The following is a 113,042-nucleotide window of genomic DNA, read 5'->3' as shown; positions in this document are numbered from 1 at the left end:
TAAAAGGTTTTATGCTTGTTTTTTTAAAAAAATATGCGGCATAGGGGGTTTGATAAATTAGTTTTAGAAGTTTGCCTTTTTTTTATTTTTTATTTTTGATATGATATATTTATATTTGAGTTAGGTCCGGTGTGTTTATATTATTTGGACATTTGGTATTTTTATCCAATTGATATCGCAATTGTTGAATTTGCATTTTTTTTATGACACGTAAATTTTGAATTATAGATTTTGCTATGTGAAATTTAAAATACACATCAATTTTTATTGGAAGAAAGTGAGTATATCTTGCGTTTCATATCCATCGACATTTCCGTGAAGGGAGAAACAAATATTTATTTTCTTTCTCAAAAAAAGTCTTTAATTTTCTGAGATAACATATATTTATTTATTTTTCCTCAAAAAAAGTCTTTAATTTTCCGAGATAAGAAAAATTATTTTGCAAGAAATGCATATTTGAGCTGTATTTGATATTCATCTAAGAAATTATACAATAACCAAAATAGAAAAAATGAAAATCAGTCATGATCCAGTCTGCAAGTAAAAACTTCAAATTTTTAATCTATTTTCCAGTTTTTTTCTTGTAAGTTTCGAGCATAATACTGCCAATATATTTGATTTAATTTTAACAAATTTGTAGACGTCCCAGTTGGGAAGTTTGTGACAAAATATTGCTCCACTAGTTTCTATTTAGGATGTAAACAAATCAAATGAGTTTGTTGTGTAAACAAATCGAATCACTTCGCAAGTTTTTGTAGTCGGATTGTTCTCTCAGTAAACTAATCAAATCAATTTGCAATTTTTTTCAACCGATTCAAAAAAAAAATTTATTCTTATTTGAACTTATTGAACTCGAACATATACGAATTTTTTTCGAATCAAACTCGAACCCAAATTATTTTATTCAATAATTCACGAGTCAATAACGAGTTTTAATATTTTGTTGTTAATTAGACCAAACTCGAGCATCTTGATAATATATTAGCATATTTCAAATCGAATTGAATCAAACCGAATTCAAAGTTGCAAATTTCGACCAAACTTGAGCTTGGAAATACATAATTCGAACTTTAAAATTTTCTTCACATCCTAATAAATTACGCCCTTCGTTTCTACTGAGCATATCCTTCTAAAAAAATTCTAAAGTTTGCAAATGCAAATATATTAATTACCAAGATATTTTGTTGTTACCTAGTGACTGAATGCTTGAAGGAAAATATCTCCAGAAGACTCCCAACATCCAGCACATCCCATTTGGTTATGTCGACTTCAATTCTACGCAATCCGCAGTTGCTTTGAGATTTTCTTAGTATTACTTCCACCTTAAAGTCCAATATCCTACACGGCTACACCTAACTAAATACAATACTGTTTTCCCACTGATAAAATAACATTTAGGTGCCCACAAAATTATAAATTGATATTGTCAAAAAAATTATATATTTATAAGCTTTTATTGTCTAAAGTGGGAACAAGATTTCCTCCCTCTCAATGTATAAACCAAAGCTCAACTACTCTTCTTTTCCGTAAAAGATATCCAAGAACTCTCTGCTCTTGTTTTCTTGAAATCTGATAAAAAAAACTTAACAAATCTACAGAAATGAAAAGCCATGTCTCCCCATTCCCCCTTATTTCCTCTTCTTCATTCATTTGCACCCAATTTCCGGCCAGTCACCAGCAGCCGCTCCAGCACCACCAGGACAAGAGAACCTCACTTCCATACTTGAAAAGGCCAGTCAATTCACCACATTCATCCGTCTCTTACAGAGCACCAAAGTAGGAGACCACCAGATATTTACACAGCTTGACAATTCAAACCAAGGCCTCGCCATTTTCGCCCCAACCACAACTCCTTCTCCAACCTCAATCCAGACACAATCAACTCCTTCACAGATCAACAGAAAGTTGAGTTGATTCAATTTCACGTCATACCTGTACTTTTATTGCCATCACAGTTCCAAACTGCGAGCAATCCCCTGCACACCCAAGCTGGTGGGAGAGAAGGCCAGTTCACATCAAATGTAACTGCAACAGGAAATCAGGTGAACATTACAACTGGAATGACTAATGCAACAATAGGCAACACAGTATACAGTGATAACCAGTTAGCAGTGTACCAAGTGGATCAAGTGCTGCTTCCACTGAGTTTTTTCATGCCTCCACCAGTTTCTGCACCATCAAAGCCCAAGGAAGGTGCTGCATCGCCAGATGCTTCATCGGGTTCTCATGGAGGCAAGCCACCAGATTCAGATTCTTCTGGGGCAATTTACCTGTCAGGATACCCGTTTCTTACAATCTTCAGTATGATGCGAGTTTTGGCAGCATTTTCTTGATGGGAATTAGCGTTTTTGGCGGCTGATTGTGATCCATTATTCAGATAATTCTTTCCTATATTATTATAAGAGAAACATTACTACTAATAATTCCTGAAGTACTTAGTTAGAAAAGCACATGCCTGCAGAATTAACAACTATAGCAGAACTTGTTGAATTTGCGTAGAGCAACTATAATTATCTAATTTATCAAGATCAAAGCCAGCCAATACAAAGGCTAGCCCACCAACAGGAAAAAAAGTAGACAAAAAATGCCAAAGAGAAAAGAATCTAAAAGCCCGGAAATCATTACAACACCAACATACACATTCCAGAATATAGAATAATATGTGAGAGAAATAAGAGCAATTGACAGACTTAGATGCAGCCAAAGGGCAGAGCATTCAGATTCAAAGCAGATTTACCATATGAAAGCTAATAAAATGATTACATTTCCACTAGGTAAAACACTTCGGTGGTTAGACAGATTTATTGAAATGAAACTTTAAAGCAATGCATCTGTTATCCATTATCAGCTGTTAACTGCAAGTTGCAGGAGCCAAAAAAAATCTCCATAAAAATTAATATGCACCAAGTAATTGCCATATTCCTTCGATCACCTGTTACAATAACAAATTTTACTTTGGTTTTCCATACAGAGACTTTGTAAGAGGACCACTTTTTGAAACTCGAACATTTGAAAAACTACCTAAGAAACTTTTAAAGAATTAAAGTTATCAACTGTTGGTCAAAATTGCTATGCTTAACAGAATCAATGCTCTGTGCATCATTCTCGGTAAAATCACAGAAGAAATATGCTTCTATACTACGTAGAGTTTAGAAATGAAAGCCTCCAAATCCACCGGGAAAGCCCCCTTCCCCTCCAGGAAACCCTCCTTCAAAATGGAATGTGAATTGCTGGCCTCCTCCGAAAGGGTTAAATCCTCCTCCACCCATGCCTCCCATCTCCTCAATATCTTCACCTCTGTCATATTTTGTGCGTTTATCTTCATCACCAAGAATCTACACGCAAATACATGATGTTTTTGAAAGAATTACATAATACAAGAAAAAGTACAACTTCAAAATCCTAACAAAGATCCAAAAGGAAAGAGTGCAACATGGAAGGATTCCATGATTGTAGTGAAACTAATAACTACATAACTTTAAAACACACTTCTAGATCAACACGAGCAATTCAGAATATTGATGAACAAGGTTAATGAATGTACCTCGTAGGCAGCAGCTATTTCTCGAAACTTGGCTTCTGCTTCTTCTCTATTGTCAACATTCTTATCTGGATGCCACTGCAAGGCAAGCTTCTTGTAAGCTTTCTTGATCTCTGACATGGATGCGGTTTTCGAAATTCCCAAGATTTTGTACCAATCCTTCCGTTGACTCAATTTCAATGATTTTTCAGCTCTCATTAAAGCTTCACGAATATTCATATCCTGTAAAGGTTACAAATTGAGTCACCACATCCAAAACTGTCATGTAACAGTCAAGAAAGCTTTTTTGCTGAATCCAAGCATAGCAAGACAATATCATCAAGGCAACTGATATGCATATTATGGACAAATCAATGTCCAGAAATATTGTAGGCTCTGAATTAATACAGTTATCAAGAGAAAAAAAATCTAACAACAAGATACAGCGTTAGGCTTTAAGAATCCAACGGTAAACTCCATGCAGGTTCTAAATTATTGCAAAGATTGATATCAAACAAGGTAAGAAGATCACAAGAAAAATATATCCTAGATTGCAGCAAATTTGTCTCGACACTAGTGATGATCTTCCAGAAATTATTAGAGTAGAAGAAAAAGGAAATACTCCAATTAGATATTATTCAATAGTTAGAGGGAATCGTGAAATTAAACCAGAATACTCCCACGATAGAACAGGTATGCACACAACACTGCTCATTCACAATGAGAAAAAGGTTGAGCTAACAGAAAGGCAGAGAAAACCAGAATAAGACAATGATATGAAAAGGATAAAACCTTTTGAATTTAATGATATATTTGCCTTTATATAAAAAATATTTGTTCACAGTAAAAGGATCGATGATTATCGACGTTCTAGACGTTAATTCCAACAAAAATGAAGGACATCTTGTCATAAGTCAGAAAATATGGAAATATAGTATTATATATTCGAGACAAAAATGACTAACCTGGGGTGACTTTTCATAAGCTGATTTTAGATCAGCCACAGCTCCCTCCCAATCTTCAATCAAAAGCTTAGCTTCACCCCTCTGGAAGATTTGGTTGAAAATTTAAACAATGAACTTAAAAGATATGGTTTAATTCAGGAGACAGAACAGGTCAGAAAATATATAGTTTAATTCAGGCAACAGAACAAGTCAAAACATAGCAGAGGACACATACCTGTCTTAGAGCTTCAACCGAGTCTCCGTCAATTTCAAGTACTTCTGTGCAACTTGTCACAGCATCGTTCCCCCTACCAAGCTTCACCAAGACTTTACACAAACCAAGATGAAGGTTCACATTATGTGCAGTGTGGTTTGGATCTAAGGCGATAGCAGCTTTATATTCCTCCACCGCCAGGCGAAGCTTACCCTTGCTTGCATGATCATCTGCCTGTGATGCATAAAGCCATACAAAGATTATATCGAATAAATGTCACATCATCTTAACATGGAATAAATCACTCACACTTTTAGTCTTTTTAAGAAGGTTTTTCAATCCAAAATACGCTTTCTTCAATTCACCATGCTCGGGGTCGAGACGAAGACCCTTCTGGTAATGCCTAATGAGAGAAAAAGTGAGTCAAAAGGTTTAGATAAAATTTCCAAGTTCTAATATAATTACAGCAGCATATGATAACCGCTTCTACCGATCCTAATCCTATTCCACTGCCTCACAACTCCTGGATGGAATTGTGGGGAAAATCATTTACATGATCATTCATAACACACCTAGTCGCAACATCATGATCAGCTAAATAATAGTACGCACGTCCACGTAAGAGTAAGGCTTCTAAATTATCCTCCTTCTCTTTAAGAATGTATCCTGTCTCAGATATGGCACTTGAATAATCTTTGGATGCTATTAATGATCTAGCTTTAAGGAGTTTGGCCTGCAAGACAGCATCAGGTATGACACTAACATCAAGGAGTGGTTGAGAACATTATGATAATCCAGAGAAAGAAAGGCCGCCTACACAAAATAAAAATTGGTAATCAGTTACTGAAAAGATTAAGAAGATACCTTGGTGCATGCTGGAGAGAATATGAGTACAACTTTATCGATATATTCCAGCGCTTTAGAAAATTCACCCGTCTCAAACAGACTGTTAGATGAATCAAAGGCATTCTGAGCTTGATATAACTGAGAAAGCTCCTTTTCAACTGCTGAATTCCCAGGTTTCATCTCCAGAAACTTTTTGTAGCTTTTCTCTGATTCTTCATACCTGCATTAGCCAAGTAATATTCAGAATCATGTGGAATTTTAACCAGGAATATGGGAACGAAGAATAAGATACATCAAAAACTTATCTACCAGACAATAGGCCACCAAATGTTTACTCAGAATTCGTTTTTTCATATCTGAAAGAAGCTCAATGGTGCACTCTTTTGAAGTGAAAAGTGGTCAACAATAGGTTCATTCAATATACCATTATATGTAAGAAATTTATAATTTAACGGATTTTATAAAGACGAGAAAAGAACATAAAGAATTCTGAAGAAGAAAATTTAGTGTTTGGTCTCAGGGAATCCCCATCTTTCACCCTTAAAAGTCTTTCCACGCTGAAAACAATTACAGCATTTAATTTCATTTCACACACAACAAAATCAGAGTGCAACTAAAGCAAAACTGGAAACCATAAACAGAACCTGCACAACTGACGAAGAACATATGCTCGACGCCAATATGCTTCTGAAAGTGCAGGATCTGCTCCTATAGCAGCATTAAGATCAGCAAGAGCTTCACTATATTTCTTCACTTTTATACTCTCTGAAACTCTCTCAAACAGAGCAGCAGAATCACCAGGTTTGCCATCTGCACATCAAATATACCGCTAAAACTCTAGCACGAAATGACTCACAAGGCTTCCCTTGAATAGGATTTGAAAAATATGCAACAATGAGAGACCAGTGAAATCAATATATACTCATTACGCATATTTCCGTATTCATCAGCCAATGCACATCATCCAACAGGTACTCTCAGTTGATGAGACTCAGATTATAAATATGATCAACGTGAGGTAGAAATGATAGCGCACAAGCAGATATGAACACACAACTTCCGGAAGCATGACAATGTATAAAACAAATTAAGAATGAAAATACTGGGGCAGCTAATCCAGCTATCGATCAATGTATAAAAGGATAAGAAAAGATTAGTTTAAGTACACATAATCAAAATGGATTGTTAAAAACGTAACAAAAATGGATCTTATAGTAAAGAACTTCCTTGGCTAGACGGCACTCGTTTTCATAGGTCATGCGATAAATAAATACACGACTTGGTATGGCAACATGAACCACAATAAAAATTAAACAATCTCCTCAAACTAAAATGCACATTAAGCTCTAATTAATTTCAGGATGAACTACCAAAATATTTAATCCCACGATCACTTTCACTCCAACAAGAAATATGCCAAAGAAAAGCCATCGCTTTCCCCACGTTTACCATTGTTTCTCGTCCCGAAATTTCTCAATTCCTAAACCAGACTGAAATAAAAAAATCCAACCGATTCCCGAAAACAGAAATTGAAGCGTAAGGATTACCTATAGCAGCAACAAGCGGTTGCAGCAGTATCAGCTGGCAACAGAACACGAAATTCAGAATAAATAGCGAGAACATAAACCCTCTCCATGCCACCAAATCAAAACCGCAAAACTTCATCCCAATCACCATTTCACCGCTCCAAAATGCTCTACTCTAAATTAGATAAATCAGAACTATACATACAGATATCGATACTGAAGCGTAGTCTGTAGTGCGCGTGTACTGCGTGTAAACCAATTTTTACAGAGGCCAAGTTTGGGAAATCTTACACCATGCTAAGCTTCGAAGACAGCATCGCGTGTCATTCCACGTCATTTCATCCAATAGAATCTTTCCACGTTTGAACCCTTTAGCTACATCATGTTCGTGGCTTAAACCAATTGAAAAAAGCCAAGTGTAAATTATTATAATAATGGTTTATTCTGGCCCATTTTCGTTGGGTTTGTTTGTAATATGGTAACGGCCCAATAATCCAATGTTATCCTGTAGACCAAAACAATATCTGTGCTTTTCGATCTTAGCTTGAAATATTATAAAGCCCAACTCATAAGTTTGGAATCTTTTAGGGTTCATCAACCATTGGAACTCTACATTGGTATTAATTTTTATTTATTTATTGAGTACTAATATTGGAACTCACTTAAATATACGGAAAGTAATTTCTCTTGGCTGCCTTTCGAAGTATATATAATAATTTATAATATATTAAAGATAACAAGATAATCTAACATGTGAATTAAAATTCATATTTATATTTATATTTATATTTATATATATATATAGACACGTATATACTATATTATTAAGTGTGAGACCATTAGAGTAACTAACTTATAGGACACCAAAATATTTAATTCCGTAATTACTCTTCTCACCTTACTCAAAAACCACCTCAAATCACTCCGTATTTTACATAAACAAATCTAAACAAAATTTTCCTTTTAAATTGAACAACTTTTCTAAATTGAAAATAATTTCGTATTAATTGTTTAATATTATTTGCTCAAATTTAAAATAATAATAACAAGACGTGCAACGCTTGTGCATCTTTTACTAGTATATATATAAGTGTGGCACAGTAGAAAAGTAACAAATCTTTATAAAGATTGAAATGGTCTCACTTTTTGTGCATTTTCGTGTGCTATCTCTTCTAGTGAATTTCAATGGACACGCGTGACCTTTCTGCAGAAAAGGGTCCCCATTCCTCCACCCCACACGCACACTAAAGTTTTTTAAACCATACAAACTAAGGTCTTGGCTGTGTAAATTCAGTTTGGTTCCAAACAAAAAAATAAGACAAATATTTTGGTCCCAGAGAATCTTTTATTGCATTACCTAACATTCTGCCCTAATTCCAAGGTTTATGAAAAATTACGTGAAAAGTTAGAGAAATATTAAAATTTGGAATTCAAGATATCCATGACTTTGTAATAATTCTCGTTACCGATGATGACGTTGGCTCTCTAGTGGGCCATTCTATGGTTGCTTACATCAAAGCTCATTATAATGTATTATCAGTATTTAACCCGTGCGCTGCACGGGATGATATTATTAAAAATTAGTGAAAAATAAATAGATATTTAAATTGAAAAAATAATATAATTATAAAAAATAAAAAACTATTTTTTCGCTAATTTTAAAAAAATTATTAAATACAACGCATGTTGATTATTTTTTTTGGCTAATAATCACTATCATATATCAAAATTTTAGATTGTATTTCTTTTTTAGTAACTAACTTGGACAGAAAATTACTTAAAATAGCAAAATGTATATTTGAATTATTTACCTCATGAGTGATACTGAATATTGCTATCATTTGTATTTTAAATTTATTTATACAGTTTTAATTGAATTGATTGATATAATCAATGCTAAATATTTATTATAGTTTACGTTCTCAATAGAGTATATATATGAGTTTATATGAGTGATGCTATACATTGCAATCATTTGTATTTAAAATTTATTTATAGAGTTTGTAATAAAAATTAAATATATCATAGTAACACAATAGTTATGTAAGTTAGATTGTTTCCATTTTAACCTTGTAATTAGTCAAATTTTGATTTTATTCTAACTAATAAGCATCTTTTTTATATATATATATTTTTCCGCCTGAGTGAAATGTGGCAACAAACACATCTCAACAATATATATACATAACTAATTTGATCGTTGGCAAAAACTTGTGTCAGACGGTCTCACGGGTCGTATTTTGTGAGACGAATATTTTATTTGAGTCATTCATGAAAAAATATTACTTTTTATGCTAAGAGTATTAATTTATATTGTGAATATTGGTAGGGTTGACCCGTCTCACAGATAAAAATTCGTGAGACCGTCTCACAAGAGACCTACTCATAATCGTTTTATATAAACGATCTTGAATTATATAAACTACGTGTGACATGCATATATGTATCTATATGCTTTGAGCCTTAATCAATGAAACATTTACTCAAGACATCGCCTGACTTGTAGGATGGATAATAAAATTATTTATAATTTTTGATATAATAAATAGAAAGATATTGACAACATAACTTATTTATAAATTCAATTATTGTACAAGGATATAAAACATTACCCTTTGCAATAAACGACATCTGATTGTATATATACACACAACTAGATATGAGTACGAACAATCGCAAAAACTTTATGTTTTTTGCCTCTGGAAAACGAATTTTTGCATTTATACTAATATACTATAGCTAATTTCCAAAATCAATAACAGAAAATCATTTTTTTAAAAAAAACATTTTTTTCCTCTTGCGCTCTAATTGTGAATGGATGTGTCAAGCTAGCCAAATATTTAATGTTTTATTTTGAGAGTGGTGTACATATAACAAAAGCACATGATTTTATATGTTGAAAGAATATTTATATGAATGTAATTACTAGAAGAAGTGGGTTTATATGTTTCTTTTTTTTATTTTCAATTATATATATAAATAGAGAATAGTAATTAGAAATATAGAAACCCTTCACGTATAAAAGATAGAAAATTATTGGCTGGAGACATGCATTTCATAATACGTACGTAATTGTTACAAAATTATTTTATAGTACAAACGAACTGTAAGAAAATAAAATTACCAATTCTAATTAAGAGAGCTGATGATTGCTACTGAAGTGGCTCAGCACCATGGCCGAACTCATAGAAGCCAAATTTGCCAGCTCCTGCGGGAAAAACATAGGGCCACCTCCGCCTCCGCCGCTGTCATCTCCGCCGCCCATTCCAAGAAAATCCCTTGTTAAACTATTCTGATCCACTCCACGCAACCCGGAATCAAAATTCATCAATGCACTCGTGGAAGAGTTGAAATTCATTATCTTGTTCGCTGAAGCTTCTTTCATGGTGGGATTGATGTTAATCTGGTTCGAGTTCTTTCCGAAAACCTGGTGTAATTCGCTTCTGTTGTGTGTAAAAGGATTGTTGAAAGATAGAGGATTTGCAGAGGGAGAAGCAGAAGATGATGAAGAAGAATTCATCAAACCAACTGTAGTACTGATGCCGAAGAGAGCTGGATTGCTTTTAGTTGAACCCATTTGAGCTGCTTTTTGTAGCAGTGCAGTCGCGGACATGGGAATTGAATTTGAAGATTTTGATGAATTGAGGGTTTGATTTTGTTCAGAGTTGTGAAGGGATGCCAAAGAATCTGCCATTAATGTATTTGCGCAACTCCCTTTGTTCATAATTGTCTCCTCTTTTAACTGGTTTTGTGGCGGCGGCAATGGAGATAAGGAGAGATTCGCGTAATTTGAACCGAAAACGGATGCCATTTGCATCATTTGATCAGGAAATGAAGTTGGATTACTTGAAGGAATGTAAATATTTGAATTCTGATCGATGGGATTGTTGATCAGTTGAGAATTTGTTTGAAGATCCAACCACAACCTTGGCTTCTGTTGATGATGATCCAGAAGGGAGTTTCCCGCTGAAATATTGCCCACGAAACTTGGACTAAAATGAGGAGTTCCTCCAGAATTAGAAAATCTTTGAGCCAAATTGTTGGGCTGTGAATTCATCAGATTTGAATTCGAATTCGAATTCGAATTGTTACTGAAGTTCAGATTTGGTGCAGATGTTGTAATTCTTGAACTCTCCTCAGCTAAAGCATCACAGAAAGCTCTGTGTGTGATGAAGCTGTCTCTCCTGTAATATATTTTTTTTTCAACAGAAACAAATTAAAACATATAACACCACACTGCAAACCTTCACCCAAAATTGGATGTTCAACTGGTGTGATATAATACGAAACCATTTCTGGTTCTTTTGCAAAATTCTCGAATAGCATGATAGAGTGATTATCGATGAAAAGTTATAAATAGAAAAACAATACAACTTAAATCTTTTAAATCTTATAGGACTATATAGAACAACGTGCCAACTAATGTTTTCCCATAGATGAGGAGTACCAACCAGAGATTATAGTTTTATATTTTGTCTGATAAATAAGTTACATCTATGGTTGGTTGTATTTAAGAATGTAAAAATGGGAGCAGATAATTGCAGACTTGCAGTGCAATAAATTGAAAGAAAACCAAGGAGGAACATTAATTAATCAGACCTTTGCAGAAACATTAAATTCTCCCAATCTGGAGTTCAAGTAAATACCTGGAAAACAGTGTGCCACAGTCACACTTGTACTCTCTAGTCCCACAGGTTTTCGAGTGAGCTTTCCAATCAGATTGGACTGCATATTTCTTCGAACATTTCTCGCACTTCCACTTCTTCTCACCATGTTTTCTGCTAAAATGTTTCTTGACCCCAGTCAAATCTCCGAGGGCCCGAGCCGGGTCGTGGTGCACGCAGGTTTTTTCTGGGCAAATGTACACTTTCTTCTTGATTTGATCTTTATTTGCTCTTTGTTTCAACTTCCATGGAAGATTGTGTCCTCTTCTGTGAAGCTGAAGGTTTTGGTCTCTCTGAAAGCCTTTGTTGCAGATTTCGCAGACGAATCTGTTCTTCGCCAATGAGTGTGTTGGGTGAGAGAGCGATAACTTCTGCATCTGGATCTGTTGATTAATCAAAACCAGAAACTTTAGAAACAACGAAAACAATCCCATCGTAGAGTTCGTAACAGGGGATTGAATTATACTGAAACAAATATATATATATAGACACACACGAGCTCACCAGGTGTTCCTGGTAAGTTCCTTTTCTTCTTGTTTGAGCTGGGTTTAGGGTTAGGGTTTTGTTCTAATTCTTGAGGGAAGATTTTGGTTGAAGAAATGGGAACAGAAAACACATCACCGGACATCATTTTGGGAAGATTATGAGGAGTTTTTGGCTTCTCTGTACCAAGAAAATTCGCAAAAGAAAACCACAGAACTTTTGGGAAGAACTATAAAACAAAAGAAACAAAGGGTTTCCCAAATACAAACAGATAAATCTTGTTGTTTATATATATTTATGTGCGCATATATGTATTATTTATTATTCCAATCTCGGGCTATCATATTGTTTCCAAAAGAACAAGAAACAAAGAACCCGAAAATTAACACAAGACTTTGGATCCTTACGAGGAACAAAAATTCAAGACAATAACCTTAATTAAAAGGTGGGATTCTCTGTTACATAGATATAGTGAAGGGGTTTGTTTGAATTCAAGAAACAAAAAATAATTTTTTATTTTTATTTTTTAAAAAAAGAAGTACTGTATTTCTTCTTTCTTTCACCTTCGACGAAATATTTTATCCTTTTATAATCTCTAATCTTTTTCAAAGTCAGTCAGCCATTGATTTAGCTTGCATGGGGCCACTCCCCATCCCTCTCTCTCACACACATTTATTTGTACGTATGCATTGGCTGTATGCTGCTTGTTACTAGTTGCCAAAAGGCTAAAGGGTCCCCCTCTAGTATTATATTATCAATATTGTTTAATTTTTAAAATATTTCAATAACATATTTTACGAAATAAGAAATATATATTCTATTGGTCCCGGACCCTTGTCATTATACAAACATATAATTCTGAGATATAAATTAAAGGGCAATAATTTCAAAGAAATGAAGATTCAGTGAACTCGGATGATCGATTTAATTTTTCGATAAATTCTAATGTTGAATGGTTCAATATTATCATGCACTACGCGTTATTAAACAAAATTTCATGCTGTATTTTCTTATTTGTTCATTTCCTTAATTCCAATTTAATATTTTGAATAAATTGTAATTTAACATAGCATAACATTTACCTGCTGACTATTTTGCTTCAACAGATTATGATCTCTAAGGTCAAATAACATGCATTTTAATTAATATTTGCCACTCAACTTAACCCATTACCCAACTTACGTGCATGATGCATGTGTGTATTGTATTGTTTGGTATTATTCTATAACCAAGAAAAATATTGTGAGGAATTTAAATATAGCATAAAGAATTCACTTAAAATTCCCAACAAATTCAATGGAATTTCAATAATTAAGTCTTCCCATCATCCAATATTTTATGATTATTTGGTTTTTATATTCAATATTTTGAATATTATCAAATTTAACCACCCCAAGTGACTATATATATGTATCATTTGATAAAATATATCCAAGGGTTTTTTTTTAACTGTTAGTGATTATTATTTTATTTATCGTAAACGACTAAAAATAGATTGGAATACCAAGAATATGAAAATATGTGATCAAAGGTCAAATAGTTTCTAGTTCAACATTTTCACTTTTGACATGCGTGGGGCTGTGCGTGTTCCTGGTTTAATATTAATACTTTTAACATTTTCCAACCTTTTCTGGTTGTTTCGAATATATATATATATATATATATCTATCTATACGTGTGTGTGTGTGAGTAAAAAGTGAAATGACATTTACTGATGGTAACCAGCAGAAATCAAATGATCACAACATAATTAGACCTTTTCAGTAAAGTAGTTGCCTTTTTTATTGAGTTTGAGTCTAAGGTCTACAAAAATAATTTAATGGGAAACATATCATTCATTAATTAATTATCAGAAATTAATTAATTATATATATACATATATAGTTTAAATTCAAAATTAATTTTACATATCCATAATTCTGTACTAATATCTATATTTTCCATGCTACGTCGCCAATTTATGTTAACTGAATATCGGTGCATATAATATTTGATGTGTGTAAAAATGATAATTAATTGTATCAACGCGTATGTTTGAAAAATACCTGAAGAGTTTTCAAAAAGAAGTGGAATTAATTAAAATTTTTATTCTTACAATTATAGTATTACATGTAATTCCTTCTATAAATATATAGTTTCACAAACCGACAAACTCAAAATTATTATTTTTTGTGTGTCTGTATATTTTGGGAAAATTAATGTTTTAAAAAATAAATAAAATACATCTTTTTTTTCTTTTACACGAATACATGCTTGAATTTATTCAAATTAAATGGGAAAAAAAATCTAGATTTTAGCAGAGAGTTGTCAGTTTTCCATTCCCGATGAATGTTTCATGAGCCACCCGTGACACAAACCCCACCCCTCCTGTGTGCAGCATTGCGTTTGGCCGAATATAGGAGGCTATGGAATATGTAAATAAAATTTAGTTTTTTTTATATAAAAAAATCGATAATTATACAAAATTTATAATAACCATTTGATTTTTAATATTAAATTATTGACACAGCAACGTGACTATGCCTATATTATTTCTTTTATTTTATCCTACTCATTTAATATATATAACTTATTAATAAATATATATATATATATGGAGCACATATATTATATACATACATATGTATATATATGTGTGTGTATTGATTATAATAAAGTATGTATCCAAATAATTGTGCAGTATGTTTTCATTTCCGGTGGAATTAAATAGTATTCGATTTTAACTGCTTTTGGCATTATGCAGTTGGATGTTTCTACGAAACGAATTATTCTTTCTTGCTCCTCTATCACGTATATATTATTATTATGCCCCACCAATTGCCGATCTCCATCTCCCTCAAATAAATAATTTTACTAATAAATAAATAATATTTGAAAGAGTAGCGTCACATAAAAGTAGCAAATACACGAAGATCGTGTGAATCAGATGTAATTGTTGTGTGCAGTATTGTAATATCTTAACATAATATGCAGTGGAATAATATAATTTATCAGACAATTAAAGTTTGATGAATAAAATAAGACATATTTGAGAATGCACAAGTGTACACACTTGTGTATTGCATCAGGGCAAAAGGTTTACTAGAAAAACGTATCAGTTTACAAAATCAACACTATTGAATAAAGAAAAACTAACTCCCTTAACGAAATGAGAGATCACGGTGCATCCAAAACACATTTCAAACTAAATAACCAAAAATACGGATGTAGCGTTTATGAAGCCGAAATTCAATTTGATGAACAATACACTAATCATCATTGTGTTTAGGTGTTGTGTCTGCGTCTCTTCAACATTCCACGACAACACAGCAGTACCCCTTAGCTTCAGCACTTGATCTCTTCGTAGTAAATCGCCAACTGTTTGCTGCCTACGATATATATCTTCCTCCTCACTTTTTATCTCAGCATTTATCTTCGATTATTTACAAGATTTCTTTGTCCTATAGCTTATTCCTTGAATAGAATCCTATAAGATATAAAAACAAGAGTTTCATTAAGAAACAAACTATTTTAAATAAATATATCATATCTATATCTTATCAAATATCTCAATAGTCTAAAAAATCTAGGAAAATCACAAGTAAATGTTTTGAGTAAAAAGATATTTTTATACAAAGAACAAAATTATTGATAACTATATACTCGAACTTTAGAAAAATATAAAATTATTTGATTTTCCAAAGGCATTTTTTTCAATGAATCCAAATAATTACACATTCATTCAATAAGACTGATTTTCTTTTTTCAAAAGCTAAACTTGTATTATAAAACCATATACTTAGAACTGAACTTATCTTAATCACAAATAAAGAAATGCACAATTTTTTTTCCCTTTTTGTTGTGTGATTATAACCATCTCAATCGCTAGATTATTGCACCATTTAAGAATTTTTTTTTATGGGAGCCAACAAGTACTCAAACTTAGTTTTTTTAAAATTAAATTTCTAATTTAAAATATAGAAACTTTTTCTAGCTTAACATAGCTAGGCACATTCCATAGTATATAATTATATTAGGAGTTGAATATGAAAAGTTATTTTACTTTTCAAAGAACGCATGCACATGCACACGTAGGGACACATGATGGAGACCTAAAATTTTGTCCAAACACATACGACACCGCTTCCATCCATCCCTTGCATAGATTCCTCCACGCGTTTCCCGATGCGATTATACGACTTAATATTTTTTTTTCTTACAACCTTTTTATTGATCTCGAGAATCGTTAGTTGAAAATCGTAATTCAATAAAAAAGCGTTTTTAGGGTTTTACTTTTCAATGTCCCTAGACCATATGTAGAATTTTTTGTAGAACCCCTAAAACAAGAAAAAGAAATTGGGTGTCGTTCTTTAGATTATATATCGTATTAATTAATTTTGTAAATCTCCTAATTATATTTATTAATTTGATATTTGTATCATCAAAAAATAATCACTCTATTATTGGGAAGTATACCGACGATTTGGCTACTCATTGATCTTGTTGTGTTATTTATCAAGTAATATATAGAAATGGCAATAATTGAGGCTTAATTAATATGCTTTAAAAGGATGTCCAATGAAATTAGAAAGATTAATCATTTTTTTTTAAAAAAAAAAACTTAGGTTTTATCGGTTCAATTATTCGATGAGATATCACACTCAATATTAGAAATTTCAAAGAGTCTATTCGAAGGAGAAAATTCAAATTTAAATCATGAGTAGGTATCTTGTGAGACGGTCTCACGAATATTTATATGTGAGACGAGTCAACCCTACCGATATTCACAATAAAAAATAATACTCTTAGCATAAAAAGTAATGATTTTCATGGATAACCCAAATAAAATATCCGTCTCACAAAATACGACTCATGAGACCGTCTCACATAAGTTTTAACCTTAAATCATTCAAAGGGAAAATTGCAATTTTGATTCGATATGTTTTCCTCTTTGTGATTTTTATATTTTATATTATCAAATTTTAATTATAGCATTGTATCCTTTAATTTTTGGCAGTTTTACGCCTTTTCTGCTGGTCTGTTGCGCAATGTCATGTCGGGTCTGGAAAAAAATTAAAATTGAAATTTAAAACAAAAAAAACTAACAAAAAGAGAATAATAGAATTGAAATTTGACGAATAGAATACCGAATTTTGCAACAACAAAAAAAACAAACAAACAAATATACAATATCAAATTTTCAAATTTTCATATTCCAAATTTATTTTAATTCATGATATTTATTAAGATAACCAAAACTAACATTCCTTGTCGTAAGTCAACATATATCAAATATGCGGTTAATGAGATTTTACCTATGTGGGCATTATCTTCACTTCATTTCAACAGGTAAGATCTTGGCACACATACAATTTCAAAAAAAAAAAGTGGTTTCTACATATGCATGGGTAAATCTTGATCATTCATCCTATCATGGGGACAATGTCCACATGGATAGGATGAAATAAACCTAAATATGTGAGTGCAAGTCGACTTAAATCGTTTGTATTTACACATTATCAAGTCAATTGATTGCCTCATTTCGAATTAACTTTTAAATTAATTAGAAGATTTCTCCAAGTTGCAGCACAAGTGGACTTTGGAAACGCCGAATTAGATGGAGACGTTTTAATTAAATTATAAATATAATTTTTTGTGGAATATATCTTATGTTTATATCCATTAAACAGGTCGACCCGATCCATACTTGAAGTGAAAAATCATGTTTTTGATATAAAAATAATATTTTTTCATGGATCGATCAAGTCAAAGATCTATTTAACAAAATTGACTCGTAAGATGGTATCGTATGTTTTTTTTTCTTTTATAAATAAACCAATAAAAAAATCCTAAAAACACAACTTACACGTTTTCATGTACAAAACAATTCCCTTCTTATTGGGACTAGCCACACATGCCGCTGTCTATTTATAGGAAAATTTAAAATAAATCAACAAAAGGAGTATCCAATGCTAAATGTTCGACCCCAATTCATGTATGCCCATCTCTATATTTTTTAATACCTATACAAATCCATTAAATTTCTTCGGCATATTTAATTTGGCCGTATGTATATAAATTTTGCTCTCAATTAACAGATATATCTTTCGTTTGCTTAAAAAATGAATTTCAAATGACATTTAGAGAATTTAGATATGAATCGAGTTTTTTCCCAAGAAAATACGAATTATTTTTAAACATGAAACTCTGAGGTTGTGTTTGACTCGATTGATCAAAATTTGAGGAAATTATTTCAATTATGGGAAAATGTCAAATCCATCACAAAGGCGATAAAATAAAAGTTTGAAGATTGTGAGGCCCGGGGTCGAAGAGGGCGGGGGTTGATCTCCGGTGCCATGAGGTTGCACGGACAATGAGCGGCTTCCTAGCAGACTTCTAGGCGGAGGGAACATAGATGAACCAATCTTACACTGGAAGGAGAGAGATTCTGAAACTGTTCAGGTATGAGACTGTGCAGTTAAAGAGGGTTTAAAGATTTGATATGTACTACTCATATTAAGAAGGTGCATCTTCTTTTCGGTAACTCATCACATAAGAACTCCAAAGTTGAGCGTGCTTGACTTGGGGCAATTCTAGGATGGGTGACTGATAAGGTCAAATCTTGAAAAGATTTTAGGGATTTGATTTAATAATATTTGCCATTATCTAATATTTTTATCCCTAATTATGTGCTTAATTGAATAATAATTGTAAATTTGAATAAAATGTGAAAAGTGTTTAAATTGAGAGATAATATAAATTTACTAGATTTCAAAGGGAACAAAATATCAGAAGAAAGGAAATTAAATACTCTTATATTCTATTCCTTGATGATATTGAAATCTTGGAAAAATCTATGTAAATCTGTATAAATATCTTATCTACACTTTCTTTTACAGAGATGAGCTTAAAAAGGAAAGGAAGGAGGAGGCCCATTAAGAAGAATAAAAGGGCAGAAGCGTACAGAAGAAAGAAGGAGAGCAGAAGCACTGAAGACGGAAGGAAGGAGAGGAAGATCAGAACAAAAAGCTACTGTGAAGTAGCACTAGCGCGGAAGAAGAGCAGAAGCAGGAGGAATTCCTCACACATGCTACAAATTACAGAGAATCTCTTTCATTCCTTCTTAACTATGTTTTCTCCATTGACTTTAAAACTGCTTTTGAATTTTATTTTAAGTTTATGGAGTAGATTTTTATAGACTAAGGCCATGATAGGGCCGAGACATATTATTTTTGATGTTTTGAGTTTAATTCAATTAGATTATTTATTTTATTCATTGATTGATGTCGTTTATCACGTGTTCTTTTAATCTGGCCAATTAAATTGAATATTTGTTGGTTAATCTAAAACCGGAAGACGATAGATTAATATTTGCTTCACACATCAATCAACACATGGTTAAATTGACTAGAAATAGTACTCAATTTCAGTGTGTGACTTTAGGTTGAAAAACTGGAATTTCACAGCGATATAATGCGGTTGAATCTAATTAAATTCAGTTAGGAATAATTGGACTGTTAGATTTAATTAGGTTTATTAATTCGAGAAATCGTTTAATAAATAATTTTGGGAATTCCGTCGTGAATTGAATAATTAATTTATTGAATATGAATTTGACACGTAGATTATAAATTGTCTTGGTATCGTTGTGCGCCTTAGTCGTTTTTAAATAATTTGAATTTTCGTCTAGTTTAATAATTTGGATTTTTTTTGCTTTAGTTAATTTATTTAAATTGTTTAATTTAGTTTTGATTAATCTATCTTTCCCATCATTTGAACTTTATTTAGCCTAAATTAGGAAAAATAATTCATATTCTAGTAATTAAACATCGATCTCTGTGGGTACGATACTTGGACTCATCTCCAAATACTATTACTTGACCTACTCCGCTTGCTAGATTTATTCCCAACCGAAATCGTCGGTCAAGTTTTTGGCGCCGTTGCCGGGGATTGAATTGTTTAATATTAGGATTTATTATTTTCTTGAGATTAGGTTTTTATTTAATTTTTTTTTATTCTACACATATTCGTACGTTTGAAGTTTGCTTCTTATCTTCAGGATTTATCTAGCTGTGCATGAGCCGTGCTAGAGGAGACACAGAATTAGAGCCATTTGATCCAGAGATTGAGAATACTTTTCGACGGAGACGTAGAGCACAAAGGGAAAAATCCTCAGACTTTGACGTGGAAGAACAATTAAAACAAGAGGAGAAAGTTGAAACAACAGGGATGGAAGTAATGGACAACGAGGAAGATGATCGCACTGTCTATGATCTTACTAGACAAACTACTGGAGGTTATGGTTCTAGCATCACTCGCCCTACTGTGGAAGCAAATAATTTTGAGTTGAAGCCATCCATCATTAAAATGATACAATATCAAGTAAGATTTGGAGGATCGCAGACCGAGGATCCTAATGCACATCTGGAGGGATTTCTATCTATCTGTGACACAATCAAGTTCAATGGAGTGAGCACGGATGCCATAAGATTGAGTCTATTCCCTTTCTCTTTGCATGGTGAAGCAGCAGAATGGCTTAGAGATCTACCAGCTGGCTCTATTACTACATGGAATGGTTTGGTGGAAATGTACATGAATCAATATTTTTCACCCACTAAGCTAGCACAACTGCGTATGGATATTTCATCTTTTCGCCAGAAGGATGGGGAGACATTACATACAGCTTGGGGAAGATTTAGAAAGATGTTGAGGAGGTGTCCTCAACATGGTTTCTCTTCATCTGAACAAGTTCAGATTTTCTATAACGGAGTAGATCCTTCTGTGCGTTCCATGCTAGATGCGGCAGCCAATGGTAGCTTATACAGGAAGACTCCACGAGTTGCACTTGAAATAATTTCAAATATGGCTGAAAATAGTGCGGGTTGGACATATATTAAACGAGAAAAGAAGGCTAGAGTTCTTGAAATGGATGTGTTGAATGCACTTACTGCTAAGATTGATGGGTTGGCCCATCAATTCTCCCAGCTGAAATCAAATCAAGCAAATCAGGTCCAATGAATAGTCATCGAGGAACAACCCATTTTTGATGAAGAAGCAGTGAATTTTGTGGGGAATCAATGGAGACAACAATCAAATCCATACAGTTCCACATACAATCCAGGATGGAAGCATCACCCTAATTTCTCTTGGAAGAATACGGAGAATTCCCTTAATCCAACACATATTCCTCCACTGCCCATTCCTCAACAAGTGAGACAACAAGGATTATTGGTACCTGCAGCACCTCCAGGATTCAAACAAGAAGATCAACGACCAATTTATGAGGATTTTATGATGAAACATATTGTGGGAATGGAGACGAGACTGTAGAATCATGATGCTATCTTACGAAGGTTGGATGCTCAAATGGGTCAAATAGCCAATCAATTAGCAAATCGACCCCTTGGAACACTACCAAGTGATACTAAGAAAAATCCGAAAGGAGTGAATGCAGTGAGTACAGTGATCAAGGCCGAGGAAGAGGAACCAAAGAGGCAGAATTCTACAGATATGGAGGCAAAGAATGATGGAGGAATGAAACCAAAAATGGAAGATGCTAAGGAACAGAACACTCAGACTACACGGAAGACAGGTAAGAAAGGTAAGAAATTTGATTCTAATGATAATATTGATATTAATACACTTCTTTTTCCTCAAAGAGCAAGGCAACTACAATTGGATCAACAATTTTCAAAATTTCTTGAAGTTTTTAAGAAATTGCACATAAATATTCCTTTTGTAGAGGCTTTGGCTCAAATGCCTTCTTATGCTAAATTCTTGAAAGATATTTTGACTAAAAAGAGGAAACTTGTTGATTTTGAAACTGTTAAGCTTTCTGAGGAATGTTCAGCTATTTTGCAAAATAAATTACCTCCAAAGCTTAAGGATCCAGGTAGTTTCTCCATTCCTTGCAATATAGGAAATTCTAATTTTAACAAGGCATTGTGTGATCTTGGTGCTAGCATAAATCTTATGCCTTATTCTTGTTTTGAAAAATTGGGGATTGGAGAAGTTAAACCAACCACTATTTCCCTTCAACTTGCTGGTAGATCTATTAAATATCCTAGAGGGGTAATAGAGGATGTTTTGGTTAAGGTTGATAAATTTATATTTCCAGTTGACTTTGTTGTGCTAGACATGGAGGAGGATCGTGAGATCCCCCTAATTTTAGGTCGTCTTTTCTTAGCTACTGGAAGAGCTCTCATAGATGTGCAAAAAGGTGAGTTAGTTTTGAGGTTGAATGATGAGAAGGTAACTTTTAATGTTTTTCATAGTATGAAATATCCTGGATCTTCTGATTGTTATAGAATAGATGCTATTGATGATATTGTTGAGTGTAGTGTGCAAGATACTTTTATTGAAGACCCACTGAAAAAGCTTTTGGTTAGCCCAAAGTCCACGGAATCCAGCAGAGAAGAAGTGGAGGAATGTATGAACTACTTGGAGGGATCAAAGCCTTTGCCAAGATCGGTGAATTCGAAGATTGGGGAGCTTGGACATATTCCAAAATCACTTAAACCTTCCATAGAAGAACCCCCATTCCTCGAACTCAAACCACTTCCTCCTCATTTAAAATATTTATTTTTGAAGGAAGAACAAAAACTGCAAATAATTGTTTCTTCTTCTTTGACAGGTGATGAGGAAGATAAGCTCTTGAGAGTGCTGAAGGATCACATATATGCCATTGGATGGAGCATAGCTGACATCAAGGGAATAAATCCATCCATGTGCATGCACAAAATTTTAATGGAGAAGGAGCACTCTCCCACCACTCAACCTCAAAGGAGATTGAATCCAGCTATGCAAGAGGTCGTCAAAAAGGAGGTAATCAAACTCCTTGATGCAGGTATGATCTTTCCTATATCCGATAGCAAGTGGGTAAGTCCTGTGCATGTTGTTCCTAAGAAAGGGGGAATCACTGTTGTTGAAAATGAAAATAACGAATTAATCCCCACTAGAACTGTGACTAGGTGGCGTGTTTGTATTGATTATCGCAAATTGAATGATGCCACAAGAAAAGATCACTTCCCCTTACCTTTTGTTGATCAAATGTTAGAGCGTTTGGCAGGTCATGCTTTCTATTGTTTTTTAGATGGTTATTCTAGATATATGCAAATCCCAATAGACCCCGAAGATCAACATAAGACAACTTTTACTTGTCCATACGGTACATTTGCTTATGAAAGAATGTCATTTGGTTTGTGTAATGCTCCTGATACTTTTCAACGTTGTATGATGTCAATTTTTCATGATATGGTTGAAAAGTATATTGAGGTCTTCATGGATGACTTTTCTGTTTTTGGTTCTTCTTTCGACTCTTGTTTGGTTAATTTGTCAAAAGTGCTAAAGAGATGTGAAGAAATAAATCTTGTACTTAACTGAGAGAAATGTCACTTCATGGTAAGGGAAGGAATTGTCCTTGGTCACAAAATTTCTGAAAAAGGTATTGAAGTGGATAGAGCTAAGGTAGAGATAATAGAAAAGCTTCCTCCTTCCTACTAATGTCAAAGGAATTCGTAGCTTTATTGGGCATGCAGGTTTTTATAGGCGATTTATCAAGGATTTCTCGAGTATTACTAAGCCTTTAACTAATTTGCTAATGAAAGATGTTCCTTTTGTTTTTTCTGAGGATTTTTTACAAGCTTTTCAGGTATTAAAGCAAAAGTTGACCACCACGCTGATCATTGTCGCACCAGATTGGAATCTACCTTTCGAACTCATGTGTGACGCAAGTGATATTGCTTTAGGGGCTGTTTTGGGGCAAAAGAGAGACAAATGCTTGCATGTAATCTACTATGCAAGCATGACACTTTCAGGAGCTCAATTGAACTACTCCACCACAGAAAAGGAGTTGCTGGCTGTTGTTTTTTCTTTGGACAAGTTTCGGCCATACCTAGGGAGTAAAGTGATAGTCCACACGGATCATTCAGCTTTGAAGTATCTCTTAAACAAGAAGGATGCCAAGCCAAGATTGATAAGATGGATCCTTCTACTGCAAGAATTTGACATAGAGATCGTGGATCGCAAGGGGACTGAAAACCAAGTTGCTGATCATCTATCGAGATTGGAGAAGCCCGAGGAAGGTAAGTATGTAATTAGAGATGAATTTCCTGACGAGAAACTTTATGTCATCTCTAATTTACCATGGTATGCTGATTTTGTCAACTATTTATCATGCAAATTTATTCCTTCTCATCTTACATATCAGCAGAAAAAGAAGTTCTTTTCCGATTTAAAATATTATCTTTGGGAAGATCCTCTTTTGTTTAGAATTTGTGCAGATGGCATTATTCGTAGGTGTATTCCAACGGAAGAGATAAGTTCTATACTTGCTCATTGTCATAGTGGTCCAACTGGAGGACATTTTGGGGCAAGTAAAACGGCCACAAAAATCCTTCAAGCTGGATTCTATTGGCCTACACTGTTCAAGGATGCACACACTTATGTTTTGAATTGCAATGAATGCCAACGTGTTGGTAATATTTCAAGGAGACACGAAATGCCATTGAATAATATTTTAGTCTGTGAATTGTTTGATGTGTGGGGAATTGATTTCATGGGGCCATTTCCAGATTCCTTAGGAAATAAATATATTTTGGTGGCTATGGATTACGTATCCAAGTGGGTGGAAGCAAGTGCTTGTAGAACCAATGACTCTAAGGTTGTGATCCAATTTTTTAAAGAAAAATATTTTTGCAAGATTTGGCACACCTAGAGCCATTATTAGCGATGGGGGAAAACACTTTTGTAATCGTTATTTTGAATCTCTGTTAACTAAGTATGGGGTCACGCACAAGGTGGCAACACCTTATCATCCTCAAACTAGTGGTCATGTAGAAGCGTCAAATAGGGAGATTAAGAAAATTCTTGAGAAGACCGTTGGATCTTCGAGGAAAGAATGGGCTAGTAAATTGGATGATGCATTATGGGCATATAGAACAGCATTTATAACCCATATAGGAACTTTCCCTTTTTGTTTGGTCTATGGAAAAGCTTGTCACCTTCCTGTTGAACTAGAGCATAGGGCATTATGGGCTACAAAATTTTTGAACTTTGATGTGCAAGCTACAGGTTATCAGCGTCTTCTACAACTCAATGAGCTGAAGGAATTTCGTCTTGATGCATATGAGAATGCAAAAATCTACAAGGAAAAGACAAAGAAGTGGCATGATGCAGGGATTGTGCAAAGGGAATTTGAGTCTGGACAAAAAGTTCTTCTTTATAACTCTCGTTTGAAACTCATGCCAGGTAAACTTCGTTCCAAATGGTCCGGGCCTTTTACTGTTACTTAAGTTTTTCCCTTTGGTGTTGTAGAAATCCGTGGGGAATCTGGAAATCCCTTTAAGGTGAATGGACATCGACTGAAAATTTTTAATGAAGGAATTGTGGAGCAAGAGGAGCCGAGTACTCCTTTGCACGATCCAACATAATCTATAAAGGGAGTTGTCTAGCTATAGACAAGAAATTTAGCGCTTGCTGGGAGGCAACCCAGTGATTTATTTCGTTTCATTTTATTTCATTTTTTTACTTTTTCATTCTATTAGGTTAATTCTCTGTGATTTTGGTGTGTGTAGGGAATAGTGGAATAAAGGAATATGATTTAGATTCTGAAAAAGCTAAACTGTTGAAATAAAATATTTTCAGCACTGAGGAATTCTACCATCCCCATGTAACAGTCCATGGAATTTAAAGCAACACTGTCAAGGAAGTGTTCTCTTGCTATTCTGCATCCAACTTTTATATTCTTTTTGAATGGCATGACACTGAGGGCAGTGTAAATCTAAAGTGTGGGGGGAGATTTGATTTGTGTTTGTTTCACGTCACCACACTTAGCATGTGCTTCAATGTTTAATCCTCGAGCATGAAATTTTTTCTGGTTATTCTTTGAGAAACTGCACTTGTGATTACATGACACACTAATTGACTTTCTAGATTTTTGATCACTCGAGAGATTGAATCACACCTAGAATTGATTGAGATGAGCTGTAATTGTAGCCGAAGGATTTGAGCACAAACTAGTTTTGTATCATGTTTTGAGACATCATCTATGCACTTTAGGTCATATTTATATGAATTAATCGTGAATTGGTAAAAGGCGAGCTCATGAAAAAAAAAAGAGAAAGAAAAGAAAAATCTAGAACTTGTCTGATTATCTTTCGAGACGAAAATACGGAGGAGAATGACTTAGAGATGATTTAGGCGATCTTTGGACCGTTTGAGCCTTTCGAGCATACCCAATCCATCATTCAAATCCCTAGTATTCCCTTTTGAGCCTAATAAATCGAATGGAGTGTGTCAAAGACATACAATTAGCCACCATTCGTATTCCTTCAAAATCGCACATCAACTACCCAATTTTAGCTCATACACTATTCCTCTACCTTAATTTTGAGAGAAATAAACTCTTTAGCGCTTTAAAATTTTCAATAACTCTCGTGTGCTGATTGATAAGAAAAATTGAAGGAGTTTGAAAAAAAAATCATGAAGAATGAGAAAGGAGTTGATGAAAAGATATATATAATTATAAAAAAAAAAAAGAGGATTGAATGTTGTATGATGTGGTGATTGAAAAAACATAAAAGGGAATGTTGTTGAAGATCGAAAAAAATATGGGGGAATATGAATGAAAGTACAAGGAAGATGAAAAATTTAGGTGGATGAATGATGAAATTCCATAAGGGAAGGAAGATAAGAGATGAAGGAGTGCGCTGTATGATTAAATTGTTTATTTTCTCTCATTTTGAATCTCCCTACCTTTATTGTAGCCGTGAGCCGTGACCTAACGTTATAAGCTTAAAAAGACCTATTGACCGGGTCATATTCTTCCAACATTTAGTGGAGGAAGATATGAAAGATAAGCTTATGGAGAGTTTCTTTATATGAAAAAAAATCAGAAAATATGATCACTCTTTGAACTAAAACACCTTTGAGAAATATGAGTTTTGACTTCCACACTACACACGTCTCATTATCTTGATCTTTTCTAGTGAATGCTTGAGTTTTAAAGTTGCAATGAAAGTGAATTTTATGATTTTTGACGTGTGATCTTTTGATTGAGTATGACGGAATTTAGTAGGTTGAAAAGTGTTGATTGTGTCAATTTTGTGGTGAATCATTGAATATTCCTCGATTATATTTTTATTCTCTGATTTGCTCGAGGAAGAACAAAGGCTAAGTGTGAGGGGATTAATAAGGCCAAATCTTGAAAAGATTTTAGGGATTTGATTTAATAATATTTGCCATTATCTAATATTTTTATCCCTAATTATGTGCTTAATTGAATAATAATTGTAGATTTGAATAAAATGTGAAAAGTGTTTAAATTGAGAGATTATATAAATTTACTAGATTTCAAAGGGAACAAAATATCAGAAGAAAGGAAATTAAATACTCTTATATTCTAGTTCCTTGATGATATTGAAATCTTGGAAAAATCTATGTAAATCTGTATAAATATCTTATCTACACTTTCTTTTACAGAGATAGGCTTAAAAAGGAAAGGAAGGAGGAGGCCCATTAAGAAGAATAAAAGGGCAGAAGCGTACAGAAGAAAGAAGGAGAGCAGAAGCACTGAAGATGGAAGGAAGGAGAGGAAGATCAGAACAAAAAGCTACTGTGAAGTAGCACCAGCGCGGAAGAAGAGCAGAAGCAGGTGGAATTCCTCACACATGCTACAAATTACAGAGAATCTCTTTCATTCCTTCTTAACTATGTTTTCTCCATTGACTTTAAAACTGCTTTTGAATTTTATTTTAAGTTTATGGAGTAGATTTTTATAGACTAAGGTCATGATAGGGCCGAGACATATTATTTTTGATGTTTTGAGTTTAATTCAATTAGATTATTTATTTTATTCATTGATTGATGTCGTTTATCACGTGTTCTTTTAATCTGGCCAATTAAATTGAATATTTGTTGGTTAATCTAAAACCGGAAGGCGATAGATTAATATTTGCTTCACACATTAATCAACACATGGTTAAATTGACTAGAAATAGTATTCGATTTCAGTGTGCGACTTTAGGTTGAAAAACTGAATTTCACAGCGATATAATGCGGTTGAATCTAATTAAATTCAATTAGGAATAATTGGACTGGTAGATTTAATTAGGTTTATTAATTCGAGGAATCATTTAATAAATAATTTTGGGAATTCCGTCGTGAATTAAATAATTAATTTATTGAATATGAATTTGACACGTAGATTATAAATTGTTTCGGTACCGTTGTGCGCCTTAGTCGTTTTTAAATAATTTGAATTTTCGTCTAGTTTAATAATTTGGATTTTTTTTGCTTTAGTTAATTTATTTAAATTGTTTAATTTAGTTTTGATTAATCTATCTTTCCCATGATTTGAACTTTATTTAGCCTAAATTAGGAAAAATAATACATATTCTAGTAATTAAACATCGATCTCTGTGGGTACGATACCTGGACTCATCTCCAAATACTATTACTTGACCTAGTCCGCTTGCTAGATTTATTCCCAACCGAAATCGTCGGTCAGTGACCCATGGGAAGTTTCCTATGGTGTGTTTGAATGATGACATAAGCACGCTGGAAAGACCCGTCTTGGTACAATGAGGACAATCGTCAAATATGGGGCGTTACATGGTGGTCAAGGAATTTGAAATCCAAAAATATATAGTTATCCAAATAAATGCAAGTAATGTAAACGGTGAATTTGAAATATCTTCATTTTAAATACATCAATTCTAACACAATTTTTTTCTTCTGTTTGAACATTCTTATGCATCATAGCTATAATGACAAACGATTTTTTATACCCAAAAAAAATTTATTGATATTATAGAGAATTTTAATTTATGCATAAAAAAATTGCAAGGTCGCCAGTTTACACATAAAATTTAATTAAATTTCCCTGTCCTTGTTACGTGGTCTGTGATTAAATTTAGACAAGGAGAGTACATGAGTGATCATCGCCCAATAATGGCAAAATTTTATGCAGTGCCCAAGTTGAAAAGGGGTCTGAAAAGTAGATTATACAAGTCAAGGGACAAGATATCCATCCAGTCATCGTATGGGGAGCCGGACCGGACCCTTTATTTTATATTAGGCAATTAAAATTTAGGAAAATAATATTAGACCATCCCCACAAATTCACACTATTTTTGTGCGATTGATCTATTTTTATATAATGTGATGAATGTCGAAGTACATTTCCAACACAAAATTTTGCACCCAAAAAAAATATTCTTTATTATGTAATAAATCTTAATATTAAAAAAAACAAAGAAAAAAAACAAAATTAATAATATAAAAATAAAAAAGGGGCAATAAAATGCCTTTGTGAACAGTGCAATAACAAAAGTGTGTCGTTGCACTATTCATTTCACACAAAATTCATTTTGCAAAAAATATATACATTAATTCTTCTATAGTATCTCTCTTGCCTGCCCATGGATTCAGCAGCAGTTCGAAAGGGTGCCCTATTCGGGAATCTCCAGATCTATGATTATTTTCAACTTCCCCGAAGCATTTCGTCGATTACTACGTCCTTCCTCGTCTCTGGGTGCCTATGGTATCCACCGTAAGCCTTTCGTCGTTTGAACCTCGCCTTTATAAGGCTATGTCATATGCCCTTTTTCAACACATTTCTTCAATTGTGCCCATATTTACGATAATAAGTAATATTTCTTTCATAAAAAATACATTTGTTTTTATATATGATCCAAATACGATATCTACATCAGAAATCGTTTCACAAAATCACATGCCACATTTTAAATCCTGAATAATCTCTAGAAATGCAAAATCATCATCATCATGAAATTAGCAAAAATAATATACTTTATGAAGTAACATGGTCATGACTTGGCCTGGAGCTGTCGGTATTACATACGAGAGAGCATTAAAGTTAGGTAAACAATACCATTCCTGCTAGGTGTGCATAAATCTAGTGAGACATTATAAATTCCTCCGCAAACATCTCTGACCTAAAAATGGTTTAATAATTATTTGATTTGACATTCGATTAAATAATTAAAATTAATGGTCTAATTTCAGTTTTTTTTCCCATTTGAGTACCCTGCAAGTCTTTGGTTGCATTTCTTTTCCAAACCTAACATAATAGACGATGCAGCTCAACTCAACCGACAGCTTTTGTTAAAATGGATTGATATTATAAATAATTAAAAAAATGTTTATAAAATATATTAAAATTGAAATTTTATAGGAGACTATTTTATCAAAAAAAAACGAAAAAGACATGGAAATCCCATTAAGAGCAAGCTGTTTTGTTAATTCGCGACAACTCGGTGGATTTAGTGTGTGCTGTTTAAGAGGACCTTACCATCAAATGGAAAATGACCCAAAAACTAAATTACCCAGAAAGGAAGACAATTGGAAATTACTGTCGATTTGATTAATTAGTTTAGTTGCACGAGATCGAGACAGGGTGGACTTCTGGTTGCATCGTTGGATCATGTCTTGATTATCGGGTATGTTTTATCCAAAAGAATAATGAAGTGTAATTTCTCGAATTTCGAGGTGACTCGAAACTGTTAACCCATTTTGATCCCGGACCAATGCTCCGATGTAATCTACTGCGAGGTCGTAATTTGTGGTATCATACAGTTCGTTCTCGTGATCATTCCGCTCCTTTTTTCCTTCGTCCATGATCATCCCATTACGCTAGAGTACTTAATACCATGGGAGAACCAGGAGCTGATTTAGTGGGACAATCACATACAAATAAATTAAAAACCTGCAGATATTCTTCTTAAAAACCCAAGATTTGCCACCTCACAAACTACATTGAGTCATCCAAGGACAGCACCACAGATCATCAAGTTGTGCTGAAACCTTATCAGGATGGCAAATGAAACAAGTGTCTTAGGAAAATAACTTGACCCGATTTGAAGGAGAAAGGAAACAAGAGCAATGCCAAGAAATCCTTTCGAGTATTTGTGTATTCCCTAAACATAATTTCAATATATTAGTTGAAACGATTACAAGGGAGACATATTACAGAAACAAAATAATAATATGCACTGGAAATACCAAAACATTATACTTGAACATACATGCATTAGAAATACCAAAACTTAATACTTGAGTATTGACATTGCTTATCTAACATGAAAAAAAAAATCATAAATATTGTAGCAGCAAATTTAAGGCTCGAAGCCATGTTTTAACTTTTTTGCAAATTGATGTTTCAATCTCTATGTTTCCGAATGATTATTGTCTTTGAATCAAACTTGTTTTAATCCCATTTAATTTATCTATAAACATCAAACAAGAGATGAAACACGAGCTAAATAAAATTAAAGGGAATTTAGAAGCAAAAACTGCCTAAAAACCTCAAAAATGAAGGTTCTTTTTCAGGATTAATGAGCTGCTGCTGCATTTTCTCGTTCTAGATGCTCACTAGCTTCCTTTAAGGACAACAGCTCTTGCAATAATGTTGCCAGTTTAGCCTCATTGTTCAGACGAATATTGGCTGGGACCTTTTCTTGGTATCCAGGAGCACTTGTTTTCTTCTTCAAGCCATCACATTGGCTGCAAAAGAAATTCACGATCAACAAGGAAGAGAGATGAAAACTTTAATCCCTCGTCCTAAACATGGCTCAAGAAACATAGGAATAACTGGGACTAAAAATTCTAACACAGCACAACAGAAACAATAAATTTCATAGTCAATCTAAATTAGTTTTAAACTCAATTTGGGTACAATACAGATCAGAAGTTCATGCAATCATCTGTGCTTAGGCTTGAGAACAAAAGATATGCGACATCATGTAACCGAATCAAACAGATTTGGGATCAGTTTCTGCACAAACTGATATTAGACATCACTGAACCCAACTTGATTGGAATAGGACCTGAGAATAACGAAGATGTGAGGTTTCAGTTAACCCACTCCAACTGGTTATGACTGGATTTGACTTTTGAACATAATAAAGATATTCATCCTATTATGCATTCACAGTACACAAAAATAATAGTAAGAAGATGAGTTTGAGATATCTTTTACGTTTGTATATCCTCCATCTTCTTCTTGATCTTGTCGCGTTCAGCCTCCACATTAATGCTCCCTCGCAACTTGAGGTGAACTGAAAAATTTTCATTGACCACTTCGAGTATACAACCCACTGGAGCAGCATCACTCTCACTTATAACCTAAGAATGATTTTAAAATTCAGAGATAACTGTTAGGACGGGTAGAAGAGGAAATAATTTGAACGTGCATAGTGGAAAAATCAAATGAAGTAGACATAAAATAACCATGTAACATACATCCAGAGACGATAATGTGGCAAGAGTTGCAATCACCAGTTCATGGTTCTTGATGGTTTCACATGCATCGTTTGTTCGACAACGAATAAAAGCTGCTCGTCCTGGTAAATAGTGGCATTTTTCATAATTGTCACAGAAGGAAATAATCCATCTTATTCATAATTCTACCAGTAAACTGGCCCAAAAACAAACATAACCCACCGAAAAGTGAAAATACAAAATATGACCATGTTTCATTTCTGTCATCTTATCCTTAAGACCAATAAGCATTAAATAGTAATAGTCTGTTCTCTTCACGAGATGGCGGCAAATAATTTTTTCTTTACCTTTCATGCCTCTCATTAGGTGGCAGCTGTGACCGAAGGGCCCTAAGTGATTTCACTAGAGATTCGACTACATCCATCTCCAACTCCACATCTTCATTGGTCCAACACTACAGACAGAAAAATTGGAATTGATGAAGACTGATTATGAGCAACGAAACAATCATCTCGCCTTAGAACCATAAATCATTTCCACATGCAAAAAAAAAAAACATCCAGCATGAAGACCACAAAACATTAGTATTATTACAATGTATAAAACAGGAATAACAGCAGAGTACAAACACTAAATCAACAGCAGCAGATTATGGAAGCTCCATAGAACTGCCATCAAAGTTCTTGCAACAAATAAGTAGATATAGCTACTGTAAATACACAATGCCTTTAGGTTGAAATATAAATGAAGGCTACTCACAGTTTCTAGCTATACACTATAAAATTTGTATAGATTTACCTCCACAAGTGATGGATATTCACATATCATAATTGATTCTTTCCTTGTAAAATCTTTCTTAGAAGGAAGGCGCTGCCACAATTCTTCAGTGATGAAGGGCATGAAAGGATGAAGTAACCGTAAACCATTATCCAAACACAACCACAAGGTATCCTGAGCAAATCTTCTTGCAGACGCATATGCCGGATCATTATCAGTAAAATATGGCTTAATTACTTCAATAAAAACATCGCACAATTGAGATAGCCACCATGAATATACAGCTGTTGCGGCATCAGAAAATTCATAGGAATCTAGAGAGACAACAGTTTTTGATATGGCTTTGTTAAGCACAGATAGTATCCACTTGCAGCTGAAAGGCATGGCAGCAGGAACAATCTTGGCTGTAGGAATGTAATCATCTCCAAGTTTACTCATGGCAAACCTTATAGCATTCCAGAGCTTGTTACACCATTGTCGGTATCCAACCACCCTTTGAATGTCCAGATTTATTTTGTCCGACTGAGAAAAATACAAAATTAACCTCTGAAGCGAAAAAGAAACTTGCTGAAATTTCTGGAAATAAAACAGAAAATAAATATTGACCTGAGCTGTATATGACACAAGGGCAAATCGCAGAGCATCTGTACCACATTCAGGAATTCCATTAGGGAAGTCCTTAGCTTGCCCTTCTTTAGCAGTTTTCAATTCATTAGGATCCAAATTACCCTCCTCCAGTCTTTTGTGAAGATCTTTCAGGGCTACCCCATTAATCACTTCTAGAGGATCAATGACATTTCCTAACGACTTTGACATTTTGCGTCCATGTGCATCCCTGATCATAGGATGCAAGTAAACCTGCCCATAGTTAAGAATGAATCTTCATTTGCAAATTCCATTACTAAAGTAAAGAACTATAAGTAGCTGTCGATCCTAATTGCTTGCATGCAAATCTCTATTAGCTGCATTAGGTCAAAAGGAGGCCGGTAAAATGAAGCCAGTTTCAGGAGGAACATTCCGTAACTCATAAAAACTTTCTTTAACAGCCTTTTAAAACACAAGCACGGCTTGTGAAATAAAAATTCCAAAAACAAGCATCATCTAGAGTATAGAGACGAGTTAAAGAAAAAAAGACTTCAAGTCTAAGTTGACATCAACAAACAAAAAGGAGGCAAACAGAGAATCAGCAAGTAACAAAATTTTAAACTTGAATGCCTTGTGCATTTTGCAGAAAATGTACTAGAATGCTTGGTCACCTTTCCAAAGGGCACATCACCTCCAAGCTTCATTCCCAACATCACCATACGAGCAACCCAGAAAAAGAGGATGTCATGACCGGTTTCCAGGACAGATGTTGGATAGAATGCTTTTAGATCATCAGTATCATCTGGCCAACCCAACACAGATAACGGAAAAAGACCAGAAGAAAACCAAGTATCTAAAACATCTGGATCATGGAACAGCTGGAATTGCTTTCCAGTATATATTTTGCTAGCCTCCTCATAAGCCTCTTCCTCATTCCTAGCAACCACCCAATGGTCATTGTATGCACCAAGTTCCTTCAATTCGTCATCATCCAACATTGCATACCATGCCGGAACACGATGACCCCACCACAGTTGCCTTGAAATGCACCAATCACGAATATTTTCAAGCCATCTGCAATGTCCAGAACCCATTAGTTGATAACGAATTCACAAAATGACATTTGACCCGATGACATCATATTATCAACAAACTCTCACCAGAATCAGATCAATTTAAGTGGAACCCCCATTCGGGTCAACCAACAAAAGAAAAACAACAAATAAAAATATATCTCATTTTTCTTCCAAACCATATCACGTAAAAACCTGGATAAATCTTATTTTTCTTCCAAATCATATCCTGTAAAATCCTAAAACAAAATTATCAGTGTTCTAAATGGCGGTCGAGGATGCAGGCGGTAGGCGGGCCCTCGACCGCACCGCCTACGCATGAGGCAGGTGTTTTAGGCGGCCCAAGCTATACGGCGTTGGGGAGGCGGGTCAAGGCAGTGAGCAGGCGGGCAATCAAGATTTTTAAATTGTAGTCAACAAATTTTAAAAATCTAGTCAAAATCAACTAATTTTAAATCTCAAAACCCTAGCACACCCCAATTTCTTTTTTAACTTTTGGTTTTCACTCTCAACTCTCAAGTCTCAACCACTAAACCCACCATGTACTGGGTGCATATGTAGATGATTTGGAAGATTAGTTATATTTAATCTAGTACTTGTTCTAATGATGGATAATGGATTGAAACTTTGAAATTTAAACTTATTTTTTGGTAAAACTAATCATATTACTTTGTTAGCATTAATATAATGATGAATCTTTATTATTATCTTGTTAGTTTGAATTTATATATTTATTTGAACATTATCTAGATGATATTATATTGTATGAAACTTCTTTGAGCTTAAACATTATTTAATTACACATCTTACATAAAAAATATAACAATTTATGATTATATTGCCTGATTGTATATGATTATCTATAAAAAAAATCAACCGCCTGGGCGGCCGAGGCGGTAGGCAGTCACCGACAATCCTGCCACCGCCTCACGCCATTTACATCCTTGAAAATTATCAATTTACATCACACCTTTTCCATTCAGCCACATATTGTTTTGGGATGATCTCCATTTTTGGATCCGTTCCATCCATGACAGCATTAAGACCTTGTTGCGCCATGCCTTTTGCAGTTGACATACCACTGGGGCTTTATGAGCGGCTCCACCACATCATTGCTTCTCGAACAAACTCCAAGGCGCATCTCATTATTTTTATCACCTCTATATAGTCCCTAAAAATGAAGGAAAAAACTATGATTTGATGGAATTTAATATCATAAAGTTTCTTGGATCCTTAAACAAGAAAACAGCACCAATTTCCTGGTACAAGATTTTAACAGAACCCTGTCTCTAAAAGTTGTATGATAAATTAAATGGAATATATTAGATGGTTTCTGACGGACAAGTTGAAATCCATATGTATGTATGTATGTATGTATGTGTTTTAATGCGAAACAAAAGCATACAGAGATCCATTTGAAAATAGATTCTGCCACATTATTCAGGCTAACTACATTAAACGGTCTACTTTAACCATTTCACCGCAAATAAACCATCAAGTATCTTTTCTAAAAAAAACCATAAAGTACCTTTTCCTTCAATGCTTCTATCAGAGCCACACGAGCTTCAAATCGTGGCATCCCAACAAAGTCTTGGCCACCATTGCTATTTATCTTTCCATCATCAGTAAAAATGTTGACAAACTCAAGATTATGACGCTTTCCAACCTCAAAATCGTTAGGATCATGGGCCGGTGTTATCTGCAAAATAAATCATGCCTTATTATAGCCATTGCTTCTTTTGGAAGAGTTGGAAATATCAATTACACTCATTCAAAAAACAATACTCACCTTAACAGCTCCAGTACCAAAATTCATATCTACAAGTAGTGCATCACAAACTATGGGAAGTTTCCTCCCATTGAATGGATGGACAACAAATTTCCCATGTACATGGCTATATCTTATGTCATTTGGATGTATCGCAATTGCAGTATCACCCAACATTGTTTCCACCCTTGTAGTTGCCACGACAATCTCGCCTAAGCCTCCTTCCAAAGGATAAGCAAATGAAGTCAGCACTCCAAACTCCACCGGTTTTTGGTATCCAGGAACACGTAATGGCATTCTCTCTTTGATTTCTATATATTCTACCTAATAATGTCAAGGAACTTCAGAAATTTTAGAATTCACTCGTTCTTATTCATAAGAAATAACGGTAAGAACTGTGGTATCTTACCTCAATATCAGATATTGCCGTCCTCAAGACGCAATCCCAGTTCACTAGTCGCAGATCTCTGAAATTAAAATGAGAACAGATCTTAGAAACTGTACACCCTATTTCCAGTAAACCAGCAAATAAATTTGAGGTTCATTCAAAACATTGAAAAGTAGAAATGAATTTAATAAGTGGGGGGTGCACATACCAAAGAAGAGATTATTCTGCCGAGAGGAATCATAAAAGATTAAAAACTATGAGAATACTAACATGATAGCATGATTTTGTGCTTATAACAAGTCGTTTAAACCTCACTGACTCATATCTTTAGGCATCAGGACAGTTACTTCATTTATAAGTGTAAAGTTAGGCCCTACAGATCACTTCAATTGCAAGTGTAAAATTAGACCAAGTATGTGATGTTCAGAATGACATACTGAAACAAATACTCAAACAGGAAGCAAGGCTACCAAGAGCAAAACCGAAACAAATAGTTCCAATACATAAAAAATGTTATAACAACTGCTTGGCATCACTATACCTATATATAAGGCCTTCCTTGTAAAGTCTTACAAAAGCCTCAGTCACAGCCATTGATCTCTTCTCATCCATGGTAAAACACTATTATGGTTTCATGGCCAAATGACAAAAAAATAAGATAATATAAAAAAAACTTCATGAATTATTCACACAAAACTTGAAATATTTGATCAAAGAAAACATGTGAGATAGCAATAACAAAAATTATCACCTCACGAGACCAATCTAAAGATGCACCCAAACGTCGAAGTTGTTTGAGTATGGTGCCCCCATACTCATTCTTCCATTTCCAAACCTACTAGCAAGTGCTCTAAATCAGATCAATTGTATCTTCAATATTGTTCAGAAGTCATGGCAAGAGAACTAATTTATACCACACATTAATAGCTCTATGTGTTTTCACGAGTTCCAAGCATCGATAAAGGGATATTATAGCCCAAGAGGGAAATGACCATAACACAAGAACAGGATATAAATGGTCAAACTCACTTCATTAACAAATGCTTCCCGGCCAACATCATGCCTAGTCATTTTCATTTCCCTCATAATTTTCTTCTCCACGACCACCTGAAAAAATTGCAATTTGTTTGGCAGTCAACAAGTCTAACAATGTAGCAATGGACATCACATGGACCATCGTAGAACTCCAAATCTTTCAAAAACAATTCAATTAATTCTAGCACTTTGACTAGAAAGAATTACAATTATATAATTCCACATAATGCATAATCGAAAAGGCCAGTTATATCAAAAATCCTCCAGAGTTTTACCAAATTTGATTTCTTAAGATAAAGACCTTGTGCATCATCTCAGAACATCAAACAACACATGGTGATTATGAGCATTATTCAGAGTCCATCCTTGCATAAAGGAGAAACATCAACCCCTCCCAGAGAAATCACCTCCCACCCGAAATCGCATAAATGAAGCCACGCAGATACCCACGAGAAAATTTCAAAAGAAAGCCAATCACTCAACCTGCGTGGCAATTCCAGCATGGTCCATACCAGGTACCCACAATGTATTATATCCAGACATCCGTCTCCAGCGAATAATTGTATCCTGGAGACAATGTATTTGTCAAAAAATAAAGGATAAAAGTATAGTTCAGTATAAACTCTAGCTTAGAGAAAAACACATCCTGCTAGAAGACCTGGATTGCTGCAGTAAGAGCATGACCAATATGTAGGGCCCCAGTAACATTAGGCGGAGGCAGAACCTGTGCACTCAGAAGGTGAAAGGAATATTAACAAATGTTTAGATACCTGTCGCAATTTGGATTTTCTAACATCTCTCCTATGATAATTGTAAGAAACATATTTCACTGTATATCAGCACGTGGAGACAGTAGACATCAGCAATTTCAAGAACTCACTAGATTTCGTTGTATTGAAAAACTCTTAGAATGATGTCAATAAAAAAGGTTGTAAAAAACATACGTGATTTATTATGAAATTGGTCGTTGGTAATTCTATATCACGCAGAAGTTTGTATGGTCCATATGCAATTATTACCTAACTTTCAGAATTCTTAATTTAAGTGGTACATGAATGTGTTCAGTTAGAAGAATCCACGTATGTGTTACCTACATTGAACATAAACAAGGTACAAGCAGTTTACATTTTATTGTCTTCCAGGTGTTACCTAACAACAAACATTATGCACAACCCAAGAAACTCACAATGACAAAAGGCTTTTTGGAGCTCTTCGCATCTGCCTCAAAAAATTTAGACTTCTCCCACCATTCATACCACCTAGATTAGACCCGTAATGCAGAAGGGTTAGAAAGAGAAAACATATAGAGCATTATCATTTGTAAAAGAAAATTTTCAATTCTGACATACGTGCTCTCCACCACATTGGGATTGTAAGTTTTTGCCATTTGACGAGATAATTTTTTCTTCTCACCCAAAGCTGTTTCTGGGTCCTTGTACTCCTCGGGGTTTTCCTCCTCCACTTCCCTTCTCGAAATTTTTTTCTTCCCGGGCTTAGGATCATTAGCTGCTTGTTGTGCCTTGATTTTCAGATAAACGGGATGAGGATAGCATCATTTTTTAACTTGGCATCATCCCTAATCTCAAGGGTGGAATCATTCTCAAGCTCAAGGATAACCACAAATACAGGAAAATGTGTTGTAGTATACCTGAAGTTTGGCTGCCTCTGCTTTTTGTGCTGCCTTGAGTTTTTTCGAATCCTTCTCTCTAGCCTAAATAGAGAACCCATCAAAGATGTGAACCCAATAAGTAAATACAAGGAGACGCAAGTTCTAGAATTCGAGAAAAATCAAGCAGGGATAGTGGATACACACGCCATCTATGACTGAAATGGCCTCCAGTCACGTGATCACATCAAAACAGAACATGCAATGCCTCATCTAATCAAAAGTTTGCAACTTTAATGCAGATATACGTATCAGAAGTATGTGAGAATTTTTTTAGGTCAGCATGTGTGGGTGGGTGGGTGTGTCCATAAATGAGTGTGCAAACAAACTATGCCAATTAAAACCAGTTTCATATGAGGAAAAACTCGAGTCAAATAGGTGGCAATGCAGAAAATCGTAGTTACCAGACAAAAGCAGACTCAAGATCAAACACAAAGTTTACACCTTTGATCTCTGCCACCCTGATGAAAAATACTGAAATCCATATACAAATTTTACATCTTCAATTTCAGCAACCCAAGTGAGTGATACTCGATTACGCCAACTAGAATCCCCATAATTCACTAGCAAAAGAAGACAGAAACTATTGACTAAATTAAGAAGATTGCTGCCCGCACCTTTTCTTCTTTCTTCTTTTTATTGTCAAGCTCTTTCTGCGTCAACTCCTTCGACTCCATTGCTCCCCCTCCCTGTCAGGAGAATATGATATTACCTCACAATCGCTCTTTCATCTCCACCAATTATCTTAAACACCACCATCAATGGCGTCAATGATAAATCCACACAAAAATGGAAACTTATAAAAAGGTTGCGACAGAATCAGAGCACATGCAGCAGCTAAGAAGCTTAACAAATTAAAGAAAATTACAAAATGAAGTGGCGGAGCGCAGGGGAGAATAAAACCTGATAGGAGAGAAACCTGATTCCGATGAGACGGGGGTGCGCGGCGGCCGGGGCTAAGAGATGTAGGGTTTTGGCAACGGCTTCACGTCTTTTTAACGTATATTTACTTATAGCTCGCATTTGGTATTTTTTTTACGTTCGACTATTTATTTTTATTATTACCTAGTTTTAAAAATTATTTTTACTTATTTATTAAATTTAAAAAAAACTTCTGTTTTAAAAAGAATTGAGTATTTTCTCTGTGATTACTGGTTTACTAAGTATTAAGTAATAATAAACTAAGTAGTTGATTTCTTCTGTTTTTTTATTAAGATAAAATTCATATTATAGAAAAATTATTAAAATAAGACGTATAATGTATTTGTAATCTCTTTTACGGTTTACGTTGTTTGTTTGATCTTTCGGAGTTTTTGTTTTCACCAAACCTTCATAGTTGCTTTGATATGATACAAATTATAGGTCTTTAGTGAAATGGTTAATCCGAACCATATTTGGATTATAAAATAATATTTTTTAAGACGATGAGTAATAACTTTTTAACGAATTAAGTCAAATAAAATATTTATCTCATAAAATTGATACGTGAAACGATCTCGTATGAGTTTTTATATATATTTGAATATCATAGGATCCATGGTAACCAATATATATGTTACAAATATCTAGTACTTGTGTATGAGATTGGTAAAGACATGGACGCTTCGAAAACAAATTTTCACACCTCAAATTGTGAAAGCCTTTTGACTGACTTAGGGCACAACTAATCTTATCAAGGAATTTTTTTACTTAAGTCATAACATTTGATTGTACATCTTCTCCACCGTGATTTTTTCCTAACTTAGACCGACAATATTTCTAAGTTCAAAACATAAATTAATTTCAAATAAATAAATAAATATATAGAGCTAAAAAATTCATAATTTTACGAACATGTTCATTAAATTTAACTCGAAGTAGTTCTTCTCGATTTTTTTACAAAAAAAATAACTATTTCATATTTTAAATCAATAATTTAACAAAATCATAAAGCAATTAAATAATAATAATCTCTATTCAGATATATTAAATCAACTTTCAATAGCTAATATTATTTTGAGGATCAGTGTTAAAGTTAATGGGAAAAAGTGCATGGAGTGGAAAGCGAAACCGTCGTTCGATATTTATATGCAAGTCTTTTTACTTGTGAGTGTTGCTGCCCAAATTACACTATCTCCCGATCTACCATCAACTTTCCTCTCTTCGACGCTCCCGACTCCGTGTTGGATTTGCCAACTGTATGTATCCATACCTCGGCGACGCGTTGATCATTCATCCGAATTGTCCGATCATCGATTGACGAAAGTTTCGTGTTTCCGAATGTTTCTTGTTTGCTAAAAGCTGAATTTACCATGTGATTATATCACATCGGTTTATCTTTTTTTTTTTGGCCGAAGTTTCTACGTTTTTATCTGTAACCGTTGCTTAATTATTGGTCCTGATTTCTGTGGGAAAAAAAACCCGATTAACTAGTTTTTTTTCTCTCTGTAATTTTTTGATCATTGATGCTTTTTTTAATACGATCCTGGTATACAAATTAAAGTCGTTCGCTTTTGTTGTGAATACATGCAGCCTTGTTTTTCGGAGTTTTGTTGTGTCCTGTTTAATTGTTGGTTCCTGTTTTTTCACATGAAATTTGTGTGAGTATGGTGGCGATGATTTAGTTAATACAGGTAATTTCTGGCATTATTCGTTAGAATCTAATATTGGTCTACCTGTAGCCGGATACTGTTCTTTTTTTAAAACAAAAGCTATTTTTTCTCTTTAAAATTTGTTGAAAAATAATTTATGTTTACTGAAAGCGGTAATATTTGGCGATTTGAGCTGTTTTGTATCTGATTCCTTGATTTCTTTGTCAGATATTTCCGGTAAATTGCGGGACCGTGCAAGTAGCGGGACATGAGGTTTGCAGTAGGTAAGAACAGAAAAGCTTCACACATCTTGTTTTCAAATAATAAAAGTGCATTTCTCACTTCAATTAAAATTCTATCTCCATGAACAATAAAATATTAATATTAGTTGTGCAGTTTTTGTTTTTTTATCAATGTAGTTTACCTCAGGGTTCAAAATTATTCCTGCCTTCCATATTTATTCACAAATATAATACAAATAAAAAAATAGAGCATAAATATCGACTTTGTATCAATAAATATAGTAAAAAAATATTAATAGATTTTGATGAAGCCCATTATTAGGCCCATTATGTATGCCATTCTTTCCTGATGAAGTCAAAGTTGGGCTCAGCTAATTGAAGTCCAAACAGAAAAGAAGCAAAAGTAAAAAGAAAGGGGCATTCCGAGAATTGAACTCGGGACCTCTCGCACCCTAAGCGAGAATCATACCACTAGACCAAATGCCCTTTGTTAGAAATCTTTAAATTGGTTACTATATATTTATATACATCTGTGATGTTGCTTGAATTGGATTCAATAAACTTTTTATTATCTATCTGAACTATTTATTAAATAATAAACTAACAAAATTGACACTTCTAAATAAGTGACCGACGATATTCTTTCGATTAGTTTGAAAAAGAGGTTTTTTTTTAACCTTTGTTATTTATTTTTTTAAGAAAATAATAAATGTTATTTTACAAATTTCTCATGAAAAATTATGACAAAAAATATATATTAATAATTTTATTTTATTTATTTACGTATATCACTAATCCCACATCATCCAATTCTAAACCACCTTTTGTCTCAATTCATTATTACCACATACATTTACTTAGCCAATAGAAAGAAAAAATAACAACCAACGGAATATTTATACGAAAAAATTAATATTCGGATTTATTTTGGAATATATTTGCGGAAATGTATCCAAATTATATATAATTGTAATTTAATTTCTAAAAAGAAAAGAAATAGCAAAAATATATATATCAATATGAGTATTTTGATCATTTTTTAGAAGAAGAAAAATTAATAAATCATTTTAAAATCATAATATCGTCCATCTATAATATTTATCTTTATAACTTAATTTGTTATCACATTATTTATTTATCATCCCCGTCTTTGCAAAAGCAATTACTCTACCATATCTTAACGATTTTTTTCAAAGAAAATATCAAAATATACATAACGTTTATCAATACAATTTCAAAATAAGCATTTGAAGAAAACACACGTCCATAAATGATTAAAATGAAACCCAAACAATACCCAAATATTTGAAGTTTTAATTTAATAGATACCAAATATAACCACAATGTTACAAACTTATTGGACAAACTAACAAGAACACAGGACACATGATGCAATCCAACAGAAGGATACAAAGTATCACAGTGTTTTCTATATTCGATTCGTATAAGATGCTCAAAACAAATTTAGCCCAAACGCCCCATGGTCTGGCCACCCGGCGGAATCATGGCCAAGACCGGTCGAGTGTTGAATCCAGGATGATGAAGCCTACGACGTACCTCACGACCTTCTTGACAAAGGGCGCATGGATGGCAAAAGACGTGAGTAGCAAAATCGCAGGCCGTTTCGCATTGCTCCCGATGAACCTCATCTTCCACAAAGCTTCCACAGCACCCACATGATCTGCTAAATGCCTCGCAGCTTCCCTGTTGTTGTGCAATGTGTTTAGGGTAAGATAGAAATCTACCATAGACCAGACAATCAATTCAAGGCGAGGTCATTAATTTGATAGGACAGGAAATCTAGCGTTGAACAAAAGGCATAGCAAATGATAATACTACAATTCAAGTATTTACAAAAGTTTAGGGCCGCGTTACTATTTCAATGTCATATATGCAACTCTAGATCACAATGAGGGAAAGTGCTGCGAACTTGTGTTGCCCATGGAATTCTGGAAGTCTTTGCTTGGCTCGTGATCGTGACACAACAATGGTAAAGTGAAGATGTAGCGCCCTAGAAATTATGACTAGAACTCGAGAGAGAGTAGCTGAAGGAAAGTGGTTTAGGAAAGCTTCCATTTATAGGCTGCATCCGTACTAGTTTAGAAGATTTGAAATCAATCTTATTTGTCACGTGCTATAATCTCATTCGTCTAGTTGGATTTCTCGGGATAATGAAATTTGAAGTAGGTTGGGTGGTCCATTTTAATTTCGTTATTCTGAATTATCAATTCTTTAGTAATACTTAATTAACAACTATTTAATCATATCTTAATTAGTACTTCATTCAAAATAAGGATTTGGGTCATTAAAGAAGACTGCAGATGATAGGTTTATAAACTAATAAAGCTCGCCTTGCACACGTAAACCAGAAAATGCAAGACATATTTCTTCCATTTGCAGTGAAAGTTTATGAGGCATGAATCATAAATTTTCTACATGCTTATCATAGACTGGGGGTGACTATCAAGTTTGGATCAGTATTAAAGAGTAAGGACATTAAAATGGATGACAGTGATACAGTTATCTGCTGTGAAACATGAATATAGAAAGGAGTGTATACATATTTTTTTACTGTAAATCGTAATGCAAAGTAGAAACAATCGCGTTCAATGGTAATTTCATTTGTTGCTCTAAAAACATGACAGCACTAAGGGATCAAAACAAGCTGTTCACGCGGAATGATGACTGAAAAGTATTAGACAAATTTTACAGAAAAATAGCATGTCCGGATTCATGCCACCCTCAGCTAAACAAAATTAAAATTTTAATCACAATTCTCTAAAAATTTAAACCCCAAAATGCCTAAGATGGCCTGCATTCTTCCTCGCCCAACACAAAGTACTTTTCCACCAACGGTCACAACGGGAAAATAGCATATTGGAAGTTGCAACCATAGTAAATTTGGTAAAAAATAGATACGGAAAATAGCATTTGTAAAAATGCGTCTTTGATCGTTTAAAAGTTAAAGGCAAACAGCACAAGGGGAATAGCAATTTATATACATCTTCGGTCAAATTATGGCATGAAAATTTAAAAACAAAACCAACCTCTAGGTTAAACTTCCGTCGCATGGCAGTACGGGTGGGATAAGAGAACCAGGGTGCAAGGCAGTTCCCACCGAAAAATGAATTCCCAATTAAGTACAAAGCAGTGTATGGCAAGCAATGATTTGCAAAAGTACCGGGAGTGGATCCGAGTCTCTCAACATTGCTTCCATAGAGCAAGCAAGGGGCGATACTACCCAGCAAACCTACTCGATGCAGAATAATCAAACACTCATGAAGAATAGAAAAAAAAATTGGGAAAGTTACATTTTCCAGATGTAATGTCTAAACAACGCAATATGCTTTTGAAATCTTAATGAAACTCACTGGAAGCAATGAAGCAGTTGGACAAAACAAAGAGGAAGCAGCGAAATATGACCACAAACATGAATAATTTCAAGAAACATTATGTTGCAGAAAGAACATGATCAAGAAAAGACACCAGATATTTGAATAGTTTGAAAGGACTAAATCTACATAAAAATACAATTTCTTCACCATCAAAACAGTAAGCAAGAACATATGAAGAAAACAGATAAAAAAAAATAAAAACAAGAAACTTCACAACTTTTTCAGAAGAAACAACGACCGCTGTGCTGAGTAGCCTTGGTATTCCAATTTACTTTAATTAGCAACTAAAGTTCAAAGGAGCATGAAGCATTTAGAGGGCACAGAGGCATTAGCTTTATGATCCTAAAGCATAGGTGGCTAGGTGCACCCTATGGGCGGACTTTTAAAGACCACAGAAACTCATTTAATACAACTAGGTTCAAGCATGATCAAACAAATCATGTTAGTTTTTCAGATATCCCCCTTTTCTATCCTTTGATGATACGCTTTCTTGATCATATTTTTCATTTTATTTACTATGTCACACATTTAAGAAACAAATTTTTTTCTGCCCAATCAACACAAGCAATTCGATTCCATTTAAGCCAATTTTGTTTTGACTTTTTGCCTTAGGTCAATCATCACCAATCAGGGAACGATCTGCAAACACGTGATTCAACAAGCCAAATATATATATATATAATATATATATAAATCTTGATTTGTGCAGGACAATTATCAGGAAAGAATGACTCACAAACTTCAAGATCACTGCTACAAAACTGATCGGTTCTCCCAAGACAAGCGAAGATGCCGGAATCCCATTGGGACCTCTGCATATGGACCTCACCAACCGGAAGCCCATCGGCAGTCCAGCCAATCGACACCGCTGCGGGAGGATGAGCTGCACCGTTCTTGGCGGTGGGATTCTTTTCATCCTTTGTAGCCTCAAATTCTTGGGGTTGCTTTGGAAGCAAAGGGTTTGATTCCTCGAAATTCGCCATTCGAATAACAAAATAACGCAGACAAAATGTCGAAATCTGAGTTGTGCGTCGTGGTAAATTAAGCGGTGAGATCAAGAAATGGTCTTTCTCGAATTGCTTATCTCGCCACGCGGTTGCTGCCTGGTGGCATTGTGGCAATTATTAATTTATTTTTTATTGATATATATTTTTTAAATAATTAATTAATAGTTTTCATTGGGTAAAGTGGGAAACAATAAAAAAATATCTATGGGATGTATTTTTGGGACATAAGTTTATTAAAATTACTCGATGATAATTCGAGACATTTTTTATTAAAATTAATTATTTCATTTTAAAACAATTATTTTAATTAAATTAACTCATAAATTATATTGTGAGAAGTGAAAATTTAAGTTATGTAAATTCCCAAAATTTGATTGATTCTATGATGCATAACAACTCGATTATAGATTGAAAATTAATAAATATAATGACTTAGATGTAAATAATTTAAAATATGTTCAAATAAATAATATCAAGTTGAGATAATTAAAGAAAAAGACACCTAAATAAATTAAAGAGAATTTGACCGCGTGAAGCTCTTGAGCTTGTCTTTTTCTCCTTTTCTTTTTAACATAAGCATTGAAACGGTCAATCTCTTCCTATGATAAAATAATTAAAAGGTTTATATATATATATATATATATATATATAACAAAAACAGATCTAATCTATATAGTAAACAAAAAATAATAATTTTGACACAAACAACATAGTAGATATATGTTAAGTCGAAGATTTGTCACATAAAATTTAATATGTGAAACCGTCTCATAATATTTTTGTGTAAAAAATAATACTTGGCGGTGGATAAGATCAAACTATACTTTCATATCATAAAATTGATATGTATGAGTTTTTTTATTATAAAATAATTGTGATTTAGAATTGTTTTTATTAATGACTTCATTATTAATATGTATGACAACAACCATACATATTACATTGTTTATTATGAAATATAAAAACCAAAATGCTAGCTGATTACATCAAACTGTAGTCATAATTCTATCTAGAAGTTACCTATTTAACTAAAAAAACTCATGGCAATCTAAATATTTTAAAAATCTCTAAATCTAGGGCAAAATACATATTAGTAGTTATAAACTCAAATAGTAGTAATTTGAAATAGAAAACTTTAATGAATCACACAATTCTCCCTTTAGAAACAGTGATTTACAGTTCATCGATCCCGATCAGCCTCGAAAATTCTTCTCCTGAAAACAAGGTTTCACGAAGAGAAGATTTATTATAACAATCAAATAATGCATATAAAGAATAAGTAAGGGTGATTTTCATCTTTCTTGCAATGTTTTCTTTTATATGTTGACTAATAAGCTTATAGTCCATATGAGACTAATATTCAACGGATGTGACGGTCTCATAAGTGTAAAACTCAATTATAACATACACCTTTCAATTACAAAACATATATTTCATATTTATCGCAACTCCATAAAACAACTCTATTATTTTTTATATATTATTAATGCAACAAATCATTTTACAATCTTCAAATTAATCACACGATGTTAAAAAATCAAAGAGTAGGTCTTTTGTGAGACGGTTTCACGAATCTTTATATGTGAGATGGGTCAACACCTACCGATATTCAAAATAAAAAATAATACTATTAGCATAAAAAATAATATTTTTTCATTGATGACCCAAATAAGAGACTCATCTCACAAAATACGACTAATAAGATCGTCAAACACAAGTTTTTGCCAAAATCAAATATCCCAACATTTTCTCGTGACAAAATATTTATTTTCGGAGGAGAGATTTTACATGTTTTTGGACCTCTCGAACTCTAGATCCATGATGGGCCAAGCCTGCTATTGTGTCGACATTGGGCTGATCCGCAGCCAGATTTGGTGGCGGGAGATACGTGTGAGTCTCTGGGCCTCGATAATCAATATCATAAACGTCAGATTCCATACTTTTCACTTGCAATTTCCCTGAGAAAAACACGCACAACTCGCATTCATTTCCTAACAAATCCGAGTAACCCAATCAAGATTATGATTTCAAACTACCCATAAATTCATATCACGAAAAATTTTACACTCTAACCACATAAAAACTATCATTATTTCGTTGGCTTATCACATCCAGATTCAGTCTACCACAAATTTCGACCCTATCGAGCACAACTAGTACATGCATTCATACGCACAGGACAACAAACTTATGGAGACATCATAGTAAAAAGAATATGGAATGGGAGAAAACCTGCGGAGAAACTCGGTGCCACGACGATGATAAAGAGAAGCAATGTTCCGATGAGTCTAGCCTTAAACTCCATGTCCCAAGATATCGATGTAATGGATTAACTCCCCTTTCTTTTCTTTTTGTTTGTTTTGGGCGATTTTTCGTAAAAGAAAGCGCAAGTTTATGTATGGAGAAATATGAATGATATTCGAGAGAATTCAGAAAGTGAGAGCATCACCATCTGCACAGCAATATATTGCAAGGACCTGATTGGGATGTGTCGGTTGGTGACATTTATACAGCGTGAGATCTCCACTTTCATCATTCAGTGTTTAGGTGTGGAGAAAGAATGGGAAGATAATCGATATATTATATATTTGGTCAAATATTTTTTAAGAAAAAATTTATTATAAGATTCGTATTTATATTTACTGAGACTGTGATTATTTATTAATGTATAACAATTTAGCACGAAATATGAGATTCAATATCCTTGTATCATCCCGATGATTGATTCATTAATGATCATCACAATACTCCACGAGCAAGCAGTGCCTTATAAATGCATGCATGTTTTCCTGTGATCAATAATATATTATTTTCAAACAAACCATATATATTTAATACATACGACGAAGGTCTGATCAAATTTAAACCTCGTTTTCAAAATTATATATATATATATATAATATTCTGTATATATTCGCAAGAATATTGTGAATGGGATGAGTGTACCCATTGTCGTTATGGGCAAACTGTGGACATTCCCATGTGTGTATTATTGAAAATATCTTAGATATGTTTTGGCTGGAGTTCACTACACAATAATCTAACATTTTATGCATGTCCTTATTATATATAATATAATAATATAAATATCTTGAATTCCCCAACTTTTTCTGCATAATCATCATTTCGTCACGTTATATATGTTCCCATATTTCTTCATCATTTCAATGTAATCTACAAGGAGCATATATCTACATGTTCGGACATTACAATGTCTTCTACCAATAAAACATGATACTCACATCACAGATACTAGTCTCAACCTCGAGCGGTTTTTATCCTTCTTAACGGCGGCTGAATCGACCAAAAACTATTTAGAATATACAGTATTTTAAATATGAGTTTAATGATACTCATCATATATGAGCATCTCATATTCTTTTACTATTTGTATATTCGTGATTTGTATCGATTTTTTGTTTGTAATAATGCATTGTAATTTCTTGGGTTGCTTTCTTTCTTTCTTTTTTTTGGAATGTGGGCATTTTTCTTTAATTGCACTTCAGTGATGATCAAGTATGGCGTCATCATTCATTAATCTTTGTGACCATTTGTAGTTGGGAAATTTAATGCAATGCTGGGAGAGGACTAAGGATTTATTGGGGATGAGACGTTGTTTTCCCATAGGCTTGGGATGGCATAAAAAGCCGGTGAATAAGGTCGACGCGTGAATTTATTAACATATATGTCAATTTACTTTGGAGTACAATGCTGAATTTTTCAAAAAATTCTATCTTAAATTTGAATTTGTTATGGTTCAATGTCTACAAGTGCTGCTAGTTGCAACTAGTCAATGGGGAAAATTTAAATTTTACCCCAACTTTATATATACTGAAACTAATATTTCATGTTTGATTCTCGTGATAAAATGATCCGTAATTGGATCTTATATAATAAAACTCGAAAGTGGCAAGCGTAGACACAATACTTTAAAAAAAAGAGTTAAAATTTATATCATTCCGATCACCGTGCTGTATCTCTCAATCTATCAATTCTTACTATGCAATATATAACAAAATGTGTAGCTCCGTGGTTGATACGTCACGCGTTTCATCTTGGACCATAGGTTACATGTTACGACATTTATGAAACACACGAAACATCGAGACAGAATTTGTGTAATAGGATTCTCCCATATTTCCCCGCAAAAGTATCAAGAATAAGTCGTCGAATGACTGTAGTCTTTTCGTCACAATTACTAAGGTGCCCAATTTGTAAAGGCATTGATTGGGTGGATGTGTCAGCGTTAAATGATGGGCCTCCATTTTTTTAAGAATTATCGAATATCAGGTTTTTAAATTTCAGCAGGAATAAATGGTCCACTTTTTAGTTGTTATATTTTAAATTGTGGTTCTCAATATTCATTCTTAGAGACGATCATTTTCATAACCGCTTCATTTCGTAAATCTTGACTTCGTATTGAGTTAGTGGAATCTACACGCATTCATTCGGGTCTAAGTTGGCGAGTTAATCAATCAAGGTTCAAGCTCGAATTTAGTCCGACTCGAATAAATTGAGCTTTGGGAAGGGAAAAAAATGTCTAGTTTTTAGCACGATTTCCCTCGTGTAAAACCGGTTTGGATTGGAACACTGCCGGGTTTAACAAACTTAACCGGTTTGGGTTTCATTGAACCGGGTTTTATAGTTTCGTTAATTTGCTTTGCACCTCGAGTTTACGAATGTGTCACCGTGTCGGTTAGATTTAGGGCTCCGATGGTTCGTAAAGTCGACGTGTTTTAGTGGGCCTTTGTTGGGCTTGAATTGAAAATTATATCCACCGAAGCCCAGTCAAGCACACGAAAGCCCAACAGAGAATCGGTGCTGAGTCGAGCTTTGCGTTCCAAACGAATAAAAAAATTGGACACTATTTATATTCAGGCGTTTGAATTTAAGTTAGAATTTTATTAAGGAGGTTTTTTACAATCAGGGAGTTTAATTGAAAAAATAAAAATAAAAAATTCTTAAGTCGTAGAATAGCTCGATTGTGAATGATTTTGGCTCGAATTCGATTCAAATTAAAATACGGAAGGCTTATGCCACTAGGTTAACAAAGCCTGTGCAATTCAAACCTGATTTATTTGGTTTAAATGCTAAAATGTCATCTATCTGTCTATCTTCAATATTGAATTTAACATATGAAATTTTCGAAGAAATTAACGCTCCACGTCTTGATTGATTCGTAGTCGTGATTCTACGCTCACTCTTCTATTGAAAGGAACTTGTTTATTCCAAATTTATCATGTTGTGTATTAAATTATGATTTTGTTTACGACAATTACATAAATTATATTTTTAAATTATTATATTATACCATAAAAATTGATGCAACTAACATCAAATTTCACAGCACATCGTTTATAAGAAAATCAGATTTTGTTTTAAAAAATTATTCCCTTTAATTACATAATTTTTACTAGAAATAGTAGAGCCGTTGTGGGGACCCGAACCTAATTCGTCTTCTTAATCATTATTATTATGATCAAATGTAATAATTAAGTAATTTGGGTCATAAATTTTTTTTTAAAAAAAATACATAAGTGCACAACAAATTAAATAAATCTTATTTCATTTACAAGATCAACATTTAGATCACAAGTACAAGTCTTGTACAAAATTAATTCATAACAAACTACTGTTCAACAACTACATCAACCGTTGAAATCAAATCTACTCCTAAGTTCGGATCTCCACACTAATCCTGAATCTCTTATTCTCTTTGTGACCTTGATCTTGTCCCACATGTTGTCATGCACACATACAAACACAACAACAACCGGATAACTCCGATGAAAATATAATCTCAGTATAAACAATGTATACATGCATTTAGATCCCCGGTTGTTTTCTTTATTCATTTTATTATTATTATAACAGTTATCCACTACACCCAATTATGCTTTTGCCCAGTGTACCGCCAAAGAGTATTAAATAACGAACAGTCCACAGGCCACATATAGAGTCACGACTACTCCGAACCATTTCAGTGACACACATCTTTCAGTGAACGAAACACTGATTTAATAATATGATACATCCACTGTCATCGTAGCATATTATACAAAAATAAAATACACCCAGTGTTCATATTTAAATTCAAAATATTTCCATTTTCAATTATCTTTTGCTTAATACAATTACCTTGAAATGCATAGTAAAAAAAACCACAATTAGTATATTAATTACTCTGAATTATGCCCCTAATTTTCTCTGCCTCCACAGAGTTGCTTCTGGATCAAGCCTTGTCCCTGTTATTGCAGGTTCCGATTTACACCTTGTGAGAAGTAATGGGTGCAGTGAGTTTCCTGCAATTTCCTCCGAGTCATGCTCAATACTCGCCGAGTTTTCCGATTCCTTTACGCTTTCTGGACTATTTTCGTATCTGGGCTCCTTCGGTTCCTCCGATTTTACCTCATTCTCTGGCTCGTTTTCGTATCCTTTTTCAGGTAACGGAGAGCTCCAAAATCTGCCACCCAATGAAGAAGATCTGTAAGGCGCAGATCTACACCTTGTCAAGAATAAAGCATTTTTTGGTGGAGAGGATGGAGATTCAAGAAAATCCCTCTTAAATTCTTGCACCCCAGCTCCAAAATATTCATAATATTCGCGTTTCTGATCACAATAAGTTCTGCAGGAATCCTCCGGGGCGTCGACTTTCTTGCAGTAGCCAGACCTGAAAAACAAGCCCCACTTGCAGAAAACCTTTCTGAATGACCTCTTTCCGCAGCATGATAGCGTGAAATTTTTTTCACCGAAAAGGGCTTTCTTGACCCACCACCAGGAGCGGCGGCTAACCGCGGCTCCGAGGGGTTTCTCGGCCTTCGACACGGCTGAGCGGCGGACTCGCACTTGGCCAATGCAGGTGACTTTCGGGGAAGATGGTTCCTGAATATTTTCACCAACACCAGCATCAATTTTCCTACTGCGCGTGTAGAAGAGTGGGCTTGTGCGCGATCTTCCGCGGCTTCTGCTCCCCACATTGCTCCTCAATAATTTCAGCAACGGCGGCGGAAATTTATCTGTCCTGCTTGGACTTGATATCGGCTTCGATAAAGCTAGCATCTTTCTACACGAAGCACGATTGAATTCTACGCTAAAACTTGTGATCTTTGCTCGGATTTTTGTATGTTATTTGTGTTTTCTATGTTTGTATGCGTCTTTTATTTCTTTGCGAGTATTTGTGTGTGGCTCGTGTGTTGTTGAGTCGTTGACTAAAGGTGGGGATGCTTCAGGAGGGGGCCTCGCATCGACCATTTGGCCATCTGACTGGGTTCATTCATGTCACATAATATATATATATATATATATATATAATTTGGATAAGAATTCGTCGTTGCGATGACACTCGTCTAATGAACGTATAATTTATTATGATTCATCATATTTAATATGTGAGTGTCACTTTGACAATGATTTTTTATATAAACATATATATATATATATATATATAATTTGGATAAGAATTCGTCGTTGAGATGACACTCGTCTAATGAACATATAATTTATTATGATTCATCATAGTTAATATGTGAGTGTCACTCTGACAATGATTTTTTATATAAACGTATATATATATGTTTGATATGCTATCACCGTTCGCACTTATTAAAATAATAATCATTAATAAGCTGGAATCGAAGTTTGGTTTCTTATTTATGACACACATACTCTTTTCAGCTTTTATACTTTTTCGTTGTTTCGTGAGTTTACGATATGACATCATATGCGTAAACATTACGTTGACATCAAATCAGCTTCACCTCCAAAAAAATTTACAACAATTACAAAAGAAACAAAAAGAAAAGATCTAAAACTCCAATTTGACAAATCAGATGAGAAAAATTACAAATAGTGAAATACATAAAACTAATTTATTGTGTTTCCTTAATGTTATTCATACACGTGTTCAGAGAGTTGTATAGTTTGAAATTTCATATTTTTTTTCTTCTTCCATGCTTTGTCTGTTGACATTGCTTGGATAGTTGGATTTATATTTCGTTGAATATCTGTGATATATCTATCTATGCTATCTGTGATAAATATTAATTAAATTAATAAATGCTTAATCTAAATAAAGGCTCCCAAAAAAATTAAATGGCTGCAACAAATATTTAACAGCGATTGCAGTTGGATTATGGCAAATCTCAGAGAGAGTTGAGAATGCATATTGCACTGGAAGTCCACGTGGCTTGGTAACAGTCAAATTAGTATTCAATTTGGTGGTTGCCGGTCAAAGACATTTGTGGGTACGAATATTATTATGTTTGAAGAAGTGATTTAAAAGGATTTTTAAGTTTTAATTAATACTCAAATATCTTGAAAATATAATACTGAGAAATATGATTATTTATTTAATAAATATTATTATTCTATTTATTATTATTACTATAAATTTATTGTAATTTTATAATTATTATAAATATTAATTTTTATTGTTCTCAATATTATTAATATTTATTTATATATATTTGAACTATTTATCACTAGCGTTTTATTATTGTTGTTGAGTTTTTGTTGCTAAATACTTATTTGTTTGTAATTGGTTTTTTTTACTATGATAAATATTAAATGATTAGCATCATCATCATCATTATTTATTATGTTATTGTTAATTTTTATATATTTATTTGTCATCATTAAATAATAATAATAATGATTATACTTAATCATATTTTGTATTCATATTAATTTATTTCTATTTCAAATCTTTATTTATTTATTATTAAATTATTATTATTATTATTATTAATTATAAATAAATGATAAATATTTTATTATAATATCATTTGAAAAAATATAATGAGAAAATATAGTTAATTAAGAATGTTTGGAAGATGAGAATAGGTAAACTCAAACCAAATGGTAAGAATGATTTTTCTCATATTCATGCGAATAAGCATTCCCATAGAAATGTACCAAGTATGAGAATAAGGTCGAGGATGAGTATTTCGTTCCCATCTAATTATCATGTACTATGTGCAAAATGTATTCCAAAATTTCGTCACATAGGTTCTATCTTCCCAATAACATCATAAAATTGGAATAAAACTTAAACCTTAGGTTAAATTCGTAGGATATATGTTGGATTGGCTTCGTTTGCTCGTAATCTAAACGTTGATTAGAAGAAGAAAACCAAACCCTAAGTTTCTTTCTCCATATTTTGTGGTTTGGAATTGAATAAATGTCTTTAAATTCTCGAAATCCTCGTTTTTATATCTTTAAAATCGTGTTTCAGCTGACTAAACACTGCAAGACATGGTTTGATGTGCTAGGACGCCTGCCCTGTTTCACTACAGGCACTGAGCCACCTTGTGTAGGCACCTCTCATGTCTTTTGACGAACGTTGAGGCACTGGATTTTATCATCTAAAACTAACGTTTCGATATTTAAAATTATATGAATGTCGAGTCCTCTGTCAATTCTATGTCATGTGTAATAAAACATGTGGTTTCATCATTCATCGTCATTTAAATACTATATGTGACGTAAAAATAACAGTTATAATTGATTACATAATAAAAATATAAAAGACATTAATATTGTAAATAATTTGTATGGACGACTTAACATTACAAATAAACCTTTACACTGCGTTTGGTTTGCCGGATTAAGTAGGATATATTATTTTATCACACTTTATTTAATGTTTGGTACGATTTTTATTTAACCAACTCAATCCCTCTTATAAATGATTAGATTGTATTACGTGTGATTAAATAATACATCATTCCTCCGTAGTATTATTAATCATTCCTCTATTCCTACTCTATTTCTAATTTTACCCTTCCTCCTTCACCGCTGTTGAACCATCTTGACCGCCGGACCGCCCCCGCCGCCGTCAGAGTCAGACCCCCCCGCGGCAGCGGGACCGTCGGATCGTCCCCGGACCGTCGCCTGACCACCGCAACCACCTCGGCTGCCGGATCAACCGCCGGACCACCACCGTCGCCACCTCGGTTGTCGGACGCCGACGGACCACCGCCATCGCCGGACTGCCGCAGCACCGCCGCCGTCGCCGCCACCTCGACCGTCGGATCATCGTCGTCGGATCGTCCGCCGGACCACCAACGCCGTCGGACCGCCGCAGCCGTAGTGGAAGAAGAAAAGAAAGAACAAAGGACAATTTTGTCCTTTCATCAAAAAATTTAAAATTATCCTACACCTAAAATTTTACTAAACATAATATTATTTTACATCATATATTACATTTATACGACAATCATTTTCTTTATCATTTACATACTAATCATTAGTTTATTTTATACTCCAACCAAACACAACCTTACTCTATTACCTTGCAGGACTCCAGGCTTGCGGATTGGGTGAATCTCCCAAGAACTTAATTACATGTAAATTCCCAGCCTTAAATCTTTTTGTTTGGGCTCAAAAAGGTTAATAATAATAATAGTATCCCAAGTAAGCGGTGCGCTAGCTAAAACCCTAATTCCCAGCAGGGCTTCGATACATTATAAAATACCGAGAAGCCATCAAATTTATACCTCCGAAACAATATAATATATATAAAAAGAAATCGACCTTTGCTGCATAGTCTTGAATTATATTGTCATAAATTCTCTAAAAAAATTTAATGGAGAAGGACGGCTCTTTTTTGTTCTCCGGCATCAAGTTCAATCGCCAGAAATTTTCCGGTGATTTTGCTAGATTCAAGGTATTGATTAATTGTGCAGAATCAAGGAAACACGGCATGTTGTGAATTTTAATTGAATGTGGCTTGCAGGTTTTCTTGAATCCGTAGCTCTTTAATATGTGAACTTTTCTCGAATTTAGTTTTTTTTTTCTTATTTGGTGCCACTCTGTATAGGTGAAAAAAGAGGATGGTGGTATTGTAGAGAAGCCTAAGTTGATTGAAAATGGGGATATTACCACGGAAGAAAGCACGAAATCACGTGCTGAGAAGAAGAGAAAAAGAAAAGCAGTAGTTTCAGGTATTTTTATTTTCTTTCCCCCTGTTTTATTGGTGTTAATGGAAATGAAACCAACTAATTTAGAAGTCCTTTTGTTTAATAGGTGATATTGTTTCACTGTTTTGGAGTAAATACTGGTAATTGATTACGTGAGCTAGATATAGTGCAAATTTCAAAAGCATATAACCAATGGTGTAAAGAGAGATTTTATGGATATTTTAGCTGTTGTAGTTTGGTACTGGGTAAGCGACGTGTAAAGCTTGGTTTCACTGTCTAATTTTGTTTTTCCATTTTATTGGTTTTTAGATCCAGTTGAAGGCTTCAACGTGTTTAAACGTTCCAAATTGAAAGCTGAACATGAAGTAGGCGAGGGGAATGAAGAGGAAATTCTACTCAGAAAGAAAGAGTATCATCGTCGATTGGAGGTTCTCTATCGGACACTCATATTTATTTATTCATGGGTTCTATCATATGTTCTTACATATACGAAAATCATAGTTGCATAGGACTGAAATATCTTGATATTATTTTTTTGCTAGAAACTTTTGTATTTTTTCAATATGCGAAGGCAGGTGAAATTAGCACAATCTTTTGCTTGTGGTGTTTTAGAGGGACGCTCTTTTTCGGAAGAAGCATAATATTCATGTTTCTGGGAGAAATATTCCATCGCCACTTCAGACGAGCTTCACGGAGTTGCGATCAAGGTAAGAGAAGATTCATTTGTTATTACTCGTAGAATTTTCCTTCTGTTTCGGTTTTTCGATTTGTGTATTTCTGCCGTAATATATTGGTTTCATTTCCTAGTTCTTTAAACATATCCATGCATCTAAATTAGATTGTTGAACTGTGGGTCAGGTTGGATACAGAAGCACTTGGTTTAGAAAGTTTTTTTATCGTCAGAAAATGAAGATGTTTCGTGTTTAGATAAAATACTACTGAGAGAGTTTTTCTTTTTTACTTTGAAGTTGAAACTCCAAAAGCAACATTTTTTTTACTTCTTTCTTTCCAATTGTTCTTTCAATTCAAATTTTCTTTCCAAATGAAGGTAAAAAAACGTGGCCGTAAACTCACCTTCTAAAGGTTTAAAATCACCGTTTGATCTTAAAATGATCATCAGACAATCTTCTGTCTGAAAGAAATAAAACAAAGAGTTATGTGAGATCTGGCTGTTTAAGAACTGGGATAGTTCAAAATTTCAAATATTGCACTCTTATATTAAGAGCCTTCTTTATAATGAGCTGACCTTTTAATCAACAAGGAGTATAGATTGTTATACTTGCTCAATTTAAAATTATATTTTTTAAAAAGTTGTGAAAGGGTTGGAATACCTGACCTTGCTTCTTGCCAAGCAATCACCGAAACAATACAGTACTTGGACCTCTAATGCCACCCAAAGAACATCACCAAAATTAATATATGATTGCTTCATTAAATTAATCATAGGTAGTTGCTATATTGTGTATGAAAGGACTTGATTTAATTTTTTAAACCGAAACGATAGTTGCAGAGCCAGAGATGTGGCCGTCGAGCATTCAAGATGTGTCTTTTTTTTTCATCAATGTATGTTGGCAGAACGAAATTTGTTCAGTTATCAACTGCTTCATGTTGTTTTCCCCCGGATTTCTTTGCCAAATTATTTAGACGAAGAGTTAGTGGAAATTTCTTCTGTGCAGGTATAATTGCAAATCATACCTACTGCGCAATTTGGCTGATCTGGGTTTTGAAGAACCAACGCCCATCCAAAGGCAGGCTATTCCAGTCATATTACATGTATGATCTTTAATTTGGGTTGTTGCTTCTTCTTTATTTTTTTGGGCTCAACTGGCTGTCATACGTCTTGGAATTGTGAGCTTCCATTGTTTATCCAAATGTTGCTCTGATGTTCGTGTGTATTCCATTATTATTTTTTATTTTTTAATGATTTTATTTTTCTACTGTTTTCCAGGGAAGAGAGTGTTTCGCTTGTGCTCCTACTGGTTCTGGAAAAACTTTTGCATTTGTCTGCCCAATACTCATGAAACTTCAGGTATGCAAACATTAGGTTTTTATGTGTTGTAAATTTTATTTCGAAAAATTCTACTTAGCAATCTCTTGTCATCAGCATGCTTCAAAGGATGGTGTTCGGGCAGTGATTCTTTGCCCCACTCGTGAATTGGCTGCTCAGACAGCGAGAGAATGCAAGAAGTTGTCCAGGGGAAAGAAGTTTAAAATTAAATTAATGACCAAACAGCTCACTAAAAGTGCTGATTTTTCAAAATTGCCCTGTGATATTCTCATATCTACACCTTTTCGGGTGCAGTTTGCTATTCGCAAAAGAAAACTTGATTTGAGCAAGTAAGATCTCTATTCTGTAATTGTTGTTTGTGTCAGGTCTTAATGTCTAGGCTTCTCCAAACTGCCAAAGTTTGTGATAGAAATATGGAAATATTTATTTGATCCAAATTTATAGCACCTTCTCACCTTAAACTAAGAACTATTGAAAAGTGATAGCGTCTAATTTGTGTTAATATGCGGCCAAATGTATTGTACTTAGCGTTTCTGTGAAGCCTAATATGTCTTTTATCTGTTGTTACTTGAGTGGATAACTAGAAATACTTGAATCTTGAACGTGTGTGCACTAGCTGATTCTTTTCATTCTGAAACTGAATATAAACTTTCTAGTTTTGGGCCAGTAGGAACTGGGATTCCTAGTTCACCTCTGATTTTGAGAAATATCCTTAAGATTGTTCAATTGTTTTTCTTTTTGTTGTGTCCAGGGTTGAGTTTCTCGTCTTGGATGAATCTGATAAGCATTTTGAGTTAGGCTTGGTTGAGCAGGTTGATGCAGTGGTCAAAGCATGCTCAAATCCTTCTATTGTACGCTCATTGTTCAGTGCTACTTTACCTGATACTGTTGAAGAGCTTGCACGCACGATTATGCATGATGCTGTCCGTGTTATCATTGGCAGAAAGTAAGAATTGATACTTGGGGAGATATATCATGTATTTAGCCTGAGCTGGCTGCCGCACTTGTGGAGAAACATATGTCAAATTTATCATTTCATGTTGATAAAAAATAATTTTGTTGTGGCTTAATTGATACTCCTCAAATGTTTGAACAGAAACTCTGCTTCTGAATCAATCAATCAAAAGCTCATATTTGTAGGAAGTGAAGAGGGCAAGCTTCTTGCTCTCCGTCAGAGCTTTGCAGAGGTATAAATAATACATCCTAGTTGGCCAATTTCCTCGGTTTTCCTTATTTCTCTCTATAAAAGCTAATCTACGAGTGTGTTTTTGATATATTACTGTAATTGGAGAGTAAAAACAAGGCTTCATCATTTGAGATGACCCAAAATATTTGGTGCAGAGTTTGAACCCACCTATGTTAATTTTTGTCCAAAACAAAGAACGAGCCAAGGAACTGTATGACGAGCTGAAATATGACGATGTTAGAGCTGATGTCATACATGCTGATCTTTCTGAAATACAGGTATATTGTTTAATGGGTTGTTGAAATGTTTGAATTTTTTGCCTCAGGATTTCCATGACAGTAATCTATATATGCAGAGGGAAAGTGCAGTTGACAACTTTCGGTCAGGAAAAACGTGGGTTTTGATTGCCACCGATGTTATTGCCCGTGGAATGGACTTTAAAGGCGTCAACTGTGTGATCAACTATGATTTTCCAGATTCGGCCGCCGCATACATTCACAGGATAGGTACGTTAAATGTTGAATGCCTAGTTCTCTCATGTCCTCGTTTTTCCTAAAAGAAGGTATTTCGATGGCATCAATTGTGCCAACCGTCTTGTCCTCTTTGACCGTATATGTCGCACAACGATCAAAAGTGGCGCTTGAATTGTCACATAGTTTAGAAGACTTGATTAACACTAATCACTATCAGCAATAGTTTTGGGTACAATGGTTGTTGTTCAATCCTATAATTGGTGTACTAGCCCAGGGTACATGTTCGGCCTCATTAATTGCAATTTAGTTCAATTGTAGGAGACGGGTGGTATCAATCGGTCCACTTTCTTGTTTGGCTATTAATTACATTGAAATCTATCTTAACTCTTAAGTAGCCTATTTGTATTCTGTTCAAATTATTCCTTGTGTTTTTTACCAAGTTTTCTGACCTTTCATAAAGGTCGTTCGGGTAGGGCTGGGAGACACGGAGAGGCGATAACCTTATACACCGAAGCCGATGTTCCATTCTTAAGGAACGTAGCTAATGTCATGACAGCTTCTGGGTGTGAAGTCCCGGCTTGGATAACTTCTTTACAGAAGAAAAAATGGAGGAAACATAGGCCTCAAAGGGAATCAATTTCCACCAAACCTGAAGATGAGTAATAAATGATCGCTTTGGTGCAATCACAGCCTACACATTTATCCCAGTTCTGAAACATATGTCAAAGGCAAGTGTTTATTTTTCTTTCTTCTGAAATGGTTCTTTTCTCTGCATGTAAGAATTTATTTATATCAATGGATTCCTTTGCCCTCGACATTTTTTATTTCCTATCCAGCATTGTTATATATAATCTGCATTTTTGTGAAATTCAACAAGAAGCATATGTTCCGCACACAAAATTCATATTTCATATGGCACAAAAAAAATTAAATGTCTGATATTTATTTTTGTGCATATTATTTCGTTAATCGTGTTCGTCTAGCCTTTTTTTTCTGGACGATAGTGACTAGTTCTCTTGATTATAATTAAATCAGTTAATTCCTTTGTTAATATTCTTAATAAATAGTTTTAAAAAATTATGTGAATGACTATAACATAGTCAAAACTAAAATGAAGGATCATTTTTAAAGGTAGGTCCATCAAATCTAACATGTAACATATAATTTCTCGAAGGCCTAGTTGTAAGAATCGTAAAATAGTTACTGAATAAATTCAGGCAACAATATTTTTCATTAATTTCCAAAACCTAAACCTGAATCTATTAGAATAACCCAAAATTTAGCGAATCTAAAGTTAGTAAATATAAATCATAATTAAACTTGGTGGTTCAAAAGTTAAAAATATGATTTATTGCAAATCCATAATTTATGAGTAAATTTAAATGAGAAACTCACAAAGTAATGATCAAGGAAAATAATTATAAGGTAATTGATTTTTTTTTCCCACAATTATAAGAAATCAGCTAAATCCACAAATTTACATTCATATAAATACAAATTATTCTTAATTTTTAATTTTTTATTCATTAGAAATATCGCATTGAAAATTGATAAAAATTCATCCAAATGGCCTCTTTTAACATTATACCCCAGTAAGTTGCAACACTGAAACTCTGTTACTCTTTCCATATTAGTATATCAATATTTTGGAAATAAAGTGAAAAGTAGCATTCGTGTACACAACACCTCTCTTTCTTACTATAAGGGCAGAAAAGCTTTCTACGCTCAAGAAAACAAAAGGAGTGCTTTCATCTCGACTCTTGTTGTGCATACCAACCATCTCGAAAACAGATGAGAAGGGAAGAAAAATTTCTGCAATCCGTTTTAAGAATCAGAACATCCCTGTCGTCGTATACCAAAGAGAAGTAATGTTTCATACAGAAGCAGTAACTGCCTCATCCCGGATTTCGTCGTGGTTGATTGGAGCTTTATCTTCAGTATCAAGTGGACCTTGCGGAATACCAAAAAGGGTCGATAATATTTCCCGATGGCAATAATCGCAGAGGACGAAATATGAGAAGTGACCCTCTTCCGGAAGTCTGTGAACACTGGCGTTTGGTAGCACGCGCGCTATGTAATCAGTTATTGATGGTGGAACCGCCATATCATCCATTCCCTGCGAAAAAAGATAACGACCCGTTAAGGTTATGTTTAAACTCAAATACAGAAGTACTATGAAACAGATACGGACCTGCCATATGTGAATCGGGCCAAGAAATCCTGTTAATTCACATTCGGGTAGTCCATACATGAATTGCAGCCAAGGGAGGAGGCCTTTTCTTTGACATTTTCGCTGTGCTTGAAGTTCTGTTAGGCTAAAACCCCAGTTCGAAACTTGCAGCACGGCTTCTTCCACGAAAGGTTTTGTGTTACCTTGGCGGATTGATTCTTCAACATTTCTGTGCCAGATTTCTTCGAAGGCAAGTTTTTCAACGAGACTTTTATCCTGGACAAACATAACAGTATATTTATGGGTTCCATCCATGAAGGCCTACTTCCACGACACAATGTCTTAAAGCCTAAAAGTCGTCTTCATCAAATCGAAGGTGCTTGTGGAATATAATATTATTAACGTTTTTCTACGGAGCCGATACAAGGGTCATAAAGAACTGGTTTTCAAGTAATCCAGTTCATTTACTATATGCGACATGACTCACCTTCTTTCCAAGTGACACAGATAACCATTTATCTATTCGTCCATGCTTCCCCGAGAGAAATGCTCGACGGTAAAAGTAATTGAGGGCCTTTGGAAACCTTCGAGCCAGATAATACAACAATCTTCTTCTCCTTGTCCAATTTTCCCATGTTCTCGACTTCTCTTCTTTAGTCATGCTCTGCTCATATGGATTCACCAAAGGCGCAAACATGGCAGCTCCTGTGGTCAAAATAAAAATTTCAATAAAAAATTATACTAGGAAAATACGACAAGATTATTCAAGTATCAGCATCCTGCCAGATTTTTACCAGAAATTTTGTCTGGAATATATTTCAAAGCAGCCCAAGCATGCAACGAGCCACTCAAGTATCCCACAACCCAGAATTTGCCTTTTACTCCCACCGAATCTGCCAATTGCGACATATCCAGAGCCGAAGAATTAAGATTTCGAGTAGTATGAGGATCACTCTCTCCAAAACCAGGCAGATCATAACTAATGACCCTCACACCGAATTCTTCCAGCAACGACTCTTTCATACCAGGTATACCTGTCATTTCATTTTTCAAATAGTCCATATAATATTTCATTTTATTCCATAATTTACAGAAGCCTAGTACCTGCAAGTCGAGAAGAAAGGAAACTGTGCGGGATTATAACAGTAAATCTAGCTTTATCGGCCGGAACACCCGTCTGATGATATGCTATATATCTACCATCCGATAGCAATATACGCGCAGCACTAGGTGGATGTATAGAAACTTTCTTCGTTGTCGAAACGTAACTTTCATATCTACTATTTACATTCAGGACTGCAAATATTTAGACAAAGAAAATGCTTGGAGAACTAGTAATGAATGAATGTCAGACTCAAAATTTACAATGAAAGTCCAATGGTGCAGAATTTCCTTTGCTCGTATCCCTATTCCTTGCAAACCCATGAACATTAAAGATTCACAGTTACTGTTCACTTGGAACAACAAATTTATCCAGTAGTAACTCGGCGAAAATTAATACGATCATCACAGAGAGCTAAATCATGAGATAATTTCAAATTTACCAGCTACAGCGAGAATGAAAACGAAGAAAAACACCGCCCACACGTGCAGCGGGTGGCGATCCTCCGGCAGGAAGCCATTCAAAAACCTCAGTCTCTCCGAAACCTCAGCCAGCGGTCCTCTGATTCTCTTCACAGCGTAAGAATCCTCAGTCAGCACCGTCTGCCGCACAACATCCCTCAACCCTCTCCCCAGTTCCACCACCATCTCTCCCCACGCCTCCGCGAAACCCTTGATTTGATCCTTCAAACTCTCCCTTTCCCCAGCCGTCGTGACCTCCTCCTCCTCTGCCGCAGCTCTGACTGACTCACCTGGGAATCTTATGCCCGAGTCTTCCACTAAGCTCGCCAGATCATCTCTCCACGACTTCGAATCCGCCGAAACCTCCATAAACCAGTACTAATACAAAAATCTTGATCAGCAAAATGAGTGATTTACCAAAATTTGAGCATTAATGAGGAAATAAAGCGGAAGCGGTGATGAATGAGCTAGGGAGCAAAAGCGCAGTGGTGGTGTGGATAAAATAAGAAAAAGATTTAGACTTTATTTAAGGCATTCTTCATCAGATGACACACTTTTCCCTGTCAACTTCTCATCCACGTTATCAATAGCGTACCTTTCCCCCATCATCAAGATTATATCACAAGCAACTGAACCCGACATTATCAGACATTATCATATATCAACTGCAATCTTATCAAATTTCAGTTTGGATTTATCATTTTTGTTCTTTCGTATTATTTTATTTTTTTCCGAATTCAACATTAATATAAACAAGCATAGTAAAAAATTTAATATACTGAATAAATATGAGACGCTGCTCGATTTTAATCCCGAACACATCAATGAATTGTGCTTAAACTGTCACACGATTTTGAAGAAAAAACCATAAATAAGGTCATATAATGTAGGGATTTATGTAATAGGAAGTGCTGCTAACTCTCACTTTCAAAGAGCTAAAAATAGTTCTTTGCAATTATTTAACCTAATAAAGTGGAAAAGAACAAACGTATAGCCGACCATGGCTGCGAAGAATCATATATTCGCCTTAAAAAGCGAGGGAAAAAGAAAAAAAGAAGAAGGCTGTAGGCCTGTGCGAGTTGGTGGCGAATCTTTACTCTCCAACACACCAACAATAACCATTTTTGACTAAATTAATACTTAAATAAAAATTATTTTTTATGTTCTTGCAAAAGTGATTAAACTAATGCATCTATCACATCAAATTTTTTTTTTCAATTTCAAAGAAAATTTGTTTTACGTGCTTATTTTCGCTTTTCAAATTTTAAGATATCTCATCAAATTTTTTAAAATATGTAACAACTCAAACATCATGATTTGAAAATAATAAATTATTATTAAAAAATAAATAGCTCGAAATATATTTATTTAATATATAATATATTAAACAATTAAAAACCACAAGCGGCTCATGAATTGCCGGACAATACTTTGAGTTCGAGTTCATATCGAAATCAATTTCAAGATAAATTCAAATACAAATCGAGCTGAATCAATTTGTTTACACCCCACGAAACCACACAGACATAGGAGAACACCGCCTCCTTTTTTCATTCGGTAAACTTTATTTCTAAAAAAAAGAAGGAAACGAAAAAGTAGAGTAGTATTCCAGCGTATCATTAGTTCATCGTTGGATTTTCTATAAATCATTTTTAAGATAATTTGAAATAATAGTTTAAACGAACAAAGCTTGTGCTTAACAATCATACAAAATTATTTGAAATCCAATAACAATAGTATCATATTAAGCAAAAACTTGTGTGAGACGGTCTCACGAGTCGTATTTTATGAGACATATATTTTATTTGGGACATCCATGAAAAAGTATTACTTTTTATGATAAGAATATTACTTTTTATTTTGAATATCGGTAATATTGATTCGTCTCACAAATAAAGATTCGTGAGACTGTCTCACAAGACACATACCATCATATTAAATAAACTTGATAAGATAATATATGTGTTTTTGGACTATAAAATAATATTAAAATTATAAAATAATTATTTTTCCAGACAATTTTGTTTGTAACTCACGACACAAAAAATATATTTAATTTGTATTCGAAATTATATAGCTTGAGCCAAACTCGAACATATTTCATTTGTTATTCCTTTTGAGATCAAATTTGATCTAAATTATCTTTCGATAGCTAGCTATCCACCTTTTAACATTTCATTAGTATAATAATATTATATATTAATTAAATAAATTTCAAGCATTCGAATTTGATTTCAAGCCAAGCTTACATCATGATTCATTTTCGAGAATTATTTATGTTTAGATCCAATTCGAGAGGTCAAACATAAATTTATGTTCAATTTGGGACGTGGATCGATCCCATTAAGCAGCCCCACCTATCCCCAGTATACTTCTGAGTTTTGTCGGATTATTCAAATATTTTATTTTTCAAATTCCAATTTAAAAGCGCCATGAGGCTTTTCAATATAAGACCGTGTTTGGGATGAGAAAAATAAAATAAAATGCATAATTGCTTTTACGGGTTTTTTTTTTTTTTTTTTCCGGATGTCATTGATTGTCACACCCAAGGTTTCTTGACGTGGGACTGTGCAACAACTATTTAGATTTGTTATCGCTCTACGAAAATAGTGTGTGTAATAATCACCTCATATTCGTGATTGTTTTATGAAAATAGTTCACACAAGTTGTCGTAGAAATCAATTTTTGTCCATTATAAAATCATTTTAAAATTTTATCTATGGGTGAGCCATCACAATCACCAATATCAGAAATCTAAAAATGCCTTCTACATATCCAAGAGATAACTCCCGTAATGCTGCGCTTCGTAGGGATGGCAATGGGTAGGGTATGGGTCGGATTTCATACGTCCATCCCCATACCCATTTATTAAATTCATCCTCATACCCATCGGGTATTGAATTTCATCCACATCCCCATATCCATCGGATTATCGGATACTCATACTCTACCCAAATACCCTATTATCATATACAATTGATTTTTTTCAAATTTAAATTGTTTCAATGAAGTTATGAATATTTAAAAAATTATTTAAATGAAAAATAAGAAAAATTATTAATGATAAAAATTTGCAAAATAAACCTTGTATAAAAAATAACAAAACATTAAAAATAGCCCAAGTTAGAAAAAAAAATCAAAACCAATAAAAAAACAAAGTCACGCACATTCCAAACTCCCAAAATTAATTGGTTAAAAAAACCATAAAATGAATTGGAAAATATGCAAACAAAAAAGGAATACAATGAACCATAATCAAGAAATAAAGTATTTTTCAATTTTTGAAGTCAAACATGGAATAAACTTACCAGTGGAGAAGATGAGAAATTGAATGCAAAATAAAAGAGTGGTAAAATCTTCAAACGTAAAAGTGAAAGTGAAAGGGAAAAGAAAAGAAAAAGTACCGATTTACTTGGATTTGAGAAGATGAATCTTTAATATAAATAAATATAATTACTATATATATACATATATACATACATATATATCTATATATATATTTATATATATTAATTTAAACGGGTATTCGGGTCGGGTGTGGGTTGGATTATATCAAACCCGCATCCATACCCGAACCCGAAGATTTCCATACCCGATTACCCAATTATTTAATTGGGTCTAAAAATCCCTCCATACCCTCTTCTATTTGGGTCGGGTATCGGATCCTCCAACGGGTTCGGAGGAAATTGCCATCCCTAGTGCTTCGTGACACAAGTTCAAGAGGCGACTCAACCACCTAGCACTTTGCCCCGTATACATGCTTATTTTTTGGTGTTCCTGCTAACAAACGTATCTGAATTCATTGTGTCACGTCCATTGTTTTATAACTATAATATCCATTATTGTTCTACGAAAATAGCCAAAAATAAGTTGCTATAGTAGTCAGTTGTTGATGAAAACAATCATTTAAGTAGTGTGATTTTTGTAAGTTTCAAAATTTACGACGGCTCGTCAAGAAACAAAAGAAATTATCTGACTTTTCGAGCTTTTAAAAAAATAACATTTGAGCTTTAAAATGTTATCTTATTTTTTATGCGAAAAGGATGATGGTGATTTATAAAAGAGTAGGTCTCTTGTGAGACGGTCTCACGAATTTTTATCTATGAAACATGTCAATACTACCGTTATTCACAAAAAAAAAATAATATTCTTAGCATAAAAAGTAATATTTTTTCATGGATGACCCAAATAAGATATCAATATCACACAATACGACCCGTGAGACCGTATCACACAAGTTTTTGCATTTATAAAAATGTCATCACAAGCAAAATTTTATTTTCTTAATTTTTTTGAGCTATTTGATAAATATTACGAAAATGTGCTAGCGTAGTCGTTGAAACAACCAATCAGGACCTAAATTAAGGATCTTGCACAGATTTTATTTTTGTTTTCTTGCTTCTCGGTGGATTCCTTCCATCCAATATTTCCATTCTACCAAACACGCCCTATACGGTAGGCGGGACTCCTCCATTTTTATTTCTTGACCAAAAAACAAAATAATGAAGGCAATACTCGGGAACAACCCACACACGTTGTCCGAGACTTCAAACCAAACGTTCTTGGTCTACTAAGATTAGGGTTTTAGACTTCATTTCACTAGTTTTCTTGAGAATCGCGTGAGAGTTACAGCAGTAACAAGTCAGCTGTTATTAATTTGGATCTGTGAGAAGAAAGGTTCAAACTTTCGCTGGCTTTTGACTACTTTTTTCTACTTGGTGAGTCTAATGGCTGTCTTTTTTTCCCTTCAAATTTGTATGTTTTTTTTTTCCCATGTAGATTCTGCTTCTTCTGGCTATTTGTATGATTTTTGTAATGGTTCCCCTTTTTCTGCGTATATGTGCTTAAAAATTTCCGTTGAGTTTTGAATAATCCAAAGCTCGAGTATTGGAGGCGTAGCAAGTTTGAATGTGTAGTGGCAAATGTTTGTTTTTTTGGCTCATTAAGTAGTTCCGAAGAAAAAGGCACATAAATATCTCAATGTAGGTTTTGATTTTCTTGAAAATATGCTGACTACTTGAAATCTTTGTGCTTGAGTGTGGCTTTTTGACTATGATTCGGCATTTTGAAAGTTAATGACTCTGCCTATCGCGGTTTTATCACTTGCTATTACGGTTTATTTCAATTATTTTCTATGTTAGTTGTTTGCGTAGCATTTCTTTATTTACCATAAGTTACTTGAATATGGTTGAGAGTATAAACTTCTTTTTTATTATTATTATTGAAAAAAAGAGATAAAAAATACAGGTGAAGATTTTGCTGATGGTGTTCAAAATAGTGAAAACTGATTTTTGATATCATTATTTGGTTAATACAATTAGGAAAAACAAGTGAATCCTCCTCACTAAAAAAGTTGTTAAACTAATCTTTCACTATATTATCATTTTATTCAATTTTTCATTCTCTGTTTACTTTTTTCTTTCTTTCTTTGTTGTTGTTTTTTTTTAAAAAATTCATATTTTTTTTAATGGATTTGACTTCGTGGGAGAAGGTTGTTTGTGTGTTTTTCCTTTCAAGGGATAACTTAGCTTCTAGGCGCTTTTCCCATTTAGTTTTGTTTTTAATTGAAAATGTATTAAAAATTTAAAGATTGGTTTTGTTTCTTTTAACTTTAATCTTCCCTATGTTATTGTTTCCCAGTTTTTTTTATTCCTCAATCAAATTTCTGTAAAGTGTTGCAGAGTTGCAGACATTTATCGCTTGATATAAAGTATGGAGGCCTCTAATGCTAGGTAAGTTTACCTTATTATACGAAATGCCGTTTTTCTTGGTTTTCTGTTGTTGCTTTTGCTTTGTTAATTCATTTCAAATACTAAAAAAAAATATTTCACTTGAAATCCCTGCCTCTTTACATTACTACCCTGTGAGGGAAAGGGTATATTTCACTTGGATCAACAAGTTCCATGACTAATGCGTATGTTGTATGGCCTTGAGAAGTTTTAATGATTTAAACTGGGTTGTAGATTCCTTTTCTTGTTAGGCTGAGCTGGATAATGTGTTATATGTCACAGTACATTTTAAATTTGTCTCGTAAAAAAATTGATGGTTGCTTGTCCGCAGACCTGGTTCTCTTGATGCACCTCCAAAGGCGTCTCTGGTCATGTCACGTACAGCCCGGAAACTCAAAATTCCGGGAACGGAATCTGATCCTGCTTTGTCGCCAAATCCGGTTAGCAGAACACCTAAAAACAGAAGTCCTAAGGTTGTTGGTCACCAGTCACCAAGAAGTCCAGCCACTGAGGTATATAGTTGTGAATATTTTACATAGCTATAATCATGAGAGAGCCAAGAATCACTTTAGTAATATTTTGACCAACGAGTAGATTCTAGGACTAGTTTTGAGGTATGGATTTTCAAATCATTCTGAAAATTGGAGGATTTGACATGCATCACGTCATTAAAAAGATAGAACAGAATGTTGGATGAAGGATTTGAAATTCCGTGAGATCATCATCCAAACTAAGGGGTGGTTTACAATATGAACTTCTACCGTAAGATATTTAAGGTCAGATACATGGATCACTGGCGTCTCCCTTCTTTTGCAGGTTGTCATCATAATCCATATTTTTCGATGCTACTATTCTAATCCACTTTTTATAAATCTGTTTTTCTGTGCAATACCACAGAAGAAAAAATCGAGCAGGGTGTCTGGATTGGAATCTCAGATAGCTCAGCTCAAAGAGGAATCAAAGAAGGCGAAGGATCAGCTGAGCTCCATCATGTCATTGAGGCAAAGGGCTCAGCAGGAAGCCGAAGAAGCCAAGGAACAGCTGGCAGCCATGTCTGTTAAACTCGAGGAGACTCAGAAGCAACTTAAGGAACTTTCGGACTCCGAAGAAGCCCGTCTCCAAGAATTACGAAAGATCTCTCATGATCGAGATAAAGCACGGAAATCTGAACTAGAGGCACTAAAAAAGCAACATTCTATGGATTCTTCTGCTTTGGCTTCTGCAATGAATGAAATTCATAATCTCAAGATTCAACTGGACATGGTTTCTGAGTCAGAAGTTTCGCATGCTAGGCATGCCGAGTCAGCTTGTGTTGAGATACAGAGGCTGAGGCGCGAACTCAATGGAACGCTTGAGTTGGTTGAGAAATTAAAGACCGAGTTAAATAATACCCGAGAATCTGAAGCTCGGGTCATTGAAGATGTTAGTCGCGCCCAAATGCAATTGAAAGATTTGAAGAATGCTGAAGAAACATTACACTCTAAACAAGCTATTGCCATGGAGTCTTACGAAAATTTGATCTCGGAGTTGGAAGAGTCAAAAAATAGAGTAGTTTCATTGGAGGAAGTAGTCAGGAGTCTCCGGTCTAACTTAGGTCATAGCAACAAGATCTCAGCGTATTATTTTGATGATGTTAAAACAGAAGTCCCGAAAATCGAACTTGTGGATTTGAAACATGAAGTTGATAGTCTGAGATCAGCACTGGAGACTGCTGAAAGAAGACATCAAGATGATTACAATCGTAGCACCCTTGAGATAAATAATGCCAATGAACTTCTTGAGAATGTGAAATCAGAATCGTTCAAGAAACAACTTGAAATAGAGGCAAAGATTAAAGAATACCAAGTCGAAGCTGACACATTGAGGGCAAAACTGATTGAAAGAGATAATGATTTGAAAAGCATTTCACAGGAGAACAAGGGGTTGAGTTTAAAGATCGAAGAAAATGCACCAGCTGAGAGGGAATACGAACTTGCAACGGAGCTAGAGAAGTCGGAATCACTCCTCAAAGATCTGCATGCGTATTTACTTGAGAAAGAGACTCAGTTGCAAACCTTCAGAGAAGAAAACAAGATTCTGAAATCTGAAATCTTGAAGAAGGAAAACGAAGCAACTAATGAGGCCATTGCTTTAACTGAGGCATCAAGAGCAGCCGAACAAGAAGCCTTGATAAAAATTGGATATTTGACCGAGGAATCTGAAAAAAGCCGAAGAAAAACCGTACGTGTTATCGAACAGCTTGATGCAACTCAAGCTGCTAACTTAGAGATGGAAACTGAACTGAGGAGATTGAAAGTGCAATCAGATCAATGGAGAAAGGCTGCTGAGGCAGCTGCCGCAATGCTCTCGACCGAAAATAATGGTAAATATGTGAAAAGAACAGGTTCTTTGGACTATCACACGGTTTCTGGGAAGTTGGGTTCGCCATATTCTGAAGATATCAATGATGACTTCGGTAAAAAGAAAAATGGCAATATGTTGAAGAAGATCGGTGGTGTACTGTTAAAGAAAGGGCAGAAGTAGATTAACTAAAGTTTCAGGATCATTGAGAGGTTATCGTGCCATTTCAGTAGTTTTTTGCTTAAAAACAAAATCAGCTACTCAGCTACTCTCCATCTCAAAATGACCATTTTGTGGTTGCAGATAAATTCTACTAGAATTTGATGTAACAGACATTGTGTTTGGTTTATTTAAGAGCCGTTACGGCCTTCAATTTTCAATCATCTAATTTATTGTTACATAGTTAATTTGGGTTGTTTCAAGATGAATTTTATGCACAAATTTAAGATAACCATAGATTAAAAAATAAAGAGTATTTTTATTCGACTGAAGAAATTTTTGCACTATGGCATAAAAGTTTCTGAAACCCAAAAAAAAAAATTATTCGAGACAAAAATTAAAATTTAGTTTTTTTATGATCTCGATAATTACACCAAAAAATATGGTGTATAAATTTAGTTTTGAAGAGTACGTTGCGAGTTAAGTTCTATGATAAAAACAAACAATGTAATGCTCAGCCATAAAAATATTATACATTTCGAGCCATCATTTCAAAACGAACTTGTGAACAATCTCGTGAAACTATGTCCGTGAGACATATACCCGAATCATATTTTATATAAGAAATAATATTTTTGACATAAAAAGTAAATTTTTTTTCTTGATTTCGGTCTGGTCAATAATCCGTCTTATAAAATTAATCTGTGAACGGTTTTACTAGAATTTTGTGATTATTCAATTTTTATTTTATCTTTTATGTAATATTCAGTCTTTTAATTTAATTTAATTCAATGAAAAACACAGAGCACGGGCTAAAGACTGTATTACTAATATATTAAGCTATGCGCTTAAATATCCACATATTTGGGCTTCATAACTTAGATGACCTAACATCACTACATACGGTCATGGGCCTTAAAACCCAGAGTATGGGTTAACTACATGTGTTCTTTACGCTTACCCAAATATTATATTCGAGTTTCAACTAGTTGGGCTGAGCCCATAGGCCCATGAGGCCCAAGACAAGCTTCTGTATCCAAAAACTATTTAAATTATTTAATTGATTAGGGATTTGCAGGTGGGATTTCAGTGGCTGTTCCACTATCATCTGATTCCGTAGCCGCCATCTCTTCGGTCGCTTGATTCTGCAATCATGGGGTACGTACAGAAATCTGTGGAATGCGTGTCTTGTTTTGTGTTTCCTGAATCGATAAACTGTTGGTCGAAATGGAAAATTGAGTGTTGTTTTGTTCAGTTTGTGGTGTGAAGAAATTGACGGTGGTTGTTTGGGATCTCAAGTGATTAAGCATTTTCTCTACGGAACGAAAGAGCAAATAACTGGATTTTGCGACTGCGAATGCTTATGTTCAACTCTTAAATTTTTTTATGGGAGAATATATTTGTTTCGTGTAATTTAATGGTCTGAGAGTCGTTTTTAAAGATCATGTGAGGTGAATTTGATGACAAATGGGGTTTAGGGTGGTATCTAATTTTACTAAGGTGCATGGAATATTTATTTGGGGGAAAGGGAATTCATAGTTTCATGTTATTTTTGGATTTTGAATCATGGTTCGTTCTTTGACCTTGTAGTATAATTTCTAAGATTAGGCGTTTTTCTTGTCAATTCTATTGTTATAATTTCTAAGATTAGGCGTTTTTCTTGTCAATTCTATTGTTAGTTCAGATTTTGAGTTTTCTATGGTGAGAACTGAGAAAGATTGATAAGAAACTGTTTTACAACATTCATGGATAGTATTATTCTTTGTCATGTGGCTTCATTATCTTGTCTACTATCTGTCATATAGGAAGACACGTGGCATGGGAGCTGGTCGTAAGCTCAAGTCCCACCGCAGAAGGCAGAGGTGGGCTGACAAGGCCTACAAGAAATCTCACCTGGGGAACGAATGGAAGAAACCGTTTGCTGGATCATCTCATGCGAAGGGAATTGTTCTCGAGAAAATGTGAAAAATTTTCATTCCCACTGGCCTTCTAGTTTTTCTTAATCATGCCATACATGGCTTACATCTTACGATTTGTTTACATATGCAGTGGCATTGAAGCTAAGCAGCCGAACTCTGCTATTCGTAAATGTGCTAGGGTTCAACTTATTAAGAATGGCAAAAAGATTGCAGCTTTTGTTCCTAATGATGGTTGTTTAAACTATATAGAAGAAAATGTGAGTTCCCGTTATCAGTTTCCTCAGCTTTGATTGCTCAATTGCCCTCAGAATTAGAGTCTAAACTTGATATGCTGTTTGTACAGGATGAAGTGTTGATTGCTGGATTTGGACGAAAGGGTCATGCCGTGGGAGATATTCCTGGTGTCAGATTCAAGGTGGTGAAGGTGTCTGGTGTATCTCTCCTTGCCCTCTTTAAGGAGAAAAAGGAGAAGCCTAGATCTTAGGTCATCTTTTTTTCCTGGCTGAGTGATGCTCAGGTTTTTGATGAACTATTGAAATGCTCTTAGTCAACTTTGCGAACAACTTTTTTTCTTTTAATTGTATCAGAAAAGTGAAACAATATGTTTCATTCAACATTCTTGCAAGCACTAATTATTATTTAGGGACCTCAGTTAAATGGATTAAACCAAAATTATCTTTCCTTGTTGATGGATTAAAGTATTTAGTTGATCGATGAAAACAACTGAGTTGCTGCAAAAAAAAACCTCATTGATCTGATCATAAAATTCACGAGGCCTAGGCTTTGGAAGTTGAAGAATCTAAGTGAATGTAAAGAAGATTAGTCATGTTTCAACATATACGCTTACAAGTAATGGTTGGATGGAAGAATGCCAGTTTTCAATTGATGAATAAAGCACCATCGATGTCCGATATTTTATTCATAAATAAATGACCCATCCATAAAATAAAATCAAGGACATCACATACCATAAAGTTTTTTTATTTTAAATTTTATGCACATCATATACCATAAATTTTTTTTTCCCACAAAACGCCGAAAATAAATCCGAATATGGCCTAATAATTCTAAATTTCAAGAAAATTTTGTAATACAAGATAACGTATAAAAGATAAGACAAGTTTCTGTTGCATGCCGTTCTTGACAGTGGTTCAATAGAGAGTCCGGGCCTTCAAAAGAAGGATAAAGAAAATATCGGATAGTTTCTTTACGCTAAATGTTCGTTTATAAAAATTCACCGAAAAGAATAAACACGAGATGTAAGTACAAGCTATAAATTTCCTGACTCAAGATTGTTCCACCAAAATAATAACCAATATACAGTAACAGGAATATACGTGTCTCAAAACAAAAGTTTGGGGAAAAGTTACTTAACTGGTGCTAGAATTGTGTACACCAAAAGAAAAGTAACAATGACAATGGCTCCTACAAGAGTAAAACTCGGACTGGTCCATAACCTGAGATTTGACCTCTCCGTTCTTTTGATGGGATCAACCTCCTCCGATAATGGGAATTCAGAGCGCCTAGGATTCCAGCTTACATACTTGTCAGGTGAGAAATCTGAGAAAAGTGTCTTTTTCCCTTGCTTTTTGAATTTGGACCAAGCTTTGTCCCAATCAGTTGAGAACTTATCACCTGCAAAACGAAAAACAGAAAATACTTCATTGATCTTCGCCCACCAGCAAGGGTCAAAACAAGTAGAATTTTTCTGTATTAATATTTCTTCAGGGCCAAATACAGTTATGTAAGGTCAATATGCACTTCATCCATCTGACACATCACTTGTATAGTTGCAGAAAACCCTTCAAAGTTTTTCAAGTTATTTTACGCATCTCATAGTTATTGCGGTGACCTTCATTTTCTGAAAAAAGTTAGATATCCAGATCAACCACATGATTCTATCGTATCTCTGATTTTTGTTTGTGAGGAGGCGAATCGAACATGTCACTCCGCATGGCTCCTACTGAAAAGTGCATGTTAGCATGAAAACTCCACCAAGTGTATGCGTCCGTAAATTCAAGCCATATAACACTGGCATCTGAGATGTTTCTTGTTTGTATGGGCTTGCAAAAGGTACAAAAACATCTCAGTTTCGATAGCTTGAAGAAGTGCATCTTGGATGGCAATGTCCAATGTTTGAGCTGAGTAGCACACGAGGAGAGGTTATGAGTAGCATCGAAAGAATCAATGCCCATGACTTGTTCAGATTCACAGGTATGAAATCGGCTACTAATATTATATGGCTTGAAAGTATTCTCCAATGTAAGTTGATTCGTGAATCAGAAAAATGCCTTGACATTCAATAATACATCGGGCGTGGACGTAGGGCCAGACACAGAATTTTCGTTCTGGGGAATGACCTAACATGTTTTGGGGGTACATTTCAGAAATTTGTCAACTAAGTTTGATATTTTTTTTCTTCCATAGGGATGACTAGCTCTAATAGCCCAGCTTAGATATGCTCCAAACGGACTAACAAATAAAATTCCTTTTTGAACAAAATCGACAGAGTCCTATACATTTTCATAACTTGAAGATTCCACCACTACAGTTACAATTAACCGAGTAAAAGCTGCAACTACTATACTGCATGTGACAATTGCTTGTGTATAACCGGGGAAATCTATTTCCAGCGCGCTAAAAATTTATGCAATGAGTTCTACCGCAAAAAAGTACTGAAATCAAAACCAACTTGCGAATTCACACATCCCAAATCTCAGAGTCAAAAGAACCCCCCCTCCCTTTCTTCCAAATCCAAATCAACCAAAAACGTGATCATTTGCCCACAAATAATTCCGATTCCGTGTAATAAATCAATATGGAATCAACAATCTAGCGGTCGATGGTCAAAACCCACGTGCATGCATAAGCAGATTGTGACCGAGAAAGACAAAAAACACACCTTTACTGCCATTATTGTCGCCATTCGGCTGGGGTGATGACCTCGTTGAGCAGAAAGGCTTGACAATTGTTTGATTTCTTGGGGAAATCCATAAATGATGGGAATAAATGCTTCCGATCGAAAGTTGAATATCCATTTGGTATATCTTTCTTTGAGTAATTCCCCTGCTTGATTGATTTTGAAATTTCAGCCTCAAGATTATTTGGTACTATACACGTGGCAGGCGACAAACGATGAATTGTCGCGTTTCGAAAATGCGCTTTATAATGAAAAACAAGGAAAATTTTGGGATGTTAGAACATGAATTTCAAACAAAACAAATTATCTAGAGAGTAAATAAAATTGTGATTTTGGTTCGGATATAAGTTATTTATTCAAGTTATCGTTTCAAACCATTTTCGTTTTAGCAAAGTCATAATTATCAGTGATAAAAAGTCTCAATTTTAAACCGTATACAAGAAAAATTATATCTGTATTTTTGGGTACCATATCAGTATTTTTCAGTATCACTATCAACCACTAGATTAAAATAGTTGAAAAATAAAAATCAATGTATAGAATAAACCAAAATTCAAAATTAAACAATTTAATGAACGGGACAAACTATTTTCCCATATTATAAACTATATGATATTTTTTGTTGTCTCAATTGCTAACTTATCATTTAGGCAAGCCCAAAAATTGGAGAGCTTAGGCATAGATAAATCAAAGGTCAGCAAATATTTTTGTATCAATTAAATACAAGCATATGACAACATCCTCAAAACGTTGGCGGTTGGCATTAGGGTTCCCTTAAAAAAAGTCCAAAAACCACCAGCCAAAAGCAAAAAGGTAGCCACATAAATTAATAGAGAATATTATACAACTTTACTTTTTCCTAAAATAAAGTTCAATTAATAGAGGAGAACGTTAGACTATGCATGAAAGAATAAAGATTAAGTTTTTTGTTAGACAGTTTCACGAATTTTTATATGTGAAACGGGTCAATTCTAGCGATATTCACAATAAAAAGTAATAATTTTAGCATAAAAAATAATATTTTTTCATGGATGACCCAAATAAGATATTCGACCCACGAAATTGTTCTGTGAAACCGTCTCACTAGAGTTTTTGTGAAGAAATAAAATTGATTTATTTGAAATTGTTAACTTGATTTGTAAAATTCATTTATTGTCACAATATAATTTTAAATCTTATATATTACTAAAAATAAATTATATTTGTTGAAAATGTTTGGATTTTTTTCCAATTAATTTTGAATCTTATATATTACTAAAAACAATTTATTTTTAAATACTATTTTGTTCATGCTATAAATTTCTCAATTTGTCGGTTCATCAACTTCTTGATATATATATATATATGATCACATACAAACCTTATATCAAAGTTTTTCCTTATTATAACCATCTATCTATATCGATATATTATAGATAAAAACAATATTCAAGCGAAATATTTATTTATTTAGTAAATTTTTTTAAAAAAAATCTAAGTGTACTTTTTTTTCTTTACTATAGATGCTTACGATTATAAGGTAAAAGCTATATAAAATAAAATATATTATTATTGGTAATTTCGATACACATCCAGATATATTTTCTAACATTAAAATAATATAAGGTATCGTTAAATATAAAATATACCTTCATGATATTTCATTTATATTAATAAGTATTATACATAAAAATCTGCAATATTTTTTAAGCTATAAACCTACAATATTCCTCTGATTAATAATAGTAAAGATTCAATTATTATAGCCACCTGACAGCAAAATCCCAATTAAGTTTGGGCGAAGTCTAATAGAAATGGCTGGTGGCAGTACTGGGATGAACTGTGTGCCAGCAAAAGGGAAAGCTCTATCTCTTATGTCTCGCATTCAGTAACTTGAAAACATTCATTCTCTTCGATATTATGCATGTAAAAGTGTACAGTTGTATAAAATTTTATATATATATATATCTGTGTGTGTCAGTGTGTGTGTCTCTGTGTATAAGAAGAAAGAGAATCTTGCTTCTGCTACTACTCTCTGTCCTTTAGTCTTCTTTCAACTCACAGCAATCAAATCAATATCGTTGTCATATGCAATCACTTTCTACCTGTACACTTCGTTTCTTCATTTTCATTGATTCATCTTATTAGAGCGTCGCTTTTCAGAGGTACATCAAGAAATCAAGAAATACTAGAGAAATGGGGAGTATTGGAGTTATTTTCACTTTTCTTTCTTTATGTGTTCTTCTTTTGATGGATTCCTCGACTGCCCAGATGCCAGGTTTCTCTTTTTTCTGTTTCTTTATTATTTGGTTGTTCCTTTTTTTTCTTTTTTTTTATATTATTTTATTTGTAATCAAACACTGTTCTGCTCGTGAGGATGAGTTTCTTGATTAGTATCTTTAATGTCGCTGGGAGAATCAGCAGCTGAAGATTCATTCACTTTTAACTTAGTTCGATATATAATTTATTGACCTGGGCAGCGGGGAGAGGGCGATTATAATATATATTATATTACAGTTTTATACTCGTAAGTTTAGAAAACAATATGAAACTGTGTGGGACATTGAAGGGATTAAAGAACAGGAAGTTGAATGTTGCGAAGCTGCAGCGATTACCGGAACAGAAGATATATTTTTGTGAGATATGGTGAAAAATGATTTGTTCCTGTTGAAAAGATTCTTGGAAATTGAAAATAATTTAGGTCTCAGCAAGAGATGTTAACTGGTGGTTGCGATTACAGATGTGATGTGCTGGTGGAACAACGGCAACCAAAAAATGTAGTTGAAACTGTGCCGGCTTGTTTACTGTTGCACTTTTGAACTAAATATAATCTATTGCTTGAAATAAGATTAGTTTAACCTGAGCAATGTCTGGCCTGTGCAAGAATCTGTGAGAAGCGATAGTCATGCATTGCTCAAGTATATAACCGCAGGGTTTTATTGATTCTGTTCTGTGAGTGACATATCTTGCAGTACTGCTAACATCAGAGCAAATTATAATGCAGGTTTTGTAAGTTTAGACTGTGGTGGTACAGATGATTTCACAGATGAACTAGGACTCGAATGGAATCCGGATAGCCAGATTGTAAGTGGACAAGTGGCCAACATATCCGTAGCAAATGAGACCAGACAACAGTATAAAACATTGAGGTACTTCCCAGCAGATCACAAGAAATATTGCTACTCGCTTGATGTCATTAGTAGGACGAGGTACCTTATACGAGCGACATTCTTATATGGTAACTTTGACAACAGTAATGTGTATCCCAAGTTTGACATTTCTTTTGGGCCAACTCATTGGACTACAATAGTCATTACTGATGCCGATACAATAGAAGTTCAGGAGTTAATTTTTCTAGCTACGGATCCCACAATCAGCGTTTGCTTGTCCAATGCTCCAACTGGGCAGCCGTTTATATCTACTCTTGAGCTGAGGAAATTTAACGGCTCCATCTATCTTAATCAATTTGAGAACCAGTTCTTGCTTAGTGTGTCAGCAAGAATAAACTTTGGTGCAGATTCTGATGCTCCCGTAAGGTATCCAGATGATCCGTTTGATAGAATATGGCAGTCTGACTCCTTGAGAAAAGCCAACTACCTTGTTGATGTTGCTCCTGGAACTGAAAGAATCTCGACTCGATTGCCCATTGATGTCAGTAGTGGGGAAAGACCACCGCAGAAAGTGATGCAGACGGCCGTAGTAGGAAGAAATGGATCACTGAATTATCGTCTAAATCTTGTTGGTTTTCCTGGTTTTGGTTGGGCATTCACATATTTTGCCGAAATTGAAGATTTGGACCCTCGTGATACGAGAAAATTCATGCTAATACTCCCGGGTGAACCTACTCTTAGCCAAGCCGTTGTAAATATTCAGGAGAATGCTCACGGAAGTTATCGGCTATACGAGCCAGGATTTTACAACATCTCTTTCCCATTTGTATTATCATTTAGATTTGGGAAGACTTCTGATTCTACTCTGGGTCCTCTACTCAATGCATTTGAGATTAACAAGTATCTGAAAAAGAGTGAAGGCTCTACAGATGGTGAGAATGAGTGAATTTTGTTAACAACCTTACTCGCACAACTGACACAAATGAACTCTTGACTCTGCATTGAGTTAAAGAGTCGAGTCTAATAGTGGAAATTGATAGAGATTTCTCTGAGAGAAAAACAAGTGATTGCTCAAGACCTTTTACCTTGGTTCTTCCATCTTAATGTCATATAGTAGTCTGTCCTGGCCCCTGTAATATTAATAATCTTCCCCTGTAGTGGATCCAGCAGGGGGGACCTCATAGGAAAAAATTTTGATATTTCATATGGAAATTTTTTTAAAAAAATTTCACTTAGTCCCATATAACTTTGATCCCCTTCCATCCCTCGGTTTCCTGATTCTAGCCATGATCTTAAACCTCAAACCGTGCACGGACATTTTTGGCTTATGTTGATGACTCCCCTTGGTTTGGCAAAATTCTGTCAACCATCTTGACACCATGATGTGAGTGTAACAAAATAGGGAATGGAAATAACACTGGCCTTTTTTATTTATCCTTTTCTTGATAGGCCGAGGAGTGCCCCTTTTGGTGCGAATGGAAGAATACAAATTTAGAATAAAATGCTTTCCTTCAAACCTTACTTATCTTGTAGTGTTTACATGAGCTGCAGGACCACTTCTTGCTCCTGTAGTCGCAGCTTATTCATCAACCGAGTGGGCACAGGAAGGGGGCGACCCATGCCTCCCAGTTCCATGGTCTTGGGTCCATTGTAGTTCAGATCCCCAACCAAGAATAACATCAATGTAACTTTCTCATTCATTTTTCAATTTTTTTAGTTCCACGAGGTTTCGTGCTGCTGCATAAATTTGAATTTCGGTGCACACATTATAGATCCTTGAATGAGTTTCTATTTGAGTATATAATAGACAACAACGTGCACCTACAAATTCAATTTCCATGAATTTTTACATACCTTTTTGTGTTTTTACAGCCACTTATCGGGGAAGAATTTGACAGGAATGATTCCTCTAGGGTTGACAAAGTTGCGTGGCCTAGTCGAGTTGTAAGTTGCAAGCTCTGCCATTTGTTATATTGATTTGTAAAGTACTTTCCATTGTCTCAATTCAATGAACTCACCAAGTCTTTTCACGGCAGATGGCTTGATAATAACTCACTGAGTGGTTCAATTCCCGATTTTTCCGGTTGCCCGAACTTGAAAAAAATGTGAAGTGCAAATCATTCATTATGTTTAGTTCGTTATAAAATTTTCTCAGTAAGTTTGATGATTTTCTAACTGTGGCAGACATATTGAGAATAATCAATTGACTGGCGAGTTGCCTTCTTTCTTGGAAGAGCTGCCAAATCTGAAGGAATTGTAAGTTGAACCAAAATATCATCTTATAATTAACATTTTCAAACAAACTCATTTGATCAAGATTTGTAAAATTTTCAATGTTAACCCTGCAGGTACGTTCAAAACAACATGTTGTCAGGACGTGTGCCGCCTGGCCTTCTAAATAAAGATCTGATTTTGAAGTGCGTGTATATATATATATATATATATATAAACAATAAGTTGAAATCATAAGATTGTAGTCAATATTGACTACTTGAGGAGCAATTTCTTGATTACGTATTATGTTGTATTTTCTTGAACAATGGTGTGTTTGTACATATGCATGTCAATTATTTTTCAAAATTATTTTTGTATCATTGTTTTATCCCTGGTGTATAATAATTTATACATGTATATTTGGGCATCAGCTTCACCGGAAACTCAGATCTTCATGCCTATGGGAAGGGATCAAATCATAAGAAATTAATTATAGGGTCTTCAGTGGGAGCAGCTGCTCTGCTTATTGCTACTATTATCTCCTGCATATTATTGCCCAAAGGAAATAAAACAAATCGTAAGCAAACTTAGATATGAGTAATTGTTATCAAGTTAACTTTATGTAGCACAAAGCTTACTTGGATTGACAATTCTGTCTTTTCAGAAAATTTTCAACATGGTACGTCTGCGCAAAATCTTTCCTCTTCTTTGGAAGACGCCACAGCAGATTCTATGTGTTGCTTCAAGTTATCTGATATAAAAGAGTCAACAAATAACTTCGAGAGAAATATTGGATCAGGTGGCTTTGGGATTGTATATTATGGGAGACTGAAAGATGGAAAAGAAATTGCTGTCAAAGTTTTGACTAATGATTCCTATCAAGGGAAAAGAGAATTTGCTAACGAGGTACTATCATTGTATTGTGGTCTCTAATAATTTCCAATGATAATTCTAAATTACAGTAACTGTTTTTTTAACTTAGTTTGTAAACTGATTCGTGCTAATGAACCAGGTGTCTCTTCTTTCAAGGATACATCACAGACAACTAGTTCAGTTTCTTGGATATTGCCAAGAAGATGAGAGGAGTATTCTTGTTTACGAGTACATGCATAATGGAACTCTAAAGGAACATTTGTATGGTAAGAATTTTAATTTGAAACGAGAGTGGTTGAATTAATGTTTGTTCAATCAAATGTATTTAAAACTATGGTAGGTCCTTTAACGCGTGGGAGGGTTCTTAAATGGATCAAGCGCCTAGAAATTGCTGAAGAAGCTGCAAAAGGTCAGCTAAACACGATTAAATTTACCCTCTTCTGGTTACAGTTTGGATCCACTCATTTTATTTGATCGAGAAAGGGAAAAGAAAATAAAATTACTTGTGTTGTCGTGCTTGTTTCAGGAATCGAGTACCTTCATACTGGCTGTGTTCCATCAATCATCCATCGTGATTTAAAGACAAGCAACATTCTTCTTGACAAGAACATGAAAGCTAAGGTTTCAGATTTTGGCCTTTCAAAACTTGCAGTTGATGGAGCTTCCCATGTCTCTAGTGTGGTTCGAGGAACTGTTGGTTATCTTGACCCCGAGTATGCCTTTCTTTATCTGTTCTAAGCTACTGTTGTATCTTAACTTGCAAAAATTAGGGAATGCATTTCTTTGATCATCAACCTTTTCATATTCATTACGAAACAGGCTATTACTCTTTTTTTAAAAGAAATCTCAAAGACAGAAATCCACCAATCGATCACCAAAATAAATACTTCCCTTAAAAAAACCATTCTTGATATATGCCACTCAGTTTGTTCAGTGTGAAATAATGTGTGTGATTCAAAGCGTTAAGATAGTGGCAGCATATACCTTTAACAGTGCTATCGTCGTTCAGGTATTATATCTCCCAGCAGTTGACGGACAAAAGCGATGTATATAGTTTTGGTGTCATTCTCCTTGAGCTCATCTCCGGTCAAGAAGCAATTTCTAGCGAAAGCTTTGGTGCAAATTGCAGAAATATAGCTCAATGGGTAAGATTGTAGTCACCAATGAATATCTATTGTCATTATATGGTCTTATAGGCCTTTTCACACCTCTCCCGCTTTACAATTGGCGCCGGATATCACAATTACCCTCTCCTTTAGAATACACCATTCTTTTGTAGCTTATCACGGCCCATGCAAGTGAGACTCTGCTTGATAGATTATAGTAGCAACTACTCGACATTCATCTTTACCCTACAATTATGACTAAATTATAAATTACTAGGAAAATTTTTTATTACAGTCTTATAAAGTCATTCACGACCTCCTCTATAATCTGATGTAGGACATGTGGTCTTGTATCATATCTATAACTTCGAAATCAAGATTTTGGTTCCACTTGGTTGCTTACGATCATTTTCGTTACAGGCAAAGCTTCGCATCGAAAGTGGTGACATACAAAGTATTATCGACCCTACCTTGGATGAATACGATATCCAGTCAGTGTGGAAAATAGCTGAAAAGGCCCTGATGTGTATAAAGCCCCACGGGAGCATGAGACCATCAATATCTGAAGTAATTAAAGAAATCCAAGATGCGATTGTTATGGAGAAAGAAGCAGAAGCTGTGAGACAAAGTAGTTCAGCTGAAACAGTGAGGCATTCTGCTAAGTCTTCACTTAACACGGGGTCATTGGATTTTGGTGTTAATCAACCTTATTTGTCCATTGATGACTCCATCGCGCGGCCGACTGCACGATAGCTCAGTGCATTTTGCTCGATAAATTTTTTTGGGTTCCGATTCTTATTCTTTTTGAAGCAAGTTTCCCATTTTTTGTTAACTAAAATCTATCTTTGATTGATTGGTTGGTTGGTGTTTGAATCTTGTTTCTTGGGATTTAAGCATGATTTCTTTACGTAGAGAAGTATATTTCATCGAAGAATGTGTTAGATCAGTGCCCATTAAACCAATTATTTGTTTTTGCTGGAGTCCATAAATCATATCAAATCTAAAAAGTATGATAACACATTAAAATTTAAACATGCTTCAAACATGATCGTAAAATGTTCCTAGACATATAATTATTGATTTTAACATTAATGATGCAGATACAACGCGTGTCCATTTGTAGAAATAGATCTATGCTACGTCGAGAACAACATTTTCGATGTTTTTGTGTAACATGTTCATATGAACAAATTAATGGCTCCATACAAAGGAATATGTGATCTCTTTGGATAGGTAATTTCCGTGTTTTTGGTTTTTCTTTTATGGAATGTCTTAAGTTAACCGGCGCTTTTAGCGCCCGGGCTCTAGGGATGGCAACTTTTCCCACGGTTTGGGGCCTCGCGGGGAAAAATCGAAACGGGGATGGGGATCCCCGATTTTTTCGGGTTTGGGTTCCGGTTCGGGGATTATTTTAAATCCCCGATATAATTCGAGGCGGGTATGAGATTACTATCCCGAAATCCCCGAACCCGTCCCGAAAATAATATCAATAATAAAATAATAATATTAATAATATAATAATATATTATTTTTTAAAATATTAATAATCTTATTATTATTAATATTGATATTATTATTAATATTATCTCTAAGGGCACCCGCATTGGTGGGTGTTATAACACCCACCACCTCATCAAAAATCTTGGGGTCCACATGCCACATACACATTATGTTAACACATTTATTCTCCCACATTCATTTTAACATTCACACTCATTATTTGTAGGTCCCGCTGTCCACTCATTCATCTTACTCTTATTTTACATTAAATAAATTCAATTTCAAATTTTTTAAGAAATTTAAATTATTATTATTTTAGGGACACATGCCACATACAAATTTTTTAAGAAATTTACACATCTACTTAAAATTAAAATTTTATTATAAACCTAAAATAAAATGGTACAACATATAATAATAAATTTATTCATCACGTGCGTGGGGCCCGCGTTCAGCGACGGGTTTTGAAAATCCGTCGCAAATAGCGACGATTTTTACCAAACCGTCGCTAAGTTTCGAATTTTTTTTAAAAAAAACTGACACAGAGGCGTTCATATGTGTATGAACGCCCCACACCCTCTCTCATGTGAGTGAGCGTTGGAGAGTGAGTGTAACACCCCTTTAACACCCAATGTGGGTGCTCTAATAATAATAGATAATAATAAGTTTTGGTTTGACAAAATCTTCGAATTCGTTATCGTCTTGCAATATTAATATTTTTGAAACGGGGATGGGAAGTTGATCCCCGAAGTTTCAGGTTTGGGGATTCCCCGAACCCGAAAAAACGGGGATGAGGGTGGGGATGGAATTCGGGGATGAGGATGGCAAACTCGCCCCCGTCCCGGCCCATTGCCATCCCTACCGGGCTCTCTCCCAGAGAACCCTGCGCTTGTTGGTTTAGCTTAGGGATATTCTTTTTTTCCTGAGAACTTCCGGAGGCCGGACCACAAAAAGAGAACTCAATACGGAGATCCTCCCCTTAGGGATCCCCTCCGGTGGTGGGCCGAGGCTTCAATAAAAAAATAAAGATGTATTCTATTTTTTTGTTTTGAATTTGGATGAACTTCTTATATTAAAAAAATCGATTTAACATATACTAAGCTCATTTTATAACATCTCATTTCATGCACGATGTGGACACCCTATTGCAGATATATGGATGCATCAGGTTGCATTTGCTTGAGAATCAAATATTGTTGATTTGAAATTTAAATAAAAATTCCAATAAAATGGATATCAAATAATAAAATGGATATCACTCGTGAGTCAAATCGATATGTTGGATTTGATAAATGTGATATATATCTTTTAAGCTCAAAAGATCAAGGATATAATCGAGTGGAGCCGAGTTCGAGCTTTATTCAACGAATAAATTCATGGCTGACGAGTTTATTCAACATTTTATCAAATCTAACGAGCTTAATAAATATGAATTATACATTTAAATTTTTATTAAATTAACTAAAAAATAAATTATATATTTAGATAAAAATATAATATTCTTATTAAAATTTGTAAATTTATTATAATAAATAAATTTAATAGATTTTTCTATATATTTCACAAGTAAAGTGCAAAATTAATAAATTAAATATCAAAACTATTATTTTTTCTTCTAAAAATTGACTCATGAAGTTACAGACGGATATGTTCACGAGCTAATGAGCCGAATATTATAAAGTTTGAGATTTGTTTGTTTATCCTAACGAGACTCATTAAACGAGCTTTTATCGAATCGAGTTTCGAATATTTCAAACGGCTTGGTTTATTTACACCCCTACAAAAGATGAAAGTATTAGTCTAAATATTATTGATTTTAAAATATTTCATTTATATTATCATAAAAACTTTTAAGATCTTGTTTCACGAATTAATTTCAAAAAATATATAATTTATTTTTGTTTTAAAAACATTTTTTCACTTTAAACATTGACCGAATAAAACGTACCGTCTCACGAGTGATTGATTTAAAAACCAAGAAATTCCAAGGGAAAAAAGGCAACGGTTGAAAATAAAAAGTTGAAATTGTTGAATGTTGAAATAAGACTTTTAAATATTAAAAATCATTGTGTGATGATGTATTTATTTTCGGATTATTTCCAAAAAAAATTTATAAATAGATTTTTCAATTTATGAAAAAAAAACACAATTAAATTGACAAAATTTAATACATTTCATGAATCTGAGATTTTTATTTTTTATCGTATATTTTCTTTTAATATCAACAAAAATGTTTCTCCAATTGTTTTTTTTAAAAAAAACGAACCTAAAAGGATGTGCAGAAATAACCCAATCAATTCATGCCAAACAAGAGGACAAGCATAAGTCAGACGTGGTACTTTCCCTCTCCACCCAAAATCAAACCATTAATTAACCCTTAAAAAAATATCCATCTAAATTCTAATCACTGAAACTCCCTCCTCCAGGATTCCCAAATAAATCCAGACTTTTTCCAAACCAAATGGGCCAGCCATGAGCACCACCCACAAGCTCATCCTCCACTGGGCCGCGCCGCCGCCTTCCTCCGCCACCCTCTTCCCTTCCGTCAGCTCATCTTCCCCTCCTACAACTCACAAGCCCCCATCATTTCTTGTTCGAACAGCTACCAATTCCTCTGATATCTATCTTTCTTACCCCGCCACTCAAAAACAGTGTCCCAATTCCCTAGACCAAGCATTACTCACTCTACTCCAGCAAAGGAAAACTGAAGAAGCCTGGTTGCTTTACAACCAACAAGCCCATCTCGCAAATCCCACGTGCCTTAGCCGACTAGTTTCACAATTATCCTATCAAAATACGGTGGAGGGCTTGACTAGAGCCCAATCGATAATTCAAAGGCTCCGCCACGAACGCCAGCTCCACCGACTCGATGCCAATTCCCTTGGGCTACTCGCGGTGGCAGCTGCCAAAGGGGGGCACACTCTTTACGCCACATCTATTGTCAAATCCATGCTCAAGTCTGGTTATCTTCCTCACGTCAAGGCGTGGAGTGCTGTGATAAGTAGGCTCGCTGCTTCGGGAGACGACGGCCCTTTTGAAGCAATAAAACTATTCAATTCGGTGATGAAAAGGATTAGAAGATTTACGGATGCTGAGATAGTTAAGGACTCGAGGCCGGATACAGGTGCTTACAACGCGGTGCTCAATTCTTGTGCCAATCTTGGTGATACAAAGAGGTTTCACCAACTGTTTGTTGAAATGCCAGAGTTCGGATGTGAGCCGGATGTGTTGACTTATAATATCATGATCAAGCTGTGCGCAAGAGTCGGGAGGAAAGACTTGCTTGTGTTTGTTTTGGAGAGGGTGATTGGAAAGGGGATAGCTTTGTGCATGACAACGTTGCATTCCCTAGTAGCTGCTTATGTAGGTTTCGGTGATTTAGAGACTGCAGAGAAAATGGTTCAGGGTATGAGAGAAGGAAGGAAAGATCTATGTAGGATTTTGAGAGAATCATGTGACGAAGATCCGTATACGGATGATGAAATGAGTAATGGGAGTGATGTATTTGAAATATTACTCCCAAATTCAATGGATTTTAACAGCGAACCACCGGAATTGCCTACCGTGTTTGCACCTGATTCAAGAATTTACACAACCTTAATGAAAGGTTATATGAAGGCAGGTCGTGTTGCTGACACGGTGAGGATGCTGGAAGCCATGAGGCACCAAAAGGATAGTGCTAGCCATCCAGACCATGTAACTTACACGACAGTTATTTCTGCATTTGTAAGGGATGGATCAATGGATAAGGCTCGACAAGTGCTGGCTGAGATGGCCAGAATACATGTGCCTGCTAACCTCGTCACTTATAATATTCTTCTGAAGGGATATTGTCAGCAACTGCAGATTGACAAGGCAGAGATTCTCATCAGGGAGATGATCAATGAGGCGAAAATGGAACCAGACGTGGTTTCTTATAATACATTAATTGATGGATGCATATTGGTTGATGACAGTGCAGGTGCACTATCATACTTTAATGAGATGCGGAAAAGAGGTATTGCCCCTACAAAAGTAAGTTATACTACTTTGATGAAAGCTTTTGCTTCATCTGGCCAGCCAAAATTAGCTGCTAAGGTGTTTGATGAGATGCTCATCGACTCTCGGGTGAAAGTTGATTTAATTGCATGGAACATGCTTGTGGAAGGATACTGCAAACTCGGAAAGGTTGATGAAGCTAAAACTGTAATTCAGAGAATGAAAGAAAATGGGTTGTATCCAAACGTGGCCACTTATGGAAGTCTGGCAAATGGGATAGCATTGGCTAGAAAGCCAGGAGAAGCACTTTTACTATGGAATGAAATAAAGGAGAGGTGCACAATTGAAAGTGGAGGTGAAGAATCTAGCACCCCACCCGCTGTGCCACCATTGGAACCGGATGAAGGACTCTTAGATGCTGTGGCGGATATTTGTGTCAGGGCAGCTTTCTTCAAGAAAGCTCTGGAGATTGTTGCGTGCATGGAGGAAAACGGGATACATCCGAATAAAACTAAGTATAAGAGAATCTATGTAGAAATGCACTCAAGGATGTTTACCAGTAAGCATGCCTCTAGGGCTAGACAAGACAGAAGAAGGGAAAGAAAAAGAGCAGCAGAGGCTTTCAAGTTTTGGTTGGGATTGCCAAACTCATATTATCATAGTGAGTGGAAGCTTGATCCTGCAGACGAAGATGAAGGCGGCGATTCCTAGTCTGCTTAGCAGTCAATGTAATAGTAATGTACTTTATTAAGGAAAAAAATGGAAATTTTCCAACATCATTGACTGTTTTCGACATATCATACCATTTTTTTCAAGCCTTAACTGGAACAGTAACCCACAATAAACTGAAATTCGCGGACTTGTAATGGAATCATATTAAGTTCAGTACAAGCTGACTGGAACACCTTGGTTCTGAATCTCAAAGGAGAAACTGGTCACAATTGAGATCCATTATCGGCACCGCATGTAGATCCATTTTTACTTATAAAAATGGAATTAAAAACATGAGCTAAGAGATATACCCTTAATTGGCATGATAAATCATGCATACCATAATGGCAACTGTGAATCAGAATGAATATGCAAAACCAAAGAAACCATTCTAAAATAATGGACTTTAGGATGCTTCCACATGTCCAAATAAGGAAAAAAGATGGCATTAGTCTGCAACTATCGCAATGGCTTTTTCAAGGACTAATTGGGTGACTTGGAATAAAAAGCTATAGGTATAATTTAGCGAAAGAACTGTAGATTACGAACGCATAGTTAAACTTCTAAGTTAAAATACAATCCGGTGGTTTGTTTTGGCTTACGACTGCTGACTTTTGGGAGGGTTATGATTCTGCTTGCATGAGGGATCTTAACATACAAGCCTAATGACACTCAATATAATCTAAAACACAAATAATGCCAGCTCATGAGTTGACCATCACGTAATGGCTAACCAATCGACTTCACAGCTTAGCCTGTTCCATAGAGCTGCAGGTCTTATCTTAACCTAGATGATGATTGACTGCGAGAATAAGAAGAAGATAGCACCTGCAGTACGAAAAAAAATTGGAAATCCTTAATATGGTTATATTTCCCGTGCAGAAGTTTGAATATTATTTATGCGCGTTGGCATTTAACTGAAGTACTTAAAGATAGCACCGGCACTTTGCCCAAAAATGCCCAAATGGATTTATGAAGTCAAAATAGCGCAAAACCTGGTATGTCTTTGAGCCTTTTTTCAAAAGATAACCAACATTGTTTAGATTATCCACGAATGTGTCAATATCTGCAACCCTTAAACCGATTCTATCTGCCAAACTATATATTTCCTGCACAAAAGATCAGTGAATCAGACTCTTGTCTCCACGGTTGTTTTGGTTAGTTAAATACATATCAAAGGAAGAAAAGAATAAGTCCTGCTTCCATACAGCTATAGAGAAACAATCTTTCTGCTGCATTTCGGATTGCTTATTCAGTGCACTTAAAAAACGCTTGGCTTCTTTCTGTTGACTCATTCCACCACTTCGTCCAAAATCAACAAAGCCATTCTCGTCAACATATTTATCATACAATGAGTCTTTCATTATTTCAACAACATCCTGTGAAAATTCAGTACAAAAAACAATTCTGAATTTTGTTGAAAACCATCTGGAACAACCATTCTTTACAGGATAAACTTACCAAAGCATCTTGAGCACTAATTTCTTCCCTCAAGTCCACCCTAGCCCTAGCTTCTGCTAATCTTACCAAGCTTTCTAGCTGCCTTGCTGTTATTGGAGTACTATCGAGAGACGTATTATGGTCTCTTAGCTGTAAGTAAAACTTCTGCAGAATATCTGCTGCTGGTTTTGTCATCCTTAATTGAACAAAAGGTTGCAAGTAAATATAGTACTAACTAGATTTTTGACATTTGGAATAAGAACAACAGATCACCTTGGAAAGACAAAAGTCCTTGCATAAGCAATGTATTTACGCAGAAGTGGACTGGGCAGTGGAACAAAATCACTTTCTTTCTTAGGGTCCAGTCTCAACCTCATAATTAAGGAACCACTTTGCAAAGTCATATCTACGCCCCTAATATCCCTTGGTTCTGCATTGTGGCAATTTAAACTTGGCGTCAAGAGAATCATATGGTGAATGATTTACAAATATTGAAACATCACCTCTACATAACCTCTTTCCGGAGGGTGACGCATGGCCATTACCAGCATGAAGCTGTTAATAATATAATTCCATGATTAATATTTAAAATCAGAATATTTTAAATATGATGGTCTAATTGTATATTAAGACTCCATGAAGCTAATCTATTGATGATTCCAGAAGCTTTTTAAAGAGAACACGTTTATCTAGAGCTGGTTCTATCTTGCGTTTCCTTCATTAGGAGTAGGTCATACATTGTTCTTCAGGAATTGCAGAACCATAAAAGCAATGAACAAAGTACTGTGACAGTAAGAATGTTAAGATTCATCCAGATATGATTTCTATTATTCAGTGTGAAAAAGTATTAACAGGAATTTTTAGCCTGGGATTTTGAAACGGTAACATGCAAGCATTCGGGCTTCTGAATTATTTCATGTCCTTAACTTTTAAATATTGCAATAGTTTCCTAACAAATCCATATTTGAGCATTTGGAATTGTCTCCCAAGACTTGGGACATCAAGTTATCAAACTGCTCATTTTAACTCCGCGAAATGCTGGTATAGAGTGAATGTTAAGGTTCAAAAAGACAGTGAAGCATGCATCTAGCCGGAAAAGTGATCTCAAATCAAGTGCATAAAACCAGCTATTGAATGTCTTGTACTCATGCATCTGTTTTGACCGCTGGCGGAATGACTTACTGACATTACGTGCTCGGAAAGCCTCTTATCCAGCAACTCGTCAGGCTTATCAAGTAATATGAAAACCAAATCAAATCGTGAGAGGAGTGCAGCACTCATTTTCAGATTCTCGTTCACAGTTTTCGCACGGCTGCAATTAGACTACAAACTTGAAAACAGAACTAATGTTTAAAATAAATTGTATAGATGCGATAAATACCAGAGCATCTGAGTCAGAGCATGCATACAGAAAGCCTGTAGCTAATCCTTTGTTCCTCTTCCCATTTGGAAAAAGAAAAGGAAAAGGAAAAGGGAATTTTTTGGAGATAATGGATGCTGGGCAATAAAAGGGAAAAAGACGCAGTAAACCATAGTTTGGATCTAAATTAGTGGCAGTACTTATAATGACCCCCAACAGGGTTTGCCGCCGCTAAAACAGATGTTCTTGCTGATAAACTTGCCACAAGTCCTGCCTTTGCAACAGACACACACTGCTGTTCCATAGCTTCCAATAGTGCCTAAAGACATTACATGATAACAAAGTTTCATTTGGATAACGAAGTCCTGTCCATGGAACGAGTCATGAGTTGACAAACCTGGTGGTCAGCTGACATTTTGTCGAACTCATCAATACAGCATAATCCACTGTCAGCGAGTACCATGGCACCTGTAAAAGAACATGATTGTTGATTTTAGCCATGTGTGTTTATTTTGTATACAAAGCCTATATAAGTATGATCTGATTGAATTTCTATATATGAGGAACAGATAAAAATAATATTTAGCCCAGCTCAGGGATTCTTCTGGGTGAAGTGTTTAGTTGTCCTAAATGTTATATAATTGTATATGTGGAAACTAATTATTCAATCTCAACGGTTTTTGGCCTGTTTGAAGGTCATTTGACATCAGGATATTCCGTTTATATGAGTACCAAGCACAGATGTTTTACTTTTCTAAGATATCCCTTCCCCCTACTCTTGGTCTTCACCTGACATTATTTCAAAGTTAACCGAGAACAAAGACCGAAATTGTCTCTTACTTGGAAAAAAGAATTTTTGAAAAGACGTTTATTAAAATTTGTACATTCTCTGAGAGATAAAGGTTAAATAAGAGTTGCAAAACCTAATCCAACAAAATATTAGTAAGTTTATGCTCTCTATAAATATGCATGAAAGAATTATTTATGTGAAGAAAAAATTCGTATCTTTATGGGATAGTGCTCGTGTCTTTGAGTATATGAGAGAATAAATACAAGGATCTGCACGGTAAATTAACATCTGGAAGAGTAGAATTTGAAATCAAACAACCACTAACTAAGTTTGAAACAGAGATAGAGAGAGAAGAAAGAAGGAATGGACATCAAACCAAAATTGTATTAATCTTCAGCAATTAAGATGCTAGTTATAATTTCCAAACAAAACTTGACACTCCCAAAACAGTCAACTTGGTTATAGTAGTGGCAGAAGACAATATACCAGCCTCAAAAGCGTAGTCACTTGTCATAGGATCTTTTACCACTGTAACAGTAAGGCCAGCATTTGTTGTGGCATTACCACAAACATAGATGCCACGTGGAGAAACCGAAGCTGCTGCTTGAAGAAGTTGACTTTTACCAAGTCCAGGATCACCTAATTAAATGGATAAATAATAATTATAATTATAAATATCAAAATTTCAAGAGTTTAAATGCTCCCATCAACTGTAGGTGAATTTTGGAAACAGAAAAAACTAAAAGAACTGGCAAAGTTGGTTCCAATTCAATGCAAGAAAAAATAGAACATAAATTACGTACCAACAATAATTATATGGATATCTCCTCTGACAGGTACCTTATTCTGATCCATAGAATGCTTTCGAACACCACCAAACAGGGACAATGTAATTCCGGCTTTAACAAACAAAGAAAAGAAGAAAAATAGCACATTCACCATTTTCTGACATCCAAACTTATGTTTTAAATTCAACAAACCAGCTATACTATTCAAATGCATAAACAACAATAGAACCTCTGAAGTCTGCTTGTAAACCAGATGCTCATGTGATGAGCGAAAGTGAGTATCTCTTGGTAAAGAATGATTGCAATAAATAGTATATTTATTAAGTACCGGAGAATGGCACCACAATATTCCATCACAAATTACAGGTTAAGATGGGTTAGATTCTATTCTATTTTTTCACTGGAATGGCAGTGTGGCATTTTAGGTCAAAAATAAGACAAGGTTTACAGATTTCTAGCTATTGCCTGGTAATAAATCGGAAACCTCAGTTACGTATTCATAGAGATGAACCATTCTTGGATTGTGTATAATTGTCATATTTAGAAAAAGTAATATGGTGTGTTGAAGGAGCTAAATCTGATACGTCACCAGAATCATGGTTTTGATTGAACAATGCCAATATTATACCTACAATCTAAATGCTTATTCTTGGATAACATTCTTAAAATTAAAGGGTATAGCGACACAATGGTTCTTAATCTCATTTTTCATGGTTATAGATTAATTGAAAGAAAGTCAATCAGAATAATTTTCATATACCTTTAACAAGCTCATGCCCATAAATGGATGGACAAATTGATTGCAGAATTTGACGAAAGACATCAGAGCCATGCTCCTCGGAGAACTTTACAATGAATTCTAGATCTCTGGGAGAAAATGAATATAAATCAAAACGCTCTATATTCTTGGCATTGGCATTTTGCACATCCTCAGTCAAGGATTGTGACTTTGAGTTTGTTATTGAAACAACTTCAACGTATAAATAATACAGTGCTTGATTTTTGCCTTTTGACTTTCCTGCCACAGAAGAAATCAAAGCAGTTCTGTTCTGTTCAGTACATGTTTAGGAATCATGTAAATAATGGAAATATTATGTTGAATTTCAGGAATTGCAATGGAAATATTTTTGTCAGGTAGACCTGATTTTTATATCTGACAAAAAACCTATTGTTTGGGGAACACGATATAAATACAAGAAGATACATCAACAGGACAAAAGTTGAGGAGATGGTGTAAGTTTGACTTTCATCTTAAAAATCCTTCCAAGTCCTCATTAGATGGCACATAAGACTGGGAGAATATTGTGGATGTTGCAGCAGATAGTTTCACATACCTCCTCCAATATCCATATAACTATTGATCACTCGTATTATGCCAATGACAGTCACAACATCACCAGGAACGCATGCATCCACAAGATCTTCAGTCAGCTCACATTCAACAGTCCGGGGAACATGCCCTTCTTCGTGATGTTCGGATTTCAGCAGCTCCTGAATCCTATAAATCACATTACGTTACATTAGGAAAGTATCAGACAGATAGTATGGTCTTGCTATAACATATAAGGAGGGAATTTTCTTAAGCATGGCAGTTGATGAAATGTCCGCAGCCACACCTGATCTTTTGGAAATCAATTGACCGAGCACTAGATCTGATTGGATCAAAATATCGACTCCTGCAAGCTTGCATTTCACATTTTGATGGTGGAGAAAATTTCCCCTCAGGAAAGCCACATGTAATAGTAGTCCCGCATTTAGCACAGGAAAAACTCATTTGCATCACCATAGGGCGGACTGTACTAACTTTTATCACTGTTCCACGTACTGATACAAGCCTATCTATTTCATCATTCAATTAAGGAACCACAATTATTTACCCTGTAAAGCAATTTTCATCACAAATAACTCCTATATATTAAAAACAATAGTTGAAAAGATTCACAGCATTACCAATATAGGCGGCCTTCAGATTCTTTAGAGCAATCATGGACTCCGGGTAGTTGTGCAGACGGATATTAACCTTGGCATGATTTTCACTGAGATCTTCTCTTATGAAAAGGACCTGCTAGAATTTGAAAGCATGTAAAAATCATTTCCAAGCACAACATGCAATGGCTTCTTAAAATACACAAACACTACTCTTTCTATGTACCTTGTGCACTGCAGCACTCATGCACAGCAGAGCATCTTTAGATTTTTCCTCTAATGCTACGAAAAATGCCTCAACTGCACATACTTTCCGGAACTGCTGAAAGTCCAAAGGTAAGTAGAAGAAGTGACCATCCTCTTTTACCTATCCATCAAAATTAGAAAGTTACACAAAATAAGCCTTTCTTGTACGATTATATGATGATACTTTGCGTATGGATATCAGTATAGGATAAGTAGATTCAATCAAACATTAATCATGCTATAAAACTACCCTGCTTTCAAAAATCTTATTCCAATGAAGAAGCTGTCTTCAGATTTTGTATTTATCTCGTATTAGAAGTGTATTTTGTAAACACACTTTTATAAACACTCACACACTCATACGTTTCCTACCTGCTTTCTTTCATGTATAAATAGGCTCACTGTTGAATTGAGAATTTAGAATTCTCTTTCATTCCGCACTGCGGTTATAACACAATATACTTCATTTGAGATTTCTCCATATTTCTGAAATGGTATCAGAGCTATCGAAACTGCTCCAATCTCTGTAAACTGGCTTCCATGGCCAAAGGTAATCAAGCTTCAAACACTCAGGCAGCTGCTCGAGTATCTCTGGAAGATTCCAGCAGCCCCTTCTACTTGTACAATGCTGATCACCCAGGCTTGAATTTAGTGTCGCATAGTCTCACAGGTACGAACTACAATACTTGGAATCGTGCTATGTCAATGGCTTTAACAGCCAAGAATAAGCTTGGATTTGTTGACGGTAGCTTTGCACGACCCCCAATTGATGACCTATTATATGGATCGTGGTTACGGTGCAATAGTATGGTGACATCATGGATACTGAATTCAGTTAATCGTGAAATCGCCGATAGCTTGCTGTATTTTTCAACAGCACATGAAATTTGGGGAGATCTACGCGATCGTTTTCAACAGAGCAATGCTCCTCGTATCTTCCAAATTAAGAAGCTGTTAAGTGGATTACAGCAAGGTTCTATGGAGGTTGGCACATATTACACGCGGATGAGAACACTTTGGGATGAATTGAAAGAGTTTCAACCAGTTTCGGTGTGTAAATGTGGTGCGATGAAGGATTGGGTTAACCATCACAATCAGGAATGCAGCATACAGTTCCTCATGGGATTAAATGAGTCTTATGCTCAGAATCGAGCTCAGATTCTCATGATGGATCCATTGCCTACCATATCGAAGATCTTCTCACTGATTATGCAGTAAGAGAGGCAACGATCAATTCACAATGATGTGCCGAATTCATCTATGAATAAGTCTTCCTCATCTTTTTATTCACCTCACATTGCTGCTGGCTGTCAAAGGGTCATTTGGCAGTCGAGATGGTAAAGGAAATAAAGTCAAGCTCGAGATGCACTAAGTCCAGACCAGTGCAAACAACTCATTGCATTCTTGAGCTCTCAACTCCAACTTGATCATGGTACTTCTTTGGATTCACAACAGCATGAGACTTGTGAAGCCTCAGTCTCTTGTTTCAGTGATACATTTCCTTCTTGTCTTAGTGTTCTTTCCAATATTCATAAGCATTGGGTATTGGATACTGGTGCTACTCACCACATCTGTTGTTCACCATCCTTGTATCATGTGTCTACACCTGTCTCTACCACTGTCACACTCCCAGACAAATCCAATACAACGGCAACACATATAGGATCAGTTTCTCTATCCTCTAACTTCTTACTTGAAAATGTATTATGTGTTCCTGCCTTTCATTTTAACCTCATATCCATCAGTGCATTAACTAGAGACATGCATTGTTCAGTGTCATTTTCCTCTGATTCTTGTCATATTCAGGTTTTCACCGAGGGCAGGATGATTTGGACGGGTAAACGAGTTGGCAACCTATACATTCTAGATCCCTCAAGTTTGTCTCCAACCATATGTAATGTTTCATCTACTCAAAGCAAACTGTGGCATTTTCGTATGGGCCACCCTTCTTAAACTAGACTCTCTGTAATAGGTAAAACTTTGGGTATTGAATCAATAAAACGTCATGAATCATTTGACTGTTCTATTTGTCATATGTCCAAACAAAAGAGATTATCATTTCTCTCCAATAACTCCACATGTGCTGCTTCATTTGATCTTCTCCACATTGATGTTTGGGGTCCTTTCCACCAAATAAGTGTCGAAGGATATAAATATTTCCTCACCATTGTCGATGATCACTCACGTTTCACTTGGGTTCATTTACTAAGAAGGAAATCTGATATGTTAACCATCTTTCCTGATTTCTGTCAGCTGATCTCAACTCAATTTGGGGCCAAGATTAAAGCAGTTAGGTCTGATAATGCACATGAATTAAACTTCGCTGACCTCTTTAGATCAAAAGGTATAATCCCTTGCAAGTCTTGTGTTGAGCGTCCACAGCAAAATTCTGTCGTGGAACGCAAACATCAACATCTTTTGAATGTTGCACGCGCCTTAATGTTTCAATCACACACTCCCTTGCCTTATTGGTCTGATTGCATCATTACTGCAGCTTATCTAATAAATAGAACACCCTCTCCACGTTTGCATAACAAATCTCCATTTGAATTGTTACACCATAAGCCTTCAAACTATTCACATCTCAAGTCCTTTGGGTGTTTATGTTATGGTTCCACGTTACCAAGCCAACGCACAAAGTTTTCCCCTCGAGCCATCAAATCTGTCTTTCTTGGATATCCACCTGGTTACAAGGCATATAAACTCATTAATCTCGAAACAAATGAGGTTTACATATCTTGTGATATTGTTTTTCATGAGAATGTGTTCCCCTTTGAGAGTCAACATACACCCCAAGTGGATCCTTTCTGTGATAGTGTTTTGCCGACTCAACCCGAACCAATCTCCACGCCTAACAATGATGAACATCCTCCGCATACTCGTTCTGGTAGACTCCATGTTCAACCATCTCATCTACGAGAATACCATTGCTTTACCACTAATTCAACATTTTCTTCTTCTACCAGTCATCCATTAACTAATGTGCTAGATGATGGCAAGTTATCTCCATCATATAAAGTCTTGATTAATGCTATATCTACTGTTGTTGAACCTCAAACTTTTTCCCAAGCTGTTGTTTCTCCGGAGTGGCGTCAGGCCATGTTGGATGAATTGAAAGCCTTGGAATGCAATGGGACTTGGACTGTTGTATCCTTGCCACCCGGGAAGAGTGTTGTGGGATGTAAATGGGTATACAAAGCAAAATTCTTGGCCGATGGCACTCTTGAACGATATAAGGCTCGTTTAGTGGCAAAGGGATATACTCAACAAGAAGGGATTGATTATTTTGAAACCTTATCCCCTGTTGCTAAGCTTGTTACAGTTCGAACTTTGTTAGCTTTAGCTGTTGTGCGTGGATGGCATTTGATGCAGCTAGATGTTAACAATGCTTTCTTGCACGGTGATCTTTCTGAAGAGGTATACATGTCCCTACCTCCTGGTTATCAGATCAAGGGGGAGACACCTTATCATCCTGTATGCAAGCTACACAAGTCTTTATACGGGCTTAAGCAAGCATCCCGACAGTGGTATACAAAGTTTTCTTCCACTTTACTTCGTATTGGCTTTGTCCAGTCACATGCTGATCATTCTTTGTTCACCCGAACTCAAAACAATGCCTTCATAGCACTGTTGGTCTATGTGGACGATGTAGTTTTAGCCACGAATAATGAGGCAGAAGCTAAGGCCTTGAAGATATTTCTCAATGATTAGTTTAGGTTAAAGGACTTGGGTGACTTAAAATACTTCCTTGGACTTGAAGTTGCACGATCAACGCGTGGAATTTATATCTGCCAGCGTCATTATGCTTTACAATTGCTCACTGACACTGGTTTTCTCGGTTGTAAACCACGAACAACACCCATGGATATTAACGTCAAACTTTCACATGATGATGGTGAGTTACTTCCTGATTCTTCCCTATATCGTAAGTTAGTAGGGAAACTCTTGTACCTCACAGTCACTCGGCCCGACTTGGCTTACTGCATTAACAGACTTAGTCAATTTGTATCTGCCCCACGAGATAAGCATCTTAACGCAGTATACTCGGTGCTTAAATACATCAAGGGAACGGCTGGCCAGGGACTATTTTACAGTTCATCATCCACTCTCAAGCTCAACCTCTTCACAGATTCTGATTGGGCAGCTTGTCCAGATACTCGAAGATCGACTTCTGGTTTTTGTGTACTTCTTGGAGATTCTATTGTATCTTGGAAATCAAAGAAGCAACACATTGTGTCCAAATCTTCAGCTGAAGCTGAGTATAGAGCAATGGCCAATGGTACTTGTGAAGTGGTCTGGATGTTATGCTTATTGAAAGATTTGCGTGCCGACGTCGCTGGTCCAGTAGCTTTGTTCAGTGACAGTCAGTCAGCTATACATATTGCCTCTAATCCAGTATTTCATGAACGAACAAAGCATATCGAAATCGATTGCCATGTTGTGCGGGAAAAAATACAAGCTGGGATCATCAAGGTGTTCTACATTGCATCTCATTTGCAGTTAGCTGATATCTTCACAAAATCTCTGCTTCCAGAAAGATTTCGGGACTTGATAGTCAAGATGGGTATTCAAAATATACATTCTCCATCTTGAGGGGGAGTATTAGAAGTGTATTTTGTAAACACACTTTTATAAACACTCACACACTCATACGTTTCCTACCTGCTTTCTTTCATGTATAAATAGGCTCACTGTTGAATTGAGAATTTAGAATTCTCTTTCATTCCGCACTGTGGTTATAACACAATATACATCATTTGAGATTTCTCCATATTTCTGAAATCTCGGGAATGCGAACCGAGAACAATAACATTTGAAACCAAACTTCCATTGCATTTTTATTTTTCAATGAGACCATTACCTAAACCGAGGAAAAAAGAGTAATCGCATCTTATGCTTCTACATTTCTTAAAATGCAAGGTCCAAACGAAGACTACGAGAATACACGTACCTGAGAAATAAATTGTTGACTTGAAGGAGAGGAGAAGAAGTGAAATAGATCGGATGTTATGCAGTGTCTGAGCTCTGAATCTTTAGGATTGATGTGGGGAAAATACAATGCCAGAACGCTCCAGCAATCATTGACCGACCTCGATTGGAGTTTCGATTTAGCAATCATTGCCGCCGAGTTGCCATACATCGCGGTTGAAACGGTGGGGTACGGTGCCAGTGCACCGGTCGATTGAAATTTCTCTACTCTGTTTGAACGACGGGAAAAAGAATATCTGCTAATTTTTGCTTTCGATGCCCACTAATTTGGAGCCAAATTAGGACTAGACTAGACCCGACCCGGGGACCGTTCATTTCGGGTTGGATGGTTAGCACTATGGTATAAACTAACCAATTGAATTGCATATAAAAAAATTTAAGACCTGAAATAAACATCTGAGTTTCAGCTAGTTGGATTCAAATATCAAAAATTTAAATATTTTTTTGTCAAAAATTTAAATATTTTTTTGTTTGAATTCAGTTTGAATTAAAACTAAAGTTCGAGTTCGAATCGAAATATCCTGACATATTCATCAGCTATTTTAATATATAATTAAATTAATGAAATATTAAATATCGCGAATGAATCACGATATTTATATTACTCGAAAAAGTTTTAAAATGTTTGTATTTCTTTGCCAGATTACAATAATTTAGTTAAATTAATTTAATACTAAAATAGCATCACTTTTTACATGAATATTTTTACATCTATGACCATCCAATTAAACAAAGATATTTCTTAATATAAATATTTAATTCAGCGTAGATTACATACGGAGAAAACGAGTTAAAAACACTCTTATCTGCACCTGTTTTAGAATCCTATTTTTTTTATTAAAAAAAACATCATATGTGTTGTGAAAAAGTAAAAATTTATGGTAAAAAGTAAAAATCTCAAACTCTCAAAATTATCAAACTACACACTTTATAAAATTTTCCTCTCTACTCACTTGTGAATTTCTTCACAAATGGTGAGGCTATTTATAGAATTTCTTTACAAATAATCAAAAAATAAAATACATCATTACCTACATCATCACACACTAATTTTCAATATTTACAACTCTTATTTTCAACATTCAAATATTCAATACACACATTTTAAATATTATTTTCCAACACTCCCCCTTGTGATGATGATCATAATGATTGTATTAATTACGTGTTTTTATACTGCCTCGTTAAAAACTTTACTAGGAAAAACCCATTGGGATAAAAACCTTACTAAGGGAAAAAGAGTGCAGTCACGTAAACTCCCCCTCATGTTGACATGAACAATTCTTCACAAATTTCGTAGATTGCGCATCCCAATATTATATATGTGTTTTCTGAATATTGTCGTAGGAAGTGTCTTTGTGAAGAGATCTGATGAGTTTTCACTTGATTGAATGTGACGAACATCAATACATTTATTCTTCTCAAGCTCCTTGGTGAATGCAAAGAACTTAGGAGGAATATATTTAGTTCTGTCGCTTTTTATGTATCCTTCTTTCATTTGAGCAACACATGCAGCATTATCTTCATATAGTATCATAGGCTTCTCGTCGAATGATAATCCGCGTGATATTTGGATATGTTGGGTCATTGATTTTAACCACACACATTCACGACTTGCTTCATGTAGTGCAATAATCTCGGCATGATTTGATGAAGTTGTTACGAACGTTTGTTTCTGTGAACGCCAAGAAATTGCAGTGCCTCCACGAGTAAATACATATCCAGTTTGGGAACGTGCCTTGTGTGGATCAGATAAGTATCCAGCATCGGCATAACCAATTATACTTGGATTAGCATCTTTTGAATACAAAAGTCTCAAGTTTGTCGTTCCTCGTAGATAACGGAATATATGTTTAATTCCGTTCCAGTGTCTCTTTGTTGGATATGTGCTAAATCTTGCCAACAAATTTACGGCAAAAGATATATCAGGCCTTGTATAATTTGTAAGATACATAAGGGCACCGATAGCACTTAGATATGGTACTTCTGGACCAAGAATATATTCATCATCTTCACATGGACGGAATGGATCCTTTTCTATATTTAATGATCTAACAACCATTGGAGTACTTAAAGGATTTGATTTATCCATATTAAAACGTTTAAGGATCTTTTCTGTATAATTTGTCTGGTGAACAAACATTCCACATTCTTTTTGTTCAATTTGTAAACCCAGACAATACTTGGTTTTTCCAAGATCCTTCATTTCAAATTCTTCCTTCAAGTATGACACAACTTCTTGAATTTCCTTATTCGTTCCAATGATGTTTAAATCATCAACATATACAGCAATAATTACGCATCCGGATGTTGTTTTCTTAATTAAAACACAAGGGCATATTGAATTATTTACATATCCTTTTTCATCAAGTGATCACTTAGTCGATTATATCACATTCGACCGGATTGTTTTAACCCATATAATGATCTTTGTAATTTCACATAATAACATTCTCTGGGTTTTGAACTTTGTGCTTCAGGCATCTTAAATCCTTCAGGGATTTTCATATATATATTACTATCAAGTGATCCATATAAGTAAGCTGTAACAACATCCATAAGACGCATTTCTAAATTTTCAGATACCGTCAAGCTAATCAAATACCGAAACGTAATTGCATCCATCATGGGAGAATACGTTTCTTCATAATCAATTCCAGGTCTTTGAGAAAAACCTTGTGCAACAAGTCGAGCTTTATATCTTACAATTTCATTTTTCTCATTTCGCTTTCGAATAAAAACTCATTTGTATCCAACAGGTTTTACACCTTCAGGTGTAATGACTATAGGTCCAAAAACATTACGTTTATTCAGCGAATCCAATTCAACCTGGATGGCATCTTTCCATTTTATCCAATCATGCCGATTTTTACATTCACCAAAAGATTTTGGGTCATGATCTTTATTATCATTTATGATGTCGATTGCTACATTATAAGAAAATATATCATCAATTTCTTCTATATCTTTTCGGTTCCATGTTTTTCCAGTATTAATATAATTGATAGAGATTTCACAATTCTCGTCAGTTTGTGATTCTGACAGAACATTTTCATCGTCATGTGTTTCTTCAGGAACATCATTCTCTATTTTATGATCATCATGTGTTTCTTCAGGAACATCATTCTCTATTTTGCGATCATCGTGTTTCTCAATGAATTTTCTTTTTCGAGGATTTTTATCCTTGGAACCGACTGGCCTTCCATGCTTCAGGCGTTTAATGACATCATGAGTATCTTCAATTTGTTTCTTCGGAATTTCAATTCGAGCAGGGGCGTTTGCAGCATGTATATATGATTTAGTTACCCCTTTTGTGTCTGCAAATGCATCTGATAATTGATTTTCTATTCTTTGCAAGTGCACAATTTGCTGTACATCTTTTTCACATTGTTTTGTTCTTGGATCCATATGTAACAATGATGATACATACCATGTAATTTTTTTTTCGGTATGTTTCTGTTCTCCCCCTAACATTGGGAAGATTTCCTATTAAAATGACAATCAGCAAAACGTGCTGTGAACACGTCGCCTGTCTGAGGTTCAAGATATCGAATGATTGATGGACTATCATAACCGATATAAATTCCAACCTTTCTTTGAGGTCCCATTTTCTTTCGTTGCGGTGGTGCAATAGGCATATACACCATACATCCAAAAATTATCGGATGAGAAATGTCTGGTTCTTTACCAAATGCAAGCTGCAATGGGGAGTATTTATGATATGCACTTGGTCTGATACGAATTAATGCAGCAGCATGTAAAATTGCATGTCCCCATATAGAAATAGAGAGCTTTGTTTTCATAATCATTGGTCTAGCAATCATTTGCAGATGTTTAATCAATGATTCAGCCAATCCATTCTATGTATGTACATGAGCAACAGAATGCTCAACAATGATTCCCATAGACATACAATAATCATTGAAAGTCTGTGAAGTAAATTCACCAGCATTATCAAGTTTAATTTTCTTGATTGTATAATCGGGAAATTGATTCCTCAATTTTATTATTTGAGCAAGTAATCTTGCAAATGCAACATTTCGATTTGACAATAAACATACATGTGACCATCTGCTGGAGGCATCAATCAATACCATAAAGTATCTAAATGATCCACATGGTGGATGGATTGGTCCACAAATATCACCCTGAATACGTTCAAGAAACATTGGTGATTCAGTTTGAATTTTGACTGGTGATGGTCTTGTAATAAGTTTTCCAAGAGAACATGATTTACATTGAAACTTATTATTCTGAAAGATCTTCTGGTCTTTCAATGGATGACCATGTGTATTTTCTATGATTCTTCGCATCATTGTTAAACCAGGATGTCCCAATCGGTCATGCCAATTTGTTAATATTGAAGAATTATCAATTACCATGTTTGATTCAATGGGACTTATATGTGTATAATGCAATCCAGTAGGGAGCATTGGTAGTTTTTCAATCACATATTTCTTTCCTGATTTATATGTGGTAAGACACACATATTTCTCATTCCCTTCATTCATTGTTTGAGTATCATACCCATGGGAATATATATCATTGAAACTCAACAAATTTCTTTTCGATTGTGGTGAATACAAAGCATCATTGATCAAAAATTTTGTACCATTAGGTAACAAAAATTGTGCTTTACCACATCCTTTAAACAAGTCTACAGGACCTGATATTGTATTCACCATTGTTTTTGTTGGTTTTAGTTCCAAGAAATATCTTTTATCTCGGATGATAGTGTGCGTTGTACCACTATCGGGTATGCAAACTTCAGCTTTGTTCATAGCATTATCCATATTTGAACTTCAAAAAAAATATGCAATGAAATATAATTACTGACAATAAAATACAATACAATACATATGTAAAAAATAGAGCACACAATAAAACATTATCATACGGGTACATAAAATATTTTACATATTTATTCCACCAGCAAATTGATCATTATCTGAGAAATCAATCAGAAAATCTCCAGCATCAAAATGAGTTGAATCACTCAAAGCTTCACTTTGTTCAGTGAAGTTGGTCTCCTTTTCTTTCCCCTTTATTGATTCTTTATAAAGTTTACAAAGGTGCTCAGGGGCTCGACAAATACGGGACCAATGTCCTGGAGTACCACATCTGAAACAAGAACTTTCAAATCTTTTTGAGTGATTCTCATTAACACTCATATTTTCATGATGCCTTTTCTGTGGATGGTTTGGGACGTTCTTTTGAGATGAGTTATAAAAATAATTATCTCGATTATTTTCAAAACCACGGCCGCGTCCACGACCACTACCACTTCCACGTCCACGTCCACGTCCACGTCCACGACCACGACCTCGATTTCGTCATCGACCAAAATCTTGTCTATAACTTTGATTTTGGTTTCCAGATTTAAATTCATTTTTGTTTACGACATTTACTTCAGGAAATGCCGTTGAACCAGTGGGTCGTGCATGATGATTTCTCATTAGCAGCTCATTATTCTTTTCCGCCACCAGGAGACATGCGATAAGTTCAGAATATCTCGAAAATCCACGCACTCTATATTGTTGTTGTAGAGTTATATTCGATGCGTGAAAAGTGGAAAATGTTTTTTCAAGCATTTCCATTTCAGTAATCTCATGCCCACAGAATTTCAATTGCGAGATTATTCTATACATCGTCGAGTTATAATCACTGACTTTTTTAAAATCTTGGAATCTCAACGTATTCCATTCATCTCGGGCGGTCGGAAGTATAACTTCCCTTATATGTTCGAATCTTTCTTTTAATCTCTTCCACAAAGCCATGTGATCTTTTTCAATTAGATATTCACATTTCAATCCCTCGTCGAGATGTCGACGCAAAAATATCATGGCTTTTGCCTTTTCTTGGGATGTCGATATGCCATTTTCTTTTATGATCTCATTTAGACCAAATGACTCAAGATGCATTTCTACATCGAGAGTCCATGGCATATAATTTTTTCCCGTGATATCAAGAGCAATGAATTCGAGCTTTGCCAAGTTTGACATGGTGGTACTAAAAAATTACGATGCATTTTATTAGTTAATGAATATTGCAATACAAAGTAATGGATAAACAACAAGTACAAGCATTTGTAAAAATAAAGAAAACACATGAGGAGGATATTCTCCGATAAATACAAGACTCGTGAGTATGATAACCAAAATAATTAAAAATAACCTTGAGAAAGTCATCTTCTTTTTTCTTCGAAAAATTTGATGAAGAATAATTTTTAGAGAATAAGAGAAAGTTGGAGTGATTGAATATGTTTGTGAGATCATATTTATAGGACAAAAACTAGCCGTTTTGTTACCGTTTATGACCGTTTGTGTACAAAAAAATAAATGTATGCATTTTTATAATTTTATGGTAATAATATGATGTATATAATATTAGTCATGTTTAAATAATTATGTATAGCATATCACATTATTATAATGCGGTGTCACAAGTTATTTTGTTTAAAAATCTCATAGGCTTTTATACTTGTCGTATCCCTTACCGGGAGTGTGGGATGTCGTCTTAACATCCTCCCAGAATTTATAACAAGTTTTTGAAAAATTTATTTTTGTTATTTCTGAATAACATTATATTATATATTAAATAGATACACAATAAATAAATAAACAGTAAAATAAATATTATTACTTTTGTTACTTTTTTCTTCTGTTTTGGAGCTTGGAAAAATATGGAGGACTTTTAGAGCTTCGTGCTGATAACGTGTTGTGAAAAAGTAAAAATTTATGGTAAAAAGTAAAAATCTCAAACTCTCAAAATTATCAAATTACACACTTTATAAAATTTTTCTCTCTACTCACTTGTGAATTTCTTCACAAATGATGAGGCTATTTATAGAATTTCTTTACAAATAATCCAAAAATAAAATACATCATTACCTACATCACCACACACTAATTTTCAATATTTACAACTCTTATTTTCAACATTCAAATATTTAACATTCAAATATTCAATACACACATTTTAAATATTATTTTCCAACAATATTTATATTTATTATAAAACATATATTCGCAGCAACAATTTTTGCTACCAAGTCTATCAACAATTTTCATAAAAAAAATTCTATTAATAATTAAAAACTCTTTTCCAAAATTAAAATTTTAGACTTATCATAGAAAATAATTTAATGCCATTAAAAAGTTTTAGATAAATCAATTCAATTATCTAAACGGTATTCTAAAAAAAGTAGATGTTTTGTGAGACAATCTCACCATTGATACTTGGTTAGTTTTTGATATAATGAAAATATTTTAATTTTTTAATGTTAATAGATAATGTAAATATTTCGTATTTTTATGAAAGTTGATGATGGTAAATCTTTTTAAAATTTCTTGTATGGATCTCCGAATCGAGGCTGACAAAGACAAAGACGGAATGTGAAATCTCAGAGAGATCCGATTATCTGTTCTTTTTTCAAGATTTCTCAAAAAACAATAAAGAAAAGAAAATAATTTCTCACACTGGTGGAACCAACGAATTAGTGGGGGTACCTTTAGCAAGAAAATGGATAGGAAGGTGGGATGGGGTTTGAGCACGTGGCTGTTGGTATTCAACTACCATTCTTCTGGGGTGAAAATCAGTGAATCTGTCTCAGATGCGGCTTCCCGGGTTGGTTGGCCTCATAGTCATTACCCATCCTGCCCCTGCCATGAATATGTGCACAAATCGAGAAACTTTGGCTATTTTCTTTTGCTGAGAGATTGGCAACACTGGAGAGTGTGGAGCACAATTTCTTGGGTATTCTTTTTAGCTTTTTCACTCTGACCTTCTATACATTTTATTGGTGGGTTTTGTCTGTTTGTCCACGAAGTTGTAAGTAATGGAGTACACAGTTGGGTTTTGGGGGTGGAACAGCTGATCAATTTGGTGGGATTTTGGAAATGCTTGTTTTACATGTTTTGTTTTGTTTGAATTCGAATATTGTGTATGCAAGTGGAGCCAAATGACTTGATGTTCAAGTGGAGAGAACATTGGATTTTGGTATTTTCTGGTTAGTTCATTCTTCAATCTCCAACTCCTTACTACTTGTTAAGAAAATTGCCGCTTCTATAAGCACACGATTCCTCCAATTATATGTTCTTTAACTTATTGAATTGGGAAAATAGAAGCTGCCATTGATAAGGTATGGATCTAGGATTTTAATTTACTGCCTTTTTGTTGTTGTTACCCTCGTATAAGGACCATGGAGAGTGGAATTTTTTTTTAATGAATTGTTGTTTTATTGTTCAAAAAGATGATCTTTCTGTCAGAGAAGTGATCGTGTTAAGGCTTGGGATAACTAACCATGATTCAAGAACTGATAGTGTCGATTTTCCAATAAAAAGTGAAAGTGAGAACGGTTTGTTTGTTGATAATTTGGTTCGGTGCTATTTCGAACCCAAGTTTAATTGGTCAATGATCGATGGTTGAGAAAACTATTTTGAAATTACTGATGGTCGGCTTGTGTCACAAAATTTGCTGTTTTGTACACTTTTAGGACGTGAGCTTGATCCCATGTACAATGTGAATTTATGCAGAAAAATATTTGCTGTAACAACAATTATGACGAAAATCAGAGAAGAGGATGAAACTGCAATTAAGAAACCAATAGCCATGAGGCCAGGCTTCTCCCATCATAAATCTTTCTCAGAGCTGCTTTCAGATGCAGTTGAGGATTCTTCACCTGCCTATGTTTCTCAAACTGCGGTTGTAGCCATCAGACCGAGGACTGTTCGGTTCAAGCCAACCGGGAAGGTAGTTACTTCTTTCAAGGCCCTTTATATCTGTTGTTGTTTGTGTAATTTTTTCATTTTTATTGTCCTTGTTGTTTGGTATCCGATGAATCCAGGTGGAGGTATTGGCCCCAAAGTCAAATGCTACATCGAATGTGGTATACAAACCAATTGCTAAATTCGTAACAAGTGCAACTCTTTCCGTCTTGGCAAATTTGGTTAGTACAATGTGGTCATATTTCCAATCTTCCGAAATTTTTGGCTAAGTATCATTTTTTATTCTGCAACAGCGGATGTGTGACATTTTTAGTCTTTCATATATGCAAGTATCAACTTTAGTTCAATATTTATGTTGCAACAATCGAGTTTAGCATTTCTTCGATCTATATCTTCCAATTTACTAGGACATCCATAAGGTTCCAAATATGTTGCTCCAACATAGTTATGGAACTGAAAATGACATGTTACCAAAATGTTCTTAGAACAATGTTTCCATTTGTTGTAAAGGTATGTATTTTATGAATTTTTTTTTACCAAGGGAATAATGATTTTTATGAACTTGTTTTTGATCAGGGGAGTAATGATGTTTATCCCAGACAAGAAATCGCGGAGGTTGGTTCATGTATTAAAATACCAGAATTGAAGAGAAATGGTGTGCTAGAAAATTCTATCGAAGACAAATGTTTCTTGCTACCTTCTAAAAACGAGGAACGAGCTTCATCTGATGGACATAGCTGGAGGAAATATGGACAGAAACAGGTTAAGGGAAGTGAGTATCCACGAAGTTACTACAAGTGTACATACCCAAATTGTTTGGTGAAAAAGATGGTGGAAAGAACACTTGATGGCCAGATTGCGGAGGTGGTCTACAAGGGTGAGCACATCTATTCAAAACCTCAGGGACCTGCGTGTGATGCTGCTCAAATTGAGGGAAACAATCCCGTGTCGAATAATCAAAAGGCTGATAGAATTGAAGGGCATGCAAGCGAGTCTA

The 113,042-nt window shown here is 34.8% G+C and overlaps 14 protein-coding genes, 1 long non-coding RNA gene, 1 other non-coding gene and 2 pseudogenes across 22 annotated transcripts in view; 7 read left to right on the top strand and 11 right to left on the bottom strand.

Moving 5' to 3' along the window:
* The first annotated feature begins 1,259 nt into the window (after window positions 1–1,259).
* Window positions 1,260–3,141, top strand: LOC142526522 (fasciclin-like arabinogalactan protein 11; annotated as a pseudogene).
* On the bottom strand, window positions 2,884–7,404 carry LOC142526510 (dnaJ protein P58IPK homolog). 2 transcript variants are annotated; one of them, XM_075630974.1, is made up of 10 exons: window positions 7,342–7,404; window positions 7,072–7,225; window positions 6,169–6,334; window positions 5,543–5,744; window positions 5,251–5,411; window positions 4,988–5,081; window positions 4,700–4,912; window positions 4,486–4,566; window positions 3,545–3,763; window positions 2,884–3,335 (listed from the first exon to the last, which is right to left on the bottom strand). In XM_075630974.1, the coding sequence occupies exons 2-10, from the start codon at window positions 7,199–7,201 to the stop codon at window positions 3,150–3,152; spliced, it is 1,452 nt and encodes a 483-aa protein (XP_075487089.1). In that variant the 5' UTR covers window positions 7,202–7,225; window positions 7,342–7,404; the 3' UTR covers window positions 2,884–3,149. The 2 variants fall into 2 exon arrangements, with proteins under 2 accessions (XP_075487089.1, XP_075487081.1); XM_075630966.1 differs by lacking the exon at window positions 7,342–7,404 and having other exon boundaries at window positions 7,072–7,335.
* Window positions 7,405–10,076: 2,672 nt separating this feature from the next.
* LOC142526505 (zinc finger protein JACKDAW-like) lies at window positions 10,077–12,676 on the bottom strand (annotated as a pseudogene).
* An 18,613-nt stretch (window positions 12,677–31,289) lies between these two features.
* Window positions 31,290–40,738, bottom strand: LOC142526495 (valine--tRNA ligase, mitochondrial 1-like). The gene is given in 22 exon segments (XM_075630943.1): window positions 31,290–31,700; window positions 32,176–32,321; window positions 32,439–32,537; window positions 32,764–32,871; window positions 33,216–33,716; window positions 33,801–34,052; window positions 34,451–34,853; window positions 35,823–35,905; window positions 35,907–36,023; window positions 36,381–36,551; window positions 36,642–36,944; window positions 37,030–37,087; window positions 37,550–37,629; window positions 37,760–37,843; window positions 38,038–38,115; window positions 38,527–38,610; window positions 38,702–38,767; window positions 39,230–39,302; window positions 39,393–39,562; window positions 39,692–39,754; window positions 40,327–40,398; window positions 40,613–40,738. Coding segments are annotated over 22 exon segments (3,303 nt in total). The 5' UTR covers window positions 40,733–40,738; the 3' UTR covers window positions 31,290–31,528.
* A 2,197-nt stretch (window positions 40,739–42,935) lies between these two features.
* On the bottom strand, window positions 42,936–43,007 carry TRNAP-AGG (transfer RNA proline (anticodon AGG)). The gene has a single exon. It is a non-coding gene; the product is annotated as a tRNA-Pro (tRNA).
* Window positions 43,008–43,823: 816 nt separating this feature from the next.
* LOC142526489 (cell number regulator 8-like) lies at window positions 43,824–47,026 on the bottom strand. Its single transcript, XM_075630930.1, has 3 exons — window positions 46,653–47,026; window positions 45,569–45,771; window positions 43,824–44,225 (listed from the first exon to the last, which is right to left on the bottom strand). Exons 1-3 carry the CDS (start codon window positions 46,897–46,899, stop codon window positions 43,986–43,988), a joined length of 690 nt encoding a protein of 229 aa, XP_075487045.1. The 5' UTR covers window positions 46,900–47,026; the 3' UTR covers window positions 43,824–43,985.
* Window positions 47,027–47,964: 938 nt separating this feature from the next.
* On the bottom strand, window positions 47,965–49,465 carry LOC142537306 (uncharacterized). The gene is made up of 3 exons (XM_075642850.1): window positions 49,156–49,465; window positions 48,712–48,881; window positions 47,965–48,137 (listed from the first exon to the last, which is right to left on the bottom strand). The coding sequence occupies exons 1-3, from the start codon at window positions 49,226–49,228 to the stop codon at window positions 48,117–48,119; spliced, it is 264 nt and encodes an 87-aa protein (XP_075498965.1). The 5' UTR covers window positions 49,229–49,465; the 3' UTR covers window positions 47,965–48,116.
* LOC142537307 (uncharacterized) lies at window positions 48,233–48,701 on the bottom strand. The gene is made up of 2 exons (XR_012818516.1): window positions 48,328–48,701; window positions 48,233–48,276 (listed from the first exon to the last, which is right to left on the bottom strand). It is a non-coding gene; the product is annotated as an uncharacterized LOC142537307 (long non-coding RNA).
* Window positions 49,466–52,983: 3,518 nt separating the features above from the next.
* LOC142526484 (uncharacterized) lies at window positions 52,984–54,160 on the bottom strand. The gene has a single exon (XM_075630917.1). It carries the CDS (start codon window positions 53,980–53,982, stop codon window positions 53,113–53,115), a length of 870 nt encoding a protein of 289 aa, XP_075487032.1. The 5' UTR covers window positions 53,983–54,160; the 3' UTR covers window positions 52,984–53,112.
* Window positions 54,161–57,337: 3,177 nt separating this feature from the next.
* LOC142526468 (DEAD-box ATP-dependent RNA helicase 57) lies at window positions 57,338–62,333 on the top strand. The gene is made up of 12 exons (XM_075630897.1): window positions 57,338–57,589; window positions 57,743–57,866; window positions 58,152–58,270; window positions 58,455–58,549; window positions 59,519–59,615; window positions 59,791–59,871; window positions 59,947–60,179; window positions 60,602–60,796; window positions 60,947–61,037; window positions 61,192–61,314; window positions 61,392–61,542; window positions 61,970–62,333. The coding sequence occupies exons 1-12, from the start codon at window positions 57,509–57,511 to the stop codon at window positions 62,170–62,172; spliced, it is 1,593 nt and encodes a 530-aa protein (XP_075487012.1). The 5' UTR covers window positions 57,338–57,508; the 3' UTR covers window positions 62,173–62,333.
* Window positions 62,334–63,066: 733 nt separating this feature from the next.
* LOC142526476 (uncharacterized) lies at window positions 63,067–65,875 on the bottom strand. Its single transcript, XM_075630904.1, has 6 exons — window positions 65,224–65,875; window positions 64,784–64,975; window positions 64,474–64,713; window positions 64,167–64,384; window positions 63,701–63,955; window positions 63,067–63,625 (listed from the first exon to the last, which is right to left on the bottom strand). Exons 1-6 carry the CDS (start codon window positions 65,609–65,611, stop codon window positions 63,383–63,385), a joined length of 1,536 nt encoding a protein of 511 aa, XP_075487019.1. The 5' UTR covers window positions 65,612–65,875; the 3' UTR covers window positions 63,067–63,382.
* A 3,785-nt stretch (window positions 65,876–69,660) lies between these two features.
* Window positions 69,661–73,691, top strand: LOC142526453 (interactor of constitutive active ROPs 3-like). 3 transcript variants are annotated; one of them, XM_075630875.1, is made up of 4 exons: window positions 69,661–69,960; window positions 70,924–70,974; window positions 71,303–71,483; window positions 71,869–73,691. In XM_075630875.1, the coding sequence occupies exons 2-4, from the start codon at window positions 70,955–70,957 to the stop codon at window positions 73,492–73,494; spliced, it is 1,827 nt and encodes a 608-aa protein (XP_075486990.1). In that variant the 5' UTR covers window positions 69,661–69,960; window positions 70,924–70,954; the 3' UTR covers window positions 73,495–73,691. The 3 variants fall into 3 exon arrangements, with proteins under 3 accessions (XP_075486990.1, XP_075486983.1, XP_075486999.1); XM_075630868.1 differs by having other exon boundaries at window positions 69,662–69,960; window positions 70,916–70,974; XM_075630884.1 differs by lacking the exon at window positions 69,661–69,960 and adding an exon at window positions 69,977–70,224 and having other exon boundaries at window positions 70,916–70,974.
* Window positions 73,692–74,497: 806 nt separating this feature from the next.
* On the top strand, window positions 74,498–76,027 carry LOC142537305 (small ribosomal subunit protein uS12). The gene is made up of 4 exons (XM_075642849.1): window positions 74,498–74,628; window positions 75,276–75,431; window positions 75,520–75,646; window positions 75,733–76,027. Exons 1-4 carry the CDS (start codon window positions 74,624–74,626, stop codon window positions 75,871–75,873), a joined length of 429 nt encoding a protein of 142 aa, XP_075498964.1. The 5' UTR covers window positions 74,498–74,623; the 3' UTR covers window positions 75,874–76,027.
* A 622-nt stretch (window positions 76,028–76,649) lies between these two features.
* On the bottom strand, window positions 76,650–78,514 carry LOC142537304 (uncharacterized). Its single transcript, XM_075642848.1, has 2 exons — window positions 78,292–78,514; window positions 76,650–77,024 (listed from the first exon to the last, which is right to left on the bottom strand). Exons 1-2 carry the CDS (start codon window positions 78,425–78,427, stop codon window positions 76,756–76,758), a joined length of 405 nt encoding a protein of 134 aa, XP_075498963.1. The 5' UTR covers window positions 78,428–78,514; the 3' UTR covers window positions 76,650–76,755.
* Window positions 78,515–80,057: 1,543 nt separating this feature from the next.
* LOC142526445 (putative LRR receptor-like serine/threonine-protein kinase At1g67720) lies at window positions 80,058–86,500 on the top strand. The gene is made up of 15 exons (XM_075630856.1): window positions 80,058–80,147; window positions 80,455–80,566; window positions 81,293–82,330; window positions 82,950–83,082; window positions 83,271–83,342; window positions 83,435–83,503; window positions 83,583–83,654; window positions 83,747–83,815; window positions 84,044–84,189; window positions 84,277–84,518; window positions 84,625–84,751; window positions 84,826–84,894; window positions 85,012–85,198; window positions 85,495–85,630; window positions 86,012–86,500. Exons 1-15 carry the CDS (start codon window positions 80,103–80,105, stop codon window positions 86,342–86,344), a joined length of 2,850 nt encoding a protein of 949 aa, XP_075486971.1. The 5' UTR covers window positions 80,058–80,102; the 3' UTR covers window positions 86,345–86,500.
* A 2,945-nt stretch (window positions 86,501–89,445) lies between these two features.
* LOC142526437 (pentatricopeptide repeat-containing protein At3g09650, chloroplastic) lies at window positions 89,446–91,845 on the top strand. Its single transcript, XM_075630845.1, has one exon. It carries the CDS (start codon window positions 89,564–89,566, stop codon window positions 91,778–91,780), a length of 2,217 nt encoding a protein of 738 aa, XP_075486960.1. The 5' UTR covers window positions 89,446–89,563; the 3' UTR covers window positions 91,781–91,845.
* Window positions 91,846–92,182: 337 nt separating this feature from the next.
* LOC142526428 (putative DNA helicase MCM8) lies at window positions 92,183–103,612 on the bottom strand. Its single transcript, XM_075630835.1, has 17 exons — window positions 103,282–103,612; window positions 98,311–98,451; window positions 98,109–98,220; window positions 97,775–97,997; window positions 97,493–97,656; window positions 96,919–97,176; window positions 96,174–96,269; window positions 95,857–96,009; window positions 94,978–95,048; window positions 94,781–94,899; window positions 94,403–94,532; window positions 93,724–93,775; window positions 93,494–93,650; window positions 93,242–93,416; window positions 92,989–93,159; window positions 92,776–92,889; window positions 92,183–92,608 (listed from the first exon to the last, which is right to left on the bottom strand). Exons 1-17 carry the CDS (start codon window positions 103,468–103,470, stop codon window positions 92,558–92,560), a joined length of 2,376 nt encoding a protein of 791 aa, XP_075486950.1. The 5' UTR covers window positions 103,471–103,612; the 3' UTR covers window positions 92,183–92,557.
* A 7,064-nt stretch (window positions 103,613–110,676) lies between these two features.
* The window catches only part of LOC142526414 (WRKY transcription factor 44-like), a 3,947-nt gene continuing 1,581 nt past the window's right edge, over window positions 110,677–113,042 (top strand). For 2 of the 4 annotated variants that reach the window (XM_075630804.1, XM_075630798.1), the window contains exons 1-4: window positions 110,678–111,327; window positions 111,854–112,070; window positions 112,165–112,266; window positions 112,622–113,042. The exon at window positions 112,622–113,042 is cut by the window's right edge and continues 190 nt beyond it. In XM_075630804.1, coding sequence (XP_075486919.1) covers window positions 111,879–112,070; window positions 112,165–112,266; window positions 112,622–113,042 — 715 coding nt within the window. In that variant the 5' untranslated portion in view covers window positions 110,678–111,327; window positions 111,854–111,878. Of the gene's footprint in view, window positions 111,328–111,358; window positions 111,661–111,853; window positions 112,071–112,164; window positions 112,267–112,621 lie in introns of those variants that run through there. The other 2 variants (XM_075630815.1, XM_075630823.1) reach the window with 2 other exon arrangements.

This window comes from Primulina tabacum, chromosome 2 (assembly GCF_025594145.1).
Source record: "Primulina tabacum isolate GXHZ01 chromosome 2, ASM2559414v2, whole genome shotgun sequence".
NCBI classification, from domain to species: domain Eukaryota; kingdom Viridiplantae; phylum Streptophyta; class Magnoliopsida; order Lamiales; family Gesneriaceae; genus Primulina; species Primulina tabacum.
This window is presented reverse-complemented; position numbering and strand designations above follow the sequence as displayed.

Bases quoted from the DNA above. Each gene is read 5' to 3' on its own strand.
- LOC142526445 (XM_075630856.1), top strand. From the start codon at position 80,103: ATGGCTGGTGGCAGTACTGGGATGAACTGTGTGCCAGCAAAAGGG. The intron at 84,190-84,276 runs GTAAGCAAACTT...CTGTCTTTTCAG, and splicing joins CAAAGGAAATAAAACAAATC to AAAATTTTCAACATGGTACG. The intron at 84,519-84,624 runs GTACTATCATTG...CTAATGAACCAG, and splicing joins AAAGAGAATTTGCTAACGAG to GTGTCTCTTCTTTCAAGGAT.
- LOC142526428 (XM_075630835.1), bottom strand. From the start codon at position 103,470: ATGTATGGCAACTCGGCGGCAATGATTGCTAAATCGAAACTCCAATCG. The intron at 97,998-98,108 runs GTAATGCTGTGA...ATGATGAAATAG, and splicing joins TCTGAAGGCCGCCTATATTG to ATAGGCTTGTATCAGTACGT. The intron at 93,651-93,723 runs GTGATGTTTCAA...GCCACAATGCAG, and splicing joins CGGAAAGAGGTTATGTAGAG to AACCAAGGGATATTAGGGGC.
- LOC142526453 (XM_075630875.1), top strand. From the start codon at position 70,955: ATGGAGGCCTCTAATGCTAG. The intron at 70,975-71,302 runs GTAAGTTTACCT...GCTTGTCCGCAG, and splicing joins ATGGAGGCCTCTAATGCTAG to ACCTGGTTCTCTTGATGCAC. The intron at 71,484-71,868 runs GTATATAGTTGT...GCAATACCACAG, and splicing joins CAAGAAGTCCAGCCACTGAG to AAGAAAAAATCGAGCAGGGT.
- LOC142526468 (XM_075630897.1), top strand. From the start codon at position 57,509: ATGGAGAAGGACGGCTCTTTTTTGTTCTCCGGCATCAAGTTCAATCGC. The intron at 59,616-59,790 runs GTATGATCTTTA...ACTGTTTTCCAG, and splicing joins CTATTCCAGTCATATTACAT to GGAAGAGAGTGTTTCGCTTG. The intron at 59,872-59,946 runs GTATGCAAACAT...TCTTGTCATCAG, and splicing joins CAATACTCATGAAACTTCAG to CATGCTTCAAAGGATGGTGT.
- LOC142526437 (XM_075630845.1), top strand. From the start codon at position 89,564: ATGAGCACCACCCACAAGCTCATCCTCCACTGGGCCGCGCCGCCGCCT.
- LOC142526476 (XM_075630904.1), bottom strand. From the start codon at position 65,611: ATGGAGGTTTCGGCGGATTCGAAGTCGTGGAGAGATGATCTGGCGAGC. The intron at 64,976-65,223 runs GTAAATTTGAAA...AAATATTTGCAG, and splicing joins TTTCATTCTCGCTGTAGCTG to TCCTGAATGTAAATAGTAGA. The intron at 64,714-64,783 runs GTACTAGGCTTC...ATGAAATGACAG, and splicing joins CCTTTCTTCTCGACTTGCAG to GTATACCTGGTATGAAAGAG.
- LOC142537305 (XM_075642849.1), top strand. The intron at 75,432-75,519 runs GTGAAAAATTTT...TTACATATGCAG, and splicing joins GGAATTGTTCTCGAGAAAAT to TGGCATTGAAGCTAAGCAGC. The intron at 75,647-75,732 runs GTGAGTTCCCGT...CTGTTTGTACAG, and splicing joins TAAACTATATAGAAGAAAAT to GATGAAGTGTTGATTGCTGG.
- LOC142537306 (XM_075642850.1), bottom strand. From the start codon at position 49,228: ATGGAGTTTAAGGCTAGACTCATCGGAACATTGCTTCTCTTTATCATC. The intron at 48,882-49,155 runs GTTTTCTCCCAT...TGTTTTTCTCAG, and splicing joins GGCACCGAGTTTCTCCGCAG to GGAAATTGCAAGTGAAAAGT. The intron at 48,138-48,711 runs GTAAAATCTCTC...CCTTGTTTTCAG, and splicing joins TTCGAGAGGTCCAAAAACAT to GAGAAGAATTTTCGAGGCTG.
- LOC142537304 (XM_075642848.1), bottom strand. From the start codon at position 78,427: ATGGATATTCAACTTTCGATCGGAAGCATTTATTCCCATCATTTATGG. The intron at 77,025-78,291 runs GTGTGTTTTTTG...TTCGTTTTGCAG, and splicing joins CGACAATAATGGCAGTAAAG to GTGATAAGTTCTCAACTGAT.
- LOC142526484 (XM_075630917.1), bottom strand. From the start codon at position 53,982: ATGCTAGCTTTATCGAAGCCGATATCAAGTCCAAGCAGGACAGATAAA.
- LOC142526510 (XM_075630974.1), bottom strand. From the start codon at position 7,201: ATGGTGATTGGGATGAAGTTTTGCGGTTTTGATTTGGTGGCATGGAGA. The intron at 5,745-6,168 runs GTTCTGTTTATG...TGGCTAATGCAG, and splicing joins GTTCTTCGTCAGTTGTGCAG to GTATGAAGAATCAGAGAAAA. The intron at 5,412-5,542 runs GTATCTTCTTAA...GCTGTCTTGCAG, and splicing joins TCTCTCCAGCATGCACCAAG to GCCAAACTCCTTAAAGCTAG.
- LOC142526489 (XM_075630930.1), bottom strand. From the start codon at position 46,899: ATGGCGAATTTCGAGGAATCAAACCCTTTGCTTCCAAAGCAACCCCAA. The intron at 45,772-46,652 runs GTGAGTCATTCT...TGCATCGAGTAG, and splicing joins TAGCAGTGATCTTGAAGTTT to GTTTGCTGGGTAGTATCGCC. The intron at 44,226-45,568 runs GTTGGTTTTGTT...GCACAACAACAG, and splicing joins GACGGAAGTTTAACCTAGAG to GGAAGCTGCGAGGCATTTAG.